General features: G+C 37.8%; 7 protein-coding genes across 13 annotated transcripts in view; 4 read left to right on the plus strand and 3 right to left on the minus strand.

Moving 5' to 3' along the window:
- dlx4a (distal-less homeobox 4a) overlaps positions 1 to 113 on the plus strand; it is an 8,993-nt gene extending 8,880 nt beyond the window's left edge. The window contains exon 3 of the mRNA XM_084125143.1: positions 1 to 113. This exon is cut by the window's left edge and continues 433 nt beyond it. The gene's annotated coding sequence lies outside the window, so the exon portion shown is untranslated.
- Positions 114 to 551: 438 nt separating this feature from the next.
- On the plus strand, positions 552 to 3,928 carry dusp3b (dual specificity phosphatase 3b). Its single transcript, XM_084125182.1, has 3 exons — positions 552 to 950; positions 1,266 to 1,489; positions 2,857 to 3,928. The coding sequence occupies exons 1-3, from the start codon at positions 829 to 831 to the stop codon at positions 3,066 to 3,068; spliced, it is 558 nt and encodes a 185-aa protein (XP_083981308.1). The 5' UTR covers positions 552 to 828; the 3' UTR covers positions 3,069 to 3,928.
- A 3,838-nt stretch (positions 3,929 to 7,766) lies between these two features.
- On the minus strand, positions 7,767 to 43,016 carry thraa (thyroid hormone receptor alpha a). 4 transcript variants are annotated; one of them, XM_084125151.1, is made up of 9 exons: positions 42,681 to 43,016; positions 24,450 to 24,663; positions 19,461 to 19,522; positions 18,875 to 18,975; positions 18,646 to 18,793; positions 17,026 to 17,231; positions 14,572 to 14,715; positions 13,460 to 13,718; positions 7,767 to 9,329 (listed from the first exon to the last, which is right to left on the minus strand). In XM_084125151.1, the coding sequence occupies exons 2-9, from the start codon at positions 24,497 to 24,499 to the stop codon at positions 9,079 to 9,081; spliced, it is 1,221 nt and encodes a 406-aa protein (XP_083981277.1). In that variant the 5' UTR covers positions 24,500 to 24,663; positions 42,681 to 43,016; the 3' UTR covers positions 7,767 to 9,078. The 4 variants fall into 4 exon arrangements, with proteins under 4 accessions (XP_083981277.1, XP_083981275.1, XP_083981276.1 ...); XM_084125149.1 differs by having other exon boundaries at positions 18,875 to 18,996; XM_084125150.1 differs by lacking the exons at positions 24,450 to 24,663; positions 42,681 to 43,016 and adding an exon at positions 21,697 to 21,839 and having other exon boundaries at positions 18,875 to 18,996.
- A 6,125-nt stretch (positions 43,017 to 49,141) lies between these two features.
- nsfa (N-ethylmaleimide-sensitive factor a) lies at positions 49,142 to 80,087 on the minus strand (the record flags this gene model as incomplete). Of its 3 annotated transcripts, XM_084128065.1 has the most annotated exons (22): positions 79,970 to 80,087; positions 64,114 to 64,199; positions 62,384 to 62,483; positions 62,119 to 62,158; positions 61,864 to 62,030; positions 61,669 to 61,776; positions 61,503 to 61,578; positions 61,253 to 61,408; positions 60,874 to 61,073; positions 60,283 to 60,448; positions 58,817 to 58,891; positions 58,532 to 58,719; positions 58,341 to 58,436; positions 58,074 to 58,230; positions 57,263 to 57,396; positions 57,053 to 57,119; positions 56,641 to 56,720; positions 56,355 to 56,489; positions 55,937 to 56,050; positions 54,524 to 54,579; positions 54,313 to 54,364; positions 49,142 to 50,101 (listed from the first exon to the last, which is right to left on the minus strand). In XM_084128065.1, exons 1-21 carry the CDS (start codon positions 79,979 to 79,981, stop codon positions 54,334 to 54,336), a joined length of 2,244 nt encoding a protein of 747 aa, XP_083984191.1. In that variant the 5' UTR covers positions 79,982 to 80,087. The 3 variants fall into 3 exon arrangements, with proteins under 3 accessions (XP_083984191.1, XP_083984192.1, XP_083984193.1); XM_084128066.1 differs by lacking the exon at positions 54,313 to 54,364; XM_084128067.1 differs by lacking the exons at positions 49,142 to 50,101; positions 54,313 to 54,364 and having other exon boundaries at positions 54,520 to 54,579.
- Positions 80,088 to 81,184: 1,097 nt separating this feature from the next.
- On the minus strand, positions 81,185 to 89,589 carry psmd11a (proteasome 26S subunit, non-ATPase 11a). Of its 2 annotated transcripts, none has more exons than XM_084123284.1 (13): positions 89,458 to 89,589; positions 87,973 to 88,074; positions 87,621 to 87,817; positions 86,741 to 86,798; positions 85,999 to 86,193; positions 85,405 to 85,549; positions 85,238 to 85,298; positions 84,317 to 84,379; positions 83,181 to 83,306; positions 83,059 to 83,094; positions 82,859 to 82,910; positions 82,042 to 82,184; positions 81,185 to 81,957 (listed from the first exon to the last, which is right to left on the minus strand). In XM_084123284.1, exons 1-12 carry the CDS (start codon positions 89,543 to 89,545, stop codon positions 82,042 to 82,044), a joined length of 1,266 nt encoding a protein of 421 aa, XP_083979410.1. In that variant the 5' UTR covers positions 89,546 to 89,589; the 3' UTR covers positions 81,185 to 81,957. The 2 variants fall into 2 exon arrangements, with proteins under 2 accessions (XP_083979410.1, XP_083979409.1); XM_084123283.1 differs by having other exon boundaries at positions 81,185 to 81,940; positions 89,458 to 89,587.
- A 3,412-nt stretch (positions 89,590 to 93,001) lies between these two features.
- Positions 93,002 to 97,826, plus strand: cdk5r1a (cyclin dependent kinase 5, regulatory subunit 1a (p35)). Its single transcript, XM_084136229.1, has 2 exons — positions 93,002 to 93,440; positions 94,108 to 97,826. Exon 2 carries the CDS (start codon positions 94,145 to 94,147, stop codon positions 95,057 to 95,059), a length of 915 nt encoding a protein of 304 aa, XP_083992355.1. The 5' UTR covers positions 93,002 to 93,440; positions 94,108 to 94,144; the 3' UTR covers positions 95,060 to 97,826.
- An 11,954-nt stretch (positions 97,827 to 109,780) lies between these two features.
- Positions 109,781 to 144,179, plus strand: part of itga3a (integrin, alpha 3a) — a 42,504-nt gene continuing 8,105 nt past the window's right edge. Inside the window, exons 1-21 of the mRNA XM_084111590.1 lie at positions 109,781 to 110,104; positions 130,166 to 130,293; positions 130,792 to 130,889; positions 131,008 to 131,245; positions 131,342 to 131,434; positions 131,721 to 131,931; positions 132,028 to 132,221; positions 132,454 to 132,542; positions 135,189 to 135,325; positions 135,524 to 135,598; positions 137,497 to 137,564; positions 137,722 to 137,861; positions 137,992 to 138,141; positions 138,268 to 138,365; positions 138,609 to 138,780; positions 139,372 to 139,560; positions 140,519 to 140,763; positions 142,202 to 142,347; positions 142,639 to 142,829; positions 143,745 to 143,822; positions 144,080 to 144,159. Of these exons, the coding sequence (XP_083967716.1) occupies positions 109,914 to 110,104; positions 130,166 to 130,293; positions 130,792 to 130,889; positions 131,008 to 131,245; positions 131,342 to 131,434; positions 131,721 to 131,931; positions 132,028 to 132,221; positions 132,454 to 132,542; positions 135,189 to 135,325; positions 135,524 to 135,598; positions 137,497 to 137,564; positions 137,722 to 137,861; positions 137,992 to 138,141; positions 138,268 to 138,365; positions 138,609 to 138,780; positions 139,372 to 139,560; positions 140,519 to 140,763; positions 142,202 to 142,347; positions 142,639 to 142,829; positions 143,745 to 143,822; positions 144,080 to 144,159 (3,011 nt within the window). The 5' untranslated portion in view covers positions 109,781 to 109,913. The remainder of the gene's footprint in view (positions 110,105 to 130,165; positions 130,294 to 130,791; positions 130,890 to 131,007; positions 131,246 to 131,341; positions 131,435 to 131,720; positions 131,932 to 132,027; positions 132,222 to 132,453; positions 132,543 to 135,188; positions 135,326 to 135,523; positions 135,599 to 137,496; positions 137,565 to 137,721; positions 137,862 to 137,991; positions 138,142 to 138,267; positions 138,366 to 138,608; positions 138,781 to 139,371; positions 139,561 to 140,518; positions 140,764 to 142,201; positions 142,348 to 142,638; positions 142,830 to 143,744; positions 143,823 to 144,079; positions 144,160 to 144,179) is intronic.

Genomic DNA, 144,179 nt, shown 5'->3' on the forward strand with positions numbered 1-144,179 from the left:
TTTTTTTTTTTTGCTTGCAGGTTTTTGTGGTGGATTTTTCTAAAGACTGAATAGACAGCCTAACCTAAACTTGGATTTTGTAAACTCTTGTAAATTTGAATAAAATGCCATTGTCTGACTGCCTTGAATGTCTATCCTGTATTTCAAAGCTTGCAACCTCAGTCATTCTTCAGTCTATTTATCAGTTTATTGCATATTATTTTCCCTTTGTTAAAACAGCAGTCTTGAAATGACAAGTCTTGACCCTTTCACTAACACTAATGAAATATACACAGATTTAATTTTAGGAAAATATGTTTATGAGAAGCTTTTTTTCTCCCTACAGTGTGACAAATGAGTGCAATAAAAATACAAAATATTTAAAAAGAGAATAAAGTTGCAAAAATAACTATAAAATATTGAACAAAATTAGGCTTAAAACAATTAGATGGAGTACGGCATGTCATACCACATGACAAATGGACTTCATCTCAAAAGTCCAATAAAATGTAATCGTATAGGTTATATTCTCTGTTCAAGACACAAGACTGTCTGATGCCACCTAGTGGTTTGAAAACACACCATGATAGCTTTGGGTGTTTGACGGAAGCTAACTCTCTCTAGGCCTAACAAACACAGATTCATGCGAAAAGCTTTAGTATTAAGTTGAGCTGGAATACCGACCTCTGTATTGAACACCGACCTCTGTATTGAACACATTAGACCGTTATTACTCTAGATTAGAAGATGACACAATGAAGATGGAACTGGATTACAGAAAATCACTTCAGCATTGAGGCCTAAGCAACAAAATTTTCTACTTGAAAGGCAAATTATTTTCAGCTAAACATGACCGACTATGAAGTGTCTGTTCAACAGCTCAATGATCTGTTGACAGATGAAAACGGAGACTTCTGTATGCCCTCCAATCATTTTAATGAAGTCTACCCCGGGATACTCCTAGGAAATGAGTAAGTCCTCACATAGCCTACAGATATGTAGTGGGTGGATTATTTTCTTACCATACAGAAACATTGTTCAACAAACATTTACATTTTGCAGTTAAACTGTATGTTTAGCCTTTCCTATCTGGTAAGCTAATATTAAAAACATGATCATGTATCATGTTGCAGATTCACATGGGCAAGACTTTAAATAAACATGGCCTATTTTCCATGCGTGTAGTAGGGCACCCTCTTATGCTCGCACTCTCACACACTCACTGAGAGACTGAAAGAGATCAGTTGAACGGAGGTGGCTGTTATATTACACTTGTATCTCAACAGGTCTGTAGCCACAAATGTAAGACATTTGCATCAGCTGGGAGTGACACACATCCTCAATGCTGCAGAAGGCCAATCGGACATGCATGTGAACACGGATGCAGAGTTCTACGCAGACACAGGGATCATCTATCATGGGATACCAGCCTTTGACACGGACCATTTTGACCTCAGTGTATATTTTGAAGAGGCTTCTAATTTCATTGAAAAAGCTCTGGCAATGAAAGGTGGGAGGGGTCATAGTAAAAACAAGTAGCTACTTTTAAATGTGTATCTTTTTTTCTCATCCCTCATTTAATGGCTTTCGTTCTGCATGTGGTACTTTAAAGCTGCATAGATCCTATTAATAGTGCATTATCTGTTAATATCCTAAGTCTTCTTGTTTCAGTGACCCACTAATAATAAACTGCTTGCTTGCTCCCTGCTCTCACTGCTAATTTGTGCTTCATCAACATCAACCTTAAAGGGACAGTTTTTTTTCCCACCCAAAAATGAAAATTATGTCATCATTTACTCACCCTCATGTTGTTCCAAACCTGTATGAATTTCTTTCTTCTGCTGAACACAAAATAAGATATTCTGAATAATACGGACACAGTTGATGGACCCCATTGCCTTCCATGGAGAAGAAAAAAAATAGGCCTACTATGGAAGTCAATTGTGTCCATTTTTGGACAAACTATCCCCTTAACACTGGGATCCGGAAGGATCTTCAGAGCTGTAGGTGCTACACACAGCCAGGAACAGCACAAAGTTTGACACAACTGTTTGGTTTCCGACATTCTTTAAAATATCTTCTTTTGTGTTCAGCAGCTCATACAGGTTTGAAACAACTTGAGAGGGTGATTAAATGATGACACAATTTTCATTGAACAATATCCTAATATAAGCTAACAATAACAATAGTTAATCAATATCATGCTAGCAAGAGAGCTGTTATCAAGAACATGAGGATGATTGTGAGCAAAAACATTGCTTTTCAACAGTTCAATAAGCAATAAGTTAATATTGAGCTACTTGCATTTCAGAGAAAGTTTTGTCAATTTCTGTCCGCCAGTGAAAGTTCCAGAGTAAGCCAAAGCATAATCGCTGCACATTTTCCGAGCCACACACAGTAGAGGTTCTTACTCCCCAAAAGAAGCAGTGTTTTTGAACGAGTCTTTTGAATTATTCAATAAATGCCACTCGCTTATAAAAACAGTCAAATGTCGCCACCTACTGGTAATGTAGCCTTCAGAAACGCGCGGACAAGCGGAGTGATACAAACAGTGAAAAGTCCCAGTGTTTTGGACTGTTATGTCAGCATTCTTGAAGTGCTGCTCAGTCTAATTCGAGGACCTGTATTCTGAAGATTTGTCTTGCGAGCTGCCTGCGGTTAAAACAGTTATTCTTTCATTCAAAATAATTTCCCCATCAAAGTATCAGTAATTAGCTATTTTACGTTTTGGCAACTTCGATCTGATTAGTAGCCTAAGCCTGTTTTCTTAAGCCCTTTTAGAAATCTTACCTTTTCCTTCACATTAATATTCGATAGCCTTATACATTAATATTCATACGAAATTAAACCAGTCACAGACTCTAATTTCTTCTGTAGGTAAGGTGTACGTACACTGTCAGAAAGGCTACAGTCGTTCGGCTGCACTAGTCATCGCACACCTGATGCTGCAGTACAGGATGGGTGTTCGAGCGGCTGTGGCCACGGTAAGAGAGAAACGGGAGATCGGACCCAATGATGGATTCCTGCGCCAGCTCTGCCAGCTTAACGATTGTCTGGAAAGCGAAGGAAGACCTGGGCATTACAATTAATCTTTGTTTTTATCTGTGTTCAATTCTGGTAAGCATTTAGTGTGCCATCTGGAATGATTGTTTTCTGCATTTCTGAAGTGTCTCCTGCCCTCTAGTGGCACTGTTAATCAGAGGAGTTTAGGCAGAAATATAGCCTACTTTAAGTAGCCCATGATAATAATTACAGTTTTCTTCCAAATAACTACATAATCAAACACAAGAGGTCTTCACAACAGACAACAATCATTTATTAAACATTTTTAAAGTGAAAAGTAGCACACATACCTGAGTTACACTGAAACCCCTCCCACATTTTCTGCTTTCATCTGATTGTTGTACATTTTAATATATTGTGATTGTATAGCTGCAAATATAACTTTTCAGTCTCTTAACATCCATTACAGGTTTGTATATGACACAGTTTCATAGAAGGAGAATGTACAATGCTACAAACGATGATTTAACAGCAATTCTGCTCTCTGGACTAGACGGTGCGCCACTGACTCATAGAGAAGAGGGCATCTCAACAACTTCCTGGATTAGCATGGTTAGTGTAAAGCACATCGATTATGCTCCACAAGCAAGAAAAAGACAAACATGTGTGCAAGCATCATAGTCTTTGTCATTATATTGAGCATTATATATGTTAGAGAGAATGCAGCATTATCATTATATATGGTAGAGAGAATGCAGATAAAAGCATTGTTAAAATACAACAATGCACATAATGTACACATCACTGATTGAACATAAAAAAAGGCCAGTGAGGTGCCTGTGGTGAGGATGAGGATGGTTTCTTACAGTAAGTGAGGTCCTTTTGTATATCAGACGCTGTTGAATATTGTAGTTTGAGTGAGGTACTGGTGATGGGGGTTAAGCTTAAAAAAAAAAAAAAAAAAACATATTCAGATTTGCTGCAGATGTGTCCTTTAATAGCTGGATAAAAATATTTTTAAAACTAACATTAACATTCACTCCAGCCTAATCACATCATGGCAGCTTGTGTGTTGGCTAAGATACTGGAGGAGTGAGAATTACTGTGTTTAATTTTGACACAAATGTGACAATGATTCTACGCTGAACTCGCCCTCCTGTATCGTTTGCATGTGAGGTATGAAGGTTTGAAATAACAGAAGTCATTGTTCTTTATCCAGTCAATACAAGAGAATCTTGATATGGGAGTCAGCTGGCGTAAATACTAATGAAGTGTGTCGAATCAAACACACGAGATGCACAATGGCCGTCCACACTGAGCACTTACAGAACCACAGTACAGTTCAGATCAAAAAGCATCTACAAAAAAAGCACAGTGTCTAAAATGAACTTTAGTTTTGCTCTGAACAATTGCTCATAACAATCCACTCACTGAAAATTCACAGTTCATACTTCCATAAACAGCCTGCAAATGTCCACTCAGCATAAAATACAGCAAGTATTCTGATTAAAGAATAAGTGTTTTCTCTCTTTATTTTTATTTTTTTAATTCCTCATCAGAAGATGGACAGGATGTTTTTTAATGGAATGGCAGGTCTTAACACAGAACTCAAAAATGACTTGCTACATTGCAGACTGTGGACATGCAGACGACAAGAGATTTAATAGTTCGAGTGAATCTTCCAGAGGGCTGTTGAAAGACCCTTTTTAAGACCTATTAAAGGAGTCATAGCATTACATTTTCCTCCCTGAGGTCCACTTATTTATTTATAAATTTTTGCTCCGACAATAGTCCAAATTTTATTTTTAATGGTTATTGTGCCTTTAAGACGGACACTACCAATTTAATTCGTAGGCGTGCCGAATAAACACCACAGACACAGTGTAAGAGTAAAACTATATGCAAAATAAGATACATCGGTGTTTTGCCAGTTTTTCTGGCAGTGTTCCTTGCTTTTATTTTGTGATTATTTTTATTCCTTTCTATGTAAAGCACCATAGTGTATGAAATGTGCTATATAAATAAACTTGCCTTGCCTTGCCTTGCCTTTAAGTCATCTACATAAAAAACTTTCCGCATTGAAACACGTCGTGTTTCGCATGTTCTCGTCTGTAAACTGGATTCAGTCTTCCCTGAAACCCTAAACTTGTTGTAAACTAGTTTCCGCAATTTGGCCTACAAACTTATGTCATTCCTAGCCTGGTCCTACCAGACTCTCATACATTTCATTTGTACAGAGAGTCTGGCCACTCTCCATTGACAAGCGTTAACTTCCTTGAAGGCGGGTACTCTGCTGAAGTTTAAAACTATTGGATCTGCCCAGAGCCACTCTGGATCTGCCATAACCAATCGCTAACGTTTGGTCGTGACGTAACCCTACAACTCAAACTAGCGCACGACCTCAACGCCATCGTTCTCAGCCACTCCCTCTGTTCGCTGATTGGACCGGTAACAATTTGGCCGGAGAAAACCCACGAATATACCGCAAACCCAGACGGAGTACTGAAAGGAAATGAAAATTGTGCGGAAGTACGTAGGAGGGCGGAGTACGTCATTCCTGCACCACTCTTAGACTGAACACATGACATCACCGTTTTCACAAATTCAAGTTTTTTTTAGTTTACACAAAGACAATATTGGTATCATTTTCAAAAACTTGCACTTTGAAAACAGTTTTCAGAAGTTTGCGTTTTCTGGCCCCCAAAATACCTGTCGTGTAAATGAACGGCCAAAATGCATAAAAAGTTTGACCCTAAATCTGAACGAGGGAAGGAGTTCTGAAAGTTACAGTATGATTTCATAGCACAATAAACTTTTATTTCAAAATATCATGATATGACCCCTTTAAGAGTCAAAGTGTCAATCAACATATTCATGATCTGGCTAGGCGTAAAGGACTGAATTCTGTTCTAATAAAAGTGCTGTAAACCAGGTTTGTACATCCAGCAAAAAAAAAAAAAAAAAAAGGCTTCCTGATTCCCCGTTATCAAGCGCAGGGTCTGTGGGCAGGGCTCCGCTGAGCTGACCCTTGCTGGTGCAGTAGATTGTGACTGTGGGCAGTGCTGGTGGGTAGGATTGAGCCTGAGTCAGGTGCATGGCCTGGGGCCTCATGGGAGCTCCATGCCTGAGTTTAGCTAGTCACAGTGAGGATGTCCTTTCTGCCCTTTTGTTCCTCTGTGTCACTTTCAATGGAGGCCATGCCTCACTTCCTAGAGCCATACTGACACAGTATCGGTCAAAAAGGACACTGAAACCCTGCTATGCATTTGAACCAGAAAAAAATATGCTGGTTAAACTACTTGAAGAGATGCATTGGGGGTCTGGCTGTGTCCTTTGCTGGGCAAAAGTTTATGTAAAGTTCTTTTGTGAGATGGTCGGTTGCATGTGAACAGTTTGGGTTTGGAGGCACGGGGACCGGAATGAGGTTCACCATGTGCAGGAGCCATCTTCTTCTGCTGCCTCTCCAGCACTTCCTTAAAGCAAAGTAATCTGCTGAGCAATCGGTTAGCTTTGTTACAGCACTGCGAAATTCATTCAGCCTGGCACATTCTTACTGTCCTCTGAAACGGGGAACAAGACTTGGTCCCACATCGCAAGTGAAAGGGAAAGCAGAATACACATATGAGTGAAGTTGCTATCACATTTATGTGACTTTTTAGTGTAAATGTGCACGTTTATGTACAGGTTTAAGCAGGAACATATATGCAGGGATGAGGGGTGAGGTAGAGTCTTTTTGAAAACAGGAAAGGTAAGTGCAATTATTTAATTTGCTCTTGCAAAGAGTCAAAGAGAAAATCAGTAAAGATGTAGGGTACAATATGGCTAAAAGTCCTTGTTGTTTTTCTTTTCCCTCCCAAAACACGGAATAGCATAAAACACAACTACAACACTTTCCCGAGCAACGGTTTGTTGTTATGCCCTGCAAAATAAAAAAAGTTTTTCGAAGTTATTTATTTATTTAAAAAAATAATAGAACCAATTTTAAATGTTGCAGATGTTGGTAACTAATGAGAATCCTTTATATTATATAATATATATTTAGAGACAAAATACTTGTTTATGATTTTCAGATTTGTTGAAAGTGATTAAGCCAACAGTTTATCAGCAAACTGGCAATTAGTGAATTTGTTTTATTAAAAAGCCTCATAGTGGCTGTTTAGGCAGGTAAAAATCCCATGTTTTCTCCATAGAGAAATAGATTTTTAAAGTCGCGATTAAACGAAAGTAGCAACAGATCTTTTTTTTTCGTATTGTAACACGCATCTAAGTGAAATTGCTTATCAGAATTGTTTTTTTGAATTGGTTGATGATGGGATGCAGGCAGATCTGAATGTGAGCTTACAGTCAACTGTAAGAAAGGGGCGGAGTTTAAACTGACTTAATGATTGGAGAAGTCCAACATACATCATCATAGAGAAGTCACTGGAAGATTGATGACATTATGATTATACACATACCGAGGTCCAAAAAAAAAAAAAAAGAAAGAAACGTGTATGGATTAAAGATCAATAACATGCATTAAGAAAAAATATACTGAAAGTTTCAAGACAAACCTACAATAAGATCTGAGATTATTAACTGATGCTGTTGTTGTGATTCATCTTGGAGCTGGTTGGTTTGGTTCAAAATATTTTTTATAAAATTCTTATGGAGAAAATGAATGGAAAAAATACTTCCGAAGCCAAAATGGCTGAAAGGTGGGCCCATTTTGACTGCTCCAATAATAATGGAGATTCATTTGTGAAACATTATAGCTAAAACAAAATAATCCAGAAGTTCTTAAATACTAAAATTATTTCAGTATTTATTCTAATCATATTTCCATATTAAACAATTAAATAAACAGAAAACTGTTCAACACCTTTTGTGGAAGTGGTTATTTTGATGTTTAGATTAGTTGTACCTAACAACTCTTGTTATCTAACCCTTAGCTTGTACTTTTATTAATCATTTGACAAATTCTAACTTTCACCCGATTATCTTAGGATCATTTTCCACCCTGTACTCCTAATGTTGTCCAGATAAAAAGGAAGGATGGATGGATTTCAGGGGTAATAAGATTTTACTAAAAAGAAGTACCATGGCACTACCATGTTTTTTGGACAATACCATAGTATTCTTTGAAGTAACTATGCAACACCAGATTTCAAAGCATTATGGTTCTACCATCTGATGAGACAAATGAGCACAACGAGCGATCTGAAGGCCATGATGAGGAGATGCATGTCTCAAATACAGCATATAGCTGTCAGTTCAATTGGATAACACTAGGAAAGACTGATACCTCACGACAGCTATATGGGTCACGCAGCAGGAAGCAACAAGAGATGTCACAAAATGTTCAGCTTAAGTAACATACCCAATACAAGTGGATATGATAGATAGGAAGGTGTATGAGAACTGTATACACTGCATTTTAAGAAGAAAGATGGGTTGATGCAGGTAGAATTGTGAGCATACATACATATATGGACATGTTGCTACATGTATGTTTGTATGCTGGCGTATATGAGGTATGAGAAGTTCACACAACATGTTAATGTCTGTACAGTGTGTACAAGTGCACACTGGTAGTTATGTTTATAAAGGAGATATTCTATGCGTGCAAAGAGGAAGATGAATGCTAAAATACTACTGTAATTTGTGGAAAATTGGCATTATTTTGTAGATTAATAGTGTAGAGCCCAAATGTAGGTGTTTGATGTTGCTCAAAGAAGTTTCCTCTGTCCTTACAACAACAGCTAGCGTTTCTGAAACAGGTTATGAAAGAGATATTGAAAGAGTGGCTTTCTTTGTCACGCTTTTATAATAAGCTCCTTCTGAGGATGGGAGGTATGTTGGTACGAGAGGTAGGTTGATGCATGCTAGCTTTTTGTCCGCCTGTGGAAGGAATCTGAATGGCAAGTGACTGTGGGGTCGAAAGGTGTGGAGGCCGACATTCCAAAACATTTCCCAGACAAAAGCTGATGAGGGACCGACGGTGCAAAATAAAGTACATGTCCCGATTCGGCATTGCATGAGGATGGAAAAAATGCTTCGAGAAAATAAATTCATGATCAGTTTTTCCCCCTCCTAAATTTTCCCTGTGGCTCTCAGTCACACCTCCTGATCCTCGAAGACCTCTAGGAAGAGCGGGGGGAAGAGTTCTGTGGGACACTCCACTTTCATGTGCAGGAAGCGGCTGGCGTGACAGGCGCCGATCATGCGCAGGTTCGTCACCTTCATCAGCAGCTTGGGCCAGAAGTGAGAGATGTTGTGCTTGCGATGGTTGATGTAGTGCTCGAATGCTAACAGGTACATCTCCTGACACTTCTCGATCTTTTCCACACATGTGAGTCCAGAACGATCTGTGTAATGGAATATTAAACAAAAATGAAAGTGAACTCGTCTTTAAAGATGCTGTCAGGAGGTCATAACAGAAAGGGTAATGGAAAGTTAAGGGGATAGTTCACCCCCAAATAAAAAAATATTTCATCATTTACTCACTCTCCTCGGGTTTAAAACCCATATGTTGTTTTTCCCATTTAACACTTAAGGAGAATTACTGATAACTGATATGCAAAACCAATATTTAATAAGTGTTATATTAATGCGTTTTTTGCACAAAGGTAAATCATTTGACTATGGGTTATGTCGAACAGATTACTGATTTATTTAAAATGTTATACATCAAGAATTTCTGTAACACAACTCACTTGAGCATGAATGGATGTTAAATAAAAGCAGTTACTGATCATTCACACTGTCAGTCCAAATCCGATTATTTGTGTATCCGATTGGAATCTGATCTAAATTATTTACTGTCCAAATTGGGTATCGCAACTGTTCAGATCCGATTTGTGTGTCCCATGCTGCTCTTTTGTTTTCCAGAATATCTGCATTGGTTTCTATGGAAATGACGTTGCATTGGTAGTATACACCAAAAACAACAACAACAGCAATGTGGAGGGGTTTGCAATACAGATGTTGTCTTATTTACAACATGACAATGTGTAGTCGCGCGCTGGACTACTGCGTCTTGTGAGGCAGCGGCAGAAAGAGGCTGGTGCGGATTTATTCCGTGCTGCCGTCTCCGACGGTCTCAAAACATGTCTCCATGTCCATGTCAACATGTTCTCACCTCTCTTCACTGCTTACCTGTCCATTTCAGGATTCATTTTAAGATTTTGGTGTTTGTTTTAGCACCTAAATATCTTTCTGACCTGATCAATCTGCTGACCACTGTCTTTTAGTTGTCCCACGGGTAAAGTTGAAGAGCAGGGGTGACCGAGCATTTGCAGTGGCGGCACCGAAGCTCTGGAATACCCAGAGTACCCCTCTACATTAGATAGGATCAAACACTTGCTGTTTTTAAATCTAGCCTAAAAACTTAATTTTATAGTCTGGCATTTGACGCTATGTGAGAGTTGCTTTTTTATTGTGTCTTATTGTTTTCTTCTGTGCTGTTGATTGTTTGTATCATTGATATGTGATATGTGTGTAGAGCAATTTGATAAACACTTGCTGTTTTTAAAAAGTGCTTTATAAATAAATTTTGACTTTGACTGTCTTCTGCTTATCCGGCACTATACAACAGCACAACATTGACTCATAACAGCAACTTTCAGCATGTTTACTTTGACAATGTCTGACATTTACATTTTACGTGGTGTGAGAAAGACACATAAACTATGCAAAATCCAATCAGAGTGGTCAGACTAGATGCATTTCCAGAAATGCGCTTTGAATAAGATTTGAAACCACATATGAATGTTGCTCGAAATGCATTTCATGTGATTTTTTGCCGTTCACACTTGCTAAATCTGATCAAACTTCAATCGGATATGCACAAAAATCAGATTTGGACTGACAGTCTGAACGTAGCCTTAGTAAACCATATTTGATTTGAAAGCTGCAGTGGAGTAGTCTGGCTATCAACAGACCAAGCTCAATCTTTTAAGATTGAACATTAGTCTGGGGAGTCTGCTCTGTATTTTCTCCTGCACAAAAGGCGTGATCAACGGGCATACAGTAGTTCAAATGACTCTGTACGCAATTGGATAGTCCTTCAACCAATCAGACCAATGATCCAGGTGACGTACTTTGCAGCGAAAGCTCCAGGCAGGAAACATGTCAACAAATGTGTTGGTTTGGACCAGGGATGGGCAACTTCGGTCCTGGGGGGTATTGCACAAAAGCAAGATAAGGGATTAAGCTGGGATTTTCCAGTTATCCTGTCTGAATTTAGCCCTGACTCGGTTGCATGAAGGGAGGCTAAATTAATCTACATTAAGTTACTATGGAGATTTACACTTTGCAGCTAGCCTGCTCCGGAGCAGGCTAACAACCAGGTTAAGATTAATCCTAGTGATTTATCGGCCAGTTCCTCCCTAAATCCTACTAGATATTAATGTGTTTTAGTCACTTCATGGTCCTGCATTAAAATACTAGATATTCTGTCATTCATCCAAGTATGCGTACTGTTATTTTAGTTATTATTGAAAACTGCTGTTCATTTCAATGTCAGAGGTTTGATGAATATTATTCGAGATTTAAAGCATTTATTGTCAAACACCCAGTGAGGAAAGCAGATTTTCCTGAGCAATTATTACTTTACTGTCCACAATGAATGCCAACACAGTGCAAAAGAACTATACAATACAATATGAGAAATAGAATATAGACTGTATATCTATATATGCAAGTATAGAGTAGAAATGTACTGTTGAATGAGAAAAAATATCAATATATTATATTTTATTGCAGTTGATGAGATACAGTGCTATGCATAAGTTTAGACACCCATGCTAAAAAGAGGAATAAAAAAATCATCTTTTGGAAATTGAACTTAATGCCTTATTAAAAAAATTAGGAAAAATCCAACCTTTAAGGACACCAATTTTCTTTGTGAATGAATAATGTATCGTAAATAAATAAATGTTCTTCCTTAAAATACAGGGTTTATAAGTCTGGACACCCCTATGTTAAATTCCCTTAGAGGCAGGCAGATTTTTATTTTTAAAGGCCAGTTACTTCATGGAGCCAGGATACTATGGTGAAGGCTATGTGATGATGTGGGGCTATTAGATGGATAAAAATAGAGCAAATTATCTGATTATAGATTACATCAAATCAATTAGAAACAAAACCTACATACAAATTGATAAGAGTAAAAAGATTATTGACATAAAATAAACTAAATAGATCAAATAGATGCACATAGTTAGTGGGTAGGTGTTTGCAATTATTCTACATGTTAAATGCATGTCCACTGGTCACATTTAAGGCAAAGTATACAATTATTTTTGAAAATGACTAGTAGGGCCTAACTCCTTGAATTGTAATTATGAGGGTTTCAGTGGAGCACTGGTTAATTGGACTACTTATGCATTCAATCGGTCCGCTATTGTTTGCCAAGCATTCTCTCTTTGCTTTATTACAGCAGCTGTGTTGCCTTTTTTACATATGTTTCACTTCTTTATACGTTTCCATAAGAAGCTGTTGCTCATTAGGCGAAAAGTATGCCGCACGGGTTTTGTCCATTTTTGCATCGGTGATTCTGTGATCGATTTCGTGATCTTTTTAAGAATGCCGTGAACGCGCATTTATCCAAACTATATACACCTGGCTTGACATATCCGCGCGTTCTCATCCTGGCTCAGCAAACGTGCAACGGATTAAGCCAGGATGCACTGATTAAACTAGGTCAAGCCGCGACTGTTCTGTTATCCTGGCTTTCTTAATTCTACTTTTGTGCAATACCCCTCTGGAGGGCCACTGTCCTACAGAGTTTAGCTTCAACCCTAATCAAACACACCTGAACAAGCTAATCAAGGTCCTCAGGATTACTAGAAAATTACAGGCAGGTGATTTTTTCAGGGTTGGAGCTAAACTCTGTAGGACAGTGGCCCTCCAGGACCGAAGTTGCCCATCCCTGGTTTGGACCATTGATCAGCGGTTTGCAGAAGCACCAATGGCTTGCAGAAGCACCAATGGCATCGAGCGATTTTTGCAGGTTGTGCAAAAAAAAACATGAAAGTGAGTGATTTGTTTGCTAAACTAAAGAAGCCATTGAGCATCGTCGAGAGGTTAAAAGGAATTGGATTGGATTAAACCCGCCAATAGAGTGCCAGGTGGATAAGCCAGTTTGTGATTGGTCCCTGCAAATTTGTAACGGAAGCAGGATAGAAGAATGTACGGGTTTCCAGCCTAAGCTGCAGGGCGAAATCAAATCGCCGGCAGATCGGGCTGGGTTTACCCATTCTAGCAGTGGAGGGCAAGGGAACAATAACTTTTGAAATTTGAAATTCAAAAATTCTCCTTTTGTGTTCCATGGGAGAAGAAAAAATGTCATGCAGATTTAAAACGAGTAAATGATGAAGAAAAAAAAAAAAAGTACTCATTTTTGGGTGAACCATATCCCTTCAAGAGCTTATGATTAATTGTGATGATTCTTAGAAACCCATGTATGGCTATAGCAGCTCTCAGTCCATCTCACCTGAGCTCATGAGAAGTACAGCCTGCAGCAGCGCCACCTCCGAGTCATCCAGGTTGAACTGTGACAGGCTCTTGCCCAAATCAAAGATGGCATCAGACACCACTCCTAACCCTCCATTCTTCAGCTGCTCTCGACTGACAGCCATCTCTCCGCTTAAGGTCAGCGTCTCGCTCTCTGGGTCATACCGCACCGCTGCACGCAAGGACATGATCTCCATACAGCAGCCTTTCAGCAGGATAATCTGGTCTTCACAGGGCAGCTGGACACAAGTGGAGGAACTGATTCTTGTGCTTTTACAGAACACATGATATCTTTCGAGGCTCAAAAACAAGGATGGTTCACTATTTGATTGTGAATTGTGCTGGTCAACAACTTAAGGAAGAAAAATAAATAAATCAACCAGACTAACATAGATGGGGTTATGCTGAAATTGAAAGATTTTTCCAGGTTATGACAATTTTGGCAGTATAGAAGCTCCTATTTAATTATAATACATTTTCTTTTTCATTTGATGTGTGAAAAATTTAAATAATAAAGTATTTTACAAATATATTATAAATATAAAAATTATACATTTAAAAAGTTAAATTCCATGAATATATTCAAAATTAGGACAAAAAAAAAGTCATACATGTTAATTTATACTTTTATAAGTAATACATTTAAAATAATGAAAATTGTAATCAGACCTTTTCTAACAAAAAAACAATCCTTATTTTCCTGCCATCTGATCTTTAAAAAAAAGGTGGTCTTTTGGGATTCCTAGTGCAATTAAACTAAAGGCTTCAATGTCCTCCAATGTAGCAAGATAACAAGTGGTCATTTGAGATCATCATGTGTTCACATGAGCAATTAGAGTGGCAAATTAAGTGATTGAAAGCACAGCAACAGCCCATAATGAAGCCATTACTCAAATGTGGTAGCAAAGAAGGAAACACACAAGCAGTCGTGGTTCAAAAAGTACAGGGACAGCTGGAGCCGAGAAGATAATGCAGAACAGTGTTGTTTATGAAAATGTGCATTTATGGAATAACTATTAGCTGTGCAGAGGCTTTTTCAAGCTGATGGAGGGTTGTTTTTTTGTGCAGTGCCCTACAACAACAGACACTGACCTCAGAGAACATGGGCAGTTTTTTGGCAAAGTCCACAACTCGTGTGATGGCAGGGGTGATGATCTTGGTGAATTCACTGAAGGCCTCCAGGTCGACTTTGTCGTTGTCTAATGTGGGTGCTGGAGACTGCCCAATGTCTTCTGGCTGAAAGACAAACAATGAATTGGTTTGGAGTGAAATAAGGTTCAACAACAGGACAACATTCACATTTTCTACATATTTACTGGCCCCACCTTAAGAAACAATACATTTCATTTTTACCAAATTTGTGAGAATGATGTGTGTGTAATGTGTAGTTCTATGTCTGTTTAGTTTCATTGTGTTTTGGTTCTATTTTCCCTGTTCCCATTTTGCTTGGGTTTCTGATCATTATTAGTCTCCCTGGTAGTTTAGTTCCTGCACCGGTTCTGTTTTACCATGATTACTCCCTCTTTGTATTTAAAGGGGTGGTATAATACCCTTTTCACAAGATGTAAAACAAGTCTTTGATGTCCCCAGAGTGTGTATGTGAAGTTTTAGCTCAAAATACCCCACAGATATTTTTATATAGCATGTTAAAGTTGTCACTTTTTGAGGGTGAGCAAAAACGCACTGTTTTTGTGTCTGTCTCTTTAAATGCAAATGAGCTGCTGCTCTCAGCACAGGGGGCGGAGCTACTACAACAGCTTGTGTCCTTTTACCTCACACAGACATGCACTGGAAATTTTAAAAACTTTTAGCCTTTTATGTTCAAACCGGAGTCAGACAAAGATGGAGAGACTCAAGAATAAGTGACAACATGTAGACAACATTTCTGAATGGTTAGTTGATGATTTTTTTTAGCTTATGTGTAGATATCTTCTAGTCATTGATTAGCATATTCGGTCTTGTTAATCTATAAATCGTGTTCCCGGGGGAGTTTATGTAAATTTTAGGGTTCATGATGTCACTAACCCAGGAGGAATGTCGTGTAGTCCCTACCAGCTGTTTGTTGTAGTCCTTAAAAAGCAATTTCTTTAAAAGAAAATATCTCCCTGCTTTGAACTATGAGTGTCGTAACTTTGCAGATGTTGTTTATGCTCAAACAGCAACATTACACACTAACTAGAGTTAAAAAAATGAAATCATATTCAACCACCCCTTTAAGCCCTCAGTTTCCGTTGTTTCATTGCCCGGAATCGTCTGTGTTTTATGTGGTTGTGTGTTAGTTCGGACCTGCATGTTCCTTTGAGGATCAATAAAGAAGTGTTTGATTGGATTTTCCTGCATCATGTGGTAACTACAGCCACTACTTGTGATAGCATGTATGTTTTGTATGTTTTTTTAAAGTATCTAAATCAATAGCAATCTTTGAAATTTGCAACAATTGGAAATAAAGCTATAGTGTTATTTTGACAGCTATTAATGCACTTTTACTATGATGGCATACAGTGGAAAACATACTAACCTTCAAAAGTTTGGGGTCAGTAAAAAAAAAATATATATATATACAGTATATATATATTATAGATTTAAAAGTGAATCAATACTTTTATTCAGCATAGATTTTTTTAAGAAAAATTGTTTAAATGACAGTAAATACCACGTTAATAATAATCAGAAATGCTTCTTGAGCAACAAATCATCATATTAGAATGATTTCTGAAGGATCAGGTGACACTGACGACTGGAGTAATGATGCTGAGAATACAGCTTTGCATTCAAAGGAATAAATACATTTTAAAATATATTCAAATAGAAAACCGTTATTTTACATTGTAATACTATTTCACAATATTAGTTTTTACTTTTTTTAGTTTTTTGTCTTTTTGATCAAATAAATCTAAACTCGGTGCAATTCGTTTGTGTGCACACTAACCAAACAAATTTAACTCTGATGACAAATGAATCCATTTATCCATCCTCAAACTAATTTATCTGATTGTTTTAGGGTCATTTAAGAGCTCTTCGGTCAATAGCTGCATTCGAAAGCTTAAAAATACAGCCTTCGGAGGACAAATCCAATGTTACCTTCTCCTGAGATACCTTCATCTGATCGAATTTTAAATGCAGCCTTTGATATCCCACAATCTTGTGCATTCCATTCTGTAGCAGTTAAACTAAAAAAAAATAAAGATGGCATCTGAAATTTGTGGTTGGTGGTCAGTTTGAGTATAAATCTATGTTTTTGACCAACGTTATCTACTTTTTATGTTATTCCTAGTTAGAAATTACTATTAAAGTGATTAAATATTCACTTAGTTATCATCAAATCTCTCTCTATTTTGTAGTACTTCGTTAAACCGTTATGCTGCAGTCTGTCCGAAATCAGTTTTTCGTGAGGTACATTTGTGTACAAAAGCTGCCTGCAAAGATGAGAGCTAGAGGTTATTCGAGATCTACCCACCCACCTGTACAATATAGTAAATAATGCTATGCATGTACTTTGACGAGGTCTCATGATCACAGACATACAGACACAACCAGGCCTCTTACTAGGAACTTGCGTTTCTGTTTCCAGTGAGGGCCCTGGGCGTTAGTGTGGCGATGAGCCTCCGTCACCATACGAATGAGCTCCCACTCCGTGACGGTGGGCTCAGGTCGGTTGTGCAGCGTTTTCACAACCTCCTCTTTCTTCCTCCGTTCCCGGTTTTCCTCGATCAGACGCCTCTTGGCCACACGCTTTGAATCATCCAGCACCACTGCCAGGGACATGAATCACTCGCACAATCACTCATTTAATACTCTCAGTACTAAAGAGGAAATGACAGACAATGTTATGTAATGTTATTATGTGTATGGAGATTATAGCAGGTTTTTTCAAAGGCCACATTTATAAATGTATTTTTTGACAATTTCTTTCATAGACTAATATGTCATTTTTACTGAGACAGAAATCTCAACATCAGATTATGCTGAATTAAAACTTTGTGTTCATATAAATATACACACAAACACAGATGCATATCTATATCTACCGTATATATACACAATTACATCCATCCATCCATCCATCCATCCATCCATCTATCATCTGTCTGTCTATCTATTCCAAAATGATCATACTTGTAACACAGCTAGTCATTCTTTCAAAACCTGACCTTATCCTTTCATTACGTTGTACACATTTCAGTCCACATAATCATTGTTTCAAACACAAGATTATTGTGAGAACATAATGAGAACATTTGGTTTAATCACTGAAAAACAACAGTATGATCTTCTTTCAGTTTAGTACTTTTAACAGTCAGTTCATTCAATGTCAAACAATTCAAGATACATGTTTCAAATCAGCCTTATTGCTGAAATACTTACAGTAACGCAGGCTACAGGTGCCACATTAGAAAATACACTATCAGTACCTAAAATTACACAATTGACATAAAAACATAACGTTTGTAATAGTATCTATTAAGTGTGTTTTCAAAAGGTGTGATTAAGTATATGTGTGCTAGAACAGAGTTTGCTGGCAATCACTTATGAAAAAGAATTCATTGGAATTTTATTTGGTAATACATATCGAAAATTGCAAACATGTTCTATAAAATCTATGTCCACACTGGACTCCACCGAATCAATATCTATAGAAATCTATAGATGAACCAAAAGATCCACTGATTAACCATTAAGATCTGTGGGATTAAATAATAGACAAATGTGTGAAACTGAACGAGAAGAGATGCAAATCAAAAGTTTGATAGTAAGGGCTTTATAAAAGGCAGTTACTGTGAATTGAACATTTATATAGATGAAACACTCATTTTGTGTAGTGAAAAGGGTTCTTTGTGATTTTGTGTATTGTACAAGCACAATTGATGAAAATATGATGAAATGTGCACTTTTGATGATCTGTTGTGTTATTAGCAATAAAATAAAAACTGGAACCAAATGTCCCCACAAGGATAGTAAAACCTGACATTTTTGATGTTGTGGTGAAAAAAACTTTGGCCCCCATGAAACTAAAGCATACTAAATTTAGTTTTTTTGAAAATGTAAAAACGCAGTATGTTTTATGTAAGATTTAGGTTTAGGGGATATCATTTAAAGTATAAAAATCATTATGTCTAGGAATCCTCATAAAACACAAAAACTCAACATGTGTGGGTGAACACTCACAGTCAATGGCCATGCCCACCGAGATGCACTTCTTGAAGCGGCACAGCTGGCACTGGTTGCGGGTGATTTTATCAATGATGCAGCAGCTGTCATATTTACAAGAATAGGAAGGATGAAGATTCTTCTGTATTGTCCTCCTGAAGAAACCCTAAGAGCAGAAGGAAGCAAATTAATGAGTAAGTACAGACTGTGATTGAGAGTCAAGCGGTTCATGGGTTGGAAATCTCACCTTGCAGCCCTCACATGTGATGCAACGGTAATGGTAGCCGGTGGCCTTGTCCCCGCACACCACACATGGCTCATCTTTCTCCAGGTAGCTGGGAACATACCCTAGAACAGAGATGCTATTCACTAGAAGATAAGGAGGAAAATGGGCTGTTACAGCAGAATACACACACACACAAACACACACCACCTCTACAACCCTGAGAGACCATTTCTACAAAACTGATTGTCAAATTGTTAATAACTCCTTTTGTGTTCCGGGAAATCATACATATTTCGAGCATCATGATGGAGAGAAGATGATAAGAGAATTTTTTTTTAATTTATTCCAAAATGATCTGCAGATGGTGCAACTCAACTGAACTGACTAAACATAGACATTTTGGTGTGATTTCTGCCACGGCGTTACAGACAAATACATTTACCTAGAATAATCATGCTTTAACATAATTCTCAAAGATATAAATATTTACTTTTGGAAGTTGCATTCAAAATACGCTTTGCTCAAAAAAGGAGGGGGTACGTTTGGGCATCATAAGCCCAAAATATTTGGGTTTAGACTGCAGTGACAGCGTATCCAAAATCCTTACCAGACGTGCTCTGCATAGAGCATTGACTATTCTTTCTTTTTCTTTTCACTCCATTCGGCCACCTGATGAGAGAAGGGAGAGATAAGTATACAGTAAAATCAGAAATAATCAGATTTTCATTTACTATTTCACAAGACTGACATTTTACACAAGCTATTTAAAATCTAAATGTAAAAAAGCCTCCTATATACACAACAGCTGAAAAGTTTGAAGTCTGTATGATTTTTAATATTTTTGAAAGCCCACATTTAAGGTTAGATTTATGTGATCAAAAATGTGTAATATTATAAAATGTAATAAAATAAAAAAAGTAATATTGTGAAATATCTAAAAATATTTTCTAATTGAATATATATATTGAATATTTTATAACGTAATTTATTCCTGTGATGCAAAGCTGAATTTTCAGCATGGTTATTCCAGTCTTCACTTGAACGAGTGTAATTTGTATTCCCTTATTATTTCCAGTATGGAAATTTATTTACAGTATGTATTAAGGTCTAACGGTAAAACTGATACTATATAGCGTCATCAAACAGAATAATTACCAAACACTCCACTTGTTTAGACAAACAGGCAGTCAAGGCTGTGACAATTATAGGAAAATCCAGCAGTTATACTACATAGGCCCCTGTTGTATGAATAATTCTAATATTTATATTAGTTGTATGCCTGAGATTTAAATGAAAACCACAAAAACATGCAATTTGGTTAAATATTTTTTCAAAATATCTGCTTCTCTTACCTCCCAAAAAATGGTTTAGTCCGATCTAAAGTATTTATTAATTATTCAGTCAGTGACAAACATCAGATGGACCCAATAAAATTGTAAGTCCCACCCCAGCTTGTGAACAGAACCAATCAGAGTTGAGGCGGCAGTGCCTGAAGTTAACGATGAACTTGGTGGTAGAGTAGGAGACTGACTGACTGACTGACAAAATGTCGGGGAAAAGAAAACATAAGTCAGGGTACCAGAAACGCCATGAACAGAAGGAGAGGGAGGCCAGGAGAGTTGCTGTATCTCAGTCAATCAAGACGTTCTTAAAGACAGGTTGTATTACGGCCCTGATGCTAACTCAGACAGGACAACGTGTTTTAAAAAAAAAATTAAACACTTCGCCTTTAAAGGGATAGTTCACCTAAAAAATGTAATTAGGTCATAATTTACTCACCCTCATGTCAATCCAAACCTGTATGACTTTCTTTCTTCTGTGGAACGTAAAGTAAGTCATTTTGAGAAATGTGTCTCTTTTTTTGTCAATAGGCTACAGTGGAAGTCAATGGGGACCAAAACAGTTTGGTTACAAACATTCTTCAAAATATCTTCTTTTATATTCAATGGACAAAAATAATTCAGGGTTGGAACAACAAGAGGGTGAGTAAAAGATGACTAACTTTTTTTCATTTTTGGCTGTAGTTAAAACTATCACTTTAACTAAGTGTGAAAAATAAATACATGTGGTGACCATGCGGTGGCACTGTTTTAAAATAATTTCACACTGCATTAAAAACCCCAGCTGACCGCCTTAATTTGTCTGTCAACATTGTTGCATCACCTTGTAAAACTGAAAGAACAGCATTAGATCAAACCACAAACCCGTTTCAAGTGTTAAATTCATGTGACTACCCCCCAAAGAAAACATAAGCAGCACTTTCACGCAAGTACCTCAGTTGGTAGTGAATAACAACAAATGTCTCTGTCTACATGTGGAGGTTATGAACTCCCTAGCAGGATACAGCAAATGAACCTGACACACCTCCATGAACCAGTGCACAGTCCAGTTCACGCAAGGCAATGCTTGTGTGTATGGAGCTGAACACATCAACATCGATAGTATCCATATCAGTATCACTCAACATAATAATTATGAAGATACAATAGAGTGTTACATTATTCATATACTGCATGAAGATAAGATAATGTTACATAACCAATGACCAAAACATGACAGTCTACTGAACTCAAAACCAACAACATGACTGCAAACGTAGCAAATAACTGAAACGAATGGGAAAACTTACTATCAAATGCAATATATTCAAACATCATCAGATATGTGGGATTTGAGTTTCATTAAACACACACACACACACACAAAATCTTTTTTAAAGCAATCTTTTCCCTCTACCCTCTCGGACAGAACAGTATTAACTGACAATCTGCCCGTACATCAACAGACACAACTGAACAAACAGAAGGAATGGGATGGATGGAGAAAGACATTTATATTCTAACCTGTTGACATAATAGGGCTGTAAAATGTGCATGATTGCAGTCTCCCTCCTCTTGCCAAGCTGTCAGCAATCTATCTGCAGTAACAGGGACTCTGAGCTGGTAGGATGACACTTCTCTCACCAACCCCAACCCACCCCTCTCTCCCTCCACACACACACGCGCACAAACACACACTCCTCCTCCTGCCACAGCTCCTGTGCATCAGCCCTGTGAGCCCCACCCCTCCTCCATCACTAACCCTCAGCTCTCATCTTCCTCTTAACTCTCTCACTGTTTCTGTCCGACAAAATCATACACAATGAAGCAAATGACCCTCTGTCTTTAGCTAAATAATGAGTGGTGCAGTCAGTGCTGTTATTTGCACATACTACAAAAACCGAATACTAATATTCAGCTTTAGAGTTTCTAGCATATTTATACATTCATGCATAAATCATCAACAGAACTATGTTAGAGCCGGACACACAGTGTTGTACACATCTTCAGTGTATCAATTCATATCTAATATTTTGCATTATTCTGAAAAAATATTTGTCCTTAATAATTTTTATAATAATAATACAAATTATTAGTTACTAAATAAAAGTTTTTTATTATTATCATACATTTTAATTATTTTTTATAATAATAACAATAATAATTATGCTAATTATTTTCATTTATTGCATTTATTACAATATTAGTTATTATTATTGTTGTATCAGAATAACAATTTCAGTTACATTTTTTATTCATATGAATATGAGAATAATGTTTTTTGTATCTATGTAAATAGACAGTGGAAATCTGGGATATAAAATATTTGTAAAAATGTAAAAAAATAAATAATAATTATTATTTTGAACATTTTAAATCACTGCAATTTAAGACTTTAAAGCATATTTACACACATCCAAAAAAATAAAATAATAATAATTATATATATATATATATATATATATATATATATATATACACAAAGAAGTGTAGCATGTCTGTTAACAGTATATATATACACTTTTTGGTTGCGAACAAGTTAAAAATGAGAGTTTCTATCTTGTGGCTAAAGCTACACGTGAGCCGATGACACATCAAAACAAAGTCCACGGGTGGACATCAGCGTTCCAATTCCTCCTTTAATTCCTGCACATGCTTTAAAGCAGAGAGGAGCTGAGAGACGAACGTACACGCTCGGAGTGAATAAGCCTTTAAATGCTCACTCACGCATGCTTTCTGCTAATCAAATTATAGAGGCGTAATTAAATGGCGGGTCGAGGCGAGGCAGGCACAGGACAAATCTGCCTTTCAGGGAACCATCTGAAAGTTCTCTAGCTGCATAATAATCCCACAACTGACCCACAGGGCCATAAAACTGTGTGTGTGCGGTTTTGTGCATGCAGTAACTGAAAGTCTGGGGGGAGGGCAAGACCATGAGGCAGCACATGTGAGAGACACGTGCTTGAACGCTTCAAATGCACACACACACACATACACACGTACTGGTCACAGACAATCCACCGACTGTCGTAATGATTCAGTGTCCTGAATTGTCTCTTGCAGGACAGTGGCCCCATCTGCCTTTGGTACCTCTCTCTCTTCTGCTCTCTAATCTCTCTCTCTATTTGTCTTATTCCTCAACAAATCGTATCATCTAATTTTAAAACACTTCACACATCTGGACGAATCATCAGGCACTCTGGATTACAATCACATTCGGTTAGGTTAATTCTTACTGCTTCCTGTGTAATGACTCCTTATATGCGTAATTAATGCTGCTGTTTGAATTTATTATATACTTGAGTCTGATTGTTCAGTCAAAGCATTGAGCAGTCAGATATATAAATATAATGATGCTACACTCTATTATTGACCATTGTACCTGGCAGCCAATCTAGTTTTATGTCTCTCTTATCACTCTGCGGCCTCTTTCATCTCACATAATAAAATAATTTCAAGTCAAATCAATACTTCATTTCCATTTATGTGGTAAGGTGTAAGTGTAACAGTTAGAGAAACCCTTTCTATTTTGAATTATTCTAATTGAGTATTTGATACTAACTGCCAATTTGATTTAAAAAAAACTCTCAAAATGTATTATAGAAAATATTATAATTATTATTCATTTAGAATTTTATCATATATTATTATTATTATTTAATATCATTGTTATTATTATTATTCATGTATAAGCATTACAATTTGAGCGAAAAGTTTTATTACATGAATTTGAGAACGTAAAAAGTAGAAAAAATATGCTGGATTTTGTACAACCAACAGTCAATATTATTTCATAATATACTCAGGGTTTATCAAAAGAAAAATGTAAAACATTAATATTATAAATATTCAGATTTTTTTTTTTTTTTTAATGAAGCACATTTTTTCCCCTAGGAACTAACATTTCTGTTAATCAATCAGGCAGACACAGTTATTGGTAATCTCAAACTGGACAAATATCAGCCGATAAGTAAATCAGGGGTAGTTCAGCCAAAAATGAAAATTCTGTCATCATTTACTCACCCTCACGGTGTCCCAAACCTGTATGAATTTCTTTCTTCTGTGGAACATAAAATAAGATATTCTGAAGAATGTTCTTGACCAAACAGTTTTGTGACATTGAGATATTTTTTTTTATGTTCCACAGAAGAAAGAAAGTTATTCCGATTTGGAATGACAGAATGAATAATTGATGACAGAATTTTTGGCGGAACTATCCCTGTAAGAGCTAACATGTTTTATAAATGGTAAACACACACACACACACGATAACTCACCGTGTCTCATCTCCCTCTGGCAGGTTAAGCTCCTGCTCTTTTTGTTCCATTCACCTTGATTCCATCCAGCATCCAATCACACGAGACTGAGGCGGACCCGACCCTCGCCGCTTCGCTCAGCATACGCAGGGTCAGTATCAGTCAACTGCTATAAGATAGGTCATGATGACATAGCCCGAGCGTATTTCCTGCTCTGAATCAAATGCGTCTATACCTGTTTAAGAGAAAAATATAATTCATCTTAAATAATGTAATAAACAGTTTGAGCATAAAGAAACCGTGAATTTCTCGAATCAAATCATCTTCACATGACACCTCTTCACTGCTCCTGTCCTCTAGAGGCTGCACCATACTTCATTTGTAAAGCAGCTGTGGCTCAGCTTCAACACACGGTGGTGCACATGCGCATGAGATCATCATGTCTGACCTCTCACCCCCAGAGCTCAGGCCAAGCTGCTCTCATTAGAGGGAAAAGGCCAAATGATAAATGCATATCCCTCACGCCTGTGTGTTATTTTTCCATTCCTCCTCTGAAGCTGATATGGCTTCATTGTGCAAGGTCAATAACTCTGCCATTTCCAAGGCAACCACTCGGTCTAATTATAGGAAAGCTGAACTGGGTTATTCCATAATGGCTGACCTCGGTATTTAATATTTTAGCAGTTCATTCCATCTCGGGATTAATTAAAAAGATTTTAGAGAATTAGTTTGTGAAGGATGTCACACTTTTTTCTGTCTCTCTCTCATTGCTCTGACATGCATTATTACCTGCATCATGTCACACCTTTAAGAGCCATTAAAGCTCCTTGAATGTGAATCAGTGTGATGTATGATGTCATAACTCACATAGTACCCTAAACAAGATCAGACATGAGACGCCCACTGAACACACAACTTTTATTTGATAGATTCTAGCTTCTGATTGGTCAATATAAGGGCCCAACTAAAATCTACAATAGAATAACTAAATATATTTAGCCGATATTTTTTCAGAAAGCAATTGTTGGACCCGGTACAGAACATACAAAAAAGTTGTATCAAATATAAAATCCTGTCACAGTGTCTGGTTTGTGTTTCCCCGGGTGTCCACTAGAGGTCTCTCTCCCTTACTGTCACATTCATTCTGGAACTGCATTTCCCACAATCCTTTGTCTGTTCTCATCACTCATCATTGCACGCAGCTGTTTCCCATTACATTGTTTAGTTTCTGTGTATAAATACCCTGTCTGTTTTAGTCCTTGTCACGGAGTCATTGTGGTATGTCACTTACACTTCTTGAAGTCTGTTTCCTGGTTTGAGTTTGTTTTGTTCCTTGTTTGTTTATTTTGTTATTGGACTGCTAACATGGATTTTGACCCCTGCATGGATGACGACGAATTGGATTGCCCTACAAATAAAAGTGTTGTATTTGGATCCACCTGTTTCTCTCCCTTTCCTTGGTGTGTGGATCGTGACAAATCCGAAAAATCGATGACGTATACGTGCTGTAATAAATCCAACAGAAAGGAATCTCTGAACTGCGGCCCAAACAAACATCTCACGTTACAGATCAAGATCATTTATAAAGGTTTTTTATAATCGCGATGCCGGCTAAACATGGTGTTGTCTGCGATGGCATCGTCTGTCGGCTCAACCCTAGTCCGGACCAAAATAAACGTAGGCTATATGTTTAGTACAGGTTTGAGATCTGATGGAGGAATTTGACCATCAGTAATTCTCATAGAGAGAGAGCTTTCTTTGCTGCAGTATCTGCCTGTTATTCTGTTTGATGCTAAACAAATAATTTAACTGATTTTATTCAACAATCTACTGTAGTTCCATTTTTCTAATTCAATAGTTCTGGTCAATAGCTTCTATTGTCAGTCTAATGGAACAATTTGATTGTGTGTGTGTTTACACAGGCATTGCAGCAGCCTTGGCCAAAGACACATACATAACCTCCCCTCAGGAAATCTGTTCTTTAAATCTGATTGTTGCAACCATAGAGCTTTGAACATCTGCAGAACAATCAGAAACAACTCAAATAAAACTGTATCAGTGATTCAGATGACCACGATTTACTAATTTATCAGCTAAATGGCCATTTGTAAAATCAGAAACAATTTAAGTAGAAAACAGCTTTGCTTTCTGAACTTATTCAAGTACAGACAGAGGACATATATTTGTATACAGCTCATGCACACAGTCCATATGGCTAAAACACATTTTGGCAGAAGAGGACTCATGGGATGCCAAGAAAATGACTAGATTTGCAAAATAAAATTGACCTCTCTCATTCCCTTCCAGGTGAAGTGGACCGCTAGCTCTGCTTTCCATCTCTCATTTATTTTCAATGGGGAAAAAAAACTAGCAGAAACAGGAACACAGCAACGTATGTTTAGAATTAAATAACAGAAACCCAAACAAGTGCCTTGAGTGCTGAGTCTGTTTCTTTCAATATAATATTGTGGGTAATGTATTAGTCAGGAAATGCGTGTCTGGGCAGATTGTCTAGCTACAGCAGTTGAAAAGCTAAAACCATGTCAGCGAAGTGGCAGATTTGTCAGATAGAATTTAAGAGGATGGCTGTTTTGAAGAACTTAACCATAAAAAGCCAATTCAAAAATACCGAAAGTGTGATGGATGTCCTATGTAGAAGCTTGTGCATTTTAGGAAGAAAAGCAGAAAAAGTGACAGTTGTAAACACCATTTTGGTGGATTGGTTCAGTTTCCTATCTGGATTGAACTAAATCATCTGAGATACCTACAAAAATTGTTGATAGAATGAAGAAATTGGTTCTAAATAAAACCATAATTTGGTTATTTACAAAAGCAGACAAAATGAGATCAAACTGGATCAGATATTCTTTGAGACACTCCTGGACTGCTCAACTGAAGTCACTTCAAGAAAATGGCAGTGGGAATTCCCCAAATCTGAGCCATGTATTGTGCCATGTAACCACCAAAATCTTCAGTTATGGGATATTGCAATAAACAAACACGGCATGTTATGGTAGACAATGGCAAGATCCAATCTTTGAACCTGATCTGCTGAAAATCAGAAAGTCATTAGCTTTTACTTATACCAGGAGATGAAGCATAAACATGATGACAGCCATATATGTTCAGCATTGCAGTCTTACATGTAAAACTAAGGCACTTATATTAAGTTGCATTAGATATGAGCATTTCCTAAGTGCTTCAAATCTAAATGTAATTGGCCACAGTGTTTAAGCGATATTTTTGTGCGTGTTCTGTAATGGTCAAATTGATGTTATTTAAAGAAAAAAAGAAAACCAACTGAACTGAATCAGTATTCTTCTGTCTGTAAAAAAAAAAAAAGATGTACAAATTATTTAAATGGTATCTAAAAGATGTAAGTGTCATCTGGATCCAATAAAATGGTTTTTTTTGGTTTTTTAATATGAATGCCTCTAAAAAGCCTTACAGAGGAAGTTAAACAGCCTTCACAAGGTCTTCTTAAAACATCAAATAATCTACTGCTTGTTACTTAAGTAACTGTCCTCCTATTCGGCCCTCAACAACAAGTGAAGAACTGATTATTGATGTTGCAGAATAATTATGTCATTTACTGACAGCTGAGGTCAAGAGGGTTGAAAGCAAATGAATCAAATGTGTGCTCCGTCCCCTCCATGTGCTCCTGTTTATTGTGCTGTCGATAGCAATTGTGTCTCTCCACAGTGACTGTGAGCACTGCAACACTTGCATGAGTCAGAGCAGCATGTAACATTCACAAGAAGGCAATGTGATAAGCAGGATGAAGAATTAGATTTATCCCTGACATTGTGATTAACTGACTTGCTAGCGCAAAGCCGAGCTGACAAGCGGTGACTGAATGAGACACTGACAACTGCATGCATTCACTGTGAAATGCCTCATGGCCTTCAGTCACACCATATAAGAAGGCCTGGTGGGACCTTTTGCACGCTTTAAGCAAATGGTGAAAATGAAAACAACTTACAGTATAATTCAGGGGTGTCCAATCCTGCTCCTGGACGGTCACTGTCCTGCAGGGTTCAGCTCCAACTCTAATTAAACACACCTGAAGCAGCTGAACAAGTTCTTACCAGGCATACTAGAAACTTCCAGACAGGTGTGTTGAGGCAAGTTGGGGCTAAACTCTGCAGGACAGAGGCCCTCCAGAAGCAGGATTGGACACCCCTGGTATAATCATTACAACTGATGAACCTATAAGAAATTAGTTGATGTCAAATAATAAAGTAAAAAGGCCTACCCATATCTGTGACATCTTATACCTGCTCCAGACTGTGCGATTTCGGCAATCCGTGGATCTAATAAACTTGGGCAAGGCATGTATGTAGACTGTACGATGATGACACCAATTGAATCGTAGGCTATGACGCAAGTTATGGAAGAATAAAACGTCATCAGCATGCGCTACTGGTAAACAAATAGAGCAAGATGAATCACACTTTGGGAATTGTGGTTTTTATCTGAAAAACACAGGAGGAAGCGAAAGAGGAGAATATGGATGCAGTCATGGCTTGGGAAAAGAGGCCAACTTGGCATGCCAATTTTACAAATGGAGCTTGAGGTAAGAATTGTTTTAAGTTATAAGCGCCATGTCGCGTTGATCATTTCATATTGCATTTTTAAGAAGAGAGCCTGTCAGTGGACTGTTCTCTGCATTTCCAAGAGATTGCACCTCTTCTGCCTATATTATTATAAACGATATTATTATATTGCATATTATTGTACTATTCACTACTCATTTTATTATTTTTCTTTTAATTACTATATTATTTTACAATTTATGCTATATATACTATTTGCTGTTTTATTTATTAAACTCATCCTCAATTGTGTTTTTAGGCTATTAATAATAATAATAAATAATTATAATATGCTATAGAATAAAACTTCCATATACTTTATATTAAACTATTACATCTGATCTTATATTACACTTATATTTCATAAATTGAAATTGTACTGTAGTTGTACTATAAATGTTATAAATATACACTTTTTTAGACCCCAATAAAACATTTTTATAAGTTGCCAGACACAATTAAATATAATGCCCATTTAAAATAATTTGACTATAATATACCATTTCTATAAAGATAATTTATTTTTGTGGTATTAATGTTTTAACAAACATTTGTGTTAAACTGCAAGCATAATGTTAGGAGGCAACCCATACAGAAATATATTAGAAAAATGAAAAGGGCCTTAAGGTAAATGCTTTAGATAAATAAGGTTTTGAGCTGCAAATTATCTTCACATTCATTTGAAATTGTCCAGTGACATCTTATGATGTGATTCAAAAGAAAAAGCAAAAGGCACAAGAGAAAATGCTAAAATGATGGTGTAGAAGACAGAAAAAGCAATTTTCAAACATTAAATTATATTACATTTGGGATGTGTCCACAATTATTAAAGAAAAATAAACTAAATCTATGCTTGACAAGCCTGAGTTTTCACAATTCCTACTTACAATTAATTATTTTCAAGTTCTAACTAAAGAGAGATTCTGAGTAATTGGAGACATAATCTTTTTCGTGCTCTACGCAGATCATAAACTGCTGAAATCGGTTGAGAAATGTAAACTTTATTGCACTTTTTGCAAAGTTTGCTAATTTTACTGATTTGACTGTATTTTTATCAAATAAATACAGCCTTGGTGAGCATAAGACACTGCTTCCAAAAACATTTTAAAGGAACATGCTGACTTTTTGGGTAAGTCCATACATACCCTTCTCATCTCCGTGCGTGCCGTAACTCTGTCTGACGCACCCACCGCTAGCCTAGCTTAGCACAGAGACTGGAGGTTAACGGCTCCAGCTAGCATACTGCTCCCAATACGTGACAAAATAACGCCAACATTTTCCTATTTACATGTTGTGATTTGTAAAGTCACAGCGTGTACAAATAACAAGGTCACATGAGACACAGCCATCTTCTAACCGTATACATACTGGGAACTATATTCTCAGAAGGCGAAGCACTGCTACTTCTGCGGAGTGATTTGCTCACAGCACCTGAGAAACCCCGTGGTGAGGAGCAGAGAGTTCGCTCAGAGTTTGAGTAAATCACTCCGTAGAAGTAGCAGTGCTTTGCCTTCTGAGAATATAAAACAAATTTGGAATAGGGTTAACCTCTAACATACAGCATTGCATAGTCTTATTTTCCATCGGGTTATGGGGTTACGTAGGAAAATGCACAGAGCTGCATTAAGTGTCCGAGTTGGATCATGTTAAGTTCAAATAAATATTGTAGAAGCCTCTCACATGTTTTCACAATATAAAGGAACATGTCCTTACCTTACCTTGATCTTAGTGCCTACTAACCCTAAAGTAAATCTGCCATTGAGTTTCTGTTTGCTAAGGATGCAAAGGACAAATCAGATTGTTGGCAGTAATGCAACACAAATCCAATGTTTGAATTTGCGCTTACAACAGCCCCTGATCCCCTTTGAGTCCACAAAACACAGGCATTAGGTCCATGGGGTCCATGGCACCAGCCGGCTAAGCATTAGGTGTTAGATTGGGTTTAGCAGGGCTGTCAGTCCTGGGCAAGAAATGGATAGCATGGGGAGGAAAAAACATAGGGAAACATATAAACATAATCCACTGTACGGTTTCATGCTCAAAACATTAGAGATCAATATATAGATGGGCAGGAGTTAGATTTAGGCAATGTCCCAACAGTTTCTGAGAGATACTGTAAACATGTGGTCAGGCAAAAATAAACAACAAACCCTGGGTTACACAGTAAACATCAGATTCACAGCCAACATGTTCCTTCACCTATTATATACTGTAGCGCTCCAACAAACCCCCCAGAAACACAAGCAGATTATTCTTAATGAAAAGTAACTAACTATGCTGAGGCCCTTTAAAAGTGCAATATAATTTCCCCAAAACTATTTTTGAAATAATGATTCTTGATTTTGGTGGCAATAAGCTTGAGCAGATCAATTTACACAAAATACTATAAACAAACTATAAAAACATAGGTGACAGAGTATTTAATAGAGAAATATTTTCTCATTTTACACCAAGAAATTAAAAGGTTTTGATAAATGCATGAGATGAAGACTCATTGTTGTGTTTTTTTTCTTTTTTTTTACTGGAGCCAGTCACCTCAAGGAGCAAACCCATTGAGATCACATGACGAGCTGAACGCCATCACTTCTCTGTAATACTCAACATAAACCATCACTGCATGGATTAATAGCTATATATGGCAAAGCTTTATCAGTTTGATATGTACTGAATAATAAAGATCATTCCTTCTTAAATTCAAAAGTGCCATAATGTTCTTCATCTTTCATTTGAAAGTGGAGATAATCTTGGTGGTGAAAGTTCACATTAACTGGTTCATTTTGGTGTTTACAGAATTAAAGAGAAAGATACTGTACTCTAATAAAAATAAAATATCATAGCAGAGAACTTGATGCCACACAAACCAACACGGATACACAAGGGGACACACTGAGTTCACTTCACTTTAAGCAGCGTGGTAAACATCCAGGTGGGTTTTCAGTGTGTTTGTGACCCGTGTTATTTTTCAGACAAGTATAGTGCTACAAAGCTGTTTTTATATCATATTACACTCACCTAAAGGATTATTAGGACCACCATACTAATACTGTGTTTGACCCCCTTTTGCCTTCAGAACTGCCTTAATTCTACGTGGCATTGATTCAACAAGGTGCTGAAAGCATTCTTTAGAAATGTTGGCCCATATTGATAGGATAGCATCTTGCAGTTGATGGAGATTTGTGGGATGCACATCCAGGGCACGAAGCTCCCGTTCCACCACATCCCAAAGATGCTCTATTGGGTTGAGATCTGGTGACTGTGGGGGCAATTTTAGTACAGTGAACTCATTGTCATGTTCAAGAAACCAATTTGAAATGATTCGAGCTTTGTGACATGGTGCATTATCCTGCTGGAAGTAGCCATCAGAGGATGGGTACATGGTGGTCATAAAGGGATGGACATGGTCAGAAACAATGCTCAGGTAGGCCGTGGCATTTAAACGATGCCCAATTGGCACTAAGGGGCCTAAAGTGTGCCAAGAAAACATCCCCCACACCATTACACCACCACCACCAGCCTGCACAGTGGTAACAAGGCATGATGGATCCATGTTCTCATTCTGTTTACGCCAAATTCTGACTCTACAATCTGATTTCTCAACAGAAATCGAGACTCATCAGACCAGGCAACATTTTTCCAGTCTTCAACTGTCCAATTTTGGTGAGCTCGTGCAAATTGTAGCCTCTTTTTCCTATTTGTAGTGGAGATGAGTGGTACCCGGTGGGGTCTTCTGCTGTTGTAGCCCATCCGCCTCAAGGTTGTGCGTGTTGTGGCTTCACAAATGCTTTGCTGCATACCTCGGTTGTAACGAGTGGTTATTTCAGTCAAAGTTGCTCTTCTATCAGCTTGAATCAGTCGGCCCATTCTCCTCTGACCTCTAGCATCAACAAGGCATTTTCGCCCACAGGACTGCCGCATACTGGATGTTTTTCCCTTTTCACACCATTCTTTGTAAACCCTAGAAATGGTTGTGCGTGAAAATCCCAGTAACTGAGCAGATTGTGAAATACTCAGACCGGCCCATCTGGCACCAACAACCATGCCACGCTCAAAATTGCTTAAATCACCTTTCTTTCCCATTCTGACATTCAGTTTGGAGTTCAGGAGATTGTCTTGACCAGGACCACACCCCTAAATGCATTGAAGCAACTGCCATGTGATTGGTTTATTAGATAATTGCATTAATGAGAAATTGAACAGGTGTTCCTAATAATCCTTTAGGTGAGTGTATATTGTGTACACTGTTCTACAGCCGAGCAAACTGAGGTAACAATCAAACGTGTGCTCCTAAAATGTCCTCTCTCTCTCTCTCATTTGAAAGATCTGGAAAGTCTAATTCATTTTAGTGAATGGGTTCATTTGTAAAGTTCAAATAAATGAACCATTCGAAAATAAATTATTCCCCAATTCAAGCCTTATTTGAACTTAATTTTTAAATAATCGCAGCACTGTGAATGATGGATGCTCTCAAACTACTTAAATACTACACAGATTAGTGTACATATAGTAGCAGAAGTGGAATGGCTGTGAACTCAAACAACTGGAGATGAGTTACTCATAATAATGAATAAGTACTTCATGCGATTCTATACGTGTTTGTGTTTGCATTAATCACTATAAGGCTATAGTTTGTCTCCAAGGAGCTCAAGGTGTGGCACTATCATAAGCATAACAGCACATAGTTATGTTGCCAACTTAACAGACACATGTCACACTATAGCAGAAAGACAAACACATAGTTGTGAGGGACAACAGGGAGGTGAGGGCATGACAAACACATAAATCACCCTGCTGGAATATATATATACGCGATCTTCCTATTTCACATTTACATGCAGCCTCGCACACACTCACGCAGGATCAACAATCTGAATGAGGTGACTGAGGGGACAGAGGGAGGCCAGTGGAACACGATCTGCTTCGATCTTCTGGTTACAGTGCTTTCGCTGTAATGCATAATGGCTTTTTGGGGAGACGCAGGGGTCGCGGTCCGACCCTGGGGACATTTCCACTGCACCTGTGCCGCTCTTTACACAAGCTGCCATTCGCCATCATTGACACTTCATACACTCACGGCTCACAGCACGGCACGTGCATTCAACATAGCAAAGCATTCTGGGAAAGCCTTTCCGGGAAAAGAGGGGTTTGTGTTTTTGTGTCGACCGAATGCACACTGCACAAAGAAGCAGATATGAAGTATACAAGGAAAATTATGTCATCTGTTGGCAGTCTCACAGAACTGTCTGATACTGATATTTCAACGCCATCTGTGTGCAGTGAAATCAAGAAATATGATATTTTTTTCTACATCAGGCATATGCTCTGATCATGCCATCTGAGAGGGTTTTGTAGCCACAGAGGTCAGAGGACAAAAGAAAGAACAGAGTAGTCAAGAACAGTGATTTGAGCCCTCAGATGTGACTCGCAGCAAATTATCGATTTATCATGGTTGCCCATCAGTCAATAGCGAATGTTTGATATTAGTCACGCTTAATAATACATGGCTTGATAGTAATACATAAGTTTGATTTTATTTATGTTGTGATGTGGAGGAAGGATGGAAATGTTATTTCATTGACACAATTACAAAATCAAGTTTTACATTACAGTTCAAATGTTTGGGATTGGTAAGATTTTTTAAATGTTTCTGAAAAAGGTGAGCTCTTATGCTCACCAAGACTGCATTTATTTGTTCAAAAATATAGTAAAAACAGTAATATTGTCAAATAATATTACAATTTAAAATATTTGTTTGCTATTTGAATATATTTTAAAATGTCATTTATTCCTGTGATGCAAAGCTGAAGTTTCAGCAGCCCTTACTCCAGTCTTCAGTGTCACGTGATCCTTCAGAAATCATTCATTTGGTGCTTAATTTTATTTTAATTTTTTTGGAAACTGTCATAATTTTTTTCAGGGTTATTTAATGAGTAGAATTATCAAAAGAACAGCATTTATTTTAAATATAAATATTTTTGTAACATTAAAAATGTCTTACTGACCCCAAACTTTTGAATGGTAGTGTAATTCTCACTAAAAAGAGGTAATCAAGACAACCTCAACAACCTCAAACCCTGCAAAGGGTGTCCAAAAGGCCCAGTTCAGTGGGGTCAGTTTTGTTGCTATCATCCATCACACAGCCTGTTCACACTTCTTCCATCTGGAAAATGTTTAGAGAGCATTCATGCCAAAATACTTTACATCACTAAACAAGCTGCCAAACTACTACATCCTGTCTGGACTCTACATTCCCTCTTCCCTCCAACGGTTTAATATGAAATACAATAGAACTATAGACTTTACACTCACATCTAGGGATTCACCAGGATGCACAAAGCAGATCTCTCTCTCTCTCTCTCTCTCTCTCTCTCTCTCTCTCTCTCTCTCTCTCTCTCCTCTCTCTCTCTCTCTCTCTCTCTCTCTTTCTCTCTCTCTCTCTCTCTCTCTCTCTCTCTCTCTCTCAATTGGTTGCTTAGTTATACAGTCTGCAGGGGAAAGTAAGTCCAAACATATTGAAATAACCCACCTGCATGACAAAACATACATTACCCTAATTGCAAATGCACACAAATGCATTGGCACATGGCATATATAACATGATTAATGAACATGAATGCTAATGAATGAGTGAAAGCAACTAATGATCAATGTAAAATATCTGATGTGCAAGAAACACAAAACACAACTTATGTTGTTTTGTGTCATTTGAATTATTTTGCAGAACACAAAATTCTCTTTGCAACCACTTCCTTCCTCCAGTGACAGTCAAACTGGTTTCTGCTTTACCAACACAGATACCAACTGACAACAAGTGGGTGCTACGGTATGTGTTGTGATCAAATAAATCATGAATTCTTGTTATATCAAATTACAAGAGATGAAAGTTTTGAAATTAAACCTGAAATCTGTTTACAAAGTGAACTGAGTGACTAGCATAATCACACATATTTTAGATCTACATAACGAGAACTTAAGTCTTATGACCCAGGATGTTTTTCTGTTTTTCAAAAATTACCTAAATAAGACAGCCATTCTTCATTATTAAATGTCTGATGAGGAATATGAGAAATCATTCTAGAACATATTTATTTAGATTTATAGATCAGCTTAGATTTTTACTGCTCTAAAAAGTAATTCAGGGAACGACCTCCTGTTACCACAACTTAAATAAAATGCATGGTCACAAGTTAAAATTTATTATTAATTTATTTAATTAAACCTTTTAGGTTGCAAACATTATTTATGTCAGTTCAGCTGACATAATAATGTTGATCATTACATCAACTCAATATTGTGTGTAATTTAAACTCTGTGTTAAAGGATTGTAGATTGTAGTTGTACACTGTAAAACAATTGCTGTAGTTATGCAGCTGTTTGCCAGTAACTTACTGTAGATTTAAATTGATGTTATTTACTGGCAACAGTTTGTTCAAAGTTAAATGAACATTAAACATTAACAAGTCTTTGTCTTCACAGAATAAAACTATAAAATAACAATCTAATGCAAAGCATTATGGGAACCAGAAATCTTCATCAACCTTTTTCTGTTTTTTTCCTTCAGATTTTGGTTCCCAGAATGCTTTGCATGAGGCTGTTATTTTAGTTTTATTCTGTAAAGATAAAGACTTGTTAATGTTTAATGTTCATTTAACTTTCTCGAAATTGAAAGTAACTTGAAATTGTCTCGATTACTTGGGTAATGGGTTTCTAGTTCAGCACACGTTGCATAGGATCTGGATAAGGAGAGTAAATGTTGAAATTAAGTGTTATTTTATGTGTTTTAGGGAAGGGAAAGACCTGTTATTGTTTAATGTTGTTATGTTTTATTTTTTTAAAGAGTTCTGCTGAAGAGATACATTGATACACTACATATAAGCAATGACTGCGCTAATGCTAGTGACAAGTTATTGTTTATTATTAAAATGACATGCTAATAAGTTACATTTAGCATGTGCTATGATAGATAAAAAAACATTTTTTAGAGTATTGTCTATCAGTTCTGTTCTGTTCTATATACCATAAGTGCTTTATCCCATAAAACACAGCAGCCTCACATCTTTGATGACTGATTAAAGTTCACAGTGCACTTATTTCCACAACGTGGATCATCACCCATCATCACCACTTTTTCATAAATTTGCTAGGAATGTCATCACCTCTTATTTGCATGAAATTTTGACCTTTGAAGCTGATAAAGGTGTTGGGCTGCTGGTGTTATTGTTCTCATTGTGGTATACAATAACACTGTACAAAATAAAGTTGTCATTCTTACATGAAAGCACTGTTAAATGTTAAATATTGACTTTACGTATTGACTTTTTTGGCACAAAGACTTTAGGATGGACTTTTTGGGATAATGTTTTGAGCTGCAATACTAAACACTAAAAGAAATTAATACTTTTATTCAGGAAGAGTGCATAAAACTGATCAAAAGTAACAGAAAAAACATTTATAATGTTTCAATTAAATGCTGTTCTTTTGAACTTTCTATACAACAAATAATCCTTTAAAAATCACTGTGTCCACAAAAATATTTAGCAGCACAACTGTTTTCAACATTGATAATAATGTGTCTTGAGCAGCAAATCAGCATATTAGAATGATTTCTGAAGGATCATGTGACTGAAGACTGGAGTAATGATGCTGAAAATTCAGCTTTGACACAACAGGAATAAATTACACTTAAAAAATATAGAAAACAGTTATTTTACACTGTACACTGTTAAAAAAATCTGTAGAAATTACAGTATTATTGGCAGCTACTTGCCAGTAACTTACTGTAGATTTAAATTGATGTTATTTACTGGCAACAGTTTGTTCAAAGTTAAATGAACATTAAACATTAACAAGTCTTTATCTTTACAGAATAAAACTAAAATAACAGCCTCATGCAAAGCATTCTGGGAACCAAAATCTGAAGGAAAAAAACAGAAAAAGGTTGATGAAGATTTCTGGTTCCCAGAATGCATTGCATTAGGTTGTTATTTTATAGTTTTATTCTGTAAAGACAAAGACTTGTTAATGTTTAATGTTCATTTAACTTTGAACAAACTGTTGCCAGTAAATAACATCGATTTAAATCTACAGTAAGTTACTGGCAAACAGCTGCAAAACTACAGCAAATTTTTTACAGTGTAATAAAACATTTTACCACCAAAATAAATGCAGCCTTGCTGAACTTTTTTCAAAAGCATAACAAAATATTTTGAATGGTGGTGTATGTTTTCATATAACAATAAACTTAACTTCAAATGATCAAGGATGTAAATAATTTAATCATATAATTTTATGTTCCACTTATAATAAAAAAACTAAAGCAGATCCTTATTTGTAGTGACCACAACTGTGGTAATATAATAATTAAGATTTGATGAGATAAAAACTGGTTATAGCTGTTAACTCTTGTCTCAAAGTTCAGACCTCTGTGGTTTAGAAGGAGACACTCACTGACCATTAGTGTACATAGGCCCATATCTGTCACTGACTTCCATTACAAAGTCTAGTGGTGACCGACCGATGGTGTCTGGGTCTTAGCACCACATTTCTTCATAACAAAAATATGCATACTACACATATACAGTGATGGATCTGAGAGAAAGGAACTGATTACGATGACTTCACTCAGCACAGTGGTTGTGATCAAAACAAAGGCTTTTCAGTGAGCAGAAATCAAAATGTTCCAAACAATAAATTCTCACTTTCTCACAATTTGTGGTTCAATAATGCAGAGAAAATTAAGTGCATGTGTCTTTGTTTTTTGATTGGAGAAGAGCTTTGATGGGAAAATAGGTTGGGAACCACTGATCTATTAAAACAATACTGAACTTAAGAGATATATGTGTCTGAGCATTCATTACAATCGTGCAACTACTGTACAATCTAATGATTACACTAAGAAAACAAAGTAACATTGATTGAAGTGAAATTTGCCAGATTAACAGAGGACTACACATTCTAACAAAAGCTTTTTAATTAGAAGTCAAATTAATTTATATAGCGCTTTTCACAATGCATAGGCTATTCTTTCAAAGCAGCTTTACGTAAAATCATGATGTTGAAGATATAGGGTAGGCCATTTTTTATAAACCCTTTTTGTTATACTGGTTGAAACTCTCTTCACATCCTGATTCAGTAATCTATAATAGAAGTGGTCTAAATATTAAAACATGTACATATATCTTCTGTGGAAATCTCAGGACCAAAACAGTTTTTGTCCAATCATTGCATTCTGTCCGAATGCAATGATACAATGTCCTACCTGTCTGTCATCATGTATGGATGCTCGCGCAGACATCACACGCCATCAGCGTGTTCCGCAAGTTGTAGACAAACAGCCAAGCGCCAAAAACAAACCAAACGAATCAAAACAACAAGCTCATACCGCGTCCATGCCATGTCGTAACCGTAATTACAAGATCGCAATTACAAACGCATCACTTCGCTTCAGAAGGCATTTTTTGGGCTTCAAATTTTGGCCTCCCATTCACTGCCATTATAAAGCTCGGAAGAAACACGATATTTTTAAATATAACTCAGATTGCATTTGTCTAAAAAGAAGAATGTCATATACACCTAGGATGGCTTGAGGGTGAGTAAATAATGGGATAATTTAACATTTTAGGGTGAACTATCCCTTTAACGTCTCATCCTTCATCTGAAGGTGTAATCCGTGTCCTACATGCTTCAGGCACGTAAAGAAAATGACTGCTAAGCTATAAACGATCACGGAGCTAAATCAGTTTACTCAGAAACCCGCTGCAAATAGGGCACTAAAAATAAAGTAGCCTACTGTAAATAGAACACAAACAGGGCACCATTTTGTATCGTAAGCTTTCAACGACTGCTTAAAACACGGAGAATAACTCATCCGTACATTATGTTCAGACAGTACAAGAGAGTGAAGCAGGCACGTTCCCTCATATGACCTGCAGCGCGCTCCCGAGACGGCAGCTCTGACGTCAACATATAATGAATCCAGATCGGGACGTCAGCTGCGCTCTTATGCAACTGAACTATTTAACTACCTCGCTCGTTCTTACAAGTGCACAGTGTTGCAGGACACCCAAATGCAAGACACGTCGTCCCACGGGTCACAACGGCCCAAGAGTCGCGCTGAAGTGTGCCTGCCTATACTCGTAAACAGTGTCCTCGCGGTGTCTGAAGCAGAAACCCTAGGAAGACTGGAGCTGACGGGCTGTTCATCGCATATGTTCCACAGTCTAGGTTCTTTAAGGACGCACGTTCCCATTGTGCACTGAATTATTTAGCCCCTCTTGACCAAGCTTGTATGCTCTTATTCAATGCCGTGTTGCATCCGCTATGACATTTTGCCTGACTGTTTATCACGAATAATTTCGATTGGCGATTTAATTATGCACACATTAAGAAGTCGCCATTTATTCACATTAGGCCTATAGTTGGAATCTCAAATTTCCTACAGTGATTTTGTAAACATAGGGGGTAGAATGCTTACTAGGCCTAATAGTTATTAAATATGAAAATATTCACAAATGTTTTATAAATATGTCTCTGGACAACTGGATAATTCTTATTTTTTGATGGAATGTTGCAGTAGGCTATGAATTATAAACGATTTACCCATGCACTTCATTTTTTTTATTTTTTATTAATTAGCCCTCATAATATTTCATCAAAATACCCCCCCCCCCCCCCCCCCCCCCCCTCTTGCAGTAACATCTCTCTTCTCTAATGGTGTTTACTGCCGTGAGGGCGGGACAACCTGTCACTCACATGACATCACACCAATAGCAAACCACAACCATCCAACGATCCAATCAATTCCTGATGAAGAAAGTCATGTCCCGCCCAGCCGACCTACATTTTTCTTGTTTGAGAAGCCATTTTACTCCAATATAGGCATCACAATATAGGAAAAAAAAAAGTCTATTGCCACTTCCGTTTCATGCCAACTTTAACCTTGCCCACCTGATTATTATAGTAATATATTTTATTATTTATTGTTGTTGTTTTCATAACTGAAGCTTAGTATTATTAGTGCAATAACTGTGATTAGATTAAACAATAGATCAGTTGTCCGGTTGAGGCTTATAGCAAATAGCAAATCCGTAATTTACATTCCAATTCTGAGTTTATTTAAGTTTGAGGCAACATCATCTGCTGTAGATTATACCATGATTGCATGTTGAACTGACAGATTTCGCCAAAGGAGCCTTTAAATCTAAGCCTTGTAAAACTGCACTGCTGAATGATGAACCTCTATCAAGGTGAAAGGATTCATTTATTCCTCGCCACCCATGAATAAATGGCCAAAACTCATCAGAGGGTGAAAAGTCCACCTACTTATACAAATAATATAAGTAAAATCAAGGACAAGTCATTAAACATGCACCTTCAGTACACTGCTCTGTAAAATACTTGATTCTGATTGGTCAATTGCTACAGCTCAAATATTTCTGAATAATGGCGGCTGCTCTGGGCAACACTGTACAACTGACCCCTCATCCTGTAAACCTGTTTCTTAGTACACAGCTGTGCTCCTGTTCTCAACAAGTTAATACAGGGGTAAAAATTGTATTACAATAATTTGATTACAATGAATAAGTAAATAAATAATACATCTAACAGTAGCTACTATAAGGAGTAGAAAAAAAAGAAACACAATAATGTAACTTATTAGAAACTAAATATTTTTCAAATTATTTTTTTTACATATTTAAGTAATATACATTTTTCACATTACATTATATTATATATTTTTATACAATAGAACAAACTAGGCTATATAAAAAACATTCAGGAGAAGGTCCCTCTCATTAGGATGGTCATATTTAAGGGTCCTTTGCATTTAAAATATCTTAAGTTAAAGGGATAGTTCACCAAAAAATGAAAATTCTGTCATAATTTACTCACCCTCAAGTTGTGTCAAATATTCATGCATTCATTTAATCTGTTGAACACAAAAGAAGATATTTTGAAGAACATGGTAACCAAAGAGTTGACCTTTGACTTCCATATAGTATGGGGAAAAATCAACTGTTTGGTTCTTCAAAATATCTTATTTTGTGTTTAGCAGAAGAAAGAAACTCACAGGTTTGAAACAACATGAGACAGAAATGATAACAGAATTTTATTTTATTTATTTTTTTGTGTGAACTATCTATTTAATAAAACCATTTTAACTTCATTCAATATTTCACGTCCATATATGTATTGTAGGCTTATTTGTAAGGTTATACATTCTTCTAGACATCGCAAAATAAACCACTTTAGAGTGATACAAAAGTCTTGTAACTGTAGCCTATTAACTCTCACGAATTAAATGTTTCTGCATGACACAGTGGGTGGTGAACAACTCGCGCGCCGGCGCCAATCCTCTCGAGTGCAATCAACTGTATACATTTCATAATGGTTCAATTCACGTCTCTGTTTTCAAGCCACAAGAACCGGAACTAGTAAACTAGTTGTTTTTTTGTGTGTGCTAAACCGAACTTTGTAAGTAGCACTCACTTGGTGTCCTCTAATGCCGCGTGCAAAGTGCAGAGCCTTAAAACATACGCGGCAGAGCGACGACGGCGCAGATGTTTGACAGCTCTGCGCTTTCGCGCGCACCATAAGCGGACACCTCTGAAGTGAGAAGCTCAACGACAGCTGACCAGAGGACAGCAGGACAATTACTCACCCACTTCCTTATGAATAAAGACAGCCTGCTTCCAAAAAAAGCGAAATGGTACACTGAAGTCCCACCAGGCTCCTAACTAGAGGTCTTCGTCGCGAATCGCTGTTCAGCGTGAACATACGCTTGTAAACCGCTAGGAACTAGTTAAAATAATAGCCTATATTCGGAATATATCCGCTTAGAAGCAGTTAGTAGATAATTTGTTTGGTGTAAAAACGATTATGTTTCGGCTGCCACGACAGGAAAATGCACGAGCTTTACTATAATCGCTCCGCCCCCTTTACTGTAAGGAAGAGCTGATAGTATAGAAGTATGTGATTGTATCAAATGCTGCTCTCTACAGGTTCACAACAGCTTAAACCCTTTAACCCTATGTGAGATGGATGACCCTGTGTTTGAAAGTACTTCCTGAGACAGCTGTGTGGTTGCCAGTGCCTACAGAATTGCAGCATGCTAATTCAAACCTCTTTTGCTGTAGTTATTGCCAATAAAGACATTTTTATTTTATTTTATTTTTTCAGAGAGCTTTTATTTTCCTCTTCTGTGATCAAAAGACAAACATTTAAATTTATGTGAACCTTATTTTTTGGAGTTTAAAAAAAATAGCCTACACACAGGTCAAGTATTCAAAAACACACTGTAAATAATATTTGTACAAAAAAAATTGTTTAAGAACCTGAATTAAAAATTATTTTATTATTTAATGTCGAAAATGATGAGAGGGTTAAAAAAAAATAAACGTCCGTTTTTTTCAATGACTTTTTTCACATATTAAATTATTTAATATTATAATTATATATTATACATTTATGTAAAATCGCTGCTTATGGCTTACTACTCGTAGTAATAGGCTAGTAAATAATAATAAAATGTTATGCCAAATTTATTTCTTTGAAAATAATTTAATAATAATTTAAGTTAGTGTGTTCTGACCTTTTTGAAATGGTATTTTGTTCAGGTCAAATTGAGCAACCTTAGAAAAACATCTTGATATTCATGGCTCAAAATATAATGATCAATTAGCCTATTTTTGTAAGAAATATTTCTTAACGTATTTCTTCAAATATATTTGACAACCTTTTTGATAATGTGTACAATCATGTGTGCAAGTAAAATCTATAAGAGATCTAATAAGATTTAATTTGAGTTTCTTACTTTTATCATCGCAAACATCAATTTTTGAACCATAAATAAACTACAGTATTAAATGCAATATTGACATGATCATTCTCAGTATAAACATTTTAATGGCTCGAGTCCAGCAGTGGTCAGTGCAGTACAGACACTAACAAAAACAACAAGGGTGTTTGGTTAATTGTTTTCGGTCTCATTGGTGTTTTCACAGGTGGTTGAAATGGTGTCATCCCCATTTTTAATCAGGGCATGGGAAGAGAGGGTTGAGATGGAAGGCAACTGCTCATGCACTGCAGAGTGATTCTGTGTGTAATACTAATGTGCTTGCTCATGGATTTGGATTGATGTTTTTCAACCATTTGAAGGTGTAAATGTTTTCATTCCTTTAGTTTTAAATTCATATGTATATATATATATATATATATATATGCTTGATTATTATTATTTCTTAAAACATTTTAATATATTAATATACAAATGACATGTTGTCCAACAAATAAATGTCTGTGTGGTGTAAACAACATGTAGAAGTCAAACAAGTCATTTTGTTGTCATGTGAAAACCATAAACCAGACAGAATTAACCCTGCTGGCTGTTACACAGTGCCGACACAGTTCTATATGGAAACTGTAGATATAGCATATAGCACAACAGGCACCATAAATCAATAGCAGAATAAATACATCTGTCCCACTGTTTCACTCTGAATTGTCACATAAAGTTCATGCTTTTGGAGAACCAGTCGCAGTGGATTTGCTACTAGACTTTATTTGAAACCCGTAGCTTTAATGAATCTTTGGGGACATCGTATTGCACGGCTGATTAACTCTCACTACATTGAGCTGGCTGACCATTCCCTTCTCTGTCAGTCTCTCCTTTAAGAATCCCCGCTCACTGTGTGCCAATGTAGAGGAACGGCACAGAGTTCTTAGTGAATTGGGCTGTGGGGTATTGGTTTGTACATTAATTCCAAAAGTGACTTGCATTGTAATATACAATGTCAGGTTTATTTGACAGCTAGATCAGGAAGAAAAGTTTTTTGGTGTGTGTTTGTAAGTGCGTAAGTGCATTGGTTTAAAGGTGAGGGGTGGTCACCACGCAAGTCACCATGAAAGTAAAATTGACTATTCTTATTTTTTATGGAATATTGCAGTATTTCTTAAAATAAATGTGTCTGTGCATATCTTTTTTATTATCTCATCTTTAATAAAAATAACTTCCCCTCCCTCTTACAGCGAATTCTCTTCTCTGATCACGTGTTTACTGGCGTGAGGGCGGGGCAACCTGTCACTCACATGACATCACAGCTATAGCAAAACCACAACAATCCAACGATCCAATAAATTCCAGATGGACAAAATCAAGTCCCACCCTTCACTTTTCCTTGTTCGAGAAGACGTTTCACTCGGATATACGTCACAATAGGGATGAAAAGACCATCACAACTTCCGTCTCATGCCAAATTGAAGTGCCTGTGGAAGAGGTGTGTCAGCTGCTTCCTGAAAGATGTGATGGTCTCAGCAGATCAGGTGGAGGATGTCAGCTCATTCCGCCAGAAAGAACCCGAGAGGCTGAAAGTTTTGGAGAGTGACTTTACTTAGTGCCTGATTGTGACAGAACAATAAGGCGACACTCATTCAGTTTATAGTGCATAAAAAATGTGCTGTTCAGCAGTGCAGGAGCTGTACGTCTGAAATCCTTTCCATTCTGTAGATGAGGCAGGCACTCAACTGTCTGAAGTTTATAATACACAGGTTCACCACACACTGTTTTCTACTTGGTCACCTGGTCTGCAGAACATGATGCAGAAATAAAATAACATGACGTTTAGGAATGATATTGGCATAAAGCCTCAGTAGACATCAATGAAAACCCAACAAGGCCTAATAATTAGTATTAGCCCAAACTGTGATTTACTGGGTTGCATCCAGTGATCAGTGGTTGCTTCTCAAAGCTCAGTCAAGTCATTTCATTTCCAAATCTTTAAGAATAGTAAAGAGATTATAGATTTATTTAATATATGACTGTATGGACAAACATAAGGTGAACAACCGATTAGTTTCAATGAAGTGCTCTTATCTGATATGATCTGGTGGTGAACTGGGTGCTGAAGACAACATTCTCAATGTTTCTCTGGGCCTCCCACCAGCAGGGAAATGAAGGCTGAAGTAGAACATGTGGGGATTATGCAGAAGAAGAGGACTGGAGTGCGGATCAGAGAAATGGGGAGGTCTCTGTCATAATAACCATGCGAAATCCTATTCCCACTGATCCCATAAAAGCACATATCAAAGTCATCACCGCAGGGCAAGGGCACAGGCACATGAAAGTGTTAGACACACTTCTGAAGAGGGTGGTGTGTGTGTGTGTGTGTGTGTGTGTGTGTGTGTGTGTGTGTGTGTGTGTGTGTGTGTGTGTGTGTGTGCTGTAAAGTCATCTGCATGCTTCAGAACTATATGCTATTATAACAAAGCTATTTCCATTTCTTCCTGTCAAAAATATGATTTTCATTAATATTAATATATGCAAAGAAGTGATGATGGTTTGCTCTCCTTAACAGTGAGAAGCTAAAATCCAAATGATGGAATTTTTTAAATAAAATTTAATTTTTAGTTCTAATGATGTTATGTAATGTATATCATGTCAGCCAGTCATTATCTTAAAATAAACTATTAAAACTTACGAAACAGTTTACTTAAAGGGTTAGTTCACCCAAAAATGAAAATTCTGTCAGTAATTACTCACCCTCATGTTGTTCCAACCCCGTAAGACCTTCGTTCATCTTCGGAACACAAATTTAAAAAAAATAATAATAATAACTTTATTCCACTATTCATTTCCTTCTCTCTGGGCCTCGAGTTTTTTCACGTAGTGTAATAGCGCAGCGCGTCTAAAAAACTATGTGAAAAAACTCGAGGCCCAGAGAGAAGGAAATTAATAGTGGAATAAAGTCGTTATTTTTGGGGTTTTTTGTGCACAAAAAGTATTCTCGTCGCTTTATAAACTTAAGATTGAGCCACTGTAGTCACTTGAACTATATTAACAATGTCTTTAATGCATTTTCTGGGCCAGCAAGTTATAACGTCTTTAGAAGCCTATGGAGGAGTGATCCAGCTCTCAGATTTAATCAAAAATATCTTAATTTGTGTTCCGAAGATGAACAAAGGTCTTACGGGGTTGGAACAACATGAGGGTGAGTAATTAATGACAGAACTTTCATTTTTGGGTGAACTAACCCTTTAAGTCCTCTGAGGTCACATTATGATAAATAAACTGAGACTAAAGATGACAGTTGCGTTTGTATGAAACAAAAGAGCACGAGTGCATGGTATGATACAAGAAAGCAGTGCCGTTACCCGGATGCCGTTAGCAGCAGTTGCAGTTACCTGAATGAGCAGACTGATCAGCAGACCATGAAAAACATCTGACCACTGAATGTTGCGATTGAGTTGACCAATTAGAATCGAGCATTCCAGAGAGCGTGGAAAAAAACCCTTTTTCCTTTTTCTGTTTAAATGCCACATATCAGAGTTGAAAAAACCCACTTCAATACACATTTGTACTTGAAGTGAAATTGAATTGTTGAAGTAAACATTAAATCAAGGACAGCCTTTCAGGACAAGTTCTCTTAATCTCTTGACATGGACAGCTGCAAATATTTGACCCTTCTTTAGAAATGCTTGCTTGTTTTTAAAATACTTGTTCAGTTATTTCATTACACATGCTATTCTTTTGCTCATGCTTATAAAGCTGAATGTATTTCCTCATATTGCTCGAACCAGCTAGATAATAATGCGCACACTTCATTGTGAAACTCTGACGGAGGTTCAAAGACCTTCAAACACAAGCAACAAGAGATTCGTATGTCAGGAGTACAGCGATTCAACTGTGGGCGTATGTGCATCTGTCTTTGGTCTTGTTCTCACATGCTCAATGCTTAACTCCTAATCTCAACCTAGTCTTTCATTATGCAAGGTTTACATGTGGTTTACACTAAAGAACATTCAAGATTTACACTACAGAGGCACAGCTGATAACAGCTATAGAAATCTGAAACTGACCTGTATTTTGCTATCGCTGATCATTTTAGCTTCAAACCTGCTTGTAGAGCTCAAAGATTGTATTAAGACACAGATCTGGGGAAGACTACAAAAAAATCTGCTGTATTGAAGGTTCACAGAAGCATGTAGCTTCCATAATCTTTAATGGAAGAAGTTTGGAACAACCAGGACTCTTCCTAGAGCTGGTCAAACTGAGCAATCGATGGAGAACGGCCTTGGTCAGAGTGGTGACTAAGCTGATGGTTGAGCTCCATGATCATATATTGAGACAGGACAAACTTACAGAAGGACAAACATCACCCCAACACTCCACTGATCTGAGTGGCCAGACTCAACTCTCTCCTCAGTGAAGACACATGAAAACCCACTTGGAATTTACAAAAAAGCACCTAAAGTACTCTCTCGGACTGTGAGAAACAATATCCTCCGGTCTGATGAACCTCAGTTCCAAACATCATGTATGGAGGAAACCAGGCGCCGCTCATCACCTTCACAATACCATCCCAGCAGTAAACTGTGGTGTTTTTCAGTGACAGAGACTGGGGGACTCTTTAGAGTAGAAGGAAAGCTCAAAGCAGCAAAATATTGAGGTAGCCTTAAAGGGATTGTTCACCTAAAAATGAAATGATGTGTCATCATTTACTCACCCTCATGTTGATCTAAACCTGTATGAGTTTCTTTCTTTTGTTGAACACAAAAGAAGATATTTAGAAGAATGTTGGTAACCAGACAGTTGACGGTAGCAATTGACTTCAATAGTATTTTATTTTTTTCCTACTATGGAAGTCAATGGCTACCGTCAACTGTTTGGTTACCAACATTCTTCTAAATATCTTCTTTTGTGTTCAATAGAAGAAAGAAATCTCGATGATTGAAAGAAATCGGGAGATTGAATGATTCAATCCCTCATGCATGAAAAAGTGATTTGTTGCCACCTACTGGTGTATCGATGAAACAGAGTTATTGAATAATACAAACTGTGAAAAGTCCCATTGCTGCTGGAATCAAATGGGAAGACTGGAACTGACCGTTGTACACTAGATGAAATATTTCCAGTATTTCTTCCATAATTATGACAAAGCTGCTTGTTTTAAACCTTTGATTGCAGATGTTATGTTTTCCATTCCAAAACAATACATGTTCTCAATAAAAACAATAGTTATTAAAAGAAAAAAAGTACAATTGTACTAATAACACTGCAAATCACTGTTGTTGTGGCTACTATCACAGCAATGGAAGGAATATTCAACAGCACAAAAAGGAGTAAACTTTTACTGGCAGCCTGTTATTTTTTTATTGCAGTAACACATTTTGCATCTGGTCGTACATCTCCAATAGTCATAACAGATCATAGAGCTCTGGACATTGAACACTGGTCACATAAACTATATGAATGACTGGGCAGGCAAAATAAATACATAAAACAATATATTCATGAATAGTAATTTCAAAAACAATATCTACACACACTATACTTACACAGATCAATACAGCCACACAAACTAGTTCACTCTGTGGCCTTATTCATTAATACACTCACTCACTCACACACACCAACAGACACTCATGTAGTGACCGCAACTTCTTGAACACTAGTACGCACATACAGTACATACATTCGAGAAGTTTGCATATACTCACTAAATATTACCAGCTCTGACACAGTCAAAACGAAACAAATGAAACAAATAGAATCATCATATTTTGAACCTATGTACAATATCAAATAACACTGTGATCTATATGTTGTCTTCTTGTGTTACCACAACACAATCACAAAGGAAGGGTTCTGCGTATGCACACTACGAACAGCACAGCTCATCTTCACTATATACACACACAAATAGCTTTCTTATGTCCTACTTAAAGATTCACATGTTGCATGATATAGATTCACTAGATATGTTCTGCAACCAGCAGCATATATACATTTTTTTCTATCAGATTTCTTACATCTTCATGGCTTTGGGTAGATTGAAACGGATATTTAATAAACAAACAGCGCACAGAAATATTACACAAAGCACAAGACTATATTTGATATTGGTTTGGTATGAGGGGACGGCTGTGTGATCGCCGTCCAGTTATCAGTATTGGGAGGGTGTTGTTTGGGTGGAGTTTGCTTGTAGTTGCCAAGGGAACATGCAGAGGGCATCAAGTGCCTCCATTTATAAGAAACAGCAAGCGTCCTGCTCTCCTGTCTTCTGTTACTCGTAGAAACCACGATCTCTGCAGAGAGAAGGATGGAGCGTGAGGAGGTGCTGAGTGTTTACTCTGTGGGAGCGTGTACTGTATGCCGGTTGGTTTGGGGTTTCACCTCAGACCCCTGTTTGGGCACAGTCCAAATTTACAGACAAGCTCTGGCACACAGACTCTGTGACTTTGATGGCTGCCATCTGAAAGTCAATCATTACCAATATTGACTGGTTTTCTAATAAATAAAGTCAACATGAATTCAGAATTAACCCTGCTTTCTTTCTTAATGCACATTCCTACTCTTATTATTTAATCAGTGATCATTTTAAAATATGTGTTGCCTATGTGATGCTTTTTTCTCTTCTTTTTTCTGTGTGACATTGTAAAGCACATTGGTCAACTTGTGTTGTTTTAATTGTGCTATATAAATAAAGTTGCTATCACTATTATTGTACATGATTGGTGCACACTGTTCTAAATGAAAAACTTTTACGTTATCCATAACACGCCTAAGCCCTCATAATTTTTCCATTTCTATTCTTAAAAGTCGGCATGTAATGAAGATTCACACTATCTTTTTTTATTTTTATTATTCATGTTAGGCCTATTGATCTTGATCTTTGGGTGAAACAACAGACTTCTCTCTGGTGATGTATGCCAGACTTCTCCAAACATTTCTGCTGCTCAAACACCGCCCCTTTCTTACAAACAACTGCAAGCTTGCATTCATCTCAAAATGCAATCAACAGGATACAACCAAGTCCTGTTTCATGCCATACAATCCATTACACATCATAATACAGAAGAAAAGATTTGTCACTACTTCTGTTTCTTCTCCACTTTAACATTATATACCAGAATAGAGCGCTATTCTGGTATATAATGCCCACTTCCCACTATTCAGTGTTAATTTTTAGTAATTTCTGGTTTGTTTCAGTAAAGTATTATATATATAATACTTTATTTGAATCAAAGGCCTAAAACATTTAAGCTACTTTACTATATATATGATGCGATCTGGGAAACCCCGTCGGATGTCGCGCTGGGCCGTTTTCAGTAAATTCCAAAATAGTTTGAATGTCAGTTTTTTTGTCAAAATTGTTTTTCTTATCTCTGAAAATATCTTGGCAAAATTCCCTTGTTTAGTGCAGAAAAACAGCGATTTATAGTGTCAAGCTGAAAATACTCTCTTTCTCTAATGCAGGGCTGCCAACTTTTGAGTTTAGCTCAATTAGCTTATTTTTATTTTTATTTTTTTTGGCGGGGGGGGGGGGGGGGGGGGGGTAATTGTGGGGGTAATTGTGATTGTCAAAACATTTGGTAACTAAATAGAATTTTATGAAGTTTAGTGACAACATGTTACAATGTTTACATTGTACAGTGACTGGTAGGATACAGTTTTTATTATTGCTTGACAAAAATTTCAAGATTTCAATTTCATTCTTGTGATTTGATTCCGATTTTTATTCAATATTATATTGTCTAATTTGGATACATGTTTATTTTAAATTTTATTTAAAAAAATAATCTCACCTAATGCTGTAAACATAGAGGGCCCAATCTGCTGGTATTATTAAAGGTTAAAAATAACAAATTAAATTAAATATAATGCAGTTTTTGTTATAATAACAATTATTTAATGACATAAGTAACAATATAATAAATATGTAATATAGTGCTCAGCAAAATCTCCTCTCTAGCTATGTTTTCTATTCAATTAACATGCTATGGTCATTAAATGGCTTTCCTGAGGTAAATGTAACGTTATGTGACATAATTGTTCTCCTGCTGTTATATTGACCTCTTTCCGTGGTTGAAAAACACTAATTGGTCGATATTATGTATACTTTCGGTAAGTTGTACTGCATCTTTAAATAAAAAAGTAACAGATGATCGAACCGAGCACTTGACTTCAACGTGCACTTGAACTGAGGCGCTCAGCGATCTGTCACGTCACATTTACAAGCGCCAAACGTATTTTTGTCTGAATTTCGTAATAAAATTGACGGAATCTAAGAGCTGAGAATTAGTTTAATATTAAAAGTACCTCTTTGCTCCGCAATTTTTCTGTGCGTGAGAAAATGGATGTGTGGCGTGAGAGCGTGTGAAAAGTGACAATTGCGTGAGTCTCACGCTCAATGCGTGTTGGCAGCCCTGCTAATGCATTCTATGCGACCATTTTCTCTAACGCCCGGCAGAGGTGGAAAAAAAGAAAATCGCCGTATATCCCATTTTACCTTTAAAATAAACCACATAACATGTACAGTGAATGTGTATAGTGCGCATTTCGCGCCAATCCTGTTTAAACTAACGTCACGCAGTTTTATAACAATCGCGCGACGTCCCAACGGTGACAGTTAATTAAACCTGTTTTTCTCAAAATTCCGTTCCAGAAAATCATAGCGATCGGCCGACATCAGATAAACATAACTTTTGCTACCAACAAGCTATGATAAAAATAAAAACAGATTTGGAAAGGGCTTGATACCAGCTTTGATATGATATCAAAACCTGTAATAGGTAAAATTTCACCATGTGGTGGGTTTTCCCAGATCGCATCACATATATATATAGTAAAGTAGCTTAAATGTTTCAGGCCTTTAATTCAAATATCCTAGTCGATATCAATATCCTGTGATATTCATTAATTTTCAGCTATCTTACTCTGACATTACTCTGCAATTTTTAGTTAATGAAACTAACATTTTAATTGATTAAAGCAAATATTTTATTTAAACATGCATCAACATATTAAAACTGGCCTTAAAGGGTTAGTTCACACAAAAATTAAAATTCTGTCAGTAGCCTAATTACTCGCCCTCATGTTGTTCCAACCCCGTAAGACTTTCTTTCATCTTTGGAACACAAATTAAGATATTTTTGATTAAATCTGAAAGCTGTCTCACTCCTCCATAGGCTTCTCTGTAATTGAAACTTTCCGGCCCACACAGAAGAAAATGAATAGTTGAATAAAGTTGTTATTTTGGGATTTTTTGCACACAAAAAGTATCCTCGTCGCTTGATAAACTTATGGTTGAGCCACTGTAGTCACTTGGACTATTTTAAACATTGTCTTTTCTAACTTTCTGGGCTGGCAAGTTTCAATTACAGAGAAGCCTATAGGAGTGATCCAGCTCTCAGATTTAATCAAAAATATCTTAATTTGTGTTCCAAAGATGAAAGAAAGTCTTACAGGGTTGGAACAACATGAGGGCGAGTAATTACTGACAGAATTTTCATTTTTGGGTGAACTAACCCTTTAATAAAACTCAAACCACAGAAATAATTATATAATGTGCACATTATTTTAGCACGTGTGGTAAATACTTTTTTTCTTCTTCCCTTTTCTTTTCTTGAGTATCCTGTTTCAACTAAAAATGTGTCCGATTCCAGAAGTAAAATGAGTTTTCAGCATTTCATGTTGACTTTCAGAATGAATCACTTGTTCATGTAATCTGCGATGATTCACACTGGAAAGGTCTGACCTCTACAGGCGCTGGACAGGAAGAAACACTAGCTTAAACACAGAACAAAATGCATGTATAATCCTATAACCACCTACTTAATTGTAAGGTATAAGCACAGAATTAATCTATTATACACTACCATTCAAAAGTTTGGGGTCGGTTAGATTTTTCAATGTTTTTAAAAGAAGTCTCTTATTCTCACCAAAGCTGCAATTATTTGATCAAAAAATGCAGTAAAACATTAATATTGTGAAATAACATTATGTAAAATAACTTTCTCATTCTCATTTTAAAATATAATTTATTCCTGTGATGCAAAGCTGAATGTTCAGCATTACTACTCCAGTCTTGGAGTCCATCAAGCAATTGTGCTGCTTAAAATTTTTGTGATTTGTTGTGATTTTACAGGATTCTTTTGTTAAATAAAAAAATTCTAAAAGAACAGCATTTATTTAAAATATAAATCTTTTGTAACATTATACATGTCTTTACTGTCACTTCTGATCAATATAATGCGTCCTTGCTAAATAAAAGTATTAATTTCTTTTAAAAAATAATTCTTACTGACCCCAAACTTTTAAACTGTAACGTTTTAATGTTTAAAGTAGATTTTAAAAAAAGCACATGAACACAGACATCAGGTTCTAGCTTGTATGGAGTTGCTACAGGAAACTGTTTTTCAGGTTTCTTAAGGGTGAACGCAAGGGTAAAGATATTTCAAAGGAACTACTCTGATGGCTCTAAGTACAACACACTTAGATACCATAACACCCTTACCATCAGTTTTCATGGGGAGAGTTAAATTCGTATGTGATTGTTTTCATCCAGCCTGTCAATTAACAAAATCAAATTTGTGAAAAAAAAGAAGAAAAAAAAACAGTGTAACTCTCCATCAGGTTTGTGATCCAGTGAGTCTGTGGCAATACTGCTTTTAGAAGACATTGTTGGGACAAATATGAAACTTATTATTGTAGTGGTAAGTACTCACGCTCCCTCATCTTTCAGCAGAGACAGGAACTTGCTGACTCTGTACGCCTGATCCATCTGAGAAGAGAGTAAACACAACGTGCTATAAATAAACTTTCATTTTCGCTTTGGTTCTCTGCACGTGTCAGTCACAAGATGAAGTGAGCTCATGAGATTGCTAGACAGTAATTTAGATGTAGAGTGTGATCCTTCTGTGCATGAAACAGCTATAAAAAGCATAGAAAATGAATTGAATTATTTAGATGGTTGGAAGCTGCTTGAGCTCATTAAATTTCTAGTCCACACCTCCGGCAACATGAAGAGACAAATCAACAAAGCAAAGTTGCAAGGTTGATAGCTTCTAGTAGAAATAAATTCTAAAGATTTAAAGGGTTTGGGTGACTCTTAATGCTTCACAATAGTATTTACAGACTTAGTCTCGCGTCCAGTGGTGTAGTGGTAAAAAAAGAGGTGGGTAAACTATAAATTCTGGTGGACCACGACGTGGGCACCCGGTAAGGTGGGCCACTGCCTACCGGTGTATGTGTATCCTGATGACATCGCTATAGGCTATCATTTGATGGTACTACCAAGGGTATCACTGGTTGTTCCCTCATCATAGGTCACACAATCACTATTCAATTCATACATTAATCTAAGTTCTTGTTAAAGAGACTCAAAAAGGAATAATATGGTTGAAATCTATAAAGTTTACTAAATGACAAAACAGAGAGATCAAAAATATTTATGAGAGGTCGAGAGGGAGGCTTATATCCAGGGCTTCCAATGCAATGCACTTGTGCATAATGATTAGTGATTTGGGATTATTTTCATAGTCGATTAATCTGTTGAATATTTCCTCGATTAATTGATAAATTTTTTGGTCTATCAGAAAAATGTGGATCAGTGTTTCCCTGTAGAGGGAAAAGTCTTAAACCTGGTGCAGGATTCCCTCTGAATCTCTTGTACAGTTGGGTTTTGACATGCTCCCTACATTAAACCAGCTGCCTGTAATGAAATAAAAAAATCCTTTTTGCATTGTTTTAATGATTTCCTGTTGCGGCTGCGATCAAGTTTCATTCTCGCGCAGCTTGTTTAGTAACTTCACGAGCGTGTGTTTTCTGCTACGTGTGTGCGCCGTTCTTGTTCCGTGTGTGTGTGTGTGTGTGTGTGTCGGCGCGCTGCGCTCTCTGCTCCGTGTTTGTGCTACGCGTTCTGCTCTGTCGTTAACGGCTCAAATGCTCGAATCATGTACCGATCGGCGATAACGCACTGGAAAAACAAAGTCCGCTCAAATAACGTGAAATTTAGAGGTGGATAAACGCAATGTAGAGGTGGTTTCCGAATTTTGGGCGTTTACGTGCGTTTAGCCTCCACTACATCCCTGCTCGCGTCGGTCTGAGGTTAAACAACAGCACAGTCCACTGACGCTTACCTGCAGAGACATCTCAATAAGCATGAGAAGCTTTTTAATGCCAATCCAAACTCTTTTTCCTTTCACATGCTGGGCAATGGTGGTTCTCTCAGCATCTGTGAAGCTGCCCAGGAGCTTGTAAACAACAGAAAAAAAGGTAAGTATGATGATAACATTGTATGCAAGTAAATGCAGTAGGAAAATTGTGCCATCATTTTTGCAGTGTGGTTAAATAGTACCCTCTCCTGGCTAATGCTGAAACAGCATTAAATAAATAAACTAGAATACTGAAATTACAGCCTTGTTTCTTACTTTTAAGTATCTCAATAGTATTTATTTAATTCATTATTTCTTCTATTATATATACTATTATTTTTGCTGTAATTTTTATTTATTTATTTATATATAGCACTTTTCCTCCGCATCCGCTCTGTCTCACCTCTAAGGCTTCAACCAGATGGTCCCCACTGGAGATATTTTGCACATGGATGGTGGTGCTGAACGCATCCAGCATCTCCATCTCCTGCAGCACATCTTTACGGCTGGTGGTACCGATGATCAGCAGCTTACGGCCCTTCAGATGAAAAGAAGAACACCAGACGTGTTATGCCCATAATCTAACAAGTGCGCAGTACATGGATAAATGCATTCAAAGACAGAAAAAAGAGTGATACACATTTACAAATGCACATAAATGATCCCTATATGAAAACATCAGAATTTACGTGAGGTGGAGTCTTCTTCAGCAAAACCAACAGGGCCTGAAGAACCAGGTTGGAGAATCGAGGTCCAATCGGCACGTAATCTGTTTCACCACACATGTACAATAATGTAATAACATTAAAAGTCATTCCAACAAGCAACGACACATTTTTAAAACCAGGGATCTTCAGCACTTCACATAAATTCACAAGTTCATAATCATACTTGTGTATCATGTTGGAAGGAAAAAAAAAACATTTGCTTGTTAACTTTAGATGAAGTTCAATTAAAATTGTATTTATGTTTAACACATATGTTCTTTTTTATTTCTTCACAAAAATTAGATTGAAATGAAACAATAACTGGCAGTTTCCCCTGCTGAAGAGCCCTAGTTTAAGCAAACAGAATCAAGAAAGTTAAATAATAAACTCTAACCTAGCAGACGCTCAATGTCATCAACCACAACACAGCTGAGCTGAGACTTGTAAGCATCGTCAAAGACCTTAGAAGAAATTTTGAACAATAATTAACAATTTGAGCATTTTTGTGGGCAGTGCAACAACTTTGCCTTTGAGAAGTCATGTGAATACATTACATATTGTTAATACATTATATTACAGTTTATAAGCACACGTTACCACTAACCTTCTTGATTGCCTGGCATTTGGCGATCTCTGAGAAGCCAATCATCTTGTCTGGAGAGCAGATCTTAATGAATGGGAACTCCGAGTCCTCTGAGATTTTGGCGGCCAGGGCTGTCTTTCCACTATGAGGAGGTCCTGAGGCCAAAAACAGGATGTGTCAGGACTCAACAGAGTGCAGCAGTTCCAGAAGTATTTTTTTCATTAACTTCTCCCATAGGGATTTTAAAATAGTGTAGTAAGTCATTTGAAGCTAAAAAGGTTTTACAATTTGACAAAAAGACAAAGGTAAAGGACTGTGTACTTAACGATTTTATTGAGGTAAAGAACTACAATCCCATGAAGCATTGCAACCAGCAGAATCCAGAGAAATATAAAAATGTACATATTATATGTATAAAAACAATATATTTGAACTATGTATAGATATACAAAATAAAATATGCATATATATACCAAAAATGTTTTCTGAGAGCGTAGGGAAAAGAGCAATTTTGGAGCATGTTGCTATTTTCGACTCTTTGAGTGGTGTAATTTTCTGTACAGCATCATGGGTAATGTAGTTTTTCACCAGGAATTCCACTGTTTAACACGATTGCTTTAAAAAATAAGCTGAAATAATGCAGGCTGACGGCTTGAGCAGAAGCAAATACCATGGATTAACAACCTCATAGCTCACAGTAGGTCTGTCTTTGAAGGTTTATGTTATCGTTCAGAATCAATTTCCTTAAGGAACAGGATTGACAACGGACCTCGAGCCGGGAATTAAACTAATTTTTGTAATGTTAGCATAAAAGTTGTGAGAACAACCTCACCCTCAAGAAGCATCGACACCAGTGGGGTGCGGTCACTGTTTTTAGTCTGCTGCACCAGCAGCTCTCCGTCCTCCAGCACTCGGGTCACCGGATCACCCCACTTGATGATGCCGTTCATGATGTAACAGGAATAGTCTTCCTGGTTAGTGCCAAAAGCCTAACAAGGGACAAAATGACATGTTTTCGCTTGACAAATTCAGCTTCTCTGAACTCTGAAATCATTCTGCTCTTGAAAACATACGATTGTTCAACACAGCAGATACTTACAGGTTTGATGTCGTTATTCAAGGAAGTCATGAAATCTGTTCGAGTGACCTGTAGCTTTTCTGCTCGCTCCATGTCCACCTCTACAGTAGATGTGGCCTGGAATAGAGTTCAACATGAGTTTAGAGCTTTCAAATGAGGAAGTACAATATCCCTGATAAGGCATGCACAGATCATTCTGCAGTACTCGGCACCTTAATGTGTCGGTTCATGGCAGTGGACTGGGCAGCTCTGACCAGGCCCTCCAGCTCAGCTCCACTGTAGTTCTTGGTCTCAGCAGCTAGTTCTTTAGTATCCACATCAGAAGCCAGGAGGTTAAACTCTCGCATCTTAGATGTGTGAATGTTCAGGATCTGAACACGGCCCTTCTCATCTGGCAAACCTGGGTGATGAGACAGACAAATAGGTGAGAATAAACAGAGATGGAGAGAGTGTTAAGTATTTCTTTTTGAACAAAGGGCAAGTCTTTGAGGTCCTACCAATTTCCATCTTTACTTCAAATCGGCCAGGTCTCATCAAAGCTTCATCTATGAGGTCAGGCCTGTTAGTCATGCCTTCCAGAAAAAGATAAAAGCACAAGTTAGAAGAAAACAAACAAACAAACAAACAGATAATTAGGATATAAGAGATTAAAAGTGACTTTTATTATGCTTAACATAAAAACTTGACAGTAATCTAAAAATAATAATAATATTAGCCTACTATTATTATTATTATTATTAATAGTAGTAGTAGTAGTATATAATTTATTATTATCAGTTTTTCCATAAATTTGAACTTTAACAATAATGATAACAATTATTATTATTACTATAAAATTAAAAGTCACATTTGCCATAAAACATATTATTATTAAACTTTTAAAATAATTATTTTTTAAAATAATTATTATATATATTGTAAATAATTTAATAATTATTATAAAATTAAAGAAATTATTTTTGGACTGTAATCAATATTTTATTTAGGTTTATGTAAAACTTTCACATTAGTTTTGCCATAAAACTTTAATAAAAATTAAATTTAAATTTAAAATAAAAATTAAATACATTGTTTTTGGCCAGTAATCAATCATTTATTTCAAAACTCACACCAGTTTTGCCATAAACTTTAACTTTAATAATAATAACAACAATTATTATTATTACTATTATAGTTTATTATTATTATTATTAATATTATTTAAAATAGTATTATAGTTAATTATAATTTTTGGACCGTAATCAATCATTTCTTTTATATCAGATTTGCAATAAACTTTATTGTTATTATTATTAATATTTTAAAAGTAAAAGTAACTTTTAAAATAATTTAAAAATAGTTTAATAATTTAACAATCATTATAAAACTAAATAAATTGTTTTTGGACAGTAATCAATACATTCTTTCAAAACTCACATCAGTTTTGCCATAAACTTGAACTTTAATAATATTAATTTTATTATTATTATTATTATTATTATTATTTGTCATAATCCCAGCCTGTGTTCCCCTGGTCTTGTGTGGACTTTTGTTATGTCCTGTTCTGCACCATGTTTTGTAGTCATTTGAAGTTTTTCTTGTTGATTAGTTCTTTGATTGTTCCCAAGTGTGTCATACTGCATTTCTGAACACTCCTGTGGTTTCGTGTCCTTTGGTTTTGACCCTGTTTGCCTGTTTTCGGATTTACACTATTTGCCTGTCTCTTGTGGATTTTACCTGCTTGCCTGTGTTCCTGTGCCCTGTTATGGTTTGGACTGCTTGCCCTGTGTTTATGACTTTCTACCTGTTTTTGACTACGATTGTGGATTACCCTTTTAAATAAACTATTGCGTTTGAATCCTAAAATTTCATGTCTTATAGCAGTTTATGACATTATTATTATTAAAAATTTCCGCAATGATAGATTTCAAATTCCATAGAGCTCCAACTAAATATTGCAAACAGAACAGCTGCTGATGTTTACCGATGACAAGGATGTTGTTGAGCTGCTCCACTCCATCGATCTTTGACAGGAGCTGGTTGACCACAGTGTCGTGCACACCTGTGCTTCCGGCACTTGTACCACGCTGCTTACAGATAGCATCCAGTTCATCAAAGATGAGGATGTGTAGACCACTGTTAGCACCCAACTGCACACAAAAAACAGACATATAATAAAGACAGAGAAGATAGGGTTACACTTTTATTTTAAGGTGTCCTTGTTACAGTGTAATTATACATTAAGTACTGAGTAGCCTAATATTGATTAAAAATATGTACTTACTATAGAGATAGGGTTATAATTAGTGTTTGGCCAACCTGAAAATCCAGTTTCATGGCCGGTAAAAATATTTTTGGCCGGTACATTTTCTTAAGTCACCGGCTATTGGCAGTTGTGGCAAAAAGTTAGTTCTAGGCCCTGGTTACATGTAATTATGCATAATTTACTGTTATTACTACAGTAAGTACATGTAACATGTGTAACAAAGACACTATAGTACAATAATGTATTGTGTGGTGAGGAGAGGATAATTAAAGCTAAGTCTATGCGTTTGAGTGCAGTTTGTCATCTCACCCTTTTCTGTTCCTCCTCAGCATCTGCGAACAGTTTCCTAATGTTGGCCTCAGATTCACCCACATACTTGTTGAGGATTTCTGGACCGTTGACTATCTTTGGCTCTCTGGCATTCAGCATCTTACCGATCTGCCTGGCCATCAGTGTTTTACCGCAGCCAGGAGGACCAAAGAGCAGGATGCCTTTCACATGCTTACAGCCTGCAGAGGAAACAACTCATTTACAACAGACACTCCCCGAAACACATTATCCACAATCAATGCATCTGAGTAAGGCGTTTATTATAACTGATTACAAACATCAAAATAAATGGACTGTTCTGGTGAATGGATACTTTTTACAAGATAACACCAAAATGGAAAGTAAAGACAGCACATACCCATCTGCTCCACGATGTCTGGAGGAAAGACTCGAGAGGCGAAGGCCCTGCGGAAGATATCTGAGAACTCCCTGTCTAGACCACCGATGCCCATTTTCTCAAAGTTCCATTCAGGGTTTATGATCGTCTGACGGGATTCTTTGGTCTTGGCCTTGCCTGGTGAGCAGGAAGACAAAGGGTAAGATTTAGCGCTGAGTTACAAGGCTGTTTATATGATAAGAAACTAATTTTCAAGTGTGATAAAACTCACCGACTAGAGTAAGAGATGAACTCTCTGATTTTTCAAAGATCACTTGACTGTTTCCAATCAACAGACCAATCTCAATCTGTATAGTTAGATGTCAAAACAAAGAATAATTAACTGTGTATCCAAATTACTGGAATGTTATTTTTATATGACATTAAAGTGACAATACCTTTTGCTTTTTGCCAGATGCTTGTTCCCCTTTCAGTATGCTGGAGTCCATTGCCTCAATATCCTTGATAACTAGGCCAAAGAGTTTATCACAGAAACTGAAGACCAGCTATGACAGGGAATTCACAAAACAAAAAATTAGCAAGTATAATTAAACATCATTCTCTTTTTTCAGTTTTTGTGATGCGACTCTGACCTGCTGCCCCACAGAGAAACCCTGACTGTTGAAATGCTGGATAAACTCGGCAGCCATTTTGTCCGAGTCGTAAGGATTGGTGTCGGTGCTCTTCTTCTGCAGGAAGTCAATCTCAATGGTCATGGCACCAATGCACTGTTTGGATTTGTCAAAGTTGTAGTTGGCCACTGAAATGAGGAAAAAAAGTTTTTGATTTCTTGATCATCTAAACATTGTTTATTTGTTGCAAATGTTCCTCTGAAGCAACGTACATACCTTCGATATCTTGTCCAATGGACAGGCCTGCCCATTTCCTCTTTAAGAATAAGTGAGAAGAGAATGAATAAAATAAAATTGTCCATAAAAATACAAGCAAACTATCTGATTATCAATACTTAAATGATGACAGAATGTTCTTTTTTGGCTGAACTATCCCTTTAAATTTGTTTGGTAGTTGTTCTTTGGGGTAAAATGTTGTATTTGGAGTGTTTGTTGCTGTGTTTGTATCAAAGTGTAAAAGATATTGGCGGTAATCCTGCACCTGTGGCAAACTGAAAGCGATGGTTCCAGGAACTACAGAGTGGTGACTCTTCACTGTGAACACAAACTTGTGGGCGGGTGTTGTCCTCACAGTCACATGCCTGGAGAGAGATGCAGAAAAGATTCAACTTCTACAGCAACGTAAAAAACAAAACAAAAAACATGATGTTTAACATAAACTACGGTGACTTTATATCTGGGAACATTTTTTTAACCTGTAAAAAGGCAGTTTTCCAGTCAAGTACACAGCACGATTACAACTGCACCAATCCTTAGACACCATAATCCGAGATTAGTTGATGTTGATGGGATGATGGAATGGGATTATATGTGTGACTGACAATGCCTCTTTTTTTAGTAGGGTTATGTCACATGCCAATTTATTCAATTCTATATATTGTAACTGTTGAGAATTCCTATGGGTCACATGATGTAGCCAGTCATGGGAGGAGCTAAGTCTCCTCAGGTGCACTTAATGATTGATAAAGCACTATTGTTTGGTGTGTTGGTGTGTGCCATATGCAATGGAAGCAGAATGTCCTTTTTTTCTCTCCTAGTGAGAGCCTTTGTAGAGTTGTGTTCCTGACAATGTAAGTTTGTGCTCTTTTGACTTGTTTCATAATGTTAATTCTTGAGATTCTGTTTGGGTCTAATTCTGAAATGTTTCTTATGTTTCAGTGTTCTTACTATTTTGATGTTGAATTGTTTAGGATTGTGATTAATGATTTATTAGTTGAAGTGTTAATTATATTTAAGATTCTGTTTGATGTTTATTTGTTTATAGAAACCATACAACTCTATATCTGATTCACATTCTACTCTATGGCTGATCTGTTACAATAAATGAGTATGGACTGAGTACTGGACCCCTGTGTTTTAATGGACACACCATCCTGGTAGCACATTTCCTGAACCAAACATTCCCAAACTTTACAGTAACCGTAACGTCTGAAGAACGACAGACAAGGGAAGCACCGTTTCTGAACTTTTAATCGGAACGCAAGAAAAACTGCACACAAACGCCCCAGCCTAACTCACTCACGCATTTCTCTCTATACCGGCCTTTTTTCTAACTCACCGCATTAACCCTGTAACTGCCAGTGAAAATAAAACAGCAATTTCACAATAATTATAAAGAGTCTGTTCGCTACAATATATACACAGTATATATGCAACAAAAAATACAGTATATGTCATTTTGCATCACACATTAACATCAATATGCCAACTCAAACCCACACAAATCACCCATCAAGCTGTGAATGTGATATATTCTTGGACATGAGGCATGAGCAAGAGGCACTGCGGCAGACTCTGTCAGCCTCAGTTAATGTCAGGACTGATTCAACATTCCAAGGACACACACAGTTGAAGCCAAGAGAAAACCATCAGCTCTACTTCTGGAGCATTAATTATATGTTTGAACTTTCTCTACAGTGTTAATATGATAAATCCTCAAAAGGATATTGAGTACTTCATGTTGCATTAGATTGAAAAGATTCCACAATAAATACTTGGGGGTCTGTGGCAGAAATGTTTTTATTAATGGGCATTATTTGCTCCTGGAGTTTTTTTTTAGGAGCATTTTCACACTTATAAGGCATGTTTAGTATGTTTAGCTATTACAAACCTATACTATATTAAATATAACATTTATAATAATGATTCATTTAATTCATTTGTGCAACCGTGACAAATCTGTGAAGGTCTGTAGTGTGGGTGAATACTCACTGTCCAGACTGCAGGTCTTTCTCACTAACTACAGCACAGTTCGTCAGTGACAGCTCATCTGTCGGGCATCGAGCGGCTTGCATCGTCTGCACAGAGACAAATAATAATAAAGAGAGAGAGAGAGAGAGAGTAAGACAACGAGAGGCAGAAGTTTGCCTGACATGAGAAAGACGTCTGGCTATTGATGTTGAAGCTTAAAGGTGATGTGTGTAATTTCTGGTTAAAATACATTCTTCTATTCACTTAGCCTAATATGCAGAGACTTGGGGGGAAACCTGTTTGAGAACGGTCATTTTTACAATTCCACTTGGTGGCGCTAGTGCCACAGAAATTACACACTTCAGCTTTAATTTATGCATCTTGCTATATTAGCTCACTGGGTGTTCTTTCTCATGAAAAATTTAAGCCACACCATTTGATGGAGTTCCCATGATTCTCTGCTGAATTTTAAAAATAGTAAATCCCATGGTGTAAAATAGCAAGATGGAAAGCTGTTTCTACTGTGCAAACTGATTGTTCGTTTAATGCTCTTTCAAGACCTCATCTAAACATTCCTTCCAGCATCACATGCATCATGTTTTATTGCAACAGAGATCCTACAAACCCCAAACCAATAACATTTTATAGGGTTTATGCATAAACAGTGTTAGATAACAGCAAGATGAGGCGACAAACAAAAAGGCCAGGGAACAGTCTCAAAAAATATAATCATAAATTAGCTAAAAATCACTAAGAGCACCAGTCATCTAATGTGTTAAGCATGGGTAAATGAGAAACATTAAGACAAATAATTTAGTTTAAGCAAAGACTGACAGTGAAGGTTCACGGGTGTTCTAGCTTTATTTGTTCCTTCTTTGGTTGTAGCAACCAACCAAAGAACAGTAAATAAAACAGACTACAACAGAAAACAAAACAAGGAGAGCTAATTGACAATAAGGGCTATATGCTGTTCCCATCTGCGCACATGAAAAGAACAGAGTGCTACAGAAAGAAAGATAATGACTGACTGAACAAGAATAGAAAACGTCTGTGAAAACAATTAAAGATTTATAGAACAAAAACTAGATTTACAAAAACTAGTGTGTTAACGTTAGTTAAAAGCACAGTATGTAAGTTTCGCCGCTAGCGGTCGCTTATTCAAAACAATAACAAAGGCGTAGCTTGATGATGCAGTGAATGAGCGTGGAATCATGGGAGTTATCGCATTCGCTCCACAGCCGATGGAAAGCAATCCGGCGAGAGGGACTCAGGCAGAAATTATGTTCATGGATGAGCTAGTGTATTAAAGTTTTATTAGCATTAGTGTGGTACGAAACAGGGCGCAATTATGCGTATATGCCGCAATCAGACGCTGACTCTCCTTTCGTTTTTGTTGCTTATGTTTATTTTACGATTAAAGTTACGTATAATGTCCGACCCCCTTTTTTCATGAACTTGAACTTTGTTAAACTTATGTTAGATTAAATTCGCATTATTTTATTTTAGTCTAATAAAAAAGCCGCAAGTGCTGAATTACTACTCATACACAGGGCTGCCAACGTGTCCACAACGTGTCGACAGACAAGACAGAACAGGTTACTTTTGATATGAAACAAAGTCTCAGCTTTCAAATTCTGTCAATTTTATTACAAAATTCAAACAAATGTGGCGTGACAAATCACTGCAAGAGCCTCAGTTCATGCGGCATGTGAACCGATCTGTGTTTCTCTTTATTACTAGTTATAGCACCAAATAAACATGAATGAACATCAGAAAGTATGTTGAAAGATACAGTACAGCTTACTGAAATGCATAATTTCTCATGTAATCGTTCAATGAGAGTTTCAACCTTGGAAAGACGTGAATAAAACAGCTTATTGTGAACAACATGTCACACCATTCAAAGACCATTATGTTAGATAGAAAAATTAACTCTAGAGAGGAGCATTTTGCTAAATATATGCACTATATTACATATTTATGATATTTTTACTCTTATATTATTAAAAAAATAATATAACATTATTATAAAAACCGCACTATATCAACTGTATAAGAATGAGTTATTAATTTTAACCTTTAACAATAATACCAGCTGACAGGTTTCCCTGTACGTTTACAGCATTAGTTGAGAGATTTGTTTCCTTGAGAAATATTAACATGTAGACCCTTCTGTACCTGATACTTAGCCAAATGAATCGATATTGAACAAAGATCAGAATTGAATCGCAAGCTTATGAACCAAATCACCCCCACCACCCCATCCATAATTCTCACACCAAGCTAAACAGAAAAGTTGGCAGCCCTGTTCACACAGGTTACTTACGCAGCACTGTTTTACTTGGTCAAAACAATCATACTAAAATACGTTTTAGTGTGTTGAATGTTGTTATAACGTTACTCTGTAAGTTCGCTTGGTGGCTGGTATGAGACACTTGTTGCACATTGCAGTAAGCTAGATAAAAGCTGGATGACTTGTGTTGCTAAATGGTATGCAATACATTAAAAAACATATTGTATGGTGGAGAAAATTCTGTATTACTGTTACAAATAAAGCTCTTTTTGATTATGCTATGTTAGCCAGTTGACAGAATGGTGTTGTCTCTGAGGCATGGTACAGTGTCACCCATGGTAAATCAAGAAATCAAGAGATTCAAACAATAAGACTAACCGTCTTGAGCTATATAACAATGATTCGTTTTCTGTCGATAAAGTTTAAAATGCATTATATATTAAAGCATCTTTGGTGTTTCCATGGTTTCTATGGAAGTCAGAAATCAACAGTAACGCGGCATCATTGACACGTGACGCAATGGCATGCGCCGTTACACTGGTTAAAATAGCTGATTTCTCTAGATTTAAACATTGTTGGAAACATTTGGGATAAGCACATAAAGTCAACAAAATATGTAAGGGATAATGTAGAGCGAGGCGGTTGTTATAGTGAATACAAGCCCGACAGGCTGATCGGGACCCCGACGCGAAGCGGATTACATGGCCCCCCACTTATTACATGGCTACCCACCAAATAAATATTTAATTAACGATTAATAATGATTTAATTAACAAAATGGAACAAAAGACTGTTAGAAAATGCAGACAAAGAAAATTACTCATGAATGTTTCACAGTCCTTGGCACATTTTCAGAGAAATTTCAGAGATTTAGTATTAAAATCCTAAAGATTTTGTATCGATTATCCTGAAGGTTCTGGCGATAGTTGTTAAATTATTCTTTTGCAATGGTTACAATTGAACAACACGGCAATGCTTTTCTGTATGTAATGAGGAACACTTGCCTACAGAATAGCACAAGATGGAGAAAAAAACTCTGATATGTCTAATTTGCATTCTCAGAAATAAAAAATTGCAAAAAATCTTACCTTTAAGGGCCTTGTCACTGTGCAGTAAGGTACAGTAACGTACGGTACCTAAGGTACTATGACAGTTTTAGGGAAAGATAAGTTACAAAGTTGTGTACTGCCCCAGTGAGAAGTTTTTGTACCCCTAAAGGTACAATTTTTGCACAGATTTTTGCAAAAAAAGATTATTTTTTTTGACATAGTGGTAAAGAAGGGATCACAATTTTTGAGTGCTGAAGAAACTGAGTTGTAGAGTTGCTGAAGAAACGTTGCGCGACATGAATATAACTCAGTATACTGATGCTCAAAAACATCATAAAATGAAGACACAAATCCAATACGCCCATAGAAATGATTTGCGAGTGACACACCTGCTACATACGAGTTCATAATTTATGCTGTACACTGGGCTATGTGTGAATAATATGTCAGTTATATGTAAATAATGGCAGTAAAAATAACCACAATTCTTAGTAAATAATCAGAATATTGAAAATTGCATGTAAACAGGAGTAAAGGGGTTTGCTTGTGTCATGTAAATATCTTACTGTGATATAATCACATTATTTGTGCACATGTGAATGTAGTCAGTGATACTAAAGTCAGCATGAAACAGAAGTTGCGATAATCTTCTTTTTTTACCTGTTGTGACATATAGCAAAGTGTAAAAAATGTAGGACAGGACTCGATTTTTTTTTGTATCGGAAATTGTTTGGATAGTTGCTGTTTGCTAATTTCTGCAATATCATATGATTGACAGGTTGCTCAATGCACAGATAAATCATTTATAATAAACACTGCAATATTCCATAAAATAAATAATTGTCTTTTTTTTCTGCTGTATCATGGCTGTATAGTAGTATTCCAGTCGTGAGGCCAGAAGGCAGAACTAAAGGACACTAAATGGCTTTTCTTGAGGATTTGTATCTGATTCAAAGTCTGGGTGTTGTTAACTCAACAGGCTGACATAATTTGGTTAACGAAGAGCAGTTCGGCAATTAGACCTACTTTAGTTGCAAGTCAGAAAAGCAATAATCCATGGCTCCCTGCCATGCACTTTAAACCCACCACAGGCCCTCACAACTTTCAGTCATTATAGTTGGCCCTTTAGTGTTCAACCTCAAATGAACCTTTATTTGTCCTGAGAGTGAGAACACAGGCAGATGATCTTGAGTTGTTATCGGTTTATGCCGATGGCATTGTGACGCAGTTTAGGCATTGTACCGCTGTAGCGATCCCTCCAGCCGTTGCTACCCAGAAGGGACATAGCAACAGGGGTTACAGCCTGTCAGCTCTCAGGACACTAAGGGTGAGCAGAAAGCTAGTATAAGTGAAGCGAACAGCTCAATATGGCAAGCGAGACAAGCGGAGGCAGAGAGCATTCGGAAAGCATACATACCTTGAAAAATATTAAAACCTTGGGGGCCAATGAATGCACGCAAGCAAGAGGGAGAGCAAAAGGACATAAGACAAACAGTTGAGACAGCCAGCACCACATTGAGCCGAAGACTGCATGTGGTCGAGAAACAATAGAGTGTGCAGCATGAGGCAGCATGCAGAGCAGAATCAGGATCAACTGCGTGTGTGGTTGAAGGAGCAGCAAAGGCAAATCACAGGCAAACCAAACCCTGATATGGTAGGGAAATGTATATATGTACATTTTCCAGTCATTTTAAAGGTGAAGAGTTTAAGTAAGGAATAACTGACGACGGGCAGTTGAATCCTTAGAAAAATAGTGCATAATTTTCCAATAATTCAAAGGCCCCGAGTCAATTATTGCACTTATACTGTGGTTACCACACCTCAAAACATTGTTCAGATCATGTATTTCCGGACATTTCTCAGGGTTTTGTCCTTAGAACACTCTTGTGTGTAGGACTAATTTCTTCTCATCCCAAGCCTCCATTGTTAATTCTAAAATGCCATTTTAGAGCTAGTAATGGAGAATTGAGCCACTGATAGCAGACTAATACAGTTATTAATGTAGTTATTAGAGAGAGAGAGAGAGAGAGAGAGAGAGAGAGAGAGAGAGAGAGAGAGACAGAGAGAGAGAGAGAGAGAGAGAGAGAGAGAGAGAGAGAGAGAGAGAGAGAGAGAGAGATTAAGCGTGTGTGAATTACCTGAGTCTGTGCGTCTCTCAACAGTTTTCGGCAACAGCGGCTCTAATAATAGCGAAACTACGTTTATTTTCTCCAAGAACAATGCCATTATTACCTCGCTAGTGAGAAATTCATGTAGCTTTTAAGTTGTTCAACTATTTTACTGACAAAATCGTCAAAGCAGCGCTGACAACAGAACGTTCATCAAGCAATCAGATTCAAGCATTCAACAGCCCCGTAGTATAAAAGTATTTAATGCACATGCTGAAGAATATCATATGTGAACACACTTAAATAAGCCATCATGATAGTTGAGAGACCAAAGAAAAATTTTAGTGAGAACAGAAATCTTATACAGTTTATAGGAATGTATGAATGCATGATGCATGCAAAATATTGAAGCACAAATTTTTTCAACATTGATAATAAGTTTCTTGAGTAGCAAATCATTATATTAGAATATTTCTGAAGGATCATGTGACACTGAAGACTGGAGTAATGATGCTGAAAATTCAGATAAAAATGTTTCTTTTAAACAAAGAATACTGCGTGAATACAGAGTTTCCAAAAATATTAAGAAGCACAACAGTTTTAAACTGATAAAAATGAGAAATATTTAAGCAGCAAATAAGCATATTAGAATGATTTCTGATGGATCATGTGACACTGAAGACTAATGATAAAGAGTAATCAGTGTTCCCACACCTTGGTTAACTTCAAATTCAAGGACCTTTCAAGGTCCTTTTTTGCGACCGTCTGCTAGCTGTCTCACGTCACCAAGGTCAGATAAATCCCATCACATAGAGCCTCTATCACCTAGCTATCATCACATAGAGACTGTTCTGTCTGTATGTCTGTTCCCCGAATTTGGAAATCCAAAAAACTTTTCAAACCATCTAAGGTTAAAAATTTAATTGATGTTCAACAAATAAAAAACAGCTATAATACAGATGAGCAAATGATAAAGCTTGGGTTGCTGAATATTCGATCCCTTACTTCAAAAGCACTTATTGTTAATGATATGATTACTGACTATAATCTAGATGTGCTGTGTTTGACAGAAACCTGGCTAAAACCAAACGATTACATTACTTTAAATGAGTCCACCCCGCAAGATTACTGTTATAAACATGAACTTCGTCTGAAAGGCAAAGGGGGAGGTGTTGCTGAAATTCATAGTAATATTTTCAAAATCACTAAGAAATCTAGTTTTAAATATACTTCTTTTGAAGTGTTGGTGCTTAATGTAAAAATATATGACAAATCACGTTTGAGATCTGTGCTGGCTACTGTATACAGGCCACCAGGGCACCATAAAGATTTTATCAAAGAATTTGCTGACTTTCTATCAGAGTTAGTATTGGCTGCAGATAAAGTCCTAATTGTTGGTGATTTTACATGTAGATAATGAAAAAGACGCATTGGGATGGGCATTTAAAGACATTCTGAACTCTATTGGAGTTAGACAACACGTGTCAGGACCTACTCACTGTCGTAATCATACTCTAGATCTAATATTATCACACGTAATAAATGTTGATGCCTTTGAAATTCTGCAGCAGAGCGATAACATCTCAGATCATTATATCTAGTCTTGTGTAAATTACATTTAGCCAAGGCTGCAAAGCAGACTCCGTGTTACAAATATGTGAGACCTATCACTTCTGCCACTAAAGATTGCTTTATTAATAATCTTCCTAATCAGTTTCATCATCTCAGCATCCCTGATAGCTTAGAAGAACTCGATATTGCAACAGAAACTTTTAACTCTCTCTTTTCCAGCACTTTAGACACAGTTGCTCCATTGCACTTAAAGAAGATTAAAGGAAATCGTCCAACGCCGTGGTACAACGAGCACACTCAGGCCCTTAAGAGAGCAGCCAGAAAAATGGAGCGCAACTGGAAGAAAACAAAACTAGAGGTATTTCGCATTTCATGGAAAGACAGTTCGATTGCATACAGAGAGGCCTTAAAAGCTGCTAGATCTGCTTATTTTTCAACCCTATTAGAAGAAAGTAAACCTAGGTATTTATTTGAAACAGTGGCTAAACTAACGAAAAATAAAGCTTCAAGCCCAGAAATTTCCAAGCAACACAGCAGTAATGACTTAATGAACTTCTTCACTTATAAGACTGATAATATCAGGGACAAAATTATAACTATGCAACCGTCTACTACAGTATCGCATCAGGGAGTGCATTGTAGTCTCCCTAAGGAAAAATTTGATTCATTTATTGCTATAGTAGAGGAAGAATTCGCTAAACTCATTAAATCAACTAAACCGACAACATGCATGTTAGACCCTATACTGACTAAGCTACTGAAAGAGATGCTTCCAGGGGTCATAGATCCTCTTCTTAATTAATTCATCTTTGTCACTAGGATGTACCAAAAACCTTTAAGCTGGCTATGATTAAACCGCTTGTTAAAAAAACGCAACTTGATCCTACAGAATTAGTCAATTACAGGACAATCTCGAATCTACCCTTTCTGTCAAAGATACTAGAAAAGGCAGTATCTTCACAACTATGTTCCTTTTTAGTAAGAAATGATATCTGCGAGGATTTTCAGTCAGGATTTAGACCGTACCATAGTACTGAGGCAGCTCTTATTAGAGTCACAAATGATTTGCTCTTATCTTACTGCCGTCCCATATCAAATCTCCCTTTTTTTGCTAAACTTTTGGAACGAGTGGTTGCTTCTCAGTTGATTTCTCATTTAACTCAGAACAATCTCTTTGAGCCTCTGCAATCAGGCTTTCGTAAATTACATAGTACAGAAACAGCTCTGGTTAGGGTCACCAATGACCTGTTAATCGCCTCAGATTCTGGCTGTCTTTCAGTTTTGATCCTACTTGATCTCAGTGCCGCTTTTGACACTGTTGATCACTCAATTTTAATTACTCGTCTTGAAACTGTTTTTGGGGTTTCAAATACTGCTCTTAATTGGTTTAAGTCCTACCTTTTTGATCGGAAGCAGTTCGTTGCCATGGGTGGATTTAGATCTGAGGTTAATGTTGTGCAGTCTGGCGTCCCCCAGGGGTCAATTTTGGGCCCTCTTCTTTTTAATATTTATGTCTATCCTCTTGGCCAGCTTTTGAGATCTCTTGGTCTAAAATTTCACTTCTATGCAGATGATACCCAGATCTATATTCATTTTAGACCTAATGAAATTGTGCCTGTTAATTTTCTTTCTGAGTGTATTTCTAAGATGAAGGAATGGATGACAGATAATTTTCTTTGTCTTAACAGTGAAAAGACTGAGATTATGCTTGTTGGTTCACCCTACCATCTACGCAAATCAGAGCCGGTTGTTCTAACTCTTGATGGCTCAAATGTGGAGTTTCAAACAAAATTGAGGAATCTAGGAGTCATTTTTGATGCCAGTCTAACGTTTGAGCCACATGTTCTGAATACTGTTAAAATTTCATTCTTCCATCTTAGAAATATTGCCAGATTGCGTCCAATGCTGTCGTTTACTGTTGCTGAGAGATTGATAAACACTTTTGTGTTCTCCCGTATTGATTACTGTAATGCCTTGTTAGCTGGCGTGTCAAAAGCTACCTTAAACAGAATGCAGGTTTTACAAAATTCAGCTGCCAGAATCCTTACTAGAACTAATATACATGATCATATTACTCCCGTTTTGGAGTCTTTGCACTGGCTTCCCATTAGGTTTAGGGTGGACTTCAAAATTCTGATGCTTACTTACAAGGCACTGCATGGTTTAGCACCTCAATACTTGACTGAGCTTTTAACTCCATATACTCCAAAACGTGATCTTCGTTCTTCGGAATCTGGTCTTTTAACTGTTCCCTCAACTCGTTTAAAATCAATGGGAGACAGGGCTTTTTCTTCATTAGCTCCAAAACTTTGGAATTCTCTACCGATTGAGATTAGGCAAGCTAAATCTTTTGGTATTTTCAAATCACAGCTTAAAACTCATTTTTTTAGGTTTGCTTTTAATTGATTTATTGTCTTTTGTTTATTTTACAGTGTATTATATCTCTTTGTGTGCTGTATCTTCCTTCATCTTTGTTATTTTAATTGTTTCTGTACAGCGCTTTGAGATGTACATTTAAAGGCGCTATAGAAAATAAAGGTTATTATATTATTATTATTATCATCCGATCGTGGTTGTATCTCTCTATTAGTGTTACTCGATCTAAGTGCTGCATTTGACAGAATCGACCATAAAATTCTTTTAAATAGACTTGAAAATTATGTTGGCATTAGTGGAATTGCATTAGCATGGTTTAAATCATACTTATCTGACCGTTATCAGTTTGTAGCAGTAAATGAAGAGATGTCTCATCGATCACAAGTTCAGTATGGCGTACCACAAGGCTCAGTACTAGGACCGTTGCTGTTCACTCTGTACATGCTACCATTAGGAGATATCATTATGAAGCATGGAATTAGCTTTCACTGTTATGCCGATGATACTCAGCTCTATATTTCTTCACAACCTAATGAAAACTACCAATTCACAAAATTAACGGAATGCATAGCTGATATAAAAAATTGGATGACTAGTAATTTCCTACTACTAAATTCTGAAAAAACTGAGATTCTAATTATTGGACAAAAAACTTCCTCACGTAATAACCTAGAACACTGTCTAACACTTGATGGCTGCTCTGTTAAGTCTTCGTCGTCGGTTAGGAACCTGGGTGTGCTCTTTGATACCAATCTTTCATTTGAAAGTCACGTGTCTAGTATCTGTAAAACCGCATTTTTCCATCTTAAAAATATATCTAAATTACGCCATATGCTCTCATTGACAAATGCGGAACAATTAGTTCATGCGTTCATGACTTCAAGGCTAGATTATTGTAATGCTCTACTGGGTGGTTGCCCTGCACGCTTAATAAACAAACTACAGCTGGTCCAAAACGCAGCAGCTCGAGTTCTTACCAGAACCAGGAAGTATGACCATATCAGCCCTGTTCTGTCAACACTGCATTGGCTCCCTATTAAACATTGTATAAATTTTTAAATATTGCTGATTACTTACAAAGCACTAAATGGTTTAGCTCCGCAGTACTTGAGGGAGCTCTTAACGCATTATAATCCTTCACGTCTATTGCGATCTCAAAATTCTGGCCAGTTGATAATACCTAGAATATCAAAATCGACTGCTGGCAGTAGATCCTTCTCCTATTTAGCACCAAAACTTTGGAACAGTCTTCCTACCACTGTCCGGGAAGCAGACACACTCTGTCAGTTCAAAGCTAGACTAAAAACACATCTCTTTGACCTAGCATACACATAACACATTATAGACTTCTATAATTCAATATTAGGCTGCATAGATCAGGTCAGCCGGAACCAGGAACACTTCCCGTAAATCCTGATGTACTCGTTACATCATAAGAAGAATGGCATCTACACTAATTTTAGTGTTTTTGTTTATCCCGAGGTTTTCCCGCAGCCTGCTGGATCCAGGCTGTATCCAGATCTGATGAAGGACCTGCGCCTGGACCCAATGTCATAGCGGGGTGCTAAAGTGCCAACTAGTTTCTCCTTATGGAGGATCCCTTTACCACTCTACAGATAAAGCGTTGTCGGGAAAATTCGGTTCGCGTATCTACCCCGAAGTGATACAATTCTGTATCAAAATGTTAAGGCCAGACAAGTAGTTTTTTAAGGCTTGGTTTGTAGGGAATTACAAACCTGCGCACATATATTCAAACGTGCATACCAATAGACTGAACTCGTAATATGCATGTGCATGCCATCAGCGTTCTCACAGGTTTCGCGTTTAAAGTCTGTGTAGAGTTTCCTGTTAAAACGGTGTTGTGTTAGAAGCGCTATATAAATGAAGATGACTTGACTTGACTTTCCAGGTCCAATACCCTCAAATTCAAGGACTTATTAGTGGGGACACATTTCAAGTGAGAGCAAGGTTACATCGTGTTACCTTGTTAATACATTGTTACAGTTTTGCGCGCGTGAACGTCATGGCAACGTACAACACAAAATACGCGGGAAACACTTAAAGGAACACTGAAATAGGGCTTATTCACCGTCTTCCCTACATTTAGATAGGTGGGCAAATGCATTTTTGTCTCAGTGCATGCATTGTTTTAGTTTGGAAGCGCCACCGCTAGCTTAGCTTAGCATAATGAATGGAATCCTTTGTTGCCAGCTAGCGTGGCATGAGTAAAAGTGATAAAAACATTTATTTATTTTTTAAACGAATTACTTCTTGTGGCCTGCGTATTCACAACGAGTACAAATAGCAATGCAGATTAAGACTAGGCGATTTCCATAGGCAGATATTGACATGGGACTATATTGGGGGAAGCACAGGCGAAGCACTGCTACTTGGGCGCAGAGATATCACACTTACCACCAGTTCGTGTTGACTCTCATCCTCACGTCCTCAGGCTGTTGAGCGATCGCAACCTCCTCCTTCTGTCGTTCTGTTTCCAAAGCACACAGCTCGTCTTCTGAAAACTCTGGTTCATAGAGGTATGGTTCTGGCTCTTGACTGTCACCCTCCTCGTCTCTCACAAAATCCGCCATGTTCATCGCCATTCACTATGTCTACTGTAGGAAAAATAGCCGGCTACTATTCACGCTGATATGTTGACGGATTTCAGGTGTTGCGTAATATCTCTGCGCCCAAGTAGCAGTGCTTCGCCTGTGCTTCCCCCAAATATAGTCCCAAGTCAATATCTGCCTAGGAAATCGCCTAGCCTTAATCTGCATTGCTATTTGTACTCGTTGTGAATACGCAGGCCACAAGAAGTAATTAGGTGTGTGTGTTTTTTTTTAATCACTTTTACTCACAACATGCTAGCTGGCAACAAAGGATTCCATTCATTATGCTAAGCTAAGCTAGCGGTGGCACTGCCAAACTAAAACAATGCATGCACTGAGACAAAAATGCATTTGCCCACCTATCTAAATGTAGGAAAGACGGTGAATAATATAAGCCCTATTTCAAAAAACGGTGGAGTGTTCCTTTAACGTAATGCATAAATGCGCATAACTAGCGTAAATCAAGCAAGCTAGTATGCATAGGCCACAAAGTGTTGGCGAAATAACACATTAGCGGACCGGAGGGAACATGGATCTTTTTTTTAGAAAACTTATTGCACAAAATAAATGCAAGCACATTCAAGGACCTGTATCTATGTATCTTTATTTTCTTTTCTTTTTCTTTTGATTAAATAAATGCAGCCTTGGTGAGCATTCTTTCAAAAACATATAAATATTTAAATACATATTAATATGTGACCCTGGATCATAAAACCAGTCCTAAGTCGCATGGGTATATTTGTGGCAATAGCCAACAATACATAGTATGGGTCAAAATGATCGATTTTTCTTTTGTGCCAAAAATCATTAGGATATTAAGTAAAGATCATGTTCCAGGAAGATATATTGTAAATTTCCTACCGTAAATATATAAAACATTTATTTTTGTGAGTGAATGCAGCACAATTGCGAACATAAATGGACAACTTTAAAGACGATTTTTCAATGTTTAGATTTTTTTGCACCCTCAGATTCCAGATTTTAAAATAATTGTACCTCGGCCAAATATTGTCCTATCCTAACAAACCATACATCAATTGAAAGCTTATTTATTCAGCTTTAATGTGATATATCAATCTAAATTTCACAAAATTGCTCCATGTGACTGGTTTTGTGGTCCAGGGTCACATATGTAGTGCATTTGATACCAGAACAGAAGAGTAAACATGTCATGCCTGTTATTTGGTTTTGGTCATGTTTTCTTGTCTTTCATTTTGAATTTCTCTTAGTCATGTTTCCCGTTCATGTCATGAGTTTTCCTTGCTCCTCATGGGATTGTGTCATGTGCTTCGTGTTGTTTTTTCATTGGCTGTTCTAGTCATGTGGTTCTCTGTTCTGTTTTGTCATTGGTTCATTATGCATTGCTATCAGGTGTGTCTTGTTAAGTCATTAGTCTTTGTGTATATAGCCCTCATGTTCCTATTGTCTGGTGTCTAGCTTTGTTCATATGTATGTCATGGTTCAAGTCAAGTCTTTGTTTATTTTGCATTTGTTTTGAAAAAGTATTGTTAAGCAAATCTGTACATGGGTTCAGGTCAACTTGCCTCCAGTGGATTCATTACAAAAATAAACTATTTTCTATCCCCAGAATCTCACCAAGATTTGAAACAAAGACACTGCAGTGTAATTCTATGCTAAATAAACTAAATAAAATGCTGCGTGCCATTTCATTTGTCAGTGAGTGTACCGAGTAATAATTTATTTCAAGCAGCCCTACTCTCCATGTTTAATGAGGTTGGGCCTCTTGAGAGATATTCAATGAGAAATGAGGAGAAGCCTGATCAATATAGTTGAGAAAAAACTCCTGACTGCACAGAGGACATCCTGCCACAGGACTGAATCCAACAGCCCCATAACCAGCTAATGGCTTTATCCACCCTGAGGGTATGATTAAGCATTATTAGTTCACGTGCCCAATTCATAAGTGGCACAGATCACAAAGTTAAGATCGACAGACACACAACGTTAAAAATAATTGTCATGCATGGCCTTTAACTAGAGCTACGACTGATGCGGACTTCTCTATAATGTCAATTATTCATTAGATTTTAATAAACTTTAGAGCTTGGCAGTTATTTCAGAGCCTGTGCCAGTTTTTGTTGCACACAGAAGCCTATACACTAATATAAAGAGATTTATCTTATAGGCTTTTTTGATTCAATAGAGATGATGTAGCCTATGTGATACAAGCATAAGCAAGAAGCGTCAACAGATATTGAGCAGAAACCACTGTATCTCACATATATCTAAACAGCATTGTGACAGACACAACCAGACTGTATATCATTCACATACTCTCCAAGAAGGCAGTGAAAGTATTAGGTAATTTAACACTGATCTGAACTCTGTGGGTGACGGATGCCCACACAGCGTTTGTCTGGATTGGTCTGGTTTGATCATTGCAGCTTACAAGAAAAATCTCACCATAATCAAAAGTCATGTGAATGAATAAGTCATTCTGCTGACATTGATAACGCAGCTAAAACAACCTGAATAACAGATTATGTTCCAGTGTTCGTTCTATTCATTCTCATCTTGATTTACTCAACCTTGAGTAGAATCACACCAGGGAACATGATGGGCCTCTTAATAAACAATTGACTGTCTGACTCATCTTTGTTCAGATTTTCTTACAGCTGATAGTGGGTGGGTGACAGGCATTCACAAATTTCTGAACATCAGATTCACCTGCTTTTTCACTGGCAGGTTTTTTCACCCTCACCTATCTCGATATATATGGTAGTTATATATTTTGATAGGAGATTGCATGAATATCATAATCTTAAAATGCTTGCAATATAGTGGAATGATTTGAATTATGGTTACAATCAATCAAGCCAAATACTAAATGGATATTAATAAAACATAATAGGTATATGGGGTGTAGAAGCATTAAATGCTAAATAGAAAATTAAACACGTGCCCAAATGAGACACTGAAGTATCAGTTTATCCCCTTTTCTTTTTGGTCACAATGACAAGCAAAGCACCCGTTGCCACCTACAGCGCCCAATCCTGCAGCAAGGAGAGAGAGTGTTGTAGCTTTGCGCACAACACATATTCGTATTGAGGGAGCAATGCGTTTCTGTGGACATTTTGAAGCGAATGCATCATTTTGGACGGGATATGCTTGCTCAAGGTTATACATCTCGAGCTCTTAAAGCAGAAACACTGAGTGTGATGAGCTTATGTGAGCATTACGCGAGCCATGTCAAGGTTAAATCCGCTGAACGAGCACATTCGTGTCATTTCACTCTTAATGACACCGTTCTGCAGCAGAAAATACGCAACATTCTACTGTAAACATACATCTGTATCAACGATATGAAATAATTAATAATGAAACAGCCGCCTGCTGTTCATCTAGTACCTTATCGTTGGATTACAGCATTGGACAACCGCTTCGGTTCTATTTTAAGCTTTTGCCTGTTTACCGATGGGCTCAGGCTAGAACAACCAATCACCTCTAAATTACGACGCATGCAAATGCTAGAAAATGAAGTCTCGTGCCACCGCCGAGATTCCTCATGCAAGTTTATTATTATTGTGCGTAGCTTCCCGTATATTCTTGTGCGTAGCCACTGTTAGCATGCTATGAATAACAAAGTAAACCAAACACCAGCAATATCGCTGCAATCGTAGTCAGAAATGACCGTTTCGCCACCTGCTACTGTATTGCAGGTTACATTGAGGAAAGATGACAGTAGCTGGCATCAAACTGGATTTGATTTTTTATTTATTTTTTAAAGGGACGCTAACGCTGTTCTCGAGAGCAATTGTGGTGAAATACTGTGTTAAATTTCAACTCAGTGCTAATTACTAATAAAATTGCGCTTATTCGTAGAATAATTGAAATGGAAGCATATCTTACCCGGGTCGCCATGTTTGCGTTGGTGATGCTGGAGAGTTTCACACAGTAGTACTAGAGCAGCACTTCAATAGCGGACAGCGACACAGACGGGAGCTGCGCATGCGCAAGGATTTCTAGCCATATGAAGTCTGACTCTCATTTCTGTGAATCGAATCTTTTGAACAGTTCATTTTAAAAACGGTTGGCTCAACAGTTCTTTATGCCATCGCGTAGTCGGTGACATCCCGGCGTGGCAAATTGCGCAAAAAATATTGCTACTGTTATCAGTTGGTGGCTTTATTGCAACTGCATGCTAGTTTAGTTTGTTGCAGCCATGATTCAGATCATAAAAACAAATTTAAATACAAATTCTATTTTATTATTAAACAACGAATCTGAATTACTTACATAAAAATACTTTAATTTATATTTCAAAGCTGAACACGTTTAAAAACTGGCTTTGTATTAATATTTGCTAATAAACCGCACATAAAATCAAGTAATTGCCCTATTAATCAAAACTATGCGCATATACTAAATCAATTCAATCGACTTCTCCGTTCATTGTGAATGGGACATGTCTGAAAATAAACTGATTCAAATTCAAATCATTTAGGTTTTATGAACTGGTGATTTATAAAATATTCACCCCAAACTCAAAACTATTGGTTCAGTGTTGATCTGGTTGTGAAAGGGTATTACAGAACTCCATAATAAAGAAGCAACAAATATCTTAGTCATCTGCATATTAAAGGGATAGTTCACCCAAAAATGAAAATTATGCATCATTTACTCACCCTCAAGTTCTTCCAAACATGTATGAATTTCTTTACGTGGAATATAAAAGATATTTTGAAGAATATTTGTAAGTTGTAGGGATCTATTGCCTTCCATATAATTTTTTTTCCATACTATGAAGTCAGTGGTGCCCCACAGCTGTCTGGTTACCAGCATTCTTCAAAATATATTTTGTGTTCAACAGAAGAAACTTATACAGGTTTGCAACATCATGGGGGTGAGTAAATGATGACAGAATTTTCATTTTTAGGTGAGCAAAACCCTTTAAGCTATGAAAGGAAAAAGTAAAACATCACTTTAATAGAGCACCAAAAACAAAATTTAAAAAAATAAATCCTGTTTCAATGAAAATTGTCAAGTGCAGGTAAAATCCTCAAACCATGCTAATCTGATGTTCTCTGTATCCCAGGATCTGGTACAGAAGCACTCAGAGTCATGTTCTCTTGGTGACTTTATTATGTTTTTTAGCGTTATAAAAAAGGGAAACAGCATGACAGGCCAGACAGAGGCGCTTGGCAACGATATGTACAAAGGAGGAGGAGGAGGAGGAGGAGGAGGAGGAAGGGCAGGAATGCACAGGCCAGGGAAAGACAACAGCTCATGACCCCGTCCTGTTGACAGCATCTTATCAGAAATTTTGCGCCCAACATAAAAAGTCCAAGTATACTGTCTGTACGAGAGGTAGGCCTGGAGCGAAGCCAGAGGCTTCTTTAAGAGACCGGGGTTAGGGCTAAAACCGTTCACTTAGTAATGCAGGGAATCTTGTCAACATTACAACACAATGGCCCCAGATTGGCAAAGGAACTGAATCATTCTCATATCAGCTTTGCTAGCTCTATGTATATACATTTCAAATAAAGTTAGAATGCAGGTGAGTTTTTTATTATTATTTTTTAAGATTCCCTGATGGCCCATTAGGCACAGCCAAGATACAAAGAAATGCATTAACAGCAAAAAATAAAGTGAAAATAAAAAAATGTGATCCCATAGTAATAGAAGTAGTTTGTCCTTGTCTGGAAGGTGGTAAAAAATGTCCAAGTGAAAGCCAGAGAGGACAACAGCAGGAGTCAGTCTGTTTTTTGGGGGTGTTAGACCTTTTTTTTTTTGACTTCGTATCTGTATCACATCTCCCTCCCCTTCCCCCAGAGTCCCCCACACTGGCCATGCTCTCAGCTGCAGGGTCCAATGCTCAACCTGCACAAAAGACAAAGCTGAGATCAGCAGAGACAAGTCATTTTTCAATTCAACACTATGAGATGCAACATTATTATGCACAACATAGAAAATGGACTTGCCTATGTCAATTTCTTGGCTTTGTTGTAGAGCGAGTCCACTACTTTGCTCATGTTCTGAATTGTTTCAAGGGCAGCTTCATACGTTTTGTCTACGGGAGGTTCGTCAAATACAATCAAGACACCTTCCCCTTGGTCAAGGATTCCTGTATGCCGTGAGAATGAGAGCTTTTGATAAGCATCATCATAAATCATAAAGTGAAAATATTTGGAGGGAGCACAAATACTGATTTATAGTATATACACAACATAATATATGCCTGTCTCAGGTACTGAGTAAAAATATAGATCAAAAACAGTGCGACCGACCAGTGAAGCCCAATTCCTGAAGTTAATGACTCTTGAGCCAGTTCTTTTAATGAATAGTTTGAGGAATTACTGATTTACTGGTCAGTCTAAAACACTGCTATGGACTCAGTAAAAGAGTAAAATTTACTAAATTAATCATTGAGACTGAAGTGTTACTGCAAGAGATTTGAGTTAATTTGATATTTATGATTTTAATTCAGTAAACTTTCAGCTATACAAGGTATTTAAGCAGTGTAATTTTGTATTTAGAAATATCCTTTTTAGCAAACTCAAATGAAAGCACTCCAATATGTATAATTTAAAAGATGTAAGGCATCGGTTTCCTCAAATGAAATTAACTCATCAGGTTTTACAGTGTATAATTTACAGAAGTAGTATCAGTTGTAAGCAAAATGGACATTTCTAACCGAAAAACACATACGAATCAGAATCAATCATAATAAAATCTGTAAATGCATTGATAACCAGTCCTAAGTTTGACAGATAAAAGACAAGGATGATGGCATCATACCGTGGAATTTCTGGTCTAAAATCATCTGTGACAGTTTCCTTTCAACATCCCCCTGATGAGATAATGGAAAAGCGGTGTTACAATTTGAGAACGGACACTTGAAACAAAGTATCTTGATTAAAATAAAAATTTGTTTGTCATTTAAATCTATACATATGAGGTTTAGAAGTGTTATTTGCAAATTATTAAAAAGACTTTACCTTAGAGAGTTTTATTAGCTCAGAAATATGTTCAATCTGTTGGCATAAGAGAAAAATGTAAGTGTACAACTTAACTGTTTTAAGCATATATCAGTGCTCACTGTGGTATAGCAGGGCATTACCTGCACTCTGGAGAAGGGCTCGATGACCCTTATGAGGTTTTGTTCCAGCAGATTGTCATAGAGTTTGGCCAGGTGGGTGCTGATGATGGGGTCATCCCGCAACTCAGCTTTGTATTCTGTTAAGGCCTGAATACAGATCAAAGAGAAGGACATTACATGTAAAAACTGCAGGTGGACTGAGAATGTAGTGTAACCTGGGGTGAAAAGAAGTACAATTATAATTTAGACTAAGATGCTGCCTTGTTAACTTTGTTTGTTTTTATATTTCTTTCCAGTTCTGTAAAAGGGAACATGTAAATTGTTATTGCTATCTAACATCCAAGTTGTATTCAATTTATTTGGAAATGTATATCCTCACATGCGTTATTGTGGCCAATCCAGAGTTAGAACCTGGGACTAACATTGTCCTATAGGTTAGGACATTGCTAACATTGCTGAATATAACTTAGGCTAAGAGTTTGATTCAGTGAGTGATGAGACTAGCTGCCGAATGCTGGCGATGCGTGTCATTTCGAGAGGATCCGGATATAGCTGTTTGAGTTACCGGAACACTCAAACTTCCTCCGGCAAAGAAGGAAACATCACGGGAGTGATCTGTTATTGGAGAGGCTGGAACGGGACTGAGATCGTGGGGATTGTGCTACTGTATAAAACACATGCAGTGATCCTATGTTTAATTTTTTGCACTCAGGAGTGAAGCAGCTAATTGTTTTCGGCTGAAACCATCACAAGCTTCGTTTCAGGCCTCCAACATTGACTCTGGTATTTACAATGTTTATTTGTTTGTTATCTGCCGGCTACTTGTTTTGATTTGTTCACTACAATGAACATTGTCCTTGAACTGTAAACTTTACTGTGACTTGCTGTCAATCAGTATGTGTGCGTTTATTATTTTATTGATAATAAGTAGACTTTAATTCTTGTCATTTCTGTTTTTTTCATTTACATTTCATTCTTCAAACTGTAGAGTTTAAATTGAACAAGCGAGTATCCAGATTAGTTTGAAAAATCCATAATACAAATTAGATAATTTTAATAAAAACTCAGTCAACAAAGAACTCAGGCTAACCTCCCCTACAAGAGTTCCTCTGGGGGCGCAACATTAGTAACATTTAAAGCCGAAGAATCTGACCCACCTTCTCAAAGTCTGCAAGTGACCTGTTCTTGCTGGCTTGGGCCACACATTTAAGCGCATCTGTCTAAAGAAAGAGAGAGACAGGACGAGTTAATCCACATAATCCTCCAATGACACAACAGAAAAACATCACTTTGTCAAGCAGCAAACAGGGTCAGGTGTCAGTGCATTTTAGAGGGCACTATACGCTCATAAATATGGAAGTGGTAAAAACTATGAAATATGTGCTGCAATATTTACTTGATCAAAAATACAGTAAAAACTAAAATATTGTGATATTATTACAATTTAAAATAACTTTATTTAATATTTTAAAATTTGATTTATTCCCATGATGTTAAATCTGAATTTTCAGCATCATTACTATGCTGCTCAACAAACATTTCATATTATTAATGTTGAAAACAGTTGTGCTGCTTAATATTTTTGTGGAACCGTGATTGATTTTTTCAGGATTCTTTGATGAATAGAAGTTCACAAGAACAGCATTTATTTGAAAAAGAAACCTTTTGGTAATTAAATGCACCCTTGCTGAATTAAAGTATTAATTGCTTTCAAAATCAAAATCTTACTGACCCTAACACTTACACTAAAACAATTAAGTTCAGTTAATGACTACAATTTAACATTTCATTTAAAATAAGCATTTAATTTAAGGTACGGCCAAGAAGTGCCTGATCTGTTAGTGTGGTAAAGTACAAGATTTTGACCTCAAACTAGTGTGAAATTCATTATGGCACACTTTTAGTTAACAGTACTTTAACACTTCATGTTATAGCAATAACGCATAATAGTAAAAATGCATAACCATGTAACACGATACGATAATGTATAATATTATGATGCGATCTTCGCTGCTGACAATATTCTTGCAGAAGTCATGGAGAAACCATGAGATTGACCCTTCAGCTCAGACATCTACCTGTCTGCCAGCATATCTGAGCGCAAGTTTTCCACTGATCAGGGCCTGCACATCCTCTGGCCTGCAAAGATAAAGATATACAGGTTTAACATGTTTCAATATCTAAGTTTAATGAAGAGAGAGAAAAAAAAAGGAAAAGAGAGACACTAGAAAAAGCCAGGACTCACAAGTTCAGCATGATCTTGCAGAGGAGCATGTACTTGAGTGCAGTGATGGCACGGGGACTGTCAATAGAATCGTAGCCTTCAAAAGCCTCATAAAAGTATGAATACGCCGTTTTCCAGTCCTTCTCCTCAGCAGCATGAATAATGCCTGCAAGGGGAAAAAAAGGAAGTGATGCGTTCAGTACAACAACTTAAGTGAGATATCTCCAATACTAGCTTTTTTTACTAGCAAAATTCCTTCAATAATAAATCATCTGGTAAATCACGATCTGTTTTTCCTCCATTTGTTTAGGATAAGTAATGCACATCGGCATTCAATAAGCATTTGCAGGAAAAAGGCTCAGTAACGCTAATGTAGAATCAAATCTGGCTGTTAATACTTTTGAGACTGAGGACATGCAAACTGTTTCTATCAATGCATGTGAATGTCTCACTCTGGGAAGTCATGTTACGGTACAAACAAATATGTTCTGACTGGCTGCGATCAGATCATGTTGCACAGCAATTTTGCTTTCAGTGTGGACAAATTAGCCGTCATGTCTGGTTAGGATCTGGCATGATACTGAAGGTCTTTGTAGAAGGGTTGTGGAAACGTACCTGACTGCATATCTAGAGCAGCCTGCAGCTTTGGGGGGCAGTAGATGGCGTTTGCCGTGGTCCTGGCCGAGGTGAGAGCTGCTCTGGCCTTGGGCAAGTTGCTTAATGCATGATACGTCTTGCTCTCCAACAGCTGGAGCTCCACCAGTAGAGCTTTATCATCCATCTTCTTCAGCTCTTGCAGGAGCTGAGAGCCTGATTAACAAGAAAGAAAAGGACAGTGGCTATAGACCGCAAATACATCTCCCAAGCTTATAGGGTTAGTTCACCGAAAAATTTAAATTCTGCCATTAATTACTCACTTTCATGCCGTTCCAAACCCGTAAGACCTTCGTTCATCTTCAGAACACAAATTATATTTTTGATGAAATCTGAGAGCTTTCTGACCCCCCCTAAACTGCAACGTTACTACAACTTTCAAGGCCCAGAAAGGTAGAAAAGAAGACATCGTTACAATAGTCCACGTACATACAGTGGTTCAACCTTAATTTTATGAAGCGACAAGAAAACTTTTTGTGCGCAAACCCCCCACAAAAAATAAGAAAAGCTCAGAAAGCTTTCAGATTTCATCAAAAATATCTTAATTTGTGTTACAAAGATAAATGAAGGTCATATGGGTTTGAAATGACATGAGGGTGAGTAACTAATGACAGAAATTTCATTTTTTGGTGAACTATCCCTTTAAGTAAGAACATGAATGACACAATGTCAAATACAAGGGATGAACTTGTAAAGGACTCACCAAGCTGCAGAGCCTCTTGGTAGCGTTTGGTGTCGAAATATAAAGAAACCAGACGGGCCTAAAAGATTGAAGCAACACTTATAAGAAATCAATGAACCAGCATATGATCAATACTGATCATAACCACAAAGATAGCTTATAAGGCAGGAAGCAAAAAATCTGACTCAATTCCGTTACGCTTTGACACTGTTCAAAATTCTGGAATCAGGAGGGTTTATTTTATTAAATGAAATAATTTGTTCATTCAGCAAGGCAGCATTACATTGATTAAAAGTGAAAGTAAAGATATGTATAATGTTTCAAAAGATTTATATTTTAAATAAACAATGTTCTTTTAAACAAAGAATACTGAATACAGAATTTCCAAAAATATTAAGAAGCACAACAGTTTTAAACATTGATAATAATAAGAAATATTTCTTAAGCATCAATTAAGCATATTAGAATGATTTCAGAAGGATCATGTGACACTGAAGGCTAATGATAATTTTAGTTTAATTTATTTTAAAAATTAAGATATTTAAAAAAAATCACAATATTACTTATTTTACTAAATAAATGCAGCCTTGGTGAGCATACAATAGATGCTTTTCAGAAACTCCAAACTTTTGAAAGTTTATGTATATCACATTACAAAAAAAGTGCACAATATTGTCTGAATTTATGTTTGAATACACTCACATTCACTCAATCCTTCCTCATATTGTGAACTAGGAACAGTCATGTCAAATCTATGACCAGTTGACCAGATGAATACTATTCACTTTACCTTGGTAAAAATATCAATAACATACTGTCCAAAATCTAACCCTACATATAAGCAACAGTAATGGTGACGTTTACCATTGCAAGTCTCTAACTTACAAAACTAGGTGCTCACCTCCAGGGCCTGTCGTAGAAAGGTCCTCTTCTCTGATTTGGCCCATTCAATGCACTCCAAACATAATTCCACCTCCTGACCAGTAGCTGCCTCCATGTCCAAGAACATATCGAGCAGAGAGCGCACCAACCGTGCCGCCTTTGCTTTGCTGATGGAGTTCAGAAACGGCCTGACATACTTCAGCAGACCTCCCAATTCTGCAAAGGAACAATATATGGACAACAGTTATTAACTGTGAGGAAAATGACAGCTGACAGAGTAGAGTAGTGGCACTTCAGGACAATCAGACAATGATGATGACTGAGAGAATTTTTTTTTTTAGAATGACAACCTATTAGTTAAAGGTCTTTACCAGCAGCTTGTCCAGTCTTGGCCAGCAGTCCGCCCAGCTCCAAAATACTCTGTTCTTTGACACGCACAGCCTCTTCGTCATCGTCGTGGATGTCTCGTTTGACTGTGAATGTGGACAGAAGTAGTTCATATTGCTGTTAAATGTTATTATGTACAACAAAAGAACTATGTAAACTTGGTTAGCTTAGACTTTCTGATGACAATAATAGACAATTTCATATTGGTCATCATGATCCTCAAATAGATGAATAACTAGACTGGTGGGCTTCAACAGCTGTTGATAATGACAAAGGAACATGTAAACCTTATTAAAACATAACAAAGAGACTGAATTTGTGTATAATATAATATTTTGATTATAGGCAAGTTTTATTTACACAAATTGCCACGTTTTGTAGCTTTTAAATATGATTTGAAAAATAAAATCCTTTAAGCAGCTGAAAAAGGAATAATTTAAAACGCTCCAAATTACTTTATTAACTCCCCTTAAGTTTAATTTATGTTACAACTAGCTTTTATAAACTTTTTATTCTTAAAATATGAATTTATTTTTTGTCTCTTTCTATTGTATGTTGCTGGGTTAATTGTTTAAACATTTATTTTAAGAGATTTAATAAAGGTTAAAATAACTAAACACATGACATTCTGCAGCAGTTAATCAAAAAATGGCGTGGCATGCTATCAAATTATCCGTGACAACCGCACACATATCAAACTTCATGCCAAACAAAACTTACTGACGCTGTCATATTATATAGCATAACTGAACGACAAGAGGAGAAAAGGTCTGTGACCACTGACCGTAATTGTAAAGAACATGTCAGTCATGCTTTAATGACTCAAATCTGCCATGAATAAGTTGAAATGGTATTTTTCTTGACATTACACTTGATAATTCATACCTAAATGTCATAAGCAGCAAAGAGAATGCCACTAACTAGCGAAGCTAAGTTAATTAAGTTGTCATGAAAGTTCTGGTAGTTCATTTAAACGTAATTTAGGAAACGTCAGTCATTTCTCTAATTATACATGATTCACCACAATTAGGAAGACACAAACACTTACTAAACACAAAAATATATATTTATCTGTGTTTGCAAACGTACAGACTTCTACAGAGAGATTCGCGTTCATTGAGAACTGAAGCTAGCTGATTGGCTAACTGTTTCCACGGGTGGCAGGTCACTGAACATTGTTTTTCTAACACTACAACAGCTACAAGTAATACAAATATATTTAAGGGCAAAGTTTAAAAGAGCGCAGCGGCTCGTCTGTAAAGTTAACTGTTAGTAAGAGCACAGTGTATTTATTCAGCTAAAGGCTTCTCATGCCTGTCACAGTGAGTCAGCAGCATGAAACCGGCTAACACATTTAGCTGCTGTTCTACAAATCGCAATGAGGGACATGATCCGTGTGTTAAAAGCACAGCTCCTTTAGCTAAAATCACACAAGCGGTTCAAAAGGTAGCGGGACAGGAGACACTTACCAATAGCATGCAAAATGTCAATGGACGCATTCCGATCCGTACTGAGAAGCGACTGTGCTCTCTGAAACTCTACCGCCGCAGCCGCCATCTTCCCAATTCACCAATTGCCTGATTCACACAACAATCATCATTGAACACGCTACCGGAAGCGCCACTGAGGCACGCTGGGAGATTGAGTTCGCAGAGACAGTAGGGTGTATGACTCACTCGAGGAGTTAAAGGGATAGTTCACCCAAAAAATGAAAAAATGTGCCATCATATTCTCACCCTCATGTTGTTCCAAACCTGTATGAGTATCACAAAAGAAGAAATTTTAAAGAACGTTGGTAACCAGATAGTTGAGGTAGGAACTACTTCATAGTAGGGAAAAAATACTAGGAAGTCAATAGTTGTCTGGTTAGCAACATTCTTTAAAATATCTTCTTTTGGCTTCAGCAGAAGAAATAAACTCATACAGGTTTGGAACAACATGAGGGTGAGTAAATGATGACACAATTTTCATTTTGGGGTGAACAATCCCTTTAATAGCCTACCAATTCCTGGCCATTGACATTTCATGTAAGCTGTCTTGAAAGCTGTAAATAACTAATTTTTGAGAATTCACTTACATTATGCCATCATCTATCAACATGATGGATGGATGGATGGATGGATGGATGGATGGATGGATGGATGGATAGATAAGGTTTGGATTGTAAGGTTTTTATGACATGTTCTTGGTTGTTCTTGGGCCACAAAGGGCCCCATCTCATTGTTGAAAGGTATCACTCAGATGAGGGCTACAAAAAAAATTCCAAGGCATTAGATATCTTTGGAACACCGTGAAGACAGTCATCCACAAGTGGTGAAATATGGCACAACAATGGCATTATCATGAACAGGGTGTTCCTTCAGAATTGATGAGAATACAGAGAGAAAAGCCAGAGCCCAGACCTGAATCCTAGAAAATCTGATGATGGCTGTGTGCAGGAGATGCCCTTGCAATGTAACAGATTTGGAAAGTTTTTGCAAAGAAGGGTGGGATAATATTCCCAAGTCAAGATGTGCCAAGCTGATAGACTCCTATCCAAACGGACTTGAGTGCTGATAATAAAATCAAAGGGTAGCCTACTTTAATTAAGTGTTAGGTCAGGGGTGTGCAAACTTATGCAATAAATTATCCCAAGTTTTTTTTTTCTTCTCTGAAATATAGGCCTATCACTTTTTCAGTGGCATTGTAGGTGTAAACGTTCTGATATGATTATAATGATGTTTTCACACACACACACACACACACACACACACACACAAAACAGCTGTTTTAACAAGGATGTGTAGACTTTGTATAGTATTTGTCTGCGTGTCTTTTTACCTTAGCCCACATCTTTATTTGATCCAAAGTGCTGTTTCATCAATGACTTGATTAGCTTATATTAACGCAAAAGAGTGAAACTGTAAAACGTTCAGATTGGTATAAAAAACTATTGCTTTTTAAACTATTAAAAAGTCCGAGCAGGATGATTGGATAAGCATGAGCGATTGGGTGTGAGAGAGAAATCAGGGGGGTGGGGTTGCCCATTCATGTCTGCGCCACACTGAGGACTACAAAGCCTCGGCGACATTACTGCACATCAGGATTGAAGTTAATCTGTCTCGAGCCTTCAGTGTGTGAGACTTTCCACACTCTCTGGATCTTGATTAAAGATTGTAATCTGCCAACAGCTGGCATTTCATGTAAAGACAGGGCGTGTGAAGTTAAATTATAGCGATTCCTATAGCTTGACCATGAAAGGTAGACGACCTTATGGTCAAGCTTAGGAATCGCTATAAAAGATGCTGGTGTTGTGGTGAGCGATTTCAGAGCACACATGATGGACGGCATGGACAGATAACTTAAGGGAGCTCAGCCACTGCCAAGTTCCCACCCATCTGAGATTCAGCATCACCAAGAGAGGCCCATGCCTTTCTCTCTTTAAAACATAAATAAATAGCGGTCAATGAACGCAATTCATCGCATTTACTTAAGGATTAGTCTGACACGGACTTTTATTTTTAAGCTTTTCCAGTAACGTTAAATATTCAAACCTAGTCTGTTCACCCGCCTGCGCAGTTCAACAAGATCACAGGCTGGCAGATGTGAAACAGACCCGAGATTTATTGTGATGAAAGGGACACGACAGAATTGCCATCGAGGGTTTATTTGGGAAGACGTGGCGTGCATCCTGGGAAGTAACCTTATGCCTAGTTCACACTACACAACTTTAAACGTCGGCAGATCGCTGTGCTGTTCAGACTACATGACTTGCTCTGGAGTCTTGAAGTCGTTGTGGTGTTCAGACTATGTGACACTACGTAAATCTTCTGCAACAGGGGCTTACACACTACAGGAGCTGACAACAAGTCTTGGCGCATTCCAATGGCAAATGGACGGCGGGACAAAATTGTTGGTATATATATATATATATATATATATATAGTTGAGCACCGTCATTAGAACTCTATAACCGCAAAAAAAACGTGTTATTAAAATATTTTTAAATTTCTATCTTTTCTATTATAGAGAATGTTTAAATACTAATTAAAAACAATTGTTGACAGTCTGTGTTATTATTGGTCTATACGTTTCCAACTGTAATTGATTCTTTCAATCATTTGAGATAGAAATAAAAGCTATGACTATGATATAGTGATGTGCCATCATTATGAGATTTATTAAACAAATGAAAAACATTTCCAATAATAAACATTAGCAATAAACATTTGCAATAATAAACAATATCATTACCGATAACTGATCGTGCAGTTTAATTACCCCTTGACTGGCCCCAAACATGTTTGATAAAAGAAACATATACAGTGTGTATATATGATGTGTATTACATTTTAGCTCAAAAACAATTGTAATAAAAGATAGGATCATAAGATGCTATATATTGGGGTTTTACCACTTAATGAAGTTTTGTTTTGTAAATCGTCAGACATGATTTTTACCACTTTGCTTTGTAGAAATAATTTATTTAAAACGAATTTCGTTTTGTACAAATTGTATCTTAATTTTAATAAATGTTTCATCAACCAATTGCATGTAGGCCTATTTATAAAATAAAAAGGAAATAGGCAATATAATAACCGATGAGTTATGTCATTTGACTCACGTCATAACCGTCACACCAATTCTGAAACCGGCACACGCACACCCCATATATATATATATATATATATATATATATATATATATATATATATATATATATATATATATATATATATATAGGCCTATATTGTTTGTGCAATGATCTGTTTAGAACCCCGAAAGAAAAAAAAGAAAAAAAAAAAGAATATGGGTGAACGGATGGATAAGCACACGCGGGCAGCAGGGATTGTCTGTCAGATAGAGATTTGGAAGTGAGTAAAACATTATAATGAAAAAGCAGCTGCCTGTTGTGGTTTGGCAACGATGGTTACAAATACAAAGGGCTTTTGTAATATCATAACAAGATGATCATTGGCTGTTGCTCGTCGCGACACGTGACACCACAGGCTTTCGAGTCGGCCGACAATTCCAGATATTTGGCATGCTAGATATTTTTCTGGCGTCGGCGACGCGTCGGCGATGTGTCAGCGAGGGGTTTTGATGCGTCGTTAAGTATTTCACACTCAAAGATTGGCGAGCGCGGATCACCCGCAGATTTGCACGCGATTACAGCCCGACCTGTCGGCGAGCTCGTTAACTTGCAAATCGGGCTTAAATCGGGCTTAAAATCATGTAGTGTGAACTAGGCATTAGCAACCGGAGAATCCTGAACACCCTGCATATTTGCTTTACGTAGAAGCATTATTTCATCGCTGACGTCCCCCTTTCAGCACCTTGGACAACGACGAGCACGTTTCACAGTGCGACACTCTGAGAAAAACGGGATAATCGACGGATATTTCTACATTTACCGATTCTTCTTCTTCTATATTTACGTTTATCACCGCGAGGAAGACGCATTGATTAGCAGGTAACCAACATTTATGTTTATAACCCATATTGAATCAAATTAACTTCATTTCAAAAACGCTTTTAAAGGGTTCGCTCTTAATAGTTCACAAAATGTGAAAAACTCAATTGTACTGTCTACACGAGCCAGTCATTATAAAGATGCTATCTTGATTTACGACATGTAATTTTGTCTGAAGCGTGATGTTCTCATTACCTCGTGTTGACCCACTAAATATTTCGAATAGCTTTATAAATCATGAGGTCATAAACGACTTAAAGCTTAAATGTAGAATTCACATTTCCAACACGTACTGAGAGGGATTTTTTTCCTTGCAAATGGATATGAATTGGGAATGAATGTGTTTACATTCTAGCCTTCCATTTTGAAGCTAAGATGGATGCTTTCGCATATTCTGCTGAATCTTCTGGTGAATCGGATACCAGGGGTTCAGTTCATTAAAACAGGGAACTCGATAATAAAAAAAACAATTTTTTACGATTTTTAAATTTGGTTTTCTATACATATATTATAGAATATAGCATATATAGAGAGAAATGCTTATGTTTTGCATGTGTGTATGTTGTGTTTAAATGGTGATGGTGGTTTCATCAAAATCATTGCTTATTTAGATGAAATACTATTGTATCACTAAACATTCATATTTATTTATTTCTTTTATGGACAGATTCCATATCTAAAGACCCTGTAATAATCAAGGCAAAATGGGAACTGTTCTCTCAGTCTCCCCGAGCTACCGAAAGGCAGGCCTGTTTGATGAAATACCACCCAATTATACAGCTGTGCAAAACAGTAAAAACGCCAAGGACAAGAGCCTGAAACGGCAGTCGCTCATCAATATCCTGCCGTGGAAGCGCATAGTGGCGGCTTCGGCCAAGAGGAAAGGCTCTAAGAAGCTGGCGTCGGGCGACAGTCAAGATGAAGAGAGCGTGGGCACCCTCAACAGCCAAAACCTGAAGAAGTCCCAGTCCTGTGCCAATCTCTCCGGCTTAACGCAGGAGCCGACCGTGAGCTCCATACCCACATCGAAAACTACGGCCAATGTGGCCTCCACCGCGAAGAGGACCTCGATCACTGGATCGGTGGGTCAAGCGACCAACGCTGGCACACCCAAAAGAGTGATCGTGCAGGCTTCCACCAGTGAGCTTCTGAGAAGTCTGGGCGAGTTCCTGTGCCGACGCTGCTACCGACTGAAGCGCCTCTCTCCCGCCGACCCTGTTCTGTGGCTGCGCAGCGTGGACCGGTCCCTTCTGCTGCAAGGTTGGCAGGACCAGGGCTTCATCACCCCAGCTAACGTGGTCTTCCTCTATATGCTCTGCCGCGAGGTCATTTCGGGCGAGGTGTCCAGCGAACGCGAGCTGCAGGCCGAGCTGCTCACTTGCCTCTACCTGTCCTACTCCTACATGGGAAACGAGATTTCCTACCCGCTCAAGCCCTTCCTGGTGGAGACGGATAAGGATGCCTTTTGGAATCGCAGTCTGGCGATCATCAACCGCATGAGTAGCAAAATGCTCCAGCTTAACTCTGACCCGCATTACTTCACGCAGGTTTTCGCTGACCTGAAAAACGAAATTCAGAAGGAGGAGGACAGCCGGCTACTTATCGGCCTGGATCGATAAGTGAGCCGTTTGTGCATAAACAGGAAAAACTGTGCATAAAAAGGGTTTTGTGCACAGAAAAAAAGAAGTTTTTTTTAAAACAAAAACTTTAGTGTTATTATTAGTATTAAAAAGCATAGATTTTGAAGCTTATTTGTAGCAACGAATGCGATTGGATCAGCCATTCTAAACCCTAAGGTCTGACCAAGATGCAGGACAACACCTTGCCAGCCAACAATGTGTTCTTTGACTGGTCGTGTGGCGTTTCTGAGGTCAGTGAATCAACTGCAGGATATTCCCGAATGGGCAGCATGTTGACCTTTCCGAGTGATTCCATCCAAACACAAACATGAGCAGCAGTTTTTATGAGTCCCAATAAAAATGCTTCTTGAGTCACAATAATTGAAAAGCTCAGCTTGTGCTGTATTCTTACAGCTTAGTGTTAGTTAAAAACAAGAGCCAAGTTTGCAACACTTTCAAAATTATACAAACCAAAGACTCTAGTTTGACTTTGCATTCACATAAATCCTACACAGATATATGAGGACCATGAACTGCTGCTCTTGCATGGCATCACTTTTTCAACATGTTATGTTTGTTTAGCATATCTTAGTGGCCTTCAAGAAGGTCTGGGTCTTAAACTGCTGCAGGTTCAAGGCCATTTCATGAGGTGGTCTGTACAAACGTACATCAGTTGTTGTTGTTAATGACATTCTATATTAAGGAAATAGATGATGATATATGAGCTAAAATGATTTGTGACGAAGAACCGACTGCACTGCTTCCAACAGAACAGAATCTTTCACCTCGAGAAGGAGAGAGTTTTCCATGTTGCGCTACCTATTGACATCGTGAAAAGAACCGAAATCTCTAACGGGAAACAAACAAATAGAGAGGTAGATATTTTATGTATTTTCAACAGCAAGTGCTGTATGTTCTTATACGGGTGTTAATGCATGCTTCTTGACCAACCACACACCTTTTAAAAGATCTTTGTTTTATGATTTGATGGTAAAAACATTTTGTATGATGTTCTTTTGGACAGTGTTCCAAAAATGATGTGCCATAAAAGTTCTAAAAGTCAGCCAGAAGTACACTAAGCTTGTGTAGCCTTCTCATTAGGAAAGGGATATTTTATAAGGAGCCAAGGAGAAGAGACATTATGGAAAGACTTGAGCAGGGGACATTCAATGTTACAAATATTTTGTTAAAAAAAGAAAGAAAATATTGCTTTTATTATTAGAAACTTGCCATTGCTTTCAGTCCATTATAGGTCTGGAGTACTATTTTCATAATAATTATGCATAAAAACAAAAACAGTTATTTTAAAAACACAAAATGCCCTTAAATACATATCAGACAAAAGCTCTAAAAGATGGTGCGAAACAAAATAGTGCTAGGGTCATGTGCAAAATAAACTATAAATAATGTTGTCACAGTTTTAAGTTTAAAAGAACTCACAAAAATGTTAATTTTGCTCAACAAGCTTCTTTGTTATTTTATTTTGGTCAGTATTTGTATGCTGTCTCGCAACATTTGAGAAGCCTGCTATGATTTATGCACAATTTTACATGTTATGACACATTGCAAACCAGTGTTAACTGTAGATATGTTGCTGATGAGTCGTTTTGAAGTGATGTAATTAGTAATCATCTTGAGAACGAGGTGCTGTCCTTCCTGTGAACGAGAGATACATATTCATCAGCATTTCTCCATACATTGCTCACTATTCAAGCTTAATATGTGACTTGAAGACAAGCACAGTTTTTGTTAAAGATGATCAACAGTGATTAAAGAGGGAGACTTTAAAGCAGTTCACAGGTGTAATATTAACATTTACAAAGAGGCGCTTAAATAGATTTTTGAGAGTCTTAAGAGGCCTCTATAAAAAAAAAAGTACAGCAGATTTTCAATATACAAATGATGACATGTAAGATACTAATATTAGTTAACTGGATACACACAAACTGATCAAGTCAATTTAGATGGCAGGTCGTCTGTGACCTGATTGCACTACGTTTAGCAATATGCACAACTGAAGTTTAAAGATCAATGACAGACAAAAGCTAACAGACAACAGTATTTAAATCCATTTATTTGTCTTTTGTCTGTTAAATAGTTTTTCTCTGTTTCTATATGAGATCATTTACACACAAGACTATTTACATATTTCTGATCATTTTCTGATGACAACGCATTCACATTTATCCCCCATATTTGAGTCACATATGAGTCTGGCCTCATTCTGATAAAACACTGGTGCTAATAATGCAAAGATCACGTTTTACCCATGACAAGAGCCTTCTCATTGGTTAGCTGAATGTAGTGAAGTTCTGTACATATAGGGCAAAAATGACTGTACATGCGTTGATGCTACTACAACAAATGGCTCCGTTGGTAGAATGGGTTACTGGATGTGATGATAACTGACTGTCACAGTAAAGGTTTGAAGGAGGGCTATACAGCAACTTTGTTCTTGTCATAGATAGCCTAATAAAAGAGGCAAAATTGTGTTATTATGTTTCATACATTTTTTGTGGTTGATGTAAAAATCTTCAACAAGAAAAAAACTGTATAGCAACAAAGAGACTGAAATATGAATTTCTCTTTTCCTTATGTTTCACGTTGTGTGAATTTTGTTGATCAAAATGAAACAAAAATGTGTATCTATGATATATTTAAAGAAGCAATCTGTTATATGGGTGTGTATGAATATGAGTTTGTGCAATGACTTTGGTCAACTCTTCTATCTACTTTATATAAAAATGTGCATTTGCAAGCAAAAACATTGATTATGTGTCTTTGTTTTCTGTTTTATATGCCTGATCTACATGCACAACATAATTCATTTCTCGCGCACACACACACACACACACACACACACATATATATACTCTCGTGCAAATTATATTTCAAGGAGCAAAAGACAAGGAAATCACTCTCTGCTCTTGACTGAAAAGCTTTTGTAACTTTAATAATGATTATTTTTTATTTAATTTATATAAGTGAAGATTATGCAAAGTTATTTTACATTTGATTTCTTTATTCAGTTTCTGTACCTAAAAACTATTGTTAGATACCTGAAAAATCTGAAAAGCACTGTTTATTTTATTTGTGCTATTGCTTGTAGTTTTATTTTTTATTTTTATTTTCATTTGACAGTATTTTTCCCTGAACATTGCACATACCGAACCGTACAGAAAGTATGACCCTAAAACCATGACAAAAACCGAACCGTGTGTAATTTGAACTCTTGTTACAGCTTATGAATGCTACATATACAGTGCTCTGCTACCTGTAGAACTAGGAATTTGCCGTTATTGCATACCATGTAAAATGGCCTTAACCCTCTGGTGCTCCTTATTTGGCTGTAGCACTTGTTATCGTGGCCGATTTGTAGATTGTACACACAAAAATTCTCCGAATTTATGACAACGCTGATTCTCTAAATTCTCTGATTTCTGACTGAAGAACACAAGTGTGACTATTTTTTTTTTTACGACTGCTTAGCCTGCTTGAATAATGCCCCCAATTATTTTTTGTGTTCACATTCCAAATGTCATAAAAGTCACCAAGTTTCGTACCATTCCGATGAAGCTGTGAAATTCAAAACAGAAAATTTTCCGGTCAGAAATGACCGAAGTGCACCAGAGGGTGTATTCCTGTCACCTCAACAGGCACAATTGCAAAATATTTACTGTGGCTTACCTGTAGGCATGAAATTATGTTGATACAATGGACAAGTTAAAAGTGAAGTGTGCAGTTTCTGTGCTACTACTACAAAATGATCAGGCCTACTGTTTACTAGTCTCAGCCTCAGACGTCACGCCCACAGACTGCTGGCTAAATGTGGCACACAAAATTTGAAACACTTCAGGAGTTTCAAAGTCGTCATCTGATTGGTTGATTCTACAGGATTTCCAGGAGATACGTGTGTCGCGTTCTTTAATGGTCCGCCTGGAAACAAAGATGATGTGACCATAGATGTATATACCTGTACATAGATGCCTTATTAGCCACTGTTTCTATGGGTCACTATACATAAGCCGTTCACCGTATGGGAACAGTCACAGCCGGTCCGTGAACAATCGAGAGCGAGTTGTGTTTTGCAGCCGTAGTTAGACGCATGTATGATTATCTACATCTACTAACACAACATTAAAAAGTTACTATGGTAAAAGTAAAAACATTAAAAAAGTACCATTAAATACCTGTAATATTGAATATATAAAAACACAAACCAACACAATCTCACCTGTGAAAGGTTATCCCATGTCTTCGGGAATTTAAATCTCGGCGGTTTCACAACCAGAAGCTGCGCAATGTCGTGGCATAATTGATTTTTACTGTGAGTGACGGCGCACTGACCGTTCCAAGATGGCGGGTGCGCAACGTCTTTGGAGTGGTCAAATGTGGCATCCACGTATATACACATCTATGGCTGTGATGCCAAACCCCCTTATGGAAGAACTGTGACAAATAGCGCTTACCAGTATCAACTAAATGCTGGATTTTCTAAACTATGTGAAGTTTAGTTTTTAACTCTTTAAAATACGTCCAAGAGTTTTAAACACCGGTCTGTGTGTAGGGACATCGACGTTACATTTTCATGCCCCTAAACATGATGTGCTGTGGAACCAAAAGAACTGTGATTGGTTGCTTTACATTTCAGTCAGAAGGCCTCTGGGCGGTCGTTGGTCAATGAAAGCTATGGAGTCCAGACCTTCTGTCTTCAGTCTGAAAGGTCTGGCTACCCAAGACTAAGGCTGTGTCTGAAATCACCCCATACTCTTAAACAGGGCACTATTTGAGGGGACAGACATTTGTAGTGGTGTCTGAAACCATAGTGGACGTTATCGAGTGCACTCATTCAATCCCACAATGCACGGCAACAACAAGTAAACAACCAACGTATGCTCAATAGCTAGAGGACATCCACAATGCACTGTGTGAGTAGCGCGTCAAATGAATTTCCGCATCTGACCAAAATATGGTGCCCGCAGCGGAATCATCTAACTTTATCCATCCATTTTCCAAACCGCTGGTCCAATGTGGCAACAGTGTACTATAATACAGTTATCCATTTTTATTTGATTATTAAATTGTTTAATTAAGGTTTATACATGCAAGTTTCCATGACAGAGTTCAAGATAAATATTGTCACTACTACTGGACCTGCCTGTTTGCTAAGTAGGCTATCCGAATTCCCTCACTCACTTTCATTTACACCTTCAAGTGGACTGTATTAGTGGAGCAATGTAGGGAATAGTGAATGAGGGTATAGAGGGGCGATAGCTTGGACACTGTAAGCCAGCTGTTAAAACATCCGGCTGTTCCTAAATATTCCTACCATGTGCACACTGCAGAGCACAGATGGAACTGCAGACACATCAAAGAGACACACAACAGAATCATGGAGCAATAACTGTCACAGCAGATCCAGCACAGACATATGGCAAACTCATCATCTTGAAAGTAGAACAATTCGGTTTTACATGTATTAACAATGTATTTTATTAAGCATAAAAATGATTTTCATATAATATTAATGTATGTAACATATTGATTGTTAAATGTTGAGTGTTGACCATTTGTGTATTATGCAATAAGTGGCCAGCAGGTGGCACTCAAACTGCATGTGTTGCAGCCTCAATAGAAAAAATCCACAAAATTCCGCAATGTTTTCTCTACACTGCCGGGCGTGGTATGCCTAAAATAATCAGAAATGTGATGTCTAATAGCAGATCTATTTGCTAGACTGTAATATATTTATATAATACCACAATGCACCTTCATTGTCAAATCTGACTCAATCTATCAATCAACGACGTTTCAATTCCATTCAAACTCTGTCTCTGTCCGTGTTTAGTGTCAGTGAGACAGACACAGTCTCTGAAAAGATACGTTTTTGCATGTAGAGGTTCTTTTGGAGAGATTCATGGAAAAATGGAGTCCCCATAATGAAATAATTTTTTCCTCATTACTCAATGCTGTAGTCAATTCTGAATTATTGAACCGATAAATTACTAGAGGAAAATGTGTGTCCCTGCAAGACTTTAGGGCTTGGTAACATTGTCTGTAATTAACATTTTCTAATTATTCCGTCCTTGTTATTCTGTTTAAACCTTCAAAACAACTTAGTTTATTTAAATTAACATGCTAAACGCTTTGTATAATTGTCCTTATACAGCCATGACTTTTGAACACACACAAAATAATATTATGGATTCACTAGCCTTTCAACACAATTATCCTGAAGCACCAGATTATCAAGAAAAAATAGATGAGGTGTGAAAGGAATTCATTTTCACTGCACACTCTATCACAGGCTGGGGTCTGTTTGTCTGAGGCTTGAGTTCCCACAGTTGTTTATACAATTTTGTCTGACAGTAATTGAGAGACAGACTGTGATCAATAACAGAAAACCTTGGATGTGACAAGCTCTGCCTGCATTTTACAACAGATTATCAGCATAGTTTCCTTTATCATTACACTCAAGTTGCACCGTTGGATTTTTTCCCCTCATTCTAGAATGTTGAAATGTTAACACACCACTGAGAGTAGAATAAGCCATGGCAAAGTTTAATCTTACTGTCATTTAAGAAATGTTCAGACACATTTATCAAACATTTATGAGAATGTCATATTTTAGCTTTATTTTGAGGCCATTGCTTATGCAATTTGATGTCTACCATATTTAAGTAAATTAGAAGACCTTGTTGCCCTCTAAATTGACACACACACAAAAAATCCTTTTTCTTCAGGTGCATTGAGCCAAGGAAATATGGAAACCGAGCAAGAAGGTGGCTGGCCACTGTCTGGATTCAGTACAGAGAAGTCTATCAAAACATTTGTTTTATTTTCTGGATTGCATCGTGCTAAAAAGATCTTTGTCTTAAATGCATTGGTATATACTTATTTTTTGTTGCTATAATTGAATACATGTAATATTCTGTCATGCATGCTAATTATCAGACTTTCTTGGAGCTCCAACTGTGATAGAGTTGTACTTGTGATAATTAATTTCAGATGATGATCCCTAATTGCTAATTTATCAAGAAAAGGGTGAATGTTTGTTGCAGAGTGAACACTGAACACTGAAGATAGCAATGTGCTAAAATGTTTTCTCCTGTGTGTTCATTTGTTTTTAATTAACTTTGCACTTTTTGCACGATGCAATCCAGAATATATATATATATATATATATATATATATATATATATATATATATATATATATATATTATAGACTTCTGTATGCGGCCAGCCACCTTCTTGCTCGTTTACCATATTTAAGCACTCAGAGAAATATGTAAATCTGGTTTAACCCTTCTTTATTAAGACATGGTGTGATTTCAATATGGTTCACATTTATTTGGTCTGCTGTCGCTGCTTCACAGTTTCATCCCCCAATAAATTGACATCCATAACACAAGCTCATGAAATAACAATGATACACGGCAATAAACTTGACATTTGGGCAGTTGCTAAAAAATTGCTTGCCAATGTGTTAAGTTTTCAAAACCCTTAATATCACAACAGATCATCAAGTGCACATTTCATCATATTTTCAATTGTGTTAGGACAACACTCAAAATCACAAAGAACCCTTTTCACTATACAAAATAAGTGTTTCATCTATATAAATGTTTCAGTGATTCCCTCTTCAAACTTTTGATTTGCATCTCTTCTTGTTCGCTGTAAACCCAGATTTTGTTTCTAATTAAACTTATGAGTGATCATTACTTATTCTTTTATGTTTAGTAAAAACCTGCTATCATTACTAAACAACATTAGTTGTTTGTACTATTTAGCTGAAAGATTCATTGCACTAATCAGGTTTGGTTTAGCAGAGATAACTTGGTATGTTTAGTTTCATAAGGAAGGGGAGGGGCTAATTCAAAAACCTGCCTGGTCACGTGAAAAGACCCGTGTCTAACGTGCGTCCATGGGGCTCTACACCTGGCGGGACGAGCACAGGCCTCGGCAGCAGACGGTATTGAGAATTAACAGAGGTTTAGATGTTGATGAATTATTGTTTAATTTGTAGTCACCATAATGGTGATAAGTGTTGGCTTTAGTTGGGCTCTTGCCCTTGACATTTGAACGTTAGTTTTTCTCTGGCTGCTTTACCTGTGTGTTTAAAAGACACAATTGTTATAGCAAAAAAGCCAAGAGTAAAGTGATTCAGTGACTATGACTGCATATTGATGTTGTCATCAATAAAGATTATAAGTCAGTAGCACCTCATTTTATCTAGAGTTTAATCTCTTATCGCCTGGGTCTTTCCACATGATTGATATGAAAGTCCTGTGATTTTTACAGCAGGAAATCCAACAGAATTGTTATAATTTGAACATTATTGTAAAAACATTATGCAGAATTTTTTTAAAAAATGCCATGTTATTTTGTCACACATAGACATCAACAATCAGCATATGAATCTCAACAATGGTGACACTCAAATGAAAAGCTTCATGTTGCAATGCATGCTGGGTACTGTCACATTGGTTTGTGTATCCCGGGTGTCCACTAGAGGTCTCTTCCCCATACTGTCACCACTACATCATGAACTGCATTTCCCACAATCCTTGTCTGGACTCATCACTGTTCATTGCACTCAGCTGTTTCCCGTTCCCTTGTTAGTTTCTGTGTATATATATATACCCTGTTGGTTCAGTGTTTGTCATGGAGTCCCTGTTATTTGTCACACCACTTTGGAGGTCTGTTTTCTTGCCTGTTCTTGTTTTGTTTCTCGTTTATGGATTGCTTGTATGGATTTTAACCCCTGCCTGGACTGGTTTTATGATTTACGGATTACCCAATAAACTGCTATTGGATCTACCACTGTTTCCTGTGTGTGGTATCGTGACAGAAGGACTCCGTCCTTATGTATAGATCCAGCGGTATGGGTTTTTGTGGCTCTTCCCCAAACACAGAGAGGGAGAGGAAGCAGCAGAGGGGGAATTCGCAAGCTGGAGAGGTTCCGCCTCGTATGAACATTTTTCAGTGCTTTGCGTTGTGGGCCCGTCAGACTGATGAGACCATGGGGGTCAATTCCCCTGAGCACCCTTCCATCAGGCACGGACAATCTTTTGAGGGAACCCATCTGGCCAGGTTTTCTGGGAACCGTGGAGGCCGCAGGGGAGGAGGTGCTAGATGTGAGCCCAGGCACCACTCTCCGCTTCAGTCTCTCTTCGACCCTGGGCCGGTGATGCCCAGCCTGCTCGCCATGCCGGCGCCACCCCAGAGCCCTGTCACGTCTGCCAATCCAGAGACTGTTCACGTCACGTCGGCCGATCCAGAGACTGTTCACGTCACGTCGGCCGATCCAGAGGCTGTTCACGTCACGTCGGCCGATCCAGAGGCTGTTCACGTCACGTCTGCCGATCCAGAGGCTGTTCACGTCACGTCTGCCGATCCAGAGGCTGTTCACGTCACGTCTGCCGATCCAGAGGCTGTTCACGTCACGTCTGCCGATCCAGAGGCTGTTCACGTCACGTCTGCCGATCCAGAGGCTGTTCACGTCACGTCTGCCGATCCAGAGGCTGTTCACGTCACGTCTGCCGATCCAGAGGCTGTTCACGTCACGTCTGCCGATCCAGAGGCTGTTCACGTCACGTCTGCCGATCCAGAGGCTGTTCACGTCACGTCTGCCGATCCAGAGGCTGTTCACGTCACGTCTGCCGATCCAGAGGCTGTTCACGTCACGTCTGCCGATCCAGAGGCTGTTCACGTCACGTCTGCCGATCCAGTGCCGGTGTCAGTTCCTGTGCCGTGGCCGCCCGAGGGGCCGTCTCCGCCGTGGCCGCCCGAGGGGCCGTCTCCGCCGTGGCCGCCCGAGGGGCCGTCTCCGCCGTGGCCGCCCGAGGGGCCGTCTCCGCCGTGGCCGCCCGAGGGGCCGTCTCCGCCGTGGCCGCCCGATGGACCGCCTGATCCGTCCTGGTCGCCCGATGGACCGCCTGATCCGCCGTGGCCGCCCGAAGGGTCGTCTCCGCCATGGCCGCCCGAGGGAAAGTCTTCGCCCTGGCCACCCGATGAACTGACGTTTCTGCCCTGGCCATCTGCACAGCCTGCTTCGTCCTGGCCGCCCGAGGATAAGTCTCTGCCCTGGCCGCCCGATGGACTGTCTGTTTCGCCCTGGCCGCCGGCTAAGCCGTCACCCCCTGTTCCTGTTCCCCTTCATGGACCTGGCCCCCCATCCCTCCCCCTGATCCTCCACCGTTCCACCTCCCTCCTGGACTCTTATTTTGGAGCGTCTGGTAGCCGCTCCGTAGAGGGGGGGTTATGTCACAGTGTCTGGTTTGTGTATCCCAGGTGTCCACTAGAGGTCTCTTCCCCATACTGTCACCACTACATCATGAACTGCATTTTCCAGACAATCCTTGTCTGGACTCATCACTGTTCATTGCACGCCACTGTTTCTGTGTATATACCCTGTTGGTTCAGTGTTTGTCACGGAGTCCTTGTTATTCGTCACACCACTTTGGAGGTCTGTTTTCTTGCCTGTTCTTGTTTTGTTTCTCGCTTATGGATTGCTTGTATGGATTTTAACCCCTGCCTGGACTGGTTTTATGATTTACGGATTACCCAATAAACTGCTATTGGATCTACCCCTGTTTCCTGTGTGTGGTATCGTGACCGGTACCTAATAGTACACCTATACTTAAAACATTTTTAGAATGTGAACTAATGATTTTCAGTAAAGACTACTGATGTAAACTTGATTTGTCTACTGCACCCACTTAAGATTATGTTAATACAACTCAACATGTTTAGTTTCAGCTTGTGTAAAAACTAAAGTGGTATAGGGCAACGGGTTTCCACGCGATTTGCGAGTAAAGTCAACTATTCGGGTTAAGAGTGTTTGTCTATCATTTAATCCAACTGATCTTAATGGTTTATCAATGAATAATTTGGTACATCCAGACATAGATTCTAATTCTATAGATATAGGTTCTGTAAAATCTGTTCTCATTGTTCTCATATATTACAATAATCTTGCTGCAGTGAAAGCATGAGGTCAGGTTTTGAAAGAATGATTAATTGTGTAACAAGTGGGATCAGTTTGGATTATTGTACTAAGAGTACTTGTGGAAATAGTACCAAAATCAATAAACTAATGTGCTTGCTCTTATAAGGGTATTTCTCTTATAATTAATATTATGCAATAGTATCTCATTTTGTAGTCTGTAATATTCAAACTAAGTAAAAGATTCCTTGAGCTAAAGGGGTTTTGAATTGAAGTCTTTCTTTTGTAGCCAAATATAGCTCTGCTTTTCTCAACATGGCAACAGAAAGCGGGTACATTATCTGTGACTTATACACCCTCAGAATTCCCATCTGCCCAGACCAGACTCTCAAAACTATCAGAGCACATCTGGCATGTACTTTTGAAAGAAAAGGAAAAAAAACGAAAAAACAATACAGGTTCGCATCTGCTACGTGATCTTGCATGTTGAGACAAGTGAGTAAATCAAGCAGCCTTTACATGGCATGTTCTGAGTCTAATCACTGACTGTGTATCCTGAGGACACCTAACAAGAAAGAACAATCCCACAAGTCTAATTACTGTTTGTTGACATGGTGATATGTTAGGACATTTTAGTGAGGTTAACAGATGAATGGTCTACAACATGAGCACTTAATGTTAAGTGTATTTCACACATTATAAAACATTACAAATAATTTCAGCAAAAAAATTCGATTCAAAAGCATACGGAGCAGTCTGCTCTCTAATCGCTCTCGCGGCATAGGCTACTTTGATGTCATATACAGATTGGTCCGCGCAGCGCCGCTTGAAGTCGAACACACTTAAAAAGACATCTGCTGCATCCGAAATCACATACTTCCCTACTATAGCTAGTAGGCAAAAACAGTAGGCCTAGGTGCATCCCAATTCACGTAGGGGAGAGTGGGGCACATTCTAACGCTTTTTGACTTTCTGAGTTTGTGTAAATCTACTTAGGGTTCAGAGTATTTATTTTTTCCCCACATTTATTTCACACATGTCTAGTACAATTATGTGGTTTTGTTTTATTAATACAGAGTATACTTTTTTCATAATATACCCTGGAAGAATGGAAGTGAAATGTGGCAACATGCCCCATAGGTGGGGTACATTGTAACATGTGAGGGGCATATTATAACATGACCACGTGACAGCTTAAAATGCTATCTGATCTAATAAAAAAAAATATACAAGACAAACTAAAATATTTCCTCAATAAAATACAATTTTCATATTACATAGTTTTTCATAAAAATAATGGCATTTTTTAATAATTAAAAATAAAGTAATTTTTGAGTTTGACAACGAACACACCGGAGAACACAGCTGAGCTATACAACTACTTCAAAACAATAATAATGAATAATTTCTGACTCTCAGTCCTTATTCATCTTTTTCTCATGTTTTCTCAATAGAATTCATAAAAGTATAGAATAGAATAGCATAGTTCTAATAGGGGCACATTGTAACGCAGTGTTACAACATGCCCCACCTGCACATCTGGGATTTAAACCCTGCTAGTGTCTTCTAGTTAGCGAAGCATTAAAGAACCATATCAACTGTTAAATAACATATTGGAGATTAAAATAATATCAGATTTGTCTAATTTAAAATAAACACCAAAAATAGAGATGAAAAAGACATTCACTTTTGGTATGGTTAAATAAATGTTCAGTGATATCTTCCAAAGATTTCTGAAGAGAATTTGTTATCTATATAGTGTTGATATGGGCTAGTAAATACACTAAGTTTCGTCATGCTAGCATGTGTGGAGGTATTTAAAACAAGGGTGTTACAACTAGCCCCGCATTACGTTGTGCCCCGCTCTCCCCTACTTATGCTGTATATCTATGACGTTTTTTTTTCTTTTTCTTGTGTAAATAGTGCGAGTAGTGTGTTCACACTGAAAATTCCACATAGAAAAACTGCACTTTTAATACCTGGATGATGCACTTAATTAACAGGGGGGGAAAACACAGTGTGGAATGTTGGACACTTCATGAACTAAACTGTTGCAGCTTTAATTACGTAGTGGAGAGGAGGACAATAATTGACAAAATTACCCTTTAAAATTCATAAACTACACGGATGAGTAGCCTGCATGGTGCAGAAGTACATAGTGTATAAGTGCATAGTTAAGTATAGCATAGCTAAGTGCAACATAGATGACAAAAGAAGTATGTCAGAATTCACAGTACTCATTAAAGAGTAGGCAAAAAGTACCCGGAGGACCTTCTTCCGGTGAGTTTCTGAAGTGTGCATTGATGGACACTTTACTATACACTTTACAAGATTTTGAACAAGGTCCTGAGCCATTGCTGGGCACCGCGGACAGACGCCGAATGGCGCCGCCGGTGTGTGGACATTCTCTCATAGAGAATAATGTGTTCGAAGCTGCGCTTCTCGTCCGGTGTGCGACCCCCCCTTATGTCAGCTAAACAATTACATTAAACATTAAGTCAGCTACACTGTTTACTTCTGGATATTATATTTTATTCACGGCCATCATTTGTAGTAGCCTATTCACAAACTGTTTGCTCAAGCGTAGAGTTTTTTCGGAGTTCACTGTGTAGCCTGCTCCCTGAAAATCACGTTTATTCATTTGTGGGTGGTAACTGAATCTGTAAGTCAGCTACACTGTTTATTTCTGAATATTATATTTTATTCTGGTGCGCTTAACGTTATCGCTACTGTGTAATAGTAGCCTGCTATTCACCAACTAAACATATCCTATTCAATGTGTTCACAGTCTCTTTCAGGGCCATCATTTGTAGTACCCTAGACACAAACTGTTTGCTCAAGCATAGCGTTTTCTCGGAGTTCACTGTGTAGCCTGCTCCCTCAATCGTGTAGTTCAATTTTCCATATTTATTGTATGTCATTATGTCAGTATCAGTATTTGCTTTCTACCATGCACAAATAAGAATGTCACTGAACTTGTGCTGTGTAATTGTAACAATGAGCACACACTGAACCAACAATCACTAAAAACACACAAAACTGATTTTGCACGGGCACTTTGCACTAGTATTTTAAATAATGATGATGTGAATGTGGTGACTATGCCCAATTTAGCTTTTGAGAGATAGTCTATAATTTCCATTAGTATTTCAGAATCAGTGGAAAATTTGGAAATAAAGGAAAAAAGTGTAAAATATTTTGAACATTGACTGTAAATTCACATTTTTATTGTTTCATTCTGCTTTCTAAAAATGGAAATCATAAGATGAATCACTATTATTTTATTATATTGTCAGCCCTAGTTTTTAACATTAAAATGAACAATATCAGCAGTCTTGTAAAAATGTTTTCTCTTCGTCCTTGCAATGCAGATATTTTCAAGATTTTTTTTTTCGTAAAAACATACATAGAAAATGAATATGTTTCCTATCTGGTTTATAAAGCTATTTTTTTCAGTAAAATAGATTAATAATTTAGTAGGCTATTTATCAATTACAAAACAAAAGCTGTTTCAAAAACAGCATGTTGTTTGTCTTTACAGTATTAAAGTAAAACATGTACAAAGTCTGTTGAAATGTATGATATATTTTAGGAGAGCGTCCCACAGGGGACTATATAAAAAAGTTTTCTAAAGCCCCTTTCTAGACATTACAACAGATTGCAACTGTGAGTGTAATCTAGCATGTGCAAGTTCGTCCTCTATGAAGGTGTCCGCGGCCGCGCGCTCTATATTATTTCAATGCCCTCTAGCACGTTTTCAACATCCCGGAAGAATGACGAATATGAACAATAAGTTCACAGCGTCTGACAAATCCGCTCCTGTTCAGACCCTGATACACTCATCTTTCTCCGCTCTCTGTTTCTGTCTCGCTCAACAAAAACTTCGCAGAGACTATTAGAAAAAATGAATGTATTTTACTGGCACGGGCTCAGTAAAAACACGGTTGTCTTGGTTTTCGTGTTGAGCGCCGCTCGTTGCTGTCAAACGTTTAATTTGGATGTGAAGTATGCAGTCGTCAAAGAGGGAAACGCAGGCAGTTTGTTTGGACTTTCTGTTGCACTTCACGAGCAGGTCGTAGGAGAGAAGAGACACCTGTAAGTACATTATTTTATTTCAGTGTAAATTACCTGACCTCATGTCAAATGTCATAAGAAGAACAAGATCTTCTCACGGACGTGCACCTGTTGAGCGTTTGATCTCTGCATTAACGTTGTTTTATTGCAGTAAAGCAGTAAAGTTATTCTTATGTAGGTCAATCACGCCTATTTTTTCACAGATTTATTTAGTCATGCACGAATACATTTCAAAAGCGATTTATACGAAACGTTACCTGAATGTATGATTTGTTTTATATGATGATCATATTTTCCATTTTTGAATTAAAGGAATAGTTCACCCAATATTGAAAATTCGGTCATTTTTTACTCACCCTCAAGTTGTTCCAAACCTGTATGCATTTATTTCTTCTCTGCAGAACACGAAAGAAGATATTTTGAAGAATGTCGGAAACTAAACAGTTGATCATGGACCCCATTTTTTTTCATACTATGGAAGGCAGTGGGGTCCATCAACTGTTGGGTAAACCACATTCTTCAAAATATATTTTGTGTTCAGCAGAAGAAAGAAATGCATACTTGAGAGTGAGTAAACGATGACAGAATTTAAATTTTTGGGTGAACTATTCCTTTAAAAGTCATTTTAATAACGTTTTAAGGGTGTAAAGTAAAACAATATAGGTGGTGTAATTAAAAATAGATCCTTAATGTAACAGTTGCATCTTATGACTACTACAGTGTGCAAACTACATTCTTTTCTGGCTTGATGATATGAAGATGAAATCATGAAAATGTTATGTGTGACATTGTGCATGTCTGAATGCTTTGGTCAACTTCTTGTTTAAGTTTTTGTGCCATTGAATTAACTCGATTAACTCAGGTAAATGATTAACACGAAAGCTCCATTTCACAAGAGGATATGAGACACACTTGCAGGGGCTGGGCAGGTCATGCACCTGCTTGTCTAATGTTTTATAGCCGTTATGGTTGCTACAACAAACTTCGCCGCCTTTATTCTAAAAAACTGTAGCTTAAATATTTAGTTTTGACAACAGTTTGTTTGAGATTTGATACTGAAATGTAGTGCTGAATGAAAGTCCTGATGGATACTGCTGGCCAAAAGGTCAGGAATAACATCTGTGAAATGTGCATAAAAACTGAATAAATGAAAATAAACGAAATAAGATGTTAGTTAAGGCCTTCTGAGTTGTACACATTGACCAATAACCCCCTGCTGTAGTCAAATATCTAACCAGCTGACCATTTACAGTTGTCGGCAAGTTCCTCTGAGACCCATTTGCTGATGACTGAAGCAGTAGATTTAGCTTTGTAATTCACTTATTTATGATTCTCTCTAAATGAATGGGAGCTTATGAGTGCTGTGAGACCTGTATTGCCAGCCTCATAAGGCAATATCTAGTACGGAGCCTTCCAGTGAGTTAGCATGCAAGAAGACTGAACTCAACAACAATATCATATTATCTGCAGTCTAACAGCTATAAAATAATTTTATAGTGTGACATAACATTTTTGATAAATATGCTCGGTGGGAAGAGTAGAAAAACACCACCTTTGCAGAAAATGTGAGTAAGTGCAGGTTTGCACTCAATGCTTCTTTTTCATATCCCCAGGAAATAATAATTCCACAGTTGAAAGCCAGCCGTGTTACTGAATTGACTCACACATGCAGGCTGTTTTTACGAACGGATATAAGGCCCTTTGTAACATACAGCCCAATTTAAAAAAAAATGAAATAAAGACAGCATTTGAGCATATAAACAATAAATGTGACCATAACAGAGCAAAACAACAATTTGTGGCTCAGGCAAAATACTTTGGCGCTTTGTGGCTTTTTATTTTAAACAGAGGTATTTCTGAAGCATGTTAATTGCTGACAGATATATACAGTATGGTGCTATAACAGAATACCCTGACTTTTCAATTTAGTCATCAGCATAGGAGCCACAAGGATAAACATGTTGAAAACCACAACGCATTAAAGACTCTTATATTTAAAGGCCTAAAGCAATATACAAAGTGAAACCACAAATCTATCCAATCTTAAAACATGTCTCATGCTATATGTTTGTGATTTCTGCAAGCACAATAGAGATAATCAAATTGTCTGATTTAATTTTATAATGATTTGATTCGACTGCAAGTAGGACACGCAACGTACATAGAATGAAGTAAAGCAGACTAAATAAATCATATGACATGTCTCTTCATTGTTAACAGATGTAAGAAACTATCCCACAAGAGAGTAGTGATGGCTCATTTCCCTCCGGGGTCTATGAATGTTTTACTCTCAAAAGCAGTGTGGTGTAAATGTTTGCTGTTTGTCATTTGTAGTGCGACTAATGTTCAAACAAAGGAAAAACAGATTCAGTGTTTGTCTCTGCCCTTGTCATTGTCCTAGAGAAGTCATCCCAAGCTAATGTGAAGCTGTCTGTGTTGCTAAATAAATTGTCTGGTGACTTCCTGATTGCTTGTCATTGAACCTCAAAGGAAGAGCACTGCATTTGTCTGCTACCCTGTATCTTTCAAGGGTTGGAGCTAATTTAAAATTGAGAAGAAAGCTCTTAAATTGTTGTGGAAACATCAGTCTTTTTGTACTAAGGGTTAGGATTTTAATTCGTAATTTGGAGGAGTTTGCTTTCACATATTGAGAAAATACTTCCCTGTCCCGGTTTATGATTTATGTACGCATAAACTGTTCAGAGGTCCTCCTGATCTTATCTGCACTGACAAAGGACAATTTGAGAACCGAGATAGTCGCGATGATATTAATTGGACTGGCTAGACATTCATCATCTTGTCGAACACATAAAGGACTGGCTCAGTGACACACAAGGACGTCCTGTGTGTTCTGTCTTCCTGTGGCCTGATCTTAGGTCATTTGTCTCATGCACTCTCATAGACTAATTACCTGTTTCCTTCATGTAGCGAGCAGTGGCTTTAGCTAGAGCAGCAGAACTGCATCTTTAGCACTGCCTGTGTGCTGAAAGTTCAGTGCAGTTCTCAGATCTTCATGACCACAGACCACACAACTCATCAGGTTTAAGTTCTCTGGGAAACCACAGGCTGAAATTCACATGACTGAGGTCCAGCTGTAGGCTGAACAACTGCAGCAAATGCTTAAAGCTACCATGTAAGCTTTAAGCATTTGCTGCAGTTGTTCAGCCTATAGCTGGACCTCAGTCGTGCGAATGATGGATGACTCGATCCTGTCAGAAGATGCATAAGGTCGCAGTGGGTAAATGGTAGAGTAAAAGTACATCTACTTTCTTTGTTTAATCTGTTAGTCTCACAGGATGACTTTGAAAATGGCTTGATATAGTTGTTCAAGAGTGCAGGGTTGAGCAATGGCTATAATATATATATATATGCATATATAAATTTGCATGGTGTTGAGGAAATAACATTGTTTCTCTCCATTATCTGACCCAGTTCCTCTATTGCAGTACTGTCTCGTTCCTGTTCCATTATAGTTTTTTGTCAGTGTTCTGGTTTTGTGAGGCGTTAACAGATTTGGGCTATATCATGGATTCAGATATAGAAATTAATTAATGGCAAACAGAACTTAGCCTACATTTAACAGTACTGTCAAGTCAAATCCCCTTTATTTAAATAGCACTTTTTTACAGTGATAACAGGAAAGTAATGCATTTCGGCTGTTGTTCAGCTGAAGTCATTTCAGTGTTGTTTCAGTTTCATTGTAAAGATCATCAATTAATAAATGAATTCATTTAATCTATAAAGCAATTATGCAAAAAGAAAAAAATATGTCATTTGCCGGATCGGTTCAGTTCTCATAACAGTGTCAGTACAGTCAGATCAATAATATTGTTGAATATTAAGTGTCCCCAACTAAGCAAGCCAGGGTTGACAGTGGCAAGGAACCCAAACGCCATCAGGTGACAAAATGGAGAAATTGTTTTGGGAGAAGCCTGGCTCAATCGGGGTGGCCAGTTCTTCTCTGGTCAACGAATGAACACGGTGTGATTATGATTCAGGCTGCATCACAAGTCAGAATGCAGATCGGGATAGGTAGCATTCAAATATTCATCCAGGTCCTTTTGCTTGAAGATCAGATTGCCGGTATGGAGCCGAAGCCGATCTGTTCATATGGTTGTTGTGTCGACGAGGCCTTCACAGGGGATTGTCTAATAGACACGGTCTCTGCTGACTTTCTGGGCTGCATTGTGCTTGTGTCTAGGTGCAGATCCACCATCTGATCTGTATATACGGCCCGGATCCGGCTGGCTATGGTAACCTCGCTAATATTAGCGTAGATGCCATTCGTCAAGTACATTTGGTGTTACGGGAAGTGTTCCCGGTTCCGGTTGACCTAATTGATGCAGCCTAACAATCCTTTAACAGATGTGAATTATAGAAATGTGATATTTTTATCTGTATATCAATCAATGAATCAATCAATCTTGCAAGTAAAGAAATTAATGTCATTACTGCTGTGCTGTTTGGAAATGTCTGAAGTTGAATCATTAATTTATCCACTGTATGAAAAGTAAGCAGAACTAGCAGTTTTTAAGGCCTTTCTGTATGCAGTAACACTTTCCTTCCACGAAATGCGAAATACTTGTAGTTTTGTTTCCTTCCAGCTAGGGCTGGATGATTAATCGAAAAGTAATCGAAACCGAAATTCAGAGCCTATAACCGACGTAATTTTACCAAGTCGGTTATTTCGTTTTTTTAATCCTATTAATATTTCCGCCCACTGTGTGTTAATGTACTTTCCCCTTAAAACATATTACCGCGTGTGTAGTCACGTGACTCCGCCCCGTCCAGTCTGCGACATTGAAGCAACATGGAGGAGAACTCAAACACAGTCAACTCAGCAACAGCCGGAGCCGCTTATACCAAAGAAACACACAGGGCCCTATCTTGCACCCAGTGCAATTGACTTTGTACACCGACGCATGTTTCATTCCTATTTTGCACCCGCGCAAAGCGCGCTTTTCCCTCCACAGAAGCACGTCGCTAAACTAGGGAATGAACTTGCGCTCCCTGGGCGGTTCAGCGCAAAAAAGGAGGCGTGTTCCGGCGCAAACAATCCCTGGTGCTATTTTACTGTTCCATAAAACAATTGCGCCACTGGCCAGAAAAAACCTAGTCTAAAGTCAGTGGCGCGTTGCGCGTTGTTCATTATGCTATTTTAAGGGCGCATGCTTGACCATAATGTATTGCGTGCACAACGCGCATACACTTTGATTCTCTAATCTACACAGAAGCAGCAGTTTTCATTTTTGCAAATCATATTATTACAAACAATAGATTGGGTGACCCAAATCCGCCGTTATAATAGCAATACGCCAAGGAAAAAGCGCGTCTGCTCTTAAAGGGAATGTGAGATGATGCTCTGATTGGTTTATTTCACGTTACGCCCAAACCACACCTATGAATAATGAAGCTACTTCAGACCAACCCCTTTTAGATTTGCGCCAGGTGCAAGAGCCATTTATCCCGCCGGGAAAATAGCAACAGCGCCGAGACCCGCCCACAAAGTTACTTGCGCTTTGCGCTTTGACACTTGCGTTTCAGATCGTTAAAATAGGGCCCACAGTGTCCGTCGTTTGGACACATTTTGGCTTCAATAAAGACGACACTGAACAAACTCAAGTCAAATGCAAACACTGCAGTTATAGTGACCAAAGGTAATACCACCAATCTGTTTCAACACTTGGAGCACAATCACATTACCGAATATGAACAGTGCAAACAGTGCATTTGATTCAATTGTTTGAAATATTTAATAAATAAGCATTAATAGCTATCTGTGTGTTTCCTTATTTTAGAATCACAAAGATAGGATTATGCACTCTTTCAGTGACATGAGACATTTTTTTTTTTTTTATAATCGTTCAATAATTGTAATCGAGGTAACTTGTTCGATTAATTGCGATTATGATTTTAGCCAAAATCGTCCAGCCCTACTTCCAGCTGCTCCTTTCTTTGTTTTCGGGCTGCTCATGAGGGTTTGAGTGTGCTAGTTATACCACGGCGTCTGACTATTTTACTTAATCTTCTTTAAGGTCAAAAGAGCAACCATGTCTAAAGTGCTGGAAAAGAGAGAGTAAATAGTTTTTGTTGCACTTGCAACATTGAGTTCTTCTTATCTGGTATAATGAGAAGTAGAAGTGATCGTTCTACCATATTTGTAATGGTGTTGGTTTTGCAGCCTTGGCTAAATGGAGCATAGACGAGACTATCTAAGATGTCACATTTCTTAGAACTGTTTGGTCATTTCCAGTTTGCTCACCTTTGGTGCACACTGATGCGCTGCTTGGCCATTCAGATTAGACGGCCGCAAAACAAACTGTTCTATAATTGTTCAATTCATGTATCTGCAGTAAAGTGTTCTGCCCCATTGAAAACTGCTGCACACTGCAACTTTTCCTGAAAGTTCTAAATTTAAGCCAAACATATGCTGCTGTATTTGTGATTTGAATTTCCTGTGTGATTTCCTGTCTGTTTTAGGTTGTCTGGCACTTCTTTCATTAGCAGCTGTGGTTATCCGGTTCACAGCTGTAGGTGTCAGAAAGTCTGTAATCTGTCTAACTCTAAACACATATGCATACTGTGAAATAGATAAAACTCACTTGAGCAGATATTTAAAAGCTTTGCCTGAATTGGTACTTAGTGGTCTTTTACATACTGTAGCAAAACTTGGCAATGTGTTAAATTATTGCTAATGTTGTTTCAGGGTTCCCACGGGTCCTTGAAATCCTTGAAAGTTTGTGAATCTGGAAAAAAAAAATGCCAAGGCCCTGGAAAGTTTTAGAAAATAAACATACATAGATACAGGTCCTTGTAAGTGCTTGAATTTATTTTGTGCAAGAAGTTTTCTAAAAAACAAATCCATATTATTCCCTCCGGTCCGCTAATGTGTTATTTCGCTAACACTCTGTGGCCTATGCATACTAGCTTGCTTGATTTATGGTAGTTATGCGCATTTATGCGTTACGTTAAGTGTTTCCTGCGTGAGGTACTTTGTGTTGTACATTGCCATGACGTTCATGCTCGCAAAATTGTAACAATGTATTAACAAGGTAACACGATGTAACCTTGCTCTCACTTGAAATGTGTCCCGACATTAAAGGAACATGCCGACTTTTGGGGAATTTAGCTTATTCACTGTATCCCCCAGAGTTAGATAAGTCCATACATACCCTTTCCATCTCCGTGCGTGCTGTAACTCTGTCTGACGCACCCACCGCTAGCCTAGCTTAGCACAGAGACTGGAGGTAAACGGCTCCAGCTAGCATACTGCTCCCAATACGTGACAAAATAACGCCAACATTTTCCTATTTACATGTTGTGATTTGTATAGTCACAGCGTGTACAAATAACAAGGTCACATAAGACACAACCATCTTCTAACCATATATATACTGGGAACTATATTCTCAGAAGGCGAAGCACTGCTACTTCTGCGGAGTGATTTACTCCAACTCTCTGCTCCTCACCACGGGGCTTCTCAGCTGCTGCGAGCAAATCACTCCGCCCAAGTAGCAGTGCTTCTATACCAGTATGTATACGGTTAGAAGATGTCTGTGTCTCATGACCTTGTTATTTGTACACGCTGTTACTATACAAATCACAACATGTAAAAAGGAAAATGTTGGCGTTATTTTGTCACTTATTGGGAGCAGTCGGGCCATTTTTTTTTTACAGATCGGGCTCGGGTCGGACTCGGGCTCATTTAGCTTCTCTCCTTTCATCATGCCCATAATATACGTACAGAGCGCAGGCTACTGTATGAAATAATGTTATATTGATAATATTATAAATATGCAACGCAATATGCGATCACGCGAGTAACGCGACGCGCATGCAATGCATTAGGTGACAGTTGACCATGCAGAGCATCAGGGAGAAGTTGGAGCGTGGAGAGTTACAAAAAGTTCCCAATACTTCAGGAAAAGCTGCATTTTGAAAGAGTTTTGATTTGATTACCACAACAAACAATGAGCCTGAAGCCTTCAACAGTGGATGCTATTCTTTTTCTTCACAACACTCGCGAATAAACAGTGAATGATGAGCAACGTAGCCTACATGTAGCCTATTAATATTTGTGGGCATAATTGTCGGTGGTGGTAGTTATATAAAGGCCTATAGTAAAGGCCTATAATAAAATTTTGCCTAGTAGTGTGTGTATGTGTGTGCGTGTAGCAGAGACAGCGCGCATCAGAGAGCGCACGTCAGAGAGAGCTTAAAGTGATATTGATGTTGGTCTGGGGTTGGGTTCGGGCTGAAAAATTGCAGACGTTGTCGGGCTGGGGCTGGGTTAGGGCTTGAACACCACGGGCCAGGGCTTGGTTAGGGCTGAATTTTTTGGCCCATGCAGGGCTCTAAGCAGTATGCTAGCTGGAGCCGTTTACCTCCAGTCTTTGTGCTAAGCTAGGCTAGCGGTGGGTGCGGCAGACAGAGTTACGGCATGCACGGAGATGAAAAGGGTATGTATGGACTTATCTAACTCTGGGGGATACGGTGAATAAGCTTAAGTCCCAAAAAGTCGGCGTGTTCCTTTAAGTCCTTGAATTTGACGGTATTGGACCAGGAAAGTCCTTGAAAGGTCCTTGAATTTGAAGTTAACCAAGGTGTGGGAACACTGGTTGTTTGCGAGCATGCATGCCCATTCATCAAGACTTAGACCATGTCTACAAGTAAGTCATGTGACAAGACTAGAACACTCCCATAATAATCAACAAAAGTGTGAAGTCTCATTCAGGGCCCTATCTTGCGCAATTGACTTTGTACAACGACGCATGTATCATTCCTATTTTGCACCCGACGCACAGCAGACTTTTCCCTCCACAGATGCACGTCGGTAAATTAGGAAATGAACTTGTGCTTCCGGGGGCGGTTCAGCAAAAAGAGGAGGCGTGTTCCGGCGCAAACGTTCCCTGGTGCTATTTTCCAGTTCCAGAAAACAATTCCGCCACAGACCAGGAAAAACGCAGACCGCGTTTTCAGTGGCGCGTTCAGATGCTATTTTAAGGGTGCATGCTTGGCCATAATGTAGCGTGTTGTAAGAAAAAATTATGTGGACGTCGAAGATCTCAAAAATGAAGTTTATTACAGCATAGCAGTGGCAAGGTACACAAAGCACCTTGGGTTCACCAGCGTCAGAATGAACCCAGAACATCCAAATCTTAAACCTTTTATCCTGTTACAGTTTACAACTCTTAATGTAAATTAAGTTGCCCTTATTGTAACAGCTGTGGTCTGTATTTTAATGAAGTTTTGACACCCAATTGTCTGAGAAGGTTCTCTGTGTCCCACACCCAGTCCCATTCTACAATTGACTACCATTTGCTCAGGATGTGATCAACCCAAATGGTCAAGAAACAATATAACTTGACTGCCTTAATCTCTATGATAATTAAGCCATTTTGGGGACGAGCTCATTCTAAAATATATTTAGGAGTGGAATCTGGGTCGAGGCAGACTACAATTTCTTACAGTCCCCTCTCTGATGCTCTTGGCCCAAAAGAAGCATCACATCCACTCCCTTCACAGATTACACCTCCCTTCCCTAGTGGAAGTGCCCAGTGGCGGTGAAGCCCTGCCTTAGGTTGTCCCCCTCTGGCCACTGGAGAATCTTACCCGTCTTTGGGTCGACACCTCATGCACACTGGTTACAGCTCCATCCAATTGGGCAGAATTATCAAAGAGACTCTTCTAAAATTTGGCAATATGATGTACAAACATTTTCTTGGGTGTGGGTGAGAAGACATTCAAGAACCATCACAGCCAGTAGGAGTGTCTCAAAACGATCCTTAAGTTATCTGCAATTCGACGTTTAAACATAAAACACTTAACATAATGCATTGGCAAATAATAAGATAGATACATACACATCAGAGCATGTGAGCGGAGTGGAGCGGGAGCGAGCGGGGAGCGGGAGCAGGCGGATCTTGGACAGAGCGCAGAGCGGCATTTTTAAAAGGACGGAGCGTCGCCTTATTTCCCGCTCCAATTTCGCTCAGCTCACACCACGAGTCTGAAGCATGCTCAGTCAAACTTAAACCAGGATCCATCTGTCTTGCATAGTCATCAACAGTAGACTATTTTCAGTCAAAACTCGGCTCAATAATGGAGTTCAAAAAGTAGGCTACTTCAAAAAGGAAAATGAGAAGTCACACAGGTGTAGGCTACTATTAATATAATAAAACTAACTAACAATGATAATGTGGTACAAGAAAACGAATGTGGAGACATCTCAAAAGACACATCTCTCGAAAACATGAACGTGAGCTACGCGAACACGCTGGGAAGAAAACAAAAGGTTAGCAAATTGAATACGGTAACTTGTAACAAATTGTAAATTAAATATAGCGTAATATTCAAACAAATTCGTTTTTTCATTCAAGTAGACCTAATGGTTTGTTTTATTTAGCCGAATTTGTGTCGTCCGTAATAATATTTATATTATTAGGACCATTTATTCGTTTAATTTTTTTTTTTGATATTATCTTTTTATTTGGAAAGGCAAAATCCCATCACATACATTAATTACAGTTTTAGGCGTTCAAGTACATAGGGAGGGATGAATTCAGAATTTTTGGATGAGTTGTCCATATTGCCCTTCTGGGTTTCCTTTTACGGACCTTTACTTATTACAGTTAAGAACAATAACAAACAGAACAAAACCGGGATGCGCACAACTTCAGGTATTTAAAACAACACCAAGAGGGCAGGTCTACACAAAGCACAAGTACAGTCAAATGAAGTCAAATCTGGTTGGTTTTACGTACTCAGTCCATTTGGACCAAATCTAATAAAAAATTTATTTTTCAACTTTGAGGGAGAAGGATATCTTTTCCATAACATATATCTCATAAACAATTTCAATCCATTCATCAATGGTGGGTGGATCTACTTTTAACCATTTCCTCGTAACAGATTTCTTGCTGGCTGCCAACAGTATCGCCAGCAATTTTTTATCGTTAATATTCCATGTTTCGAGCCCTAGGTTGCCCAAATACACAGTTTCACATTTGAATGGAATGTTTACATTAAATACATTGTTTATATGTTTATGGATCTCTTCCCAGTAAGGTCTAATTGTCTGGCAGTCCCAAAAAATATGGAAGTGGTTGGCTCCATTAGACCCACAAAGTCTCCAACAGGCATCTCCGCTACCCTGGTACCGTTTCTGAATGGGTGTGATAAAAAATCTTACAATGTTCTTCCAGCAGAACTCCCGCCATGTGTTTGACCCGGTTGATAACCATTGTGATTGGCATATTTTCCCCCAGCTCTCCTGTGTGATCATCACTTTCAATTCCCTTTCCCATTTCTTCTTTATGTATTCTGTATTCTCTTGTTTAGATAATTGTATGGTATTGTATAATTTAGAGATAATTTTGTTACTTGGTTTGGGTTTAATTAATGATAATAATACTTCCAGGAACCCTGACTCATCTGTTCCTAGCACCCCTTTAAGATTTTCATTGAAATGGTGTTTATTCGTTTAATTTTACAGCAGTTTGTGTGTATGGAAGCCAATTTAAATTTGAATCGTGCGCGTTGCGCAAAAGTTCACTTATCAAAATTCTGGCCTTATAGTTAATTTACTTTTAAAAAATGTATGCATATTTTTGTTTATATAATTTTTATTTATATTATTAGGCCCAATTATTCGTTTAATTTTACAGGACTTTTTGTGTAGGCTATATTCCTTCTTACATAGGCCTGTAATTTGAAATAAAACATTTCAATTTGAAAAATGTTGTTACTCATTAGTTCTTTAGGAGGTAAGGCTGTGGTCTAAGCTAAAAGTGATATAGCCTACATGTAGATTTTTTTCCTTTTTTGGAGCGAGCGGGGGGCGATTTGAGTGGAGCGCGAATTGAGCGCTGAGCGATAATGAGCGGAGCGGCCTGATGTAGCTTTGAGCAGGGGAGCGGAGGGGTGAACAGTTCCGTGAGCGATGAGCTGAGATTCTCACCGCTCCACTCCGCTCACATGCTCTGATACACATACAGACGTTTTAAAGGTTACATTCCAAATTAAACCAGAATAGGCAATATCTAAGTCTCTATCATGCATTTGTTTTGCCAAAATCTTGTCTTTTTCTTCAAGGCCTTGTTATGCAAAAAAATCAACAATCAATAGACAATATAGTGTGTGTGTGTGTGCGTGTGTGTGTGTGTGTGTGTGTGTGTAATTTTGTGTCCTTTTTTGTCAGTGTGTTCCCTCTATGTTGAAAAACTGCTGTCCATAGTCTCTGAAATGGTTTGTTTCTGAAATCTCCTCTTGTTTCACTTCTCATTGTCCATTTTTTTCCACTTGGAACGCAAGTCCTTCTAGAAGAAGCAGTCACTGGTGTTGTTCGAGTCTGTGCCTCTTCATCAGTTCCTTCCATCCCATGGTGGGTCTCAGGGTTTCTAGGTCTTTTAGGCCTGGAGTTCTGGATCTTGCAGGTCTGGAAATCTCTATTCTTTTCTTTTTCTTGAGAACATCCCCCTGGCTCCACTTCCTTCTCGTTATATGTTTGACAAGGTGTGAATGACTTCTTTATTTCCTTCCAACAGTGCCAACTGGGTTTCTAAATTCCCTATTTTCTTAAGCAAACCACTATAGCCCATCTTTCTTTTGTGTGAAAAGTGACACTGTCTTGCCTTGTGTCCCATCTTTCCACAAGCAAAACAAACAATATATGTGTGCACAATGCGCATACACTTTGCTTCTCTCATCTACACAGACACAGCAGTTGACATTTTTGCAAACCATACATAATTACAAGGAAAAATATTCCACATGAGGGAAATCATTGTGGTGTCCATGAAGATGTGAAAAAATAGGCATAAATCTAGCTTACACATTTACCCAAATTATTATATTATAATAATATTATATTATTATATCAGACCAACCCATTTTAGATTTGGCCGAGATCCGCCCATAAAGTTACTTGCGTTTCGCGTTTGATACTTGCGTTTCAGATCATTAAAATAGGGCCCTGAGTATTAAAGTTATAAAATGTTATTATAAGTTATCAGTTGAATAGGATAGGAATTCTGAAAACTTTCTCAGCCACTACTTTTAAATCATTGAGTGGTCTAGAAAGTACATCTTATGACAGTTTCAGCTGAAGTAGAGTAGGTTTGTCTCGCCTCTGGGCTGGAAGGCCTGGGAGGGAGAATGACGTGCATGTGGAGCATCATGGGTTTTAGGATTAGATATTATTCATTAATCTGAAATAGCTGGAATGTCAAGCATGAGACTTGTCACCTTGTGAATGTTCTAGGTGCAAAGTGTTTGTCAGTTTAGTGACTATAGCAGCTCTGATCCATGCTGTACCTGTAAAGAAATGCTTAAATGTCTGTGATAAAGGATATGAATGGTTTTATGAAATATGAACACTACTGTTAAAAAATGTGGGGTCATTAATTTTGAATAATAAAAGAAGTCTATCATACGGAGTCTGACCAAGGCTGCCTTTATTTGATTAAAAATACAGTAAAAAATATTAATGTTGTGAAATATTATTACTATTTGAAAAACTGTTTTCTATTTTAATATATTTTATTGATGTCAAAGATTAATTTTCCAGCATCATTACGTCTTCAGTGTCACATGATCCTTCAGAAATCATTCTAATACAGGGCTGCCAACTTTTGAGTTTAGCTTGGAGTGAGATTTTTTTTTTTTTTTTTTGGCGAGGGGGGGAGGGGGAGGGGTGGTATGTAAAAACAAATATTGCATCACAATAAGTGTAATTGTGATTGTCAAAACATTTGGTAACTAAATAGAATTTTATGAAGTTTAGTGACAACATGTTACAATGTTTACATTGTACAATGACTGGTATAGGATACAGTTTTTATTATTGCTTGACAAAAATTTCAAGATTTCAATTCCATTCTGACTCCATTCATATTGACTATTTTGGATACATGTTTATTTTAAATTTTATTTAAAAAAATAATCTCACCTAATGCTGTAAACATAGAGGGCCCAATCTGCTGGTATTATTAAAGGTTAAAAATAATATTAAATTAAATATAATGCAGTTTTTGTTATAATAACAATTATTTAATGACATAAGTAAAAATATAATAAATATGTAATATAGTGCTCAGCAAAATCTCCTCTCTAGCTATTTTTTCTATTTAATTGGTCGTTAAATGGCTTTCCTGAGGTAAATGTAACGTTATGTGACATAATTGTTCTCCTGCTGTTATATTGACCTCTTTCCGTGGTTGAAAAACACTAATTGGTCGATATTATGTTTACTTTCGGTAAGTTGTACTGCATCTTTAAATAAAAAAGTAACAGGTGATCGGTTCACGTGCACTTGAACTGAGGCGCTCAGCGATCTGTCACGTCACATTTACAAGTGCCAAACGTATTTTTGTCTGAATTTCGTAATAAAATTGACGGAATCTAAGAGCTGTGAATTAGTTTAATATTAAAAGTACCTCTTTGCTCCACAATTTTTCTGTGCGTGAGAAAATGGATGTGTGGCGTGAGAGCGTGTGAAAAGTGTCAACTGCGTGAGTCTCACGCTCAATGCGTGAGAGTTGGCAGCCCTGCTAATATGCTGATTTGCTGCTCAAGAAGCATTTATTATTTATTATCAATGTTATTATTAGTTGTACCGCTTAACATTTTTGTGGAAACCATGATACCTTTTTTTCAGGATTCTTTGATGAATAGAAAGTTAAAAAGAACAGAAATTGAAATAGAAATCTTTTGTAAAAAAATTGTCTTTGCTTTTGATCTCTTTTTGTACTGAGCTCTCTAGAACTGTACATATCATTTACTGTACTACTTTGTTCAGACAATTTTTGATTGCTTTCACATTCATTCATCACTATATGAAGGTGATTAGGGACATGCATTTTACCTGCCTGACCTTGAATGTGTGCAACACAGCCAGAAAGTTTTTCTGTCCTAATCAATTTCTTTGTTCATGGCCAGACAGTCTCAAACACTGAGCATGGCCACTTAGCAAGGGACCTTTTTCTGTAAGGACTATTTACTGAGAGGTCAGGCTTTTAGAACGGGTCCTTTTGTGTGTGTGTGTATTTAAAGACACACACATTAAACAAAAGTACAACATGTGAACTCTGGCCCTGAAATTCATTCAGTGAAACTGCTGAAGCAGACACACCTTCTTCTTCTGCAGGTGGGAAGTTGTGTTCCCTGTGATCTGACTCATAGCTGTTTTTTCTCAAGCCAAAAACTTTTAATATCTCATTTAAATCAAAAAGAGGCATATATTAAAATGTAAAAGTGTCATCCCATTAAAATGTTTGTTCTAACCTCTAAACTTCTAAAGGAAAATTCCAGATGTCATAAATCTTAAAAAGATTCAATAAAAGTGTAATCTCTGTGTTATTTGCTGTTCAAAAGCACCGAATGATGTTTCCATCTTGACAGAAAAGCAAAATGAAGACTAATGCTGTGAAAAAGATTAAATTAATCTATTCAGGTTGAGTCATATGCTCTCAAACTGAGCAGCTTTGATTAAATGAAGCACCAGTGAATGCAATCACCTCAACTATCTTATGGTTTATAAACTTGCCTCTGAGGTATGTGCTGCTTACTACCAGATCTGTAGATGATTGTAGTGGTAAAACCCATGGCATGTGACTGGTATCTGTTTAAGGTGGTATGATTCACTGAACAAACTGCAGGAAACCTCTCTGCAAAACTACTGCAGAGAGGTTTCCAGCAGTTTTGTTAGAAATCAGACATTTATCGCACATTGGAGTAAAATAATCTGTCACCTTTGAACTGTTTATGACCAGTATATGTTTATGTTTAGGTTAAATGGTAATGCTTGACTGATTTCTAGCCAGTATGTTAAAGGGGTCATAATGGTACATGCACTTTTACAAGTTGATTGTACTGAAGTGTGTGTTGGCAGTGCCTGTACACAACCATCATATAATGATAAAAATCCATCCAGTGTTTTTTTTTTTAATCTCCTTATATGTTTTCCCCTGTCTCAAATCGAGCCACAATGTGCCTGATGAAGACCTGAGGGTCGAAACGTTGCCTTGTTTAATAAAATCCATTTGGAAGCAGTTAACGTCAGTGTGCGGACTTCACACTTCTTTATTTTTGTTTATATCACTCAGTTGTCCTGCACCTGAGCCCAATCTGGGTGTTTGGGATGTGCACACCAGTTTCATGTTTTTGATTCTCCTGTTTTCTTACAATACTAATGAGAATTTTTAATTAAAGTATATTACAAACTTTTCATTTAGACCCTAAAGAATCATATTAACTTGTACAAAAAAGGGTTAAAGTAATATTTCTCCCGAAAATGAAAATTCTGTCATTGTTTACTCTCAGGTCATTCCAAACCTGTATGACTTCCTTTCTTCTGCGAAACATCAAAGAAGATATTTAGAAGACTGTTAGTAACCAAACAGTTTTGCCTTTAACTTTGACTTCCATTGTATGGACAAAAAAAAAAGATCACCGAGACATTTCTCGTAATATCTACTTTTATATTCCACAGAAGAAAGAAAGCCATTAAGGTTTGGAGTGACATGAGGGTGAGCAAATGATGACAGAATTTTTGTTTTTGGGTGAACTATCACTTACACCAAAACCTCTTATAATTTAGTTTTTAATGACTATTTTCCACACTCTCTCTGACGCTGAGAATTAAACAGAGCAGTTGCATCCGCTCCTTTAAGACTTTAAGTAAACGCCCTTTTTGGACATGAGATAAGCAACAGCGCTCATAAAAGGTTCTGTTGTGGTGAACATGCAGCGACGAGGAAGAATCTGACATTCTTTCTTGCTCGTTCACCTTCTCTTGACTTTCTCATTTCCTGTCTTGTCCTTGCTGAAAGCAGATTTGGAATCACATGACAGGAATGAGGCGGAGAAGCAAGCTGATTGTGGTTGGTGGTGGTGGTTTTGAGGGGGATGTTAGTGGGGGTCCAAATGAAATTAGGCCCAAAGGGAGAGGGAGGGATGTCTTTCACTTCACCTTTCTCTTTCGTTATCCCTCCATGTATTCCTCCTCTCTTTCCCTATACCTTTGACTTTGACCTCAGTCTGTGTCCTCATCACAGTCTACCTCACCACAATGTGTAATGCATATGAACAAGTACAGAAACTGTGTTGCAGCGGAAAGGAGTGTTGTGAAAATGAGCACAAAGGAAACCTCAGACTGCATTTGTTGTTCTCTTGGGGCAGCGTATTTCAGTAATAATATGTTCACTTACGACATTTGCATACATGACAGGACTAGAACCATGATTTAAAGGGGTGGTATAATGCCCTTTTCACAAGATGTAAAATAAGTCTCTGATGTCCCCAGAGTGTGTATGTGAAGTTTTAGCTCAAAATACACCACAGATATTTTTATATAGCATGTTAAAATTGTCACTTTTTGAGGGTGAGCAAAAATGCAGTTTTTGTGTCTGTCCCTTTAAATGCAAATGAGCTTCTGCTCCCAGCACAGAGGGCGGAGCTTCAAGAGCTCTTGTTCTTTTACCTCACACAGACATGCACTGAAAATTTCAAAAACTTGTAGTGGCTTGTAACATGGCTTGTATGTTCAAACCGAAGTCAGGAAGATGGAGAGACTCAAGAACAAGTGAAAACATGTAGACAACATTTCTGAATGGTTAGTTGATGAATTTATGTAGCTTATGTGTAGTTATCTTCTAGTCATTGATTAGCATGTCATAATAATCTATAAATCGTGTTCCGGGGGCAGAGTTTATGTAAATTTTAGGGTTGGTGATGTCACTAACCCGGGAGGAAGCTCGTGTAGTCCCTACCAGCCGTTTGTTGTAGTCCTTAAAAAACGATTTCTTTAAAAGCACATATCTCCCTTTGCTTTGAACTTTGAGCATTGTAACTTTGCAGATGTTGTTTATGCTCAAACAGCAACATTACACACTAACTAAAGTTAAAAAAGTGAAATCATAATCAACCACCCCTTTAAAGGGATAGTTCACCAAAATGTAAATTAGTACTCACCCTCATGTTATTCCAAATATTTATGTCTTTAATTTTTTCTGCAGAACAATATTTTATTTTTCATACCTTAGTCCATATGTCCATATAATAAAAGTCAGTGGGGTCCAGTGTTGTTTTGGACCCCACTGACTTTCATTAAATGAACAAAAACAGTTCTTCAAAATATCTTCTTTTGTATTCAGCAGAAGAAAGAAAGTCATATAGGTTTGGAACGACCTAGTCAATTATGAAAAAATTTCATTTTTGAGTGATCTATGGCTTTTAAGTAAGTCTACATAATATTGGCAATTACAATGGAAATGTATATTGTATTTACATTGGAAATTGTAAGGAAAATTACAATGGCTTACTAGTTGTCTCTGCACAATAAGCGGGTATACTAGAATCAGAAAATACTACTCAGTTATTTATAACCCAAGTTCTGAAATCAATGGTAATTATACTGTCAGACATAATGCATTTCTGTTCAAATTTGCCAAACTGAATTTAAAGAAGTTGAAATGACCGCATCTCCCACTAAAGCCAATTCATAATCCCGTTAAGACACGAGTCATGATCTGATGAGATCTCATCCCTCACAGAGTGGAATATTTATGAGGCCTCAGGCTGCAAGGTGGATAAAATAGCAAATAGGGTACATGACTTCAAAAAAAATAATGAAACATTAATGAATCGAGTTCGCAGGCAGCACTGCTTTAGTCATTATTATGTCTATCTTGTTCTCACAAGTATTGAAATAAAATTCATTGATTTTGTGATTATAGTTTTATGAAATGCCTCTTTAATTCTGCTCACTTTCCTCAAGGGCTCTAGAGGATTACATCTATACCTTGATGGCAGATGTGGATATCTTTAAAGGGTTAGTTCACCCAAAAATGAAAATTCTGTCAGTAATTACTCACCCTCATGTTGTTCCAACCCCGTAAGACTTTCGTTCATCTTCGAAGCACAAATTAAGATATTTTTTATTAAATCTGCATAACACAAAGCAGCACTTCTGGGTTGTATGTCAGAACGTAGGCTCACTATTGGCCGACGCTGGTAATGTGTGTGATGCGTGTGATGCTGGCCAATAGTGAGCCTACGCTCTGACGTTCAACCCAGAAGCTCTGCACTGTTACACTACGACGTGAGCTCACTCAAGAGGCCCACACAGAAGAAAATGAACAGTTGAATAAAGTCGTTTTTTTTTTTTTGTGCACAAAAAGTATTCTCGTCGCTTGATGAACTTGTGGTTGAGCCACTGTAGTCACTTGGACTATTTTAAACATTGTCTTTACTAACTTTCTGGGCTGGCAAGTTTCAATTACAGAGAAACCTATGGAGTAGTGATCCAGCTCTCAGATTTAATCAAAAATATCTTAATTTGTGTTCCAAAGATGAAAGAAAGTCTTACGGGTTTGGAACAACATGAGGGTGAGTAATTACTGACAGAATTTTTGGGTGAACTAACCCTTTAAGCCCGACTCTTATCTATCTAGATTTAATCATCAAAAACAAAATGGTTACTCATCCATAGGGGGAGCTTGAGTAAGCGATTTTCTCTGCAAGGAATGAAGAGCGAATGTATCATAATAGCTCACCCTTGGAAATGCAAGGAAGAGAAGGAGAGACAACTATTTGTTCGGGTATTACGCAAACCCATTCTCCATATTGTCTGAAAATGAACATTTGAGTAAAATGTGATCCCCATCTCCTGCGGTTTTTAGATGCTGTATGTTTATCAGACACTTTAAACAGCAGGTTTCTGAAAGTAGTTGAAAGACTAGCTTTTACAGTGGGGTTTTCTGTCCATAGTTGCGCTCTGTCTTGGAAGTAATGGGTTCTGACAAATCCTTCCAACCAAAATAAGTTCACGTAGCCTGACAAGCCCAGACAGACAACGGTTAGACTTGCTGAAGTTTATCTGCAGTGAAAACTACATTTTGTGGAGATACTTTTGTGGAGTATTGGAGATGCAATACGTAGCACATGGCTGGATGGGAATTTTTGCCTTTTCCTTATGGGATTTTTTTTTTGTCTCTAACAACCATTACTGTTTTACTGTGGCAACTGGCATAATACCTTGCCTCGAGACAGACTTGAGCTCAATCAGGTTTATACATGTTTTAGACTTCTTGTAGGAGCACCGAAGGAGAAAGCAGAGTCTGGACTGTCAGCCAATGAGACTGGAGACGTATATGCCTGTCAAATCACTGCAGAGAGCAAAGACTGCAAAAGACTGAATCTGCTCAGCTCAAGTAATTTTCCTGCCATTCATACGAACCTTAAATTTGCTCGTTTTTCACTTTATCCCCATTTGCAGTATTTATAAATATTATTACTATTGTTGTTATTTTTAAATTTTATTCATTTTTCTTGCATTCATATAAGTACATTTCTTTATTTATATATTTGTTTGTAAAAAAAATACTAAAATAATAATCATATAATAATATAGTAATGAAGTGTTAATTAAACATATATTAATAATGATACTATTATTTAATTTTAATAATATTTATTGTCATTATTATTATTATTATTATTATTTATTACTTGTTCCGGACTTAAATATGCATTATTAATTTTTCCCTCTTTTATTTCATTTATTATTTTTATTATGTGAAAGGAAATGTACAACTGAGTATGGTTGTTGTGGGATGAAACGGTTTCAAAGTGTGACAGCAATCATGTCTCTGTGTTACTACAGTATGTGTGTACTATAGTACACTGAATAATTGCTTTGTGTTATGCAGATCCTGAAGACAAACCAGACCCTAAAAATGATGTAATAGATGGGATGTGGCTTGGTGTGTCGATAGCCAGTCAGAGTCAACCAGGGGGCCGTGTACTGGTGAGTTTCATAATATAGACCTGACCCCTTTTACTTGTAATGTTGGCCTCTGGTCTATGAAAAGTCAATCCATTGCTCTTTCCAACTTAATATTAATATTCATCACTCTATTTAATAGGCGTGTGGCCATCGTTATATACGGAACTTCTCAAACAACTTTCGCATGATTGGGAAGTGCTTTGTTCGTGGAAATAATTTAGAGTATAACAAAACAGACTCTCAGTGGCAATCGTACGATGAGGTGTGTGACCCCAGAGATGATCAGGCTACTGAAGGCATGTGTCTTGCTGGAATGTCTGCTGCCGTCACTCAGAAGAATATCTTCCTCGGCGCACCTGGATGCTTCAACTGGCAAGGTGAGGAAAATCTGTTTCCTGTAAACAACATTTTTCTTTCTAAATGCAAAAATTCCTTTCTTAAATTCCCTTCTAATGATTTTCTATCATTCGCAGGAAATACATATTCACAGTGGCATAACCCGGATGACGAGTTTGATAAAGTGAAGAGCAAGCTTCAAAACATGAAAAAAGGGAATATTTACCTTGGTAAGGCAGTGCCACAACTATGCGTTCAGTTTTTCAAAACAACAATACACATTTTTAAAATATTTTAAATTAAAGTTTAATTATATATACTGTATATCACGGTGTGTGTGTGAGTGTGAGTGTGTGTTGCATCAACTGATTGTTCACTGACATTTATCCTAATTACATAATGGATCCCTATTTTTTGCCTTAATACTGAACAACAAAATATATATATATATTTACACACACATTTTTTTACATTTAGAACATGACACTTGATTATTGTTGACTGATTGCTCTGCAGGTTACTCTATAGCTGTGGGTCGAGATGTCCTAAGCAAAGACAAAGACACAGTGGTAACAGGAGCTCCAAGAGACGAAGCCAGAGGATTGGTGATGATGGTTGAATTTGTTAATAATCGTGACAGTGGAGAAGTCAAAATAAGTATCATGGGGGAACAAGTAGGATCCTATTTTGGCAACAGTGTTGCTGTTGTGGACCTTAACAATGATGGGTAAAGACAATTCTTGGGTTTTTGCTCCCTTTTAATTGAGGTCTTTAATGAAACAGATGATCTTGACATGGAGGTGTTTTCATATTATCCATATAGCTGGAAGGATCTGATTGTTGGAGCCCCTTTCTATTTTGACCGGAAACAAGATAAAGGTGGTGCAGTCTATGTCTATATGAACCAGAACGGGTCTTTTCGTAACAAATCTGACGTGGTCCTCACTGGGCTTAAGAACTCCGCTTTTGGCATGGCTGTTGTTGCTATTGGTGATGTGAACCAGGACGGCTTCCAAGGTAGAATTTGTGTTTTTTTGTTGTTGATTTTTTTTTTTTTTTTTTTTTTTTTTGCTCAGTACAAGTAACATGTATTTAGCTTTTATTAGTTTATTGTTAATGTGCTGGTTATTTGCAATAATTCACTTTTGTGTGAAGTGCTCAGTCAGAGTAACAGTCAAGGACATTTTACTTTGCTGCCTTCTTGTGGCATTACTAAGAAGTATTTTGACACTCCTCCTTTCCTTCACAGATTTTGCTGTTGGTGCTCCGTATCATAGTTCAGGCACAGTATCTATATGGATGGGTAGCGAAACGGGTATTTCCCCAAAGCCAAGTCAGGTGAGATGAGAATATTTTTATTTAAACAATTTTTAAATATTGGATTATTTTTTTAAGTATTAAACTAGCATGTTTATTGAGCAAGTTTGTAGTTCTAAAATCTGAAAGAGAGTTAGCATGTAAGAGCCATTAGCATTTTGAGAATTTTTATTTTATGTTTTTGAATAGCGAATAGTTTTGAAGTAAAAGGAGGTCTGTGTTTAGCATTTCTTTAGAAGACTTTTACATTTAGTTCTACAACATAAATTACAAACAGTTATACCTCAAACTTTACGTACTGGAAGGACTACAACAGTGATTCCTCACATTCTTGAGTAGTCATTATTTACAGATTTATAAAAGTAAAATTTTAGGTTAAATTAACATTTAGAATGTTGAATGTTCAAAAGTTTGGGTTTGGTAAGATTTAAAAAAAATATTTTAGAAAGAAATCTCTTATGCTTGCCAAGGTTACATTTATTAAAGTAAAAACTGTAAAAACAGTAGCTAATATTGTGAAATATAATTACATTTTTTAAATATTTTAAAATGTAATTGTATTCCTGTGATGTCAAAGCTGAATTTTCAGCATCATTCCTCCAGTCTTCAGTGTCACTTGATTCTTCAGAAATTATTCTAATATGCTGGTTTGGTGCTAAATAAACGTTATTAATGTTAAAAACAGTTGTGCTGCCTAATATTTTTTTTTTGTGGAAACTGTGATACAATGTTTATTTTTAGGATTCTTTGTTGAATAGAAAGTTCACAAAAACATCATGTATTTGTGTCCGTGAGCCATTTTTTTAGTGTAGGTTTGGTTTTACACTAATAAGGGTCAGTCCTGACTGTTTGTCTGTGTAATATGTGTTGTTTACTATATATGAAGAGTTCAGATGCAAAAGCCTCTAAGTGCCATCTGAAATTTTCTTCTAGAATGATCATTTTTATCAAGCTCGTATATTTAAGTTCAGTAATTTCACTTAAATGGCAATGAAAATTACCTATTAATTGTCATTTAAGTGAAATTACTGAACTTAAATATACACAAATCCGCCGCGAACTCTATGGGCGCCGCCATCTTGCCTGCCGCCATTACTGCGTGCCTGCGAAGTGTGAGGGTGTGACACTTGCCGGTGTCCTCTAATGACATTTCAATGAAAGCGGATCCTGGGGCTTAAATATTGTGATTGTCAAAACATTTTAGTTACTAAACTGAATTTTATTAGGTTTAGTGACAACATGTTGCAATGTTTATATTACTGTATATGGTACAATTTCTGGTACGTTTTTTTTATTATTGCTTGAAACAATTTCAGGATTTCAATTCAGTTCAATTCTTGTGATTTGTTTTAATATTGACTAATTTGGATAAAAATTAGGTACACAAGATAGGCGTTATTTTTTCTCAAGAAAAAAAATTCTCACCTAATGCTGTAAGTTAAACATACAGAGAGCCTTATCAGCTGGCAGTATTATTTAAGGTTAAAAATAACTCAAATTAAATATAATGCGTTTTTTTTATTATAATAACAACTTTGTTTAATGACATAAGAAAACATATAATAAATATGTAATATAGTACACATATTTAGCAAAATACTCTCTATAGCTTTTTTTCTTTCCTGAGGTAAATCTTATGTGACATAATTGTTCTCCAGCTGTTTTATTGACCCTTTCCGCGGTTAAAAAACACTGATTGATCGATATTATGTATGATGAATATACATTTCGGTAGGTTATGCTACTGTTTCTTTTAACATTGTTCATTCGTGTTTATTTACTATTAAGTTATGATCGGTTCACGTGCCATAGGAATCTGTCACGTCACATTTACAAACGCCAAAATATTTATTGTTTGAATTTCATAATAAAATTGACAGAATCTGAGAGCTGAGCTTTTTTTTTATATCATAACTATCCTGCTCTGTCTACTCTGTCGGTCTCCGTGTCCTCTTTGCTTCACGATTTTTATGTGCGTGAGAAAATGGATGTGTAGCGTGAGAGCGTGTGAAAAGTGTCAATTGCGTGAGTCTCACGGTGAAAGCGTGAGAGTTGGCAGCTTACAGGTATTCAACATTATTTTATTAATCATCTGGCATGCGAGCTTCAGAACCTAAAGTACAGGGCATTGATTGAAGGTCAGAATTACATGAGCTCTGGATGGATTGGCCAGATACTGCATACCTTCGCAGATGAGCTCACATTAAAAGGTGTCGTGTGGTTTTCACAGGCAGTGAACTCGTACCATAATGTGTCAGTAACAATATAGAGAGAAAACTGCAAAGTTCTCGAAGTAGTGTGTGACTGCATGGCCGGCCGAGGGAAGTGTTGTAGCCATACAGCAGGGCGACTGTACAAAATTAAAGATGAATAGATAAAAATAACATTTCGTACAGCTACATCTGCTACAGCCGCCTACGGGACCAACGCTACTTCCTTAGCAGCAAGGCACGCAGTAATGGTGGCGCTGCTTTACTTCCGTGTTTCGCCGGATTTGTCTATACAAGCTTGATAAAAATGACCATTCTAGAAGAAAATTTCAGATGGCACTTAGAGGCTTTTGCATCTGAACTCTTCATATATTCACACTGCTTTCAAACTAGACATACTTTAGATAGGACAGTATATTGCAAATGTCTAACTTTTGCTCCAACATTAATTCCTCAGGTCATTTATGGAAAAAACATCTCAGATGGTGGATTTCAAACATTTGGCTATTCCATCAGTGGTGGCATGGATGTGGACAGAAACAGTTATCCAGACATAGCTGTTGGATCATTAGATGATCGTGTGGTCTTGCTTAGGTGACTTGATAGTGTAACTGTATTTTTTCAGTTTTACATATTTTAGTCGTTTAGCATCAAGTTAATATATAAAGACAGTTAACTATTATATCACAATTGTAGCCTTGTAGTTATGGTACTTCTTTGATTAGCATAGTGATTTTCTTCAGGCTAGGGGTCCTTCCCTCACTGTGTTTTCTTTATCTTCCACCTACAAAGGGCACGCCCCGTGATTCACCTAAAGAATACTTTCACTGTGACACCAGCTGTTGTCCCTCAAGCCTGTAATGCCTGGTAATAAATCCCCAAACGTCTTGCTACAACTTTCACATTTTTTGTTTACATGGAAATGAAGGAAGCCCACTAAAAAAGACTACAGTGTCACAAAATAATACAGATTTGTAATTTGTTGAATTTGTAAAAAAAATTGCTAAATTGGGGATGCTCCACATCGGAATGTGATGACATTTGATGACTTTTGTCCCATTATCTATGTGAACATACAAAAAATGATGGACATGTTATTTTTAAAAGGGTAAAAAAAAAAAAGTCACACTTGGCTCATTGTCATAGGAAATGAATGGGAAATACGAACAGTACAAAAACAGAATCTTTTGGTGGGACAAACTACAAATCAGCCACTGTGCAGAAAATGAATACTGAGTAATATTCAAATATTCTATAATATTATCAAATATTGAGTAACAAAAGTGCTTTCCATGTGTTCCCTTTCTAACAAATGTAATGTTTGACTTTAATCATAATGCAAAATCTGATACTTATCTAACATAAAATATCTAAACCTTGACAAAAAGTTGTGTTTCAGAATGTCTAAATATATATCTAAATGCAAAACCTAATAAAATGAGGAAATTGTGTCAAAAAACAAACAAACAAAGGGAATCCAAAAGCCTCACTATAAGGACCTACAGGTGATTACACGACATGACATGTTTTATTTTTTAATGCCTCCAGATGGCACTATTCTCACTACAAAAATAAGACAAAGCTTGACGAGGCTGTGAAGGAGAGTGGAACTATGGGAGATTTCGTTTTCACCATCCTGAAATTATATATCAGCTTATAAATTAGTTTTTGTATTACCTGTACGTTTGATCACACTATGTTATGTCATCGTAATGAATTAGCTGCCAGGAATGTGAAATGTAATGCTATATTAACCTGTTACTGTTATGTGAATATGTCAAATGATTTGGTGGGTTAAAGGGTTAGTTCACCCAAAAATGAAAATTCTGTCAGTAATTACTCACCCTCATGTTGTTCCAACCATGTAAGTCTTTCGTTCATCTTCGGATCACAAATTAAGATATTTTTGATGAAATCTGAGTACTTTCTGACTCCTCCATAGGCTTTCAGAGGGACCCAAACTCGTCGGCCCAGAATAGTTGTTAAAAACATCGTTAAAATAGTCCAAGTGACTACAGTGGCTCTACATTAAGTTTATCATGCGACGACGATACTTTTTGTGCGGAAAAACAACAAAAATAACGACTTTATCCAACTATTAGTGTTCTTCAATGTGGGCCTCTGACGAGAGTTCATGGGAGCGCCAGGACGCATGCGCGAGAACTGAGATTACGGCGTTCTTCTTCTTCTTCTACTTGTTACTGGCTGCTCACTCCTTGGGAGTATTACCGCCATCATTTTATTTACAAATCCTTGGGAACTTTTGGGACAATGTAAGTGCACAACTGCATGAAATATCACACTGTGAAAGTGTTTTTTGAATATTTTATTACAAAAGTCTTACATATTGTATCTTTAACCTATTTTAACGTGAAATATTGCATTTATTTAAAAAAAAAAATTGAATTCTAATAGCTCAAAAAAAAGCTCATCAATATTGTATAGTATCATAAAATCCCCTCAAAATGCTAAATAATAATCAAAAAATATTATTGAACAAAAATATATTACATTGATTTTCCTGAAAAAAGTCACCTCTGACTGACCATTGCATTATACGCTCAAAAAAACAGGTTGTAAATCGAAATCTTTGACATAATGAGAGTAGATATAAATGTTATGCTCTAATATATGTTTTCCTAATTTAATCGCAGCAGCAATCTTAATATTGATTATTTATTTGATTCATTGTACAGCTCTAGTCACAACTGTTGTTTTAATATGCATGTCCATCAGTTAATTCTGTTTGTCTTTTCCTTATGCAGTATTGAAGCAAAGGTCTGTTTCTCCTACACATTCAGCACTGGCATTACCAATTCCCAGAAGAATATTAGTAAGTCCCACATCTCAATTTGTTACCCTAAATATAAAATACAAAACCTCTAAACGTTAGAGTCATGTGAAATGTATGATTCAATGCACTGTTTCACATTCTGACTGTCAGAATTAAAATCCGACCTAGTGTAAGAAAGATCTGTTGTTTTCCTCAGCTTTTCAATATACGGTGGAAGCCGATCAGCTCTCGTCTCGGAACACTCGTGTTCGTTTCCTTGACAACAAAGAGGGCAGTTACACTGGCAAAATGTCCGTTAATGCGTCTGGAGCTTGTCTTCCTCTGAAACTCGAGCTGGTATGATTCAAGGCCATATGCATCAAGTGGGCCGACATGTTAATGTTTGGGTTGATTCATTAACCCTGTGATCAAATTGTGCTAATTGTGTAACAATTTTATATATTGTCTCTGCATTTAAATCTCACAGTCCCAGATGATCCAAAACAAGGTGCTTCCGATAGTTTTCTCGCTGAACGTGTCTTTGGAGGAGCCTCTTCCCACAGGCGGACCGACGTTGGAGGACCTCAGTGCTTTTCCTGTGATCAGCCCAAGAGACAATCAGACTCCCAGACCTGAGGTACCTTTGACAGCATACTTTGCCTCGCTCAAACACAAATTATGTTTTATTGGAAATGCAATGCATGCCCTTCACCACCTGCTAACATTCTTGTTTATATTCCACCAATGTCGTATTTTTCTTTAGATCCACATACAAAAAGAATGTGGTGTAGATAACAAATGTGAGAGCAACCTTCAGATGACAGCTACATTCATAGATGAGCACAACACATCGTTCCCCATGTAAGCTCAGTATCATGCTTCCTCTGAAAGGAGAAATACTGTTGATGACTGAATAGACATGAATTTATCAACTGAATACCTCCCATCATGCTACAAAGAAATAATCTACCCAATCTGATCCTTGCTTCCTTTAAATGACGACCCATTTTTGATCCAATTACCTGAGCCGTAAATGGATTGGAATTGCCATGACATCATAGAGGTGATGTGAAATGCTTCTAACCTGTCGGTGTGTTTCTACAGGCGGAACGGCCTCCAGATGTTTAACTACACTACCGACATAAAGAAGCTGAAGTTAATGGTGAATGTGTTCAACATTGAATCACAGGACAGGAAAGCAGAAGACGCTTACAGTGCTGTTCTAAATGTCACCATTCCCTCTTCACTCAGCTACTCCAGCCTCTCCAGTCACAAGGTAAGATCATTAGATGTCCTCAGAAATTACACCTCAGTTTTGTCATGTAACAAACTATGTCAGAGATCACCAATTAGCAGACCACAGTCCAGATCCAGACCCGGCATTGTTTGATCTAGAACTGTTTATGGCACATTTATGTGATGAACACTATCCTTTCCAACCAGGCCAGGCAAGTGTACCTGTGGTGAAACCATCACACCTGAAAAAGAGACTACATCTGAAGAGTGTTAATCAAAGCCTCTCCCTAATCAATTCCATTCCTCCATCCCAACACCCATTGCTATCTATATATTCCAAATATGGAAGCTCAAACGTGTGTGCATCACATGCAAGAACCAATCTGGTTCTTGCACATCAAGCAAACACGTTTGTGCTTCCAAAACAGCCTTGTTCTATGTATTTTAATGAATGGACAGAAATGATAAGGAAAATTACAAATTTCTTTATTTTGTCCGATGAACAAAAAGATGAACAAAAGTCTTGAGGAATATCATGAAGATGAGTAAATTAATACATTTTCATTTTTGGTTGAACTGTCCCTTACCTAAGAGAAGTGTTTAAATGATTACAGTATATGCAACTGTTAAGGAATCAGACTCACGAGACAGAGATGAAGTAAACAGGAAGTTTATTTGGACAACAAATGAGCGGATGGCCTGGAAACAGGTGAGTAGGACGTGCAATGATGAATTGGAGAGTGGGATGCTGGCAGTGAATGGAATGTATCTTCTTACAGGAATGCTGATGAGGGTGCAGGTGTGTGTGATCAGATCCCAGGTGAGGGAGTTCGCTGTGATTGGCCGGTGTGAGAGACTGGCAGATTTGTAACAGTGCATCCCAGACCCTCTTGCTCTCTCGGAACCAGTAGTCGACCACTGGGATGTTGGATGGTTCCCCTGACCACAGGAACAATGGTGGCTGGAAACAGAGTACCCACTGAAAGGGAGTCCAGTAGTCGGTTGACGGAGGGAGTTCTGGGCATACTCGCCCAGCCTAGGAACTGGTTCCAAGAGTTCTGGTGGCCCTGGTGGAAGGTTCGTAGAAAACGGCCAATTTTCTGGATCTTCCTCTCGGTCTGCCCGTTCGACTGCGGATGGTACCCGGACGATAGGCTTATGGTCACACCTAGGAGGGAGAAGAACGCTTTCCATACCCTTGAAATAAACTGCGGTCCACGGTCTGAAACGATGTCTTCTGGGAGTCCATAGTATCTGAAGATGTGATTGAAGAGGAGTTCTGCTGTTTCCATTGTTGTGGGTAGTCCCTTGAGGGGGAGAAGACGACAGGATTTGGAGAATCGGTCAATTATCACCAGGATGCATGTATTACCGTCAGAAGGTGGGAGGTCAGACATGAAGTCCACTCCTAGGTGTGACCATGGCCGGTTGGGGACAGGCAGCGGCAGAAGTTTGCCAGATGGTAAATGGCTAGGACTCTCGGGCCATGGCACAGTCCGTGCATCCTTGGACGAACTTTCTCACATCCCTAGCCATGCCCATGGATGGGACTCATGATCAACTTGGGTGGCAGCATGGGCTCCAGACCTCTTCTGGAGCATACAAACACGAAAGAGCGTCAGCCTTCACATTCTTTGAACCTGGATGATAGGAAATGGAGAAATTAAATCAGATGAAGAACAAGGCCCAATGGGCCTGGCGGCGATTGAGTCTCTTGGCTTCTTTTAGGTACTGGAGGTTGCACCCTCCAACCAATGCCTCCACTCCTCTAGGGCTAGTTTGATGGCGAGGAGTTCTTGGTTGCCGACATCGTAGTTCCTCTCCGCCAGGCTGAGCTTTTTGGAGTAGAAGGCGCACAGATGGAGTTTGGCTGGGGTCCCCTGCTGCTGAGACAGCACCACTCTGGATGGACGAGGAGCGGTGTGCTGGTGAATGTCTTCTTCAGTCGTTGGAATGCTTCGTTAGCAACTGGTGACCAGGACAGAGACTTGGGCTTGTTCTACAGGAGACTGATGCTGGAAATGTAGCTGAAGATGAACCTTCTGTAAAAGTTTGCGAAGCCAAAGAAGCGTTGGAGTTCTTTAATGGTGGATGGTGTGGGCCAGTTCTGGATGGTTTCCACCTTCCCCTCGTCCATCTGGATACCTTTGTCACTGATGTTATAACCAAGGAACTGCACTGAGGGTTGGTGGAAGGAACACTTCTTGGCCTTGAGGAACAGATGGAATTCCCTCAGGCATTTCAGGACCTCCGCAACGTGATGGCGATGGTCGGCCATGCTCCGGGAGTAAATAAGGATGTCATCTATGTAGACGAGGACAGTTCGGTGAAGGTACTCCCGGAGCACCTCATGCATGAAGTCCTGGAATACGGAGAGGGCGTTGACTAAACCATATGGCATAACTAAATACTCATAGTGTTCAGTAGGGGGTCACGAAGGCGGTCTTCCACTTGTCCCTCTCATGTATCTGGATGAGGTTGTACGCGCTGCGGAAGTCCAATTTGGTGAAGACCGTGACTCCGCGGAGGTGTTCTAGCGCCGCTGGGACGAGGGGAAGAGGATATCGGAATTTGACGGTGATTTTGTTGAAGGCACGGTAATCAATACAAGACTGCAAGCCTCCGTCCTTCTTGGCCACAAAGAAGAAGCTCGAAGCAGCAGGCGACGTAGAAGGGCGGATGTAGCCTTGTTGGAGGGCCTCTTCTACATACTTCTCTGTGGCCTTCTTTTTGGGAAATGAGAGGGGATAGATCTTCCCATGGGTCACTGGCTCACCGGCATCACAGTGGTCGCCCAGTCACCGACTGGACCTGATAGATGGTCTGAGTAGCGGTCGTCGGGAGGTTGAGTTGGCGGCAGAGGTTTCCGGATATGAAATTCCCGGCTGACCCCGAGTCGAGGAGGGCATGAACTGGGAGAGATACATTCGAAGCAGTAAGGGTTACAGTGGTAGTGAGTGGTTTCAAATTTGTGATGGATTCTTCAATACACTCACCATTGGACGAGGAGGACTAATGGGTCATGTGGAGATGATATGCCCCCCAGCACCACAATACAGACAAAGCCCCTGGATCAGCCGCCTCTGCCGCTCAGTAAACAGTAGCCGGGTAGAGTCTACTCGCATTGGCTTGTGGCCTAGTCCTGGAGTGCTGAGGTGCTCTGGCATGCAGAGATGGATAGATGGTGTTTGACCCTGGTGTTCGACCCTGGTGTTCTTCAAGACATGACTGCATACGGGTGGTAAAGCGGATGGACAGTTGGATGAAACGTTCTAGGCCGATGGCATCGTCGTGGCAGCCGCACTCGGGGAACCAATTCTTGCCGATAGGTGGTGAGGAGCGAGCGCTCATTCCAGCCGCTGGCGGCCAAGGGGTTCTGAACTTGAAAGCATAAACATTAATTGATATATTCCCTTGAAGGAGATGATAAAGTTGCTCACCTATTGATGAATCTCCAACAGGTTTGCCAAAAACTTCACGATAGTGAGTGACGAATTCATTAAGAGACTGGGTTACAGCGTTGAATTGCGTCCAGAGAGTTTCAGTCCATTGGAGCGCTCGCCTCTTCAACAGGCAAATGATGAACACGATCTTAGCCTGGTCGTTGGTAAAGAGATGCGCCTGCATCTCCAGGGTCAATGATTGGTTTGGCCATGGGACTGGTGATCGTGATCATGGAAGAAGTGGTGTTGGTGGTGATGGCTGATTTGATGGGAACAGAGTTGTCCTGGAGCGGTTCTGGTGAGCTCATGAGGTTGTCTGTCGGTAATCAGTCCACTCTTCTGTTACGGAATCAGACTCACGAGACAGAGATTAATTAAACAGGAAGTTTATTTGGACAACAAATGAGCGAATGGCCTGGAAACAGGTGAGTAGAAAGTGCAATGATGAATTGGAGAGTGGGATGCTGGCAGTGAATGGAATGTATCTTCTTACAGGAATGCTGATGGATCGATGAAGGCGTGGAAGGATGGTATGCAGAATCGCTGGAGACACGGAGGAAGGAAGATACACTGGGAGAATCACACGGAGGAGAATGGAGACATGATGCTGGAGTGGAAATTGGAGAGAGATTACTGGAGAAATCAGGTAGGTCGTTGCAAGGTAAGGCAAGTAGTCCATATCATACAAACGAGACCGGACAGTGAGCTGTGGTGAAATATGTGATTAGTAGTGGCAGTGATGAGGGTGATGATGAGGTGCAGATGTGTGTGGTCAGAACTCAGGTGAGGGAGTGCGCTGTGATTGGCTGGTGTGAGAGCCTGGCAGATCTGTAACAGCAACACCCTCAAATCATTCCCTTAGGTAAGGGGAATTCACGGTTTAAGTGTCACACTTAAGGGAAAAACTTAAGAGATTTTATGCAACTGGGCACAGAGCTTTGTTGAAAAGTAAATGTAGAGACTGGACCTCTTAAGCTATAAATGGAACACCCCTGGTCTATATTATCTTTGCATATACTCTACAGTTGGGGTCAGAAAAAAAACTTTTTATTAATACTTTTATTTGCTTTAAATTGATCAAAAGTGACAGTAAAAATTTGTACATTGTTACAAAAAAAATAGTTGAACAATATTTCTAGATAAATGCTGTTCTTTTGAACTTTCTATTCATAAATATATCACAGTTTTCACAAAAATTATTAAGCAGCACAACTGTTTTCATCGTTGATTAACAAATGTTTCTTGAGCAGCAAATCCGCATATTGGAATGATTTCTGATGGATCATGTGACTCTGACGACTGGAGTAATGATCCTGAAAATTCAGCTTTGCATCATAGGAATAAATTACATTTTAAAATATATTAAAAAAGAAAATGGTTGTTTTAAATTGTAATAATATTTCATAGTATTACTGTTTTTACTGTATTTTTGATCAAATAATTGTAGCCTTGTGAGCATTAGGGACTTCTTTCAAAAACATTACAAATATTCATCTTTTGAACAGTAGTGTAGATACATTTTTATTTTAGTTTACAAAGCTCCTGTTTTTGTGTCTTGCAGACCTTGAATGTTGAGTTTTCTCCTGGGCTTCCTTATCTTCTGTGTGCACTGGGAGACCCCTTTAAAAGAAATCAGAGAGTAAGTACTCATTGGTATCAGTGACTTGAAATGCATAGGTTTGAAATGCACTGTTACCCTGGGATTTACAAGTAGACATACTGTAGCAACCATAATAGATGGGCATCAGATGAGACTTTAGGATTATTTTTTGGATACAAGATGTAATCATAGGATGTGAATTTATTCAACAGTATGAAAAGCATTTCTAGGAGCAGATGTAATGAATCTGAAAAAAGATGTCTTTATTTTCTTGCGGGCACTTCTGTCTTTCACAGGTGGAGATTAACATCACCTTTGAAACTACAGGAATCACAATAGACATGCAGAAGATTCAGACTGAACTGCAGCTCTCAACGTATGAGAAACCGGCATAAT

The sequence above is a fragment of the Abramis brama genome (assembly GCF_963993115.1).
Source record: "Abramis brama genome assembly, chromosome: 1".
NCBI classification, from domain to species: domain Eukaryota; kingdom Metazoa; phylum Chordata; class Actinopteri; order Cypriniformes; family Leuciscidae; genus Abramis; species Abramis brama.

What these genes read in the sequence shown, in the direction of transcription:
- dusp3b (XM_084125182.1), top strand. Translation starts at nt 829, where the DNA reads ATGACCGACTATGAAGTGTCTGTTCAACAGCTCAATGATCTGTTGACA. An exon ending in GGGATACTCCTAGGAAATGA is followed by an intron (nt 951 to 1,265) that starts GTAAGTCCTCAC and finishes GTATCTCAACAG; the next exon opens with GTCTGTAGCCACAAATGTAA. An exon ending in AAAAGCTCTGGCAATGAAAG is followed by an intron (nt 1,490 to 2,856) that starts GTGGGAGGGGTC and finishes TTTCTTCTGTAG; the next exon opens with GTAAGGTGTACGTACACTGT.
- thraa (XM_084125149.1), bottom strand. Translation starts at nt 24,499, where the DNA reads ATGGAACAAAAAGAGCAGGAGCTTAACCTGCCAGAGGGAGATGAGACA. An exon ending in TCACATGTGAGGGCTGCAAG is followed by an intron (nt 18,794 to 18,874) that starts GTGAGATTTCCA and finishes TTCTGCTCTTAG; the next exon opens with GGTTTCTTCAGGAGGACAAT. An exon ending in GGTGGGCATGGCCATTGACT is followed by an intron (nt 17,232 to 18,645) that starts GTGAGTGTTCAC and finishes TGTCCCTGGCAG; the next exon opens with TGGTGCTGGATGATTCAAAG.
- psmd11a (XM_084123284.1), bottom strand. Translation starts at nt 89,545, where the DNA reads ATGGCGGCTGCGGCGGTAGAGTTTCAGAGAGCACAGTCGCTTCTCAGT. An exon ending in CCAAGAGGCTCTGCAGCTTG is followed by an intron (nt 86,194 to 86,740) that starts GTGAGTCCTTTA and finishes CTTGTTAATCAG; the next exon opens with GCTCTCAGCTCCTGCAAGAG. An exon ending in TGCTCTAGATATGCAGTCAG is followed by an intron (nt 85,550 to 85,998) that starts GTACGTTTCCAC and finishes TTCCCCTTGCAG; the next exon opens with GCATTATTCATGCTGCTGAG.
- cdk5r1a (XM_084136229.1), top strand. Translation starts at nt 94,145, where the DNA reads ATGGGAACTGTTCTCTCAGTCTCCCCGAGCTACCGAAAGGCAGGCCTG.